This window comes from Mesoplodon mirus (assembly GCF_964341445.2).
Source record: "Mesoplodon mirus genome assembly, chromosome: 3".
In the NCBI taxonomy this organism is placed as follows: Eukaryota; Metazoa; Chordata; class Mammalia; order Artiodactyla; family Ziphiidae; genus Mesoplodon; species Mesoplodon mirus.
The window spans coordinates 61,170,764-61,287,310 of record NC_138978.1 but is presented as its reverse complement, the minus strand read 5'-3'; the positions used below and the strand labels follow the sequence as shown (position 1 = coordinate 61,287,310).

Genomic DNA, 116,547 nt, shown 5'->3' with positions numbered 1-116,547 from the left:
TTGGGATCTGTGGATTACCCCAGGGAAAGGTTGTCTTTGGTCCTGTGTAAGTAAGTGTTCCTGGTCTCATTGGTCCCCAGGAGACCAACAAGGAAACTGTAAACCTATGAAAAAACTGGGAAGTCAGAGGTCCATGAATTTTCCTTCAGATGCCTCAACAGGGGTCACGTTCTGCTTGTTTTTATATCACCAGTCCATAATGGGCAGGACTTTACCTTCTACCATTTACACAACTGTGGTCACTAGATATTGCAAAAAACAGACCTGAGCTTCCCTGAGCCAACTAAGAAAAACAGCAAGCCATCTAAAGGGGCACAGCAAGTAGATGGTGGCCAGCCAGGCAGGATGTAATGGAGAAAAGGGCAAAATTATGAGAATTGCCAGAGGTTTCACCTAGGGATGAGGAGGAATAAGCAAACAGTAATTTTGTAGGATTAACAGTCAGAAAAAAATCTGAAAAAATAAAGTTTTTTCCTGTTTGCTCATCCTGCGAAGTCCAGCTCATTCAGCAATCAGCTATTAAATAAATAGAACAGATAAAAATGCTAGAGGAGCCAGGGATAATTTGACAAGAAAAATAATAAAAACACTTAAGTTGATTCAAGTGCAGCACAGACACCCCCCCCACACACTCATTACACTATTTTTTATAAAACACTGGTTGTACGTATTACTCTCAATTGTAATCTGAATTTATAGAAGAGTTAACTGTTACCTGAATAGAAAATATAAGAAGACTTCCAAAATAAGGAGAAATGGAATTAATTTAAAAATGTATGGAAATGAGAAAGAACAAACATAATATCATAAAAATATTGATATCAAGTATCTGTCATACTACATTTGAACTGGTTGAATTTTCTCTTTAAGAAACAGAGACTCTCAGACTGAGTTAAAAATAACACTTAACTATACAATCAGCTCTCTGTATCCATTAGTTCTACATCTGTGGATTCAACCAACCACAGATAGAAAATAGTCCAAAAAAAAAAAATTCTGGAAAATACCAAAAACCAAAACTTGAATTTGCCTAGCACCAGCAACTAGTTACACTTACACTGTATTTATAAATATTTACATAGCATTTACATTGTATTAGGTATTATAAGTGATCTAGAGATGATTTAAAATATATGGGAGAGGGGCTTCCCTGGTGGCGCAGTGGTTGAGAGTCCACCTGCTGATGCAGGGGACACGGGTTCGTGCCCCAGTCTGGGAGGATCCCACATGCCGTGGAGCGGCTGCACCCGTGAGCCATGGCTGCTGAGCCTGTGCGTCCGGAGCCTGTGCTCCGCAAAGGGAGAGGCCACAACAGTGAAAGGCCCATGTACTGCAAAAAAAAAAAAAAAAAGTATATGGGAGGATGTGTATAGGTTTTATACAAATACTACTCCATTTTATATAAGGAACTTGAGCATCATGGATTTTGGTATCTGTTGGGGGCCTTGGAACCAATCCCCTGTGGATACAAATGGATGACTGTATACTGTTTATAAGAAATATAGTTAAAGCAATAAAGAAATCTTGAAAATAAAGGAATGAAGATGGAGATACCAGACTAATGAAACAAAAAGAGATTGGAGTGGCATTATTAATATCAGATGTTAAAATTTAGGATTAGAAACAATAAATAAGACAAAGAAGGACCTTATGCCTTATGTGATAATAAAAACACAATATCTGAAAAAGATATAACAGCATCTTTGGTGCACTATATATGTACCAAACAACAGAACAGTTAGTTATATAAAGCAAAGGCTATTGGAAATCTCAGGAGAACTTAAAAAAAATAAAATTATTGTGGAAAACCTCAATTCACCTCTTTTAGAATTAAACAGGTTAAAAAAAAGTATGGATATGGAGTAATTATATAATGCAATTAATAAAATTGACGTGATGGATATAAACCCCTGTTTCGTTTTTTCTTTAAAACAGAGAAAATAAATTTTTGACTTTGTCCATAGAAAATGGATTATGTGCGAGGCTACACAAAAACACTTAACTTTTTTTTTAAATGAATGTAGAGACCTTTTAAAAAAATAACCCAATAAAAAGAAATCAAAATTAAACAAAATCCAAATATATTAACTATTTAAAAATAAAGAAAGGATAAAGAAGAAATCAAAACTCAAACTATAAAGTGAAAAATAATGAAAAGGAAGCCACTTCATTTCAAAGCTTATGGCACAACGGCAAAAGCTGTTTAAAAGAAAAGTTTAGTGTTTTTTTGTGTGTGTGTGGTACGCGGGCCTCTCACTGTTGTGGCCTCTCCCGTTGCGGAGCACAGGCTCCGGACGCGCAGGCTCAGCGGCCATGGCTCATGGGCCCAGCCGCTCCGCGGCATGTGGGATCTTCCCGGACTGGGGCATGAACCTATGTCCCCTGCATCGGCAGGCGGACTCTCAACCACGGTGCCACCAGGGAAGCCCCCCAACATTTCTTAGAGATGCCTTCTTAGGTCTTTATATGTATGTAAACCCTCCATCTTAACTTTAGTTTCTTCTCTTGACTCTACTCAAGTTATCATCCAGGACCTCCTTCTCCTGGGCCATCTCATAGTTCTGCCTACTTCTGAGTCCAAACAGGCCCATCACCTCCTTGTATTGACATATTATTTTAATATGTGGAGTGGTTTAGTATCCTAGACTACCTCATTTGGCCCAACGCATTGTCCTTTCTTGGAAATAACTCTAAGGATAGTTATTTTTTGCTGAATGTGGAGAAGCCATATTATGCTTCTGTAATCCAAATTATGCAAAGAGCTACTCCACTTCTCCTCTGTCTCTCTTCCTTCCTTTCTCTCTTTTACCATATATGTATCATATGCCTACTTTATGTAAGACACTCTTCTAGGTATCAAGAATACAGCTGTGAACAAAAAAAGTCTCCACTCTTATGGACATGGACCTTGAAGTTGATGAAACAAGCTTCAAGCCCCTTTTTCTAAGGCTTCTATTATATATTTTATACATTTTATAAAATTTGCAGATGTTTGAGCTGAAATTGGTTAAGAATGCTGTCTCTTTCCACTCTATTTTTTTTTTTTTTACCGTCAAATTTCCCCTTATAGCAGATGACACTGAGTGGCAGAAGTTATTTTGGGAATCCTTCTAAGGAGAAACTGAATTAGGAATATATCTGGTCTGGGTTTAGTAGGTTGTATATAGATGGTATGCAGCCACTTCTGTATGAAGTTAAGTTGTTTTAATGTAGGAATGGCTTCCAAGAATATTCCCACCATCTACTGCACTACTTACATACCATGTGACACAAATTTACAGGTCCAGAGGACATATCATGAAATAAAATGTGTCCAATAGTGGCCAATTTCAAAACTTTGTGGCTATATGAAGAAACAAGATCTGTAACATATAGAGTCTGAAGCTATCTCTGAAACCTTCTTCCAGTCATCAAACACAATTATTAGCAGAGGATTTGAGTTTTATCAATACTTAGCCAAAACAGAAATCCTCTCTTGTTTGCAAATACTCGGTGATGTAGTATACACTGTTATAAATACATTTTTTTCTGGTTTGATGGGTATCGTGCAAAATAGAACTTATTAGAATTTCTGTGTTTGTAGGGTGTGTATTTGCAATAGTACTATAGTGAGTTTGGGTGTCAAGATGCATATTTATAAATCTCATCTACCAATAATGATAACAAACTGGTCAAACCATGCCAAAAGAAAGACTGAATTATTTTTGTGTTATCTCTATTAAAAACAGCACAGGGAGATCAACTCGGTGCTTTGTGACCACCTAGAGGGGTGGGATAGGGAGGGTGAGAGGGAGGGAGACGCAAGAGGGAAGAGATATGGAGATATATGTATATGTATAGCTGATTCACTTTGTTATAAAGCAGAAACTAACACACCATTGTAAAGCAATTATACTCCAATAAAGGTGTTAAAAAAATTATAACATTTTATTTCATACAGAAGCAGTCAAATAAAAATGCAGCAAAAATATAGAAAAATTAGAGAAATGTGACAAGCAATTAATAAAGATATAGTTTCTGTGAATTGTCAGATTTTAAAAAGTTGTTAGTTCTGGTTTCTTATATTAAGTAGATATCCATTTTGGTACCTTATTTTACATTTTTAACTTTGCAATTTTTTTCTTAGGAAGGATGCACAAAGCTTCAGTTTTCATAAAACTTGCATCCACCCCTGCTCATGGAGCTAATATTTTATTGGGAGGAGACAGACAATAAGCTAATATAACATAATCAATAAGTGGCAAAGCTAAAAGAAAAGATAAGGTAAAGTTAGAGAACAGTAAGCCATAAGAAGTATGACATTTTAAGTAGGTTGGTCAAAGAAGATTCTTAAAAACAAAAAAACTACTAAACTAAGACTTTATTTGAATTTCACCAGTCTTTACACAATGTTATTTTTCTGTTTCAGGATCCAATTCAGGATACCACATTGCATTTCTTCATCTTGTCTTTTAAGTATCCTCTAATCTGTGACAGTTTTCAGTCTTTCCTTGTTTTTTATGATCTTGAGAGTTTTAAAGAACACTGGTCAAGTATTTTGTAGAGGCCCTCAACTTAGGTTCGTCTGATGTTTTCTTATGATTAAACTAGGGCTGTGAGTTTCAGGGAAGGATACCACAGAAGTGCAGTGTCTTGCTAATCACATCATATCAGGGAGTACATGTTAACTACATGGCAATAGCATCAAGAGGAATAAAATATTTAGCAATAAACTTAACCAAGGAGGTGAAAGACATGTACACTAAAAACTACAAAACATTGCTGAAAGAAATTAAAGAAGACACAAATTAATGGAAAGATATCCACATTCATGAATTGGAAGACTTAATATTGTTAAAATGAACATACTACCCAAAGAAATCTGCAGTTCAATGCAATCCCTATCAAAATCCTATGGAGTTTTTTTCAGAAAGAGAAAAAAAATTCTAAAATTCATATGGAACCACAAAAGCCTCCAAGTTACGAAAGAACTCTTGAAAAAGAAGAACAAAGCTGGAGGCCTCACACTTCCTGACTTCAAAACATATTACAAAACTACAGCAATCAAAACAGTATGATACTAGCATAAAGACAGACATACAGACCAGTGGAACAGAATAGAGAGCCCCTAAATAAATCCATGTGTGTAAGATCAAATGATCTTCAACAATGGTGCCAAGACTATACAATGGGGAAAGGATAGACTCTTCAACAGATGGTGCTGGGAAAACTGGATATTCATATGTGAAAGAGCAAAATTAGAGTCTTATATTACACCATATAGAAAAAAATCAATTCAAAATAGATTAAAGACTTAAATATAAGTCCAGAAATGATGTGATTCTTAGAAGAAAATATAGAAGAAAAACTTCATAACATTTGTCTTAGCAATGATTTCTTAGTTATGACACCAAAAGAACAGGCAACAAAAGCAAAAATAGACAAGTGGGACTACATCAAACTAAAAACCTCTTCACCACAAAGGAAATGATCAGCAGAGTGAAAAGTCATCCTATGGAATGGGAGAAAATACTTGCAAAGCACATTATGTGGTAAGAGATTACTATCCAGTATATATGATGAACTCCCACTAATCACTAGCAAAAAAACAAATAACCTGATTTTATTTTTTTTTGAATTTTTTTAAATTATTTTATTTTTTTATTAGTTTCTGCTTTATAACAAAGTGAATCAGTCATACATATACATCTGTTCCCATATCCCTTCCCTCATGCATCTCCCTCCCTCCCATCCTCCCCATCCCACCCCTCCAGGCGGTCACAAAGCACCGAGCTGATCTCCCTGTGCTATGCGGCTGCTTCCCACTATCTATCTACCTTACGTTTGGTAGTGTATATATGTCCATGCCTCTCTTTCGCTTTGTCACAGCTTACCCTTCCCCCTCCCCATATCCTCAAGTCCATTCTCAAGTAGGTCTGTGTCTTTATTCTCGTTTTACCCCTAGGTTCTTCATGACATTTTTTTTAATTCCATATATATGTGTTAGCATACGGTATTTGTCTTTCTCCTTCTGACTTACTTCACTATGTATGACAGACTCTAGGTCTATCCACCTCATTACAAATAGCTCAGTTTCGTTTCTTTTTATGGCTGAGTAATATTCCATTGTATATATGTGCCACATCTTCTTTATCCATTCATCCAATGATGGACACTTAGGTTGTTTCCAGCTCCGGGCTATTGTGAATAGAGCTGCAATGAACATTTTGGTACATGTCTCTTTTTGAATTATGGTTTTCTCAGGGTATATGCCTAGTAGTGGGATTGCAGGGTCATATGGTAGTTCTATTTTTAGTTTTTTAAGGAACCTCCATACTGTTCTCCATAGTGGCTGTACCAATTCACATTCCCACCAGCAGTGCAAGAGTGTTCCCTTTTCTCCACACCCTCTCCAGCATTTATTGTTTCTAGATTTCTTGATGATGGCCATTCTGACTGGTGTGAGATGATATCTCATTGTAGTTTTGATTTGCATTTCTCTAATGATTAATGATGTTGAGCATTCTTTCATGTGTTTGTTGGCAGTCTGTATATCTTCTTTGGAGAAATGCCTATTTAAGTCTTCTGCCCATTTTTGGATTGGGTTGTTTGTTTTCTTGCTACTGAGCTGCATGAGCTGTTTATAAATTTTGGAGATTAATCCTTTGTCAGTTGCTTCATTTGCAAATATTTTCTCCCATTCTGAGGGTTGTCTTTTGGTCTTCTTTATGGTTTCCTTTGCTGTGCAAAAGCTTTGAAGTTTCATTAGGTCCCATTTGTTTATCTTTGTTTTTATTTCCATTTCTCTAGGAGGTGGGTCCAAAAGGATCTTGCTGTGATTTATGTCATAGAGTGTTCTGCCTATGTTTTCCTCTAAGAGTTTGATAGTTTCTGGCCTTACATTTAGGTCTTTAATACATTTTGAGCTTATTTTTGTGTATGGTGTTAGGGAATGATCTAATCTCATACTTTTACATGTCCCTGTCCAGTTTTCCCAACACCACTTATTGAAGAGGCTGTCCTTTCTCCACTGTACATTCCTGCCTCCTTTATCAAAGATAAGGTGACCATATGTGTGTGGGTTTATCTCTGGGCTTTCTATCCTGTTCCATTGATCTATCTTTCGGTTTTTGTGCCAGTACCACACTGTCTTAATTACTGTAGCTTTGTAGTATAGTCTGAAGTCAGGGAGCCTGATTCCTCCAGCTCCGTTTTTCATTCTCAAGATTGCTTTGGCTATTCGGGGTCTTTTGTTTCTCCAAACAAATTTTGAAATTTTTTGTTCTAGTTCTGTGAAAAATGCCAGTGGTAGTTTGATAGGGATTGCATTGAATCTGTAGATTGCTTTGGGTAGTACAGTCATTTTCACAATATTGATTCTTCCAATCCAGGAGCATGGTATATCTCTCCATCTATTTGTATCATCTTTAATTTCTTTCATCAGTGTCTTATAATTTTCTGCATACAGGTCTTTTGTCTCCTTAGGTAGGTTTATTCCTAGATATTTTATTCTTTTTGTTGCAATGGTAAATGGGAGTGTTTTCTTGATTTCACTTTCAGATTTTTCATCATTAGTATATAGGAATGCCAGAGACTTCTGTGCATTAATTTTGTATCCTGCAACTTTACCAAATTCATTGATTAGCTCTAGTAGTTTTTCGGTAGCATCTTTAGGATTCTCTATGTATAGTATCATGCCATCTGCAAACAGTGACAGCTTTACTTCTTCTTTTCCAATTTGGATTCCTTTTATTTCCTTTTCTTCTCTGATTGCTGTGGCTAAAACTTCCAAAACTAGGTTGAATAAGAGTGGTGAGAGTGGGCAGCCTTGTCTTGTTCCTGATCTTAGTGGAAATGGTTTCAGTTTTTCACCATTGAGGACAATGTTGGCTGTGGGTTTGTCATATATGGCCTTTATTATGTTGAGGAAAGTTCCCTCTATGCCTACTTTCTGCAGGGTTTTTATCATAAATGGGTGTTGAATTTTGTCGAAAGCTTTCTCTGCATCTATTGAGATGATCACATGGTTTTTCTCCTTCAACTTGTTAATATGGTGTATCACATTGATTGATTTGCGTATATTGAAGAATCCTTGCATTCCTGGAATAAACCCCACTTGATCATGGTGTATGATCCTTTTGATGTGCTGTTGGATTCTGTTTGCTAGTATTTTGTTGAGGATTTTTGCATCTATGTTCATCAGTGATATTGGCCTGCAGTTTTCTTTCTTTGTGACATCCTTGCCTGGTTTTGGTATCAAGGTGATGGTGGCCTCATAGAATGAGTTTGGGAGTGTTCCTTCCTCTGAAATTGTTTGGAAGAGTTTGAGAAGGATGGGTGTTAGCTCTTCTCTAAATGTTTGATAGAATTCGCCTGTGAAGCCATCTGGTCCTGGGCTTTTGTTTGTTGGAAGATTTTTAATCACAGTTTCAATTTCAGTGCTTGTGATTGGTCTATTCATATTTTCTATTTCTTCCTGATTCAGTCTTGGCAGGTTGTGCATTTCTAAGAATTTGTCCATTTCTTCCAGGTTGTCCATTTTATTGGCATAGAGTTGCTTGTAGTAATCTCTCATGATCTTTTGTATTTCTGCAGTGTCAGTTGTTACTTCTCCTTTTTCATTTCTAATTCTATTGATTTGAGTCTTCTCCCTTTTTTTCTTGATGAGTCTGGCTAATGGTTTGTCTATTTTGTTTATCTTCTCAAAGAACCAGCTTTTAGATTTATTGATCTTTGCTATTGTTTCCTTCATTTCTTTTTCATTTATTTCTGATCTGATCTTTATGCTTTCTTTCCTTCTGCTAGCTTTGGGGGTTTTTTGTTCTTCTTTCTCTAATTGCTTTAGGTGCAGGGTCAGGTTGTTTACTCTAAATGTTTCCTGTTTCTTAAGGTGGGATTGTATTGCTATAAACTTCCCCCTTAGAACTGCTTTTGCTGCGTCCCATAGGTTTTGGGTCGTCGTGTCTCCATTGTCATTTGTTTCTAGGTATTTTTTAATTTCCTCTTTGATTTCTTCAGTGATCACTTTGTTATTGAGTAGTGTATTGTTTAGCCTCCATGTTTTTGTATTTTTTACAGATCTTTTCCTGTAATTGATGTCTAGTCTCATAGCATTGTGGTCGGAAAAGATACTTGATACAATTTCAATTTTCTTAAATTTACCAAGGCTTGATTTGTGACCCAAGATATGATCTATCCTGGAGAATGTTCCATGAGCACTTGAGAAAAATGTGTATTCTGTTGTTTTTGGATGGAATGTCCTATAAATATCAACTAAGTCCATCTTGTTTAATGTATCATTTAAAGCTTGTGTTTCCTTATTTATTTTCATTTTGGATGATCTGTCCATTGGTGAAAGTGGGGTGTTAAAGTCCCCTACTATGATTGTGTTACTGTCGATTTCCCCTTTTATGGCTGTTAGTATTTGCCTTATGTATTGAGGTGCTCCTATGTTGGGTGCATAAATATTTACAATTGTTATATCTTCTTCTTGGATCGATCCCTTGATCATTATGTAGTGTCCTTCTTTGTCTCTTCTAATAGTCTTTATTTTAAAGTCTATTTTGTCTGATATAAGAATTGCTACTCCAGCTTTCTTTTGATTTCCATTTGCATGGAATATCGTTTTCCATCCCCTTACTTTCAGTCTGTATGTGTCTCTAGGTCTGAAGTGGGTCTCTTGTAGACAGCATATATATGGGTCTTGTTTTTGTATCCATTCAGCCACTCTCTGTCTTTTGGTGGGAGCATTTAGTCCATTTACATTTAAGGTAATTATTGATATGTATGTTCCTATTCCCATTTCCTTAATTGCTTTGGGGTCGTTATTGTAGGTCTATTCCTTCTGTTGTGTTTCTTGCCTAGAGAAGTTCCTTTAGCATTTGTTGTAAAGCTGGTTTGGTGGTGCTGAACTCTCTCAGCTTTTGCTTGTCTGTAAAGGTTTTAATTTCTCCATCAAATCTGAATGAGATCCTTGCTGGGTAGAGTAATCTTGGTTGCAGGTTTCTCTCCTTCATCACTTTAATTATGTCCTGCCACTCCCTTCTGGCTTGTAGAGTTTCTGCTGAGAGATCAGCTGTTAACCTGATGGGGATTCCCTTGTGTGTTATTTGTTGTTTTTCCCTTGCTGCTTTTAATATGATTTCTTTGTGTTTAATTTTTGACAGTTTGATTGATATGTGTCTTGGTGTATTTCTCCTTGGATTTATTCTGTATGGGACTCTCTGTGCCTCCTGGACTTGATTAACTATTTCCTTTTCCATATTAGGGAAGTTTTCAACTATAATCTCTTCAAACATTTTCTCAGTCCCTTTCTTTTTCTCTTCTTCTTCTGGAACCCCTATAATTCGAATGTTGGTGCGTTTAATGTTGTCCCAGAGGTCTCTGAGACTGTCCTCTGTTCTTTTCATTCTTTTTTCTTTATTTTGCTCTGCAGCAGTTATTTCCACTATTTTATCTTCCACCTCACTTATCCGTTCTTCTGCCTCAGTTATTCTGCTATTGATCCCATCTAGAGTATTTTTCATTTCATTTATTGTATTTTTAATCGATGCTTGATTCATCTTTAGTTCTTCTAGGTCCTTGTTAACTGTTTCTTGCATTTTGTCTATTCTATTTCCAAGATTTTGGATCTTGGAAATAGAATCTTGGATCATCTTTACTATCATTATTCTGAATTCTTTTTCAGGTAGACTGCCTATTACCTCTTCATTTGTTAGGTCTGGTAGGTTTTTATCTTGCTCCTTCACCTGCTGTGTGTTTTTCTGTCTTCTCATTTTGCTTATGTTACTGTGTTTGGGGTCTCCTTTTTGCAGGCTGCAGATTCGTAGTTCCCGTTGTTTTTGGTGTCTGTCCCCAGTGGCCAAGGTTGTTTCAGTAGGTTGTGTAGGCTTCCTGGTGGGGGGGACTAGAGCCTGTGTTCTGGTGGTTGAGGCTGGATCTTGTCTTTCTGGTGGACAGGTCCACGTCTGGTCTTGTGTTTTGGGGCCTTATTATGTTTTTAGGCAGCCTCTCTGCTAATGGGTGGGGTTGTGTTCCTGCCTTGCTAGTTGCTTGGCATAGGGTGACCAGCACTGTAGTTTGCTGGTCGTTGAGTGAAGCCGGCTGCTGGTGTTGAGATGGAGATCTCTGGGAGATTTTTGCTGCTTGATAGTATGTGGAGCTGGGAGGTCTCTTGTGGACCCGTGTCCTGAAGTTGGCTCTCCCACTTCAGAGGCACACCACTGACTCCTGGCTGCAGCACCAAGAGCCTTTCATCTACTCGGCTCAGAATAAAAGGGAGAAAAAGTAGAAAGAAAGAATTAGTAGAAGAAAGAAAGAGAGAGAGAAAGAAAGGAAGAAGGAAAGAAAGGAAGGAAGGAAGGAAGAAAGCAAGAAAGGAGGGAGGGAGGGAGGATGGAAAGAGAGAAAGAAAGAAAGGAGGGAGAGAGGGAGGAATGAAAGAAAAAGGAAGAGTGAATGGAAGAAGGGAGGGAGGGAGGGAGGAAGGAAAGAAAGAAAGAAAGACAGGAGGGAGGAAGGGAGGAAGTAAAGAATAAGAAAGTTAAAGGAAAAGGGGTGGGAGGGAGGGAGGAAGGAAAGAAAGACAGGAGGGAAGGTGGGAGGGAGGAAGGAAAGAAAAAGAAAGAGTGAAAGGAAGAAGGGAGGGAGGGAGGAAGGAAAGAAAGAGAGAAAGAAGGAAAGGAGGGGCGGAGGGAGGGAGGGAGGAAGGGAAGGTAGGAAAAAAAGAAAGAGCAGGTAAAGTAAAATAGAATAAAGTATGAAATATAGTAGCGTTATTAAAATTTAAATGTAATTATTGGAAAAAAAAACGGACTGATAGTACCCTGGGACATATGTAGGAAGCAAAGCTATACAGAGAGAATCTTACACAGAAGAATACACATACACATTCACAAAAAGAGAGCAGTGGGAAAAATCAAAAATCTTGCTCTCCAAGTCCACCTCCTCAATTTGGGTTACTTCGTTGTAAAAAGAGGAAAAGGGCGAGAAGTCTGAAATCTTGCTAAGTCCACCTCCTTAATTTGGGATAATTCGTTGTAAAAAGAGGAAAAGGGGGGAAAGTCTTAAATCTTGTCCTCAAAATCCACTTCCTCAATTTGGGATGATTCGCTGTCTATTCATGCACTCCACAGACACAGGGCACATCAAGTGGACCGTGGAGCTTTAATCCGCTGCCTCCGAGGCTGCACAGAGAGATTTCCCTGTCTCTTCTCTGCTCTCACAGCTCCCGGGTCTCAGCCTTGGACCGGCCCCGCCTCTGCGCGTAGGTCGCCGGAGGGCGTCCGTTCTTCGCTCAGACAGGACGGGTTTAAAGGAGCCGCTGATTCGGGGGCTCTGGCTCACTCAGGCAGAGGGGAGGGAGGGGCGCGCAGAGTGGGGCGGGCCTGCGGCGGCAGAGGCCAGCGTGACGTTGCACCAGACCGAGGCACTCCGTGCGCTTTCCCGGGAAAGCCGTCCCCGGGTTCCAGGACCCCGGCAGTGGCGGGGTGCACAGGCCCCCCGGAAGGCGGGGCGGACAGTGACCCGCGCTCGCACACAGGCCCCGCGGCGGCGGCAGCAGCAGCAGCCCCAGCCTCCCACGCCCGTCTCCGGGGTCCGCGCCTTTAGCCGCGGCTCGCGCCCGTCTCCGGCGCTTCCCCAAGCAGCCCTCTTAATGCCCTCTCCTCGCGCACCAGGAAGCAAAAGGGAAGAAAAAGCCTCTTGCCTCTTCGGCAGCTCCAGACCCTTTCCCAGGACTCCCTCCGGGCTAGCCGTGGTGCACTAACCCCCTCAGGCTCTCTTCCTGCCGCCAGCCCCAGTCCTCTCCCTGCGCTCCGACTGAAAGCCGATACCCGAGCCTCAGCTCCCAGCCCCGCCCGCCCCGGCGACCGAGCAGACAAGCCTCTCGGGCTGGTGTGTGCCTGAGGGCACCGATCCTCTGTGCTGGAATCTCTCCGCTTTGCCCTCCACACCCGTTGCTGTGCTCTCCTCCGCTACTCCGAAGCTTTCCCCCTCCGCCACCTGCAGTCTCCGCCCGCGAAGGGGCTTCTAGTGTGTGGAAACCTTTCCTCCTTCACGGCTCCCTCCCACTGGTGCAGGTCCCGTCCGTATCCTTTTGTCTCTGTTTATTCTTTTTTCTTTTGCCCTATCCAGGTATGTGGGGAGTTTCTTGCCTTTTGGGGGGGTCTGAGGTCTTCTGTCAGCGTTCAGTAGGTGTTCTGTAGGAGTTGTTCCACGTGTAGATGAATTTCTGATATATCTGTGGGGAGGAAGGTGATCTCCGCGTCTTACTCTTCCGCCATCTTCCCAGGGTCCTCTAACCTGATTTTAAAATGGGCAAAGGACTTGAATAGACATTTCTCCAAAGAAGACATTCAAATGGCCAACAGGTATATGAAAAGATGCTCAACATCAGGGAAGGGCAAATCAAACCACAATAAGATATTGCCTCATACATGTTAGGATGGTGATTATAAAAAACAAAACAAAAACAGAAAATAAGTATCAGTGAGGCTATGGAGAAATTGGAAACCTTGTACACTGTTGGTGGAAATGTAAAATGGTGCAGTCACTATGGAAAACAGCATGGAGATTCCTCAAAAAAATTAAAAATATTTACCCCAAAGACTTGGAAACAGGATTCCGAAGAAATATTTGCACTACCATGTTCATTGCACCATTATTCACAATAGCCAAGACATGTAAACATCCTAAATGTCCTTCAATGGATGAATGGATAAAGAAAATGGTATATCAATATAATGAAGTATCATTCAGCCTTTTAAAAGAAGGAAATCCTGTAATATGTAATAACATAGATGAAACTTGGACATTAAACCAAGTGAGATAAGCCAGTCACAGAAGGACAATTAAACTGCATGATTCCACTTACATAAGATATCTAAAGTAGACAAACTCAGAAGCAGAAATTAGAATAGTGATTTCTGGGGCCTGGGGAGAAGGGACAATGAGGAGTTGCTCTTCAATAGATACAGAGTTTCAGTCATGCAAGATGAAAAAGTTCTAGAGACCTGTTGCACAACAATGTGCATAGATACAGTTAACTATACGATACCGCATACTTAAAAACTTGCTAAGAGAGTAGATTTCATATTATGTGTTTTTTCCTACAATTAAAAAAAAAAAACTTGCTGCCAAATCCATGATTACAGATTTTCTCCAATGTTTTCTTCTAGAAGTTTTATACTTTTAGGTTTTATATTTAGATCTATGATCTATTTTGAGTTAATTTTTATATAAGGTATATGGTATGTGTTGAAGTTCATTTTTGTTTGTTTGTTTTTGTTTATGGACATCCAATTGTTCCAGCACTATCAAAAAGACTATTCTTGGGCTTCCCTGGTGACGCAGTGGTTGACAGTCCGCCTGCCGATGCAGGGGACATGGGTTCGTGACCCGGTCCGGGAGGATCCCACATGCCGCGGAGCGGCTGGGCCCGTGAGCCATGGCCGCTGAGCCTGTGCGTCTGGAGCCTGTGCTCCACAACGGGAGAGACCACAACAGTGAGAGGCCCGCGTACCGCAAAAAAAAAAAAAAAAAAAAAAAAAAACAAACTATTCTTTCTCTATTGAAATTGTGTATCTTAGGCAAAAATCAATTGACTGTATTTGTGTGTCTATTTTTGGGCTCTCTATTCTACTCCATTGATCTATATGAATATCCTTATGTTAGTATCACACTGTCTTGATTACCGTGGTTTTATAGCAAGGCTTAAAAATGGGTAGTGTGGGGCTTCCCTGGTGGCGCAGTGGTTGAGAGTCCGCCTGCCGATGGAGGGGACACGGGTTCATGCCCCGGTCCACGAAGATCCTACATGCCGCAGAGCAGCTGGGCCCGTGAGCCATGACCACTGAGCCTGCGCGTCCGGAGCCTGTGATCCGCAACGGAAGAGGCCACAGCAGTGAGAGGCCTGCGTACTGCAAAAAAAAAAAAAAAAAAAAAGTGGGTAGTGTGGGTCTTCCACCTTTCCTAATTGTTTTGGCCATTCTCATTCATTCGCCTTTACATTTACATTTTAGAATCATCTTGTCAACATCAATAAAAAAGCTTGCTGGAATTTTGACAGGAATTGCATTAAATCTATAAATAAGTTTTGAGAGAATTAACACCTTAACGATATTGTATTTTCCAACCTATGAACACAGTATAGCTCTTCGTTTCTTTAGTTCTTCTTTCATTTATTTCTTCACGGTTGAGAGAGACCACTTTGATAAGATGAAATTTGAGTTAAGACCTGAATTAAGCGACAGAATGAACCACGGAGATATCTGGAGGAACTGTATTCTAGGCAAAGTACAATAAATTCAAAGGTCCTGAGGCAGAGTGGACTTCAAGGGTTCTAGGAACAGCAAGGAGGCCATTGTGGCTGAGTTGAGGGAGGTGGAGTGGAAGGGGTAGAGGGTGAAATCACAAAGGTAACAAAAGGCCAGACCACGTAGGGCCTTATAAACCATTATAATGTTTTGAATTTTATTCAGAATAAGATGGGAAGTGATTGAACAGTTTTGAGCAGTGGTGTGATATTTGACTAATATTTTAGGTTACTTTGGGTGCTTTGGGGAGAAAGGATTAATAAGGAATGGTGAGTACAAGATAAAAGCAGGGAAACCATTGAAGAGAAAATTACAATATTTTAGCAAGAGCAGATGGTGACTTGGACTAGGGGGCCAGTAGAAGAAGTAATAAATGTTGGAATACGGATGGACAGTCGGCCCTCCATACCTGTGGGCTCCACATCTGTGGATTCAACCAACTGTGGATAGAAAATATTCCAAAAAAAAAAAAAATTCCAGAAAGTTCCAAAAAGCAAAACCTGAATTTGCCCACACTGGCAACTATTTACATAGCATTTACCTTGTATTCGGTATTATAAGTAACCTAGGACAATTTGAAGTATGTGGGAGGATTAATAGCTTACAAGTAAATACTGTGCCATTTTACATAAGGCATTTGCGCATCTTCGGATTTTGGTTTCCATGGGGGTCCTAGAACCAATCCCTCTCGAGTACCAGGGGAAGACTGCACTTTAAAGATGTAGTTGATGGGATTGGCTGAAAGTTAGATATGGGCTGTGAGAGAAAAAGAGAAGTCAAAGATGACTCCAAAGTTTTGGACTTAAGCAACTGGAAGAATAGTTTCCAGCAACTCAGTTGGGGAAGACTGTGAGCGAAGTTTTGGAAGGTGTTTATCTGGTTTAGAAGGCATGAGCAGGGGAAAAAAGATTCTTTCTAAAATCTTTTTCACCTTTGAATTTTAAGCACAGAATCTAAGGATTTGCAGCCTATGATCTGCGTACTTTGCAATGGCAACCATCTGTAGTAACCAGCAGCCTGTACATTGTGGTCTGAACATGAATGGTAAGGGGAAGGCAATAGGCAGAGATTAGGAAAAGACTATTTCAATGAGTAACTCAGTTTATCATGTCTCTTAAAGAGCATGTAGGAATGGGTGTTACCTGAGTCTGTGGGTAGGAAAGACCTCACTGAAGAGTCTCTCTTTTATTTGAGACCTGAAGAAGTTAGCCAGAGGAGGGAGGTGGGGTTTGTGGGAATGGGGGTTTAATCTATAAGTCAAGTGATGAGCAGGTGCAAAGATCCAGAAATGAGAGGGTGTATTTGAGGAACTATAGAAAGTCAACCATGAATTTAGAGCAGGGAGAGCCAAAAGGAGAAAGCTGTGAAGTAAGGCAGGAGATAGATTTTATCCTGTTAATTAGATCTGCATTTTACAAAATCGCTGTGGCTGCTGTGTAGCTGCTATGTAGAAAATGAATTGTAGACCCACAGTCATCTGGCTGAAGACTAGTTACGATGTCGTTGCAGTAGTCTTGGTGAGGGATGAAGTTGATGGCAGTGGGTTTAGACTTGGGAGATATTTAGGGGACTATATATGGCAGATGAGAAGAGAGAGGCCCTGAGAGTAACTACTAGGCTTCTAAGGTGAGCAACTTGGTGAATGGTGGTTCCTTTTACTAAAATGGGGGCACCAGTTATTAATTGTCTCTCAGCTCCAAACCTTGCACTAGGTTTGGACCACCCTTCTCTATTCTGCTTTGTGAAGCTGGTGCTTGTATTTTGCAAACCACGCATCTGCTTTGCCAGCTGGCTCTGTGTTAGGCCCCGCCATAGGTGGTGCTAGAGGGAGATAACAAAGCTGGAGGAGGAAGAAAAAAATGTCCTTTCCAGTCTGCCTTCTGTTAGCAATGCTCCAGCAACAAGTCTTCAGCTCAGAAACAGCAGGGCCTTCGCATAGCAGCAGGTGAAAGCCATTTGCGGTTTTCCCTGAATTTGCAGAGCCAATCTATTAGTGCCTCCCAGAGCCCACAGCATCAGCCAGTTGGTGCTTCCTCTTCAAAGGTCTGGATCCCAGGCTTACGGGGAGGCTTTTCTAAACTAAAGATTCCGGTATCAGCTGAGCAGCATCTCTTCCTCAGAGGTCTGTGTTTTAGCTACTAGGGTTCCTTCTATAGGTTTTAATAATTCCAGTCTCCTCCCGTTATTCCCCCTTCCCTTCCTGCAGTTGCTACCTCCATGATACCTTGGAGGGTTTTTTTTTTAAACCTTGAATTTGATAAATTTATTTTTATTTATATTTTTTATTTTTGGCCTCATTGGGTCTTCGTTGCCGCGCACGGGCTTTCTCTAGTTGCAGCGAGCAGGGGGCTACTTTTCATTGCGGTGCGAGGGCTTCTCAGTGCAGTGGCTTCTCTTGTTGCAGAGCATGGGCTCTAGAGCGCAGGCTCAGTAGTGGGCTTAGTTGCTCCGTAGCATGTGGGATCTTCCCGGACCAGGGCTCGAACCCGTGTCCCGTGCATTGGCAGGAGGATTCTTAACCACTGCGCCATCAGGGAAGTCCCTAGTTAATATTTCTTTATATTAGATTCTCTCTAATCAAATAACTAGTGTTATTTCTGTCTCCTAACGGGACTCTGATTGATACAAAAATTGTTACTAGGAGTGGTTCCAGGCAACAGACCCTAAAAGATGGGATTTGGGGATTGGTTTGGTTTTGTCCTTGGGTTTGAATGTAGTGCTGAGCTCCTTGCTAATGGGAAATGAATGCTGGTTACCGATGTCATGCAGAAGTAGCATGATTGATTAAATAATCACCTGTAGTTGATTGTGAGGAAGTGTCTGCTGACCCAAGTGCCCTGGAGCCTGTGCCTGCTGCCCTTGACCGTCACAGCAGTAATTATGACCATGAAGACTGTGGTGTGGGATAGATTCTTCTGAGTGGACTAAAGCACTTACAGAAAGAAAGTATCAAACTCAGGTCCTTATACTCTCTGCTTCAGTTTCATCAGAGAGCTAGAGAAATTCTATGGCAGCTCTAAACGAATCTCTCATTTCTTGTAGCTACATGACAGGTATTCCTAAAAGTGAATAAATATATACTTGTCCAGTTTACAGAATTTACATCAGTTGAATTTACAGCTTTGCAATGTCTCTCATGAAGAAGTTAGGAAAATGATAGGGAAGCAGAAGGACCCTAAATCTTGAAGTGGGGATACATCCGGCTGGATTTAGATCAAGTTGAGAATTTTGAATTCTCAGGTCACTCTGAACCTCTTCTAACAGTAGAAGAAGCTTGTCCTCCTGTGTCTGATATTAGCCTTTCCTTGCTTAAAAACTATCTACTATCCCCATTTGTAGGGTCAGATATCAGTATGCTCCAGGGAAACAAGTACAAAGTCTGACCCAGGAGGAAGCAGTTTATATACCAAAAAAACTGCAAGATTTTCCTAATTTATATCAATATAAACCTGGAGAATATGTATAGGGATGAGTTTTAAGGAAGATAGGCCATAACACTGGATTGGGCCATATGTATTGACATGAGTGCTCTTACCAGAGGTTCTGGATTTAATGTTTTAGCTCATGTAGGTGGAAATATTCTGACAATTTATAGTTAGTTAACTAAGACCTGGGCTTAAAAGTGGCCTCTGTTTAATGAGATCCAGAGACCAAAACTTCCTCCATTATAATGTAGATGAAGGAATTCCAAGGTTTAGGGAGATAGGAATATTGGAGGGCTTTTATCATGAATAATCTACATACCCATCTCTCAACTACATCCTGAGAGGACACACCCATCATCAACACATTGAGAAACATCTTTTTGTGTAGAGCATGTACATCCTTGAGAAGTTCTGTCATGGTTGTTCTCCATAAGCCAAGCATAAAGGTGGGAAATTTCACTATTGAGGTGGGCTCACTATTTATAATAGAGATGATAGAAGTCCTGGAGTATCAGAGGCAAGTAGCAGTTCTTAACCACCAAAGGCGAGATGGGCATATTTACCATAAAAGGAAAGCAGTAACATAGTGGTAACCAGAATGTTTTAATCCCCAGGAATCTTTGGCAGTGGCTAATTGATTACAACATCCCTAAGAATGTAATAGCAAGGCAACCTACTAAAATAGTGCTTAATCTATATAACAGGAAAAGCCAGACTGACAGCAAAAAAATCTAACTTGAGTTTCTAAAATGGAGACTCACAGTCTCTCACTCAGTTTCCAGACATAAGCCAGTTTATAGAACCAAAACCCTTTGCACTGAAGGGGGTGTCAAGTGTCTTTGAGGAAGGCTCCTGTATCATGGTACAAGTATACACCATATCTTCCTCCGAGTCTTCCTCAAAGGGACCTGCAGTGATTTACTAGAGTGACTTTGTACTGGGGGAAAGGACATAAGCAGACCTTTTGGGGATTATGGAACACTGGCTACTTGATACTAATTCCTGGGCACCCATATCACTGTAAACTACCAGTGAAACTGGGGTCTGAGTCAGGTGACAACTAGAGTCTTAGCCTAAATCTGAAACACAGTGGGCCCAGTGGGTCTGTAGAGCCACTGTGTGGTTATTTATCCAATTCTTGAATGTATAATTAGAAGAGATACATGTTTAGGCATAACAGATACACTTGGCAACTAGCAAAATCCTCACAATGGCTCTTTGACCAATGGAATAAAGACCATAATTGTAGAAAGCGAAAGCCTCTGGAACTTTCCCATCCTGCCAGAACAGTAACAAAAGAGAATAGCATATCGTTAGGGAAATTGCAGAGATTATTGCCATCATCAAAGACTTGGAAAGTTGCATGAGTGGTGATACCTATCACATTTCCATTTAACTCACCTGTTTGTCCAATACAGAAGGCAGATCTTGACAAATATCTGAGAATGATTATAAACTTAATCAGGAGGTGACCCCAATTTTAGATAATGTTTCACATGTAGCATTTTTGCTGAGGCAGATCAACACTACAGCTCCTGACACCTAGTATGCTGTATTGATATGGCAAACACTTTTTTCTCTTCATCAGTTTATTAGGAGTGACTAGAAGCAGTTTACTTCTTAAATGGCAGGGTCAGGAGTACATCATCACAGTCTTGCCTCAGGGTTACATCAAATCTCCTACTCTCTGCCATAATACAGTCCACAGAAATCTTGATCTTCTGAACATTCTCATACAAAAGCAACTGGTTCAATATAGGGATTGAAATATGCTAATTGGATCTGATAAACAGGAAGTAGTAAATTTTTTACTTTTTTTTTTTTGGCCAATCTGTGCAGCATGTGGGATAGTAGTTCCATGGCCAGGGATCAAACCCATGCCCCCTGTACTGGAGGCTCAGAGTCTTAACCACTGGACCGCCAGGGAAGTCCCAAGGAAGTAGTAAGTATTTTGGATAGTTAAGTAAGACAGCCAGGATCTCAGCTGGTCAGAATTCATTACTTGATACAACAGGGAACAGTGGAGGAGAAGCAGTTTGCTGGTGTTCAGGGGATAAGGATGAATTTAGTTTTAGACATGTTGAAGAGCCTCAGAGAGAGTCATCCAAGTGAAGGTGTTCAAGACACAGTTGGATATACAAACCTGGAGTTCAAGAGAACATACATGAGTAGATTTAGGAAGTGTTGATGGAATGTTAAATCATAACTGAAGCCACGGAATTGGATGAGATTATTTAGTGAGAATATGTAGAATCAAATGAGAAGACCCACGACTGAGCCTTGAGGCATATGAAACTTTTATTTTAAAGATATGGTAGAAGAGGAGGAACCAGCAAAGACGAACAAGAAGGGGCATCCAGAGAACCAGGAGTTGCAGAGAGTGTGGTGTCCCAGGAATCAAAGAAGTGAGTGTAGCTAAGGGAAGGGAGAGGGTCAGCAGTGCAAATGCTGTGAAGTGGTCAAGCAAGAGAAGGACTGAGAGTCAGCTGGGTTTACTTTCACGGAGGTCATTGGTGACTTAGGGGTGACCAGCTTCAGTGTAGTGGAGGGGACAAAACTAGTTTGGTCTGAGTTGAAGAGTGATTGGAGGTGGCTGTAGATTGGGCAGAGCCATGTGAATAGGCGGATAGTGAGGCCAGTCAGTTCACAGAGACAGAAGATTCAAAGCAGCTGACTTTGGATAGATTTATATGAGGTTCAGTTGTAAATAAATTGAGTTTGAAATGTCTCTGTATTTTCAATGCCTAAATTGATGTCTGGTATGGTACTGTTGTGAATGGGTCATGAGTGACAATGATTTTAATAGACTGGTGTTCCTATATCCCGATTATTCTTCTTCATAGCATTGCTAAACACTAAACTTGGCAACTGAAGGAGGTAATGACATTGTGAGAACTTTAGAAGCAAGTATGTCCACCTACCCCAAATAAGGCAGGGGTGTCCAGTGGAGGAGCACAAACTAAATGTTGAACAGACTAGGGCCAAATCTGTACAGTTACTTAGAGCTGTGAGACTCAGGGCATGCCTAATACTTCCACTAGGCCTTTGTTTTCCTGTTTATAAGTTGTTTCACCATACTTACTTCCTAGAGTGGTAAGGATGCAATAAGATAATGAATTTCAATCGCAGCACATTGCCAGGCCACACATCAGTGGTCATTGAGATCATTCCTTCCAGCCCAACACAGAGAAGTATAAGGCACTGCAGAGAAGCTGCATGCTACTTCTTTGCACTTCAGTTCTCAGAATTTTAAAAGCATTGTTCAAATAGGAAACACCTATGACCTTTGCTCCTTGGCTATAGCATAATCAGTGGTACAACACAGTAGGTTATTGGGTATGATCTAGGCTGGCTGATCTAGTGAAACAAGAAATTGGTGAACACCAAAAAGGCCAAATAAATTCCAGTATAAGAAGAGCAAGTGAGCCAGGGCATTTGAGAAGTGTAGGGAAAAGTACTGATCAATTTCCTTCATGGAGAAACATGATAGCTAAAGCAAAAGACATTATTTAAATACAAAGAAGATTTTTCTGCTAGTAATTACACCTAGCAAGATATAAAATATATCAACCTACAATGTTGACATTTCCAACTAGAGTAGGCTTGTATATCAATGAGAACATTTAAATCAAGTCTTTCCAATCTTGTACAGCTTTTTAAGATATTTTTTAAACTTTATTAAATTTTATCAGATAATGTATAAATTTCCCATATATAATTCTGTGATTAATATTACTAAGGTTAGGAAAGAGGTTTGAGTACCTAAAATACCTAAAAGTCTAATTCCCTATAATAATACCCTACTACAGTATTGGTACATATCTTTTTTTTAAATTGGGGTATAGTTGCTTTATTTTTTCTTTTTCTTTTTTAAAAAGATTTAATTTTATTTATTTTTGGCTGTGTTGGGTTTTCGTTGCTGGGCGCAGGCTTTCTTTAGTTGCAGCGAGAGGGGGCTGCTCTTCATTGTAGTGCACGGGCTTCTCATTGTGGTGGCTTCTCTTGTTGTGGAGCACAGGCTCTAGGCATGCGGGCTTGAGTAGTTGTGGCACGTGGGCTCAACAGTTGTGGCTCGCAGGCTCTAGAGCGCAGGCTCAGTAGTTGTGGCGCACAGGCTTAGTTGCTCCACGGCACGTGGGATCTTCCCGGACCAGGGCTCAAACCTGTGTCCCCTGCACTGGCAGGCGGATTCTTAACCATTGTGCCACAGGGAAGCCCCTTAGTACCTATCTTGTCTCTCATTATCTAAGGAGAATGCGTCACTCCACTACACTTCACAGCATTCTACTGAGGCTCCACAAATCATTACTGGAGTTGAGAAAACCCAACACAGTTCTTGGCCTGTCTATGGTAGGTCTTAGTGTATACTTGCTAATAAATTACATAATCATGCTGAGAAAAACAACAGTAATTGCTTGGATCAGTACTTTTTAGGAGATTTATTTTCATTTCATTTTGTGTAATTGCAATTGATTTGTTGCAGAAATTTGTACCTGGCATTTTGTACTCCATAGAGTAGCACTTGAACTATTATCTGGCCTCTTTCACTGGTTTCCATTATCACCATCTGACTTTATAAAAGGAAATTTCCTTTTCATACAGTGTTAGTGGTAATATAAAATTGGTACAACCTCTTTGGAGATCAATTTTTTCATTCTATTAATTTTTTTTAAAAGTAGTCTTTAATTAAGCAATTCCACTTCTAGAAACTGATACCTGTAGAAAGTTGAATGGACAAGGATAATTAAAGCTGCATTGTTTATAAACTGAAAAAATGGCAACAACTTAAAAATGTCTGTAGGATGGACCACATCAATCATGATGCATCTAGCTGACAGAATTCTCTGCAGCCATTAAAAAGAATGAGGTAGAGTTTCTTTACTGCCACAGAAAGGCCTTCAAGGAATAAAAAATGAAAAGAGAAAGGTTGCATAATCATAATAATAGTAATTATTATTATTAGGAACACTTGTAAAGTGTGTACTATATTCTAAGCATTTAACTTTATTAACTTACTTAATTCTCATCACCACACTATGAGGTGGGTGCTATCATTATCCCCATTTTACAGATGAGGGAACTGAACCACTGTAACATCAAGCGACTTGCCGGAGATCACAAAACTAGTGTCAGAGGCAGTATCTTGTTTGAGCATCAGTGTTTTTACCTGGTTCTCTTCATTTGTGTTAAAAAATGTATAACAATACATGTCTGTAAATATATGTGTATGTATGTATATGCATATGTGTGTGTATATGTATTTGTATAGGCACAGAAAGTGGCTCTAAGCAGAGCCTTGAGATGGTTAGCAGTTGCTTTCTCTGAAAAATGGATTGGGGTGAGAGAGGAAGAGAACAAGATAGTTATGCAATACAAGTCTCTTTTGCTTGTTTGCTTTTGTAATGAGGGACATTATTATTTTAATAATAATTTTTTTCACAAGGGATGTTTCTCAAAATATAACTTTCTAGTTACTTTTCTTCTGCTGCCAGCAGTTAAGGAAGAAATTTGGCCACTTCTTTCATTGTTGAAAAGTTATACCATTTGCTGATTCATTTAGCAAAAACATCTAAAGTGTGCTAGGTGTCCCTGCTTCACCCAGCCCTCAAGGAGCTCACTGTCAAGTGGAACAGACTGACATGTAAACATATAATTCCAGAGCATCTATAAAGGGGATGCACAAAGATGCAGTAGGAGAAGCACAAAGGAGAGATGTCATTTCTGTGGAGGGTAAGGAGAGGCGGTGTGAAGGAAGGTGCCCAGAGAAGAGATAATATTTTGCCTAAATACTGAAAGAAAAGTAACAGTTCTTCAGGAGACAGTGGAGGGGAGGGAGAGAAAAAGCACCCCAGATGTAGGGAATATGGGAGTAAAGACACAGAAGTAAGGACACAGGAACCCACATTATTCTTCAGGGAACTGGGTGTAGTTTGATTTAGCTGAAGCCTAGGGAGGAAAATGTAAGGACAGCAGGAGCCATGTCACCTATGGCCTTGTGGACTGTATTAAGAATTTCATCCTGTGTGCCAGTTTTTCCTAAGGAGCAGTCAAAGAACACAAGTGTCCCCAGGATAACATAAAATATATAAATCAAAAGATATACATACAATGGAATATTATCTAGCCTTGAAAAGGAAGGAAATTCTGACACATGCTACATGTGGATGAACCTTGAAAATATTATGCTAAATTAAATAAGTCAGACACAAAAGGACAAATACTGTATGACTCTACTTATCTGAGATACCTAGAATAGTCAAATTTATAGAGACAGAAAGTAGAATAGCGGTTACTACAGGATGGAGGGAAGGAGGAATGGGGAGTTATTGTTTAGTGGTTTCAGAATCTCAGTTTGAGATGACATGAAAGCTCTAGAGAAGGGTAGTGGTTAAGAGTTGCACAACAATATGAATGTACTTAACACCACTGAATTGTACACTTAAAAAGTGTTGAAATAATAAATTTTATATTATGCATATTTCACCATAATAAAAACCAGGTAAAGATGGTAAATTTTGTGTTATGTGTGTATATATATATATATATATATATATATATATATTTTTTTTTTTTTTTTTTTTTTTTTTTGCGGTACGCGGGCCTCTCACTGTTGTGGCCTCTCCCGTTGCGGAGCACAGGCTCCGGATGCGCAGGCTCAGTGGCCATGGCTCACAGGCCCAGCTGCTCCGCAGCATGTGGGATCTTCCCGGACCAGGGCACGAACCCGTGTCCCCTGCATTGGCAGGCGGACTCTCAACCACTGCCCCACCAGGGAAGCCCATGTTATGTATATTTTACCATAATTTTAAAATATGGAAAAATATTTTAAAGATATAGACAAAATATTTAGATAAATAATTCAGTTATTTTTCTGTCTTGACATTAAAATTAGATATGTCATTTTTTTGTTTAAGCTGGTAATAATGATTTGTTTCTCTTATATAACAATGTCTACTGTTTACTGAAAACCAGCTTTATACCCAGAGATGAGGAGATGTAGGCTCAGAGAGTTCAACTAACTGACCCAAGGGCATACAGCTAGTGGGGGGGCATTTCTAGGAAACCCAGAATTGGAACTCAGCTCCTAACACCTTACTCTTTCACCAACCCCGAAGCCACTTTATTATCTTGCTACTTTTTGGATATGGCAGTACAATCTCAAAGACAGTATTGTATGGTGTTTTCTGGGTTCAGAAACCGTAAGAAATCTGAGGCAACGCAGACTGAAATATTGAACAGTTGAATGTTTACTCTTGATCCACATCTGATACTTTTTAAGGGCTTAGGCCCTCTGCAAGAGAGACCAAAATAGCGTTCAAGTGAGGCTAGACGCACGCACATTGTTAACTACTCAGCCAGCCACCTGTTACCGATTGGAGGCGGGTCTGTATTTTGATTGCGGCAGTTATCTGGAAAATACGGCTCTCAGCCCCGCAGCCGCCAGCCTCCGCATCCCAGGTACGCGGCCCCCGAGACACCCGGCGCGGGCTTGCGCGCAGGCGCTATCCGGTCGCTTCCTTCCGCGACTGTGCTGTGCTGCTAGGTGTCCTGGTGTCCCCGAGTGGTTCCCCCTAAGCTTCTTCTCCCTCTCTGTCCGGGACTCAGGGTCGCCACTGCCCCTTCTCCGGGCCCTCTCCAAGCCCTGCCCAGGCCGAGCCAGGCGCGGCCCCTACCCTCTGACCCCGCGTTGCACAATGCCCGATCAAAGTCCCGGGGCGTGTGAACCACAGCGTCCCTGCCCCTGGGCGGGGGTGGGCGGCGGCCGTGCGGGGAGCCGAGGCGGCGGCGGCGGCAGCCGGCTCAGTACACCGGCCCCGGTCCCGCGAGTCCCCGCGAGCTGCCGCCTCAGAGCCCCGCGCTGCTCGGCCCTGCCGCCCGCCGCTCCCCTCGCAGGCCGCCGCCGCCGCCGCCGCCGCCGCAGCCATGGCGGAAGTTCATAGACGTCAGCAGGCCCGGGTTAAAGGAGAAGCCCCCGCGAAATCCTCCACACACAGACATGAGGAGGAGCTGGGGATGGCGTCGGCCGAAACGCTGACCGTGTTCCTGAAACTGCTGGCCGCTGGCTTTTACGGCGTGAGCTCCTTCCTCATCGTGGTGGTCAACAAGAGCGTGCTCACCAACTACAGGTAGGGCCGAGGCGGCGGCGACCCAGGCCGCGGAGAGGAGCGGGCGGCGGCGGCGGCGCCGGCTGGGCGCCGGCTCCCTGGACTTTGCCTGCAAAGTTGGAGCTGAACAAAGTTGGGCGGGAGCCGGGGAGGGAGGGCGCGCGGGCGGCTGATACGCGGCCGGGGCGGCGGAGCCGGCTTGCGCGCCGGCCCGGAGTGGGGGTCCCGCTCCCGGCGCCGAGCTTGGGACTGCCGGGCGAGCGTTCGGGGCCGCGTTCGGAAAGCGCCTGCCCTGCCCGCCGTGCAGCGCCCTGGAAACCTTGCCCTTCGGAGACACGGAGCGGAGTTGCTTCGTGACTTTTTTGACTCCTGTGCATGCCAGGCTGGGAGCCGGGAGAGGGATGCCCGGCCTTTCCCGCAGCCTGGGCTAGGTTCCGGGGCTTCAGGGTTCTCCGACTTCGCTGACAGACAGCCTCTGGGGACCTACGCATCCTCAAGCCAATTTAAGATGATTGTGATGCTGCCACTGGGACCCCGAAGCAGAAGCATTTTTTTTTTTTTTAATGTGTGAAACCGTTCAAGAGATGTATGTCTTCACTTCCAAGACAAATCCACTACAGGCAGCCAACTGAAATTGTAGAATCGGACAAGATGAGACAAGTGGCAGCCCGAGGCTACAAAATCAGCAGTGTTGCCTGACAACTGGCAGGGATTTTTCTCAGGTTGTCATTTGCATGAGGGGTAGACGTTGGTGTATTTTGTATCAAAATGCATTGTAAGGTTGCCGATGTGCAAATTGAATTCACCGAGCTCGGGTTTTTCTGACCCTGTGTTTTTTTTTGTTTTCTCTACCATTTTTGTAGATTTCCCTCCTCACTATGTGTTGGACTTGGCCAGGTTAGTTGGAATCTTCAGCATTACGTGGTTTGTGTCGTTAGAACTTCTGAATGTGTCTTTATATGTAGAACAGTGAATCTGTGTTCTTTGTTTACAGATGGTGGCCACAGTGGCAGTACTCTGGGTTGGAAAGGCACTCAGAGTAGTCAAGTTTCCTGACTTTGACAGAAATGTACCTCGAAAGGTAAAAAAGAAAAAAAAAAGTAATACTTTATGTTCTGAAAAGAAGTCACTGTATATATTTTTCATCAGTGCCTTACATATTTAAAAATGGCAGCTTTGAAATCGCCCAATCCAGAGTAGGTATAATGCAGGCAAAGAATAAATGTATTAATATGTGTTTTTAAAAAGTCCCACAGTCTCTTTAAAGTTAAGAAAAAATGCCCCTAGATCTTGTGTTCTGTTTTAATTATTGAACACTTGCTGGGATTACAGTCATTTTGCATTTCCTACGTCCATCTAATCTAGCCAGTGTATCCTGCATTCATTATTCTTTGGGTTTATTTTCTTATTCTTCGATCTGCCACTGCTTGACTCCACCTGAGGATGAAATACCTTTCCTTTTTCTGCTGACATCAGAACAATGGGCTCTACGTTGTCATATTGTAAAGAAAGATGATGTTGTCCCATATGGTTTGATCATATTCATATTTGTGTTTCTTTTTTCCCCTCCATTCTTTCTGCAGAGAGCTATTTATCAAGGAGTAATGTTGTTTGGGTGCTTCATGGGGGCCAAAATTGTGTGTGAGAACTAATCTTGTGTTTTAAGTAGAAAGAATTTGATCATATAAACAAAACTGTTTCTGTTTGAAAAGGACCTTGTTTTAGCTGTCTTTATTATTGAGTTTTGTTATCCCTTTTTAAATTTTCTAGACGTTTCCACTACCTCTACTATATTTTGGGAACCAAATCACGGGACTGTTCAGCACAAAGAAACTGAAGTATGGATAACTTTATTTTACTAGTGAGGTTAATATAATGTGTTCTTAAAATTGTACTTGAAAATGTCAAATGTTTAACACATTGTTACTGATTCTGGAACAATGAAAGGACCAGAAACTTAATCTCTTAAGTTTGAAGAGAAAGGAGTTTTTTGTTTGTTTGGGTTTTTTTTCCCCTTCACTTTGATGATAGAAGTCTTAAAATGTTATAAAATACTGTGATGGGAGGTTTTCATTATTTTTCCAGACCTATAATAGTGAAGGATATATGTTAGGCTTCTGAGATTTCAATTCATTAGTACAATTCATAAATAGTATATTTTAGGCAAATTCCACAAGTAAAATTAGATGGTAGATATGAGAACTTTTGTAGTTTTTCTTTTAATATGAGGTAGTTAAAATAGCATCAGATGGAACCCTGATACAAATATGATTAACATTTTACACACGGCCATATGATTGTAGAGGCAGCGTTTTCACTTTTAGAAAGAAGCAGTAGCTCTCTATTCCATGACAACACTTACTATCCTCTAACTTCCCAATTCTTGGCTTTTCCACTTAAAGAGTGTATGCATCAGGTATATGTGATGTTAAAAGTATACACATAGGGAAACCATTTAACAGAAACCCATGGCTTCACCACTGTCACGTGAGCTAAACCTCTGGCTTAATGGGTGATTGTAAAACAGAATGGAGAGATCTCTGAGGGTAGATACCAAGCTTTTTTCATTTCCTCAGACCCAAGAAACTTGACAGAATAACCATGATGGTATTTCTGGGGAAGGTTCCATGGAAGTCAGATTTATCATGGGTGGGGCATCCTTTTACATCTCATTACCCACTTGGAAAGAAATGCAGACCTGCTGCAAAGTGCTGCTTGTATTTAGCGTTTGCTCTTTTTCATCCTTTGTCATCTATCCATCCATCCATCTTTTCACACCCTATCTTTGATTGCCAGTTAAGTATAAGGCACTTTGGGGTGAGATGAGATAGATTCAGAAATAATTGTGTTGCAAGAGGCTGTATGTTTGATTAGTGCAAGCAGAATGCTCTAGGAATTTAGAGGAAGACAGGATTACTTCCACAAAAGGACAATAAAGGAATGTTTTATGGGGTAGGATTATCACCGATATTATTTGAAGGTTAGGGGTAGGAAGGGAGGTCAGTCTAGAAAAGAAAGACGAAGTCTTTTCTCTTAAAGACTAACATGATTACTGTTCAGGGTGTTTAACATAATAAGCAGGGTAAAATTAAAAGTGTCTGTTATCAGTCTTTGTTAATAGATGTATGTTTTCTACCATTTTATAATTAGTTTGGTGTTTTTCACTTCTGGTAGTTTTATAAAAGCAACCCTTTCAGGCTTTCAGATACTTTCTAGAGAAAAATAAGGATTTAATTTAGTCACAGATTAATCAGCATGGGATTTCCATAATGGAAGGAAGAGATTAGCATTATTTTAAAATACTAATTTTGGAGAATCAAATTTTATTTTACCTAAATATCTTTGTATTTTTCCTGCAGCTTGCCAATGTTTACAGTTCTGAGAAGGTTCTCCATCCTGTTTACAATGTTTGCTGAAGGAGTTTTACTCAAGTGAGTTAAATTTCTAATATATCTAGTCTTTAACCAACTTTAATCACCCTGAAAAGGTGCCCAGCATATGTAAGATATTAAAATTATTTGTGTTGTTTCTACTTTATCTTTTGAGAAGTTTAAGCAACTTTCTCCCTTTGCTGTAGGAGTTGATAGTTTATGGCTTCCTTATGGAAGCCTGTCTGAACATGAGATGTACTTTCAAGAATTCCTATACCTACTGATGCCACTGGGTGAAGCTGGGTCAGAAGATCGGTATAGGCTTTAAATAGTGTTCATGTCTTGGCTACTTTTATTACAAATGTGTGTGACCATTTTCAACTTAAAGAAATCTGATTAGCAAAAATTCAAGCTCAATAATAATAATAACAAATGGTAAAAATAAGTATACTTACTTATATAAGAAAGTAAGTTTTTGCTTCATCAGAGGGGTTCTTTTAAATATCCAGTTCCTTGGAATCATTTGTTTACAACGTTTTTAAAGAAAACACACATTTTTTTTGCCTATGTTGTAAAACGAGACTTTGTAAATAACTAAAGCCACATGTATGTATTTTTTAATTATTTTATTTTGTAGGAAGACTTTTTCTTGGGGTATTAAGATGACTGTATTTGCAATGATTATTGGAGCCTTTGTAGCTGCCAGGTAAGATGTGGGCCTATATAAAACCTATGAGAGTACATTAGAATTTATCAATAATTATTGATAATAAATGATCAATTACCAATAAAGAGAATTTTTTTATAGCCTAAATAAGAATCTTGTTTTTGAAAAGTAAAAGAGTTTTAAAAGTTAAATCTTCTTGGCTGTATGAAGATTAAGGCTAGCAAAATCAGATTCTTGGGATTCTTAAAAGTTAAATTCATTCTAAAAGTTCATTCATTCATTCCAAAGGTTAAATTAGAGTTTATTATGCTATCTTCTATTTATTGAGCATATACCATGTGCCATACAATATGTTTGGTATTTTTACACATATTATTTATGTATTTTTCACAACCACTCTGAAAGGTATGGGTATAATTTTCCTATTTATGTTGAGAAAACTAAAATCTAAGTTCAGTAGCTTGCTCAAGGTCACACAGCTAGTAAATGGTAGAGCTGGAATTTGAATATGTGCCTGACTCCAGAGCCTGTGTGCTTTTATAAACCATGTGACGTTCTTTTCCTTTGCATGCTGCTAAAGAAAATAGTGTTTCAGAGAAGGCAAATGATAATAAATTATTTGCCTTATGGGAAATAAATAATAGAATTGCTTTATTTGGTTTCACCTAAGGTATCACAAATGCTGTAACTTAGATATTCTATTAAAGCTTTTTTCCATTGTTCTTAAGTTTTAATTTTAAAGTGAATGGGGAAAATGTATACCCAAAGACTCAGAAAATTGAAATGATGAATGGAAGCCTTCTACAACATTTTACTCAGCCCAGACCATGCATGTGTGGGTTTGCTAATGCTGCAAATTCTGCCTGACATTGTATTTTCCATCTGGGAGTTCCAGTGTGCTTCTTGAATTGGCTCATTTACCTTCATCATATCCCTGTAGTATAGGTGGGGGGAAAGTACTATAAGTCAGTTCTACTTCACCCTAACTCTCGAAGTGAAATTTCATTAAAAAAAAAAATAGAGTAGTTAGTTACTAGAATTTCATTATATAGCTGACTGCTTTTCCCTCTAGGTAACCTTCCTCCTTGGAGAAAAATTCTATACGAGCCTCCTACCTTTCTTTTTAAAGATGCCCTACTAATCTTTGAAGCATTTCATTGAAGCTGGTGCTATCTAAAAGTAGAGCAAAACAACAGGAGTTTCTCAGGGCTAACTCTGGCCTGCAAAAAGTTTCTGAGGCAGATTGCTATCTGGTAGAACCTTTTACTAGGAAAAAAATTTGGAGGAAGAGAGTCTGGAGTTAGAGGGTTGTCAGGCTGCTTGGAAGAGGGGTGGGTCATTAGGTAGTTCTGCCCAAAATTGCAGTGGCATAGAGTTCCTCAGAAGTCTGTCCCATCTACAAATAGATAGCACCTTTGCAGAATCACAGAATGCGGGGCCCCTGTTTTAGCTAGGGTGCTAAAGTATGCTGAAGGCGTACTTAGATTTTCATTTATTCTGTTCAGTTTACTAAGGTCTTGTGCCTGGTGCTCTGCTAAATACCAGGAAACTTCAGTTTCCCTAATCCCACTAGTTACACCTAGTAGGCTCATTAGGCAATTATTTTAAGTATTTGAGTTCCCACTGTGTGCTTAGACACTGATGTAGCCTGAGCTCAGAACTAACCACCATCCACACTTCAGAAATTCCACCCAGTGGCCCAACCACCTGTGCAAGACAGCCCTACCTTTTGTGTGAACCTTTGAAAAATGACATGTTAACAACTTCATTCTCCTTTTGTTTTCCTTATCTGTGAACTTGAGCTCTGATGCCTTCTGCTTGCTTCAGATATATTGTAATGGTGAATTTGGTTGGTTCTTTCTTGTTGTCTGACTTTGAATTCAGAGCAGTGTACTATTAACTGACGTGGTTGATTATTGCTAATGATTTTGTGTTTAAGTGTTAGTGCTTCTCATTTCTGAAGACCCGCATACTGATTATGAAATTGCAAACTCTAACCAGGAACCAAGAAATACTAGTAGCTGATAAAATGCCTAATATTCACTTCCCTAGATAAGCATATGTTCTTAGAAATATTGTAGTTCAGACCTATTTAAAACTTAATGCATGTTCTTTAAATGTTAGTTGTTATTAAAGTGTTACTTATGTTTTGCAGCTCTGACTTGGCATTCGATCTGGAAGGATATGTTTTTATTCTGGTAAATGATGTCCTGACAGCAGCAAATGGTGCCTACGTAAAACAAAAATTAGATTCAAAAGTAGGTAGCAGTCTCACGCTTCTTTAAGAGATGCTTACTGTTGTTGGGAATGGTCAATTCATCAGGGGATAAAGTGGGGAATAAGGAAAAATAGTTATGAAAGATGGGAAATGCCTGTACCTTGGTGCTCACGTGAGAAACTTTATTTTCTAATTAGCAACTAGATTTTACTGTTGGCTTTTCTGGAAGGGACTGGGTGAATATTGACTTTGAGAGGGATAGTGATGTAAGTAAGGGGTGTTCATTAGAGAAAAGTGTCATAAACGTTCATGGCTGTGTTCTAGAGGACTTGGTGAGGGACCTGGACAAGAAAGAAGTATCTGGAAGCTCTTGAGCAGTTTTCAGAAGTGAGTTGGAAGTGGCTGCAGAACAAGAATGGACTTTGCATATTTGTCCTACAAATATAGTAGTCCCTCAATATCCGTGGGGGATTGGTTCTAGGAACCCCTGAGATTAACAAAATCCTCGGATGCTCAAGTCCCTTATATAAATGGAGCAGTATTTACATGTAACCTATGCATATCCTCCCATATACTTTAAGTCATTTCTAGATTACTTATAATACCTAATACAATATAAGTGCTATGTAAATAGTTGTAAATACAATGTAAATGCTGTGTAAACAGTTGCCTGCGTGGCAAATTCAAGATTTGCTTTTTGGAACTTTCTGGAATTTTTATTTTTCTTCGGAATATTTTCCATCCATTGTTGGTTGAATCCTCAGATGCAGAACCCATGGATATGGAGGGCCAACGGTAATGGGAAACTTAGGCAGTATTAGAATCTCTCTCTTTCAGGGGCAACACCAAGTTTCCTGGCCTAGATCTCATACACATGAACTTCATATACCTCTTTGCCTTCAACTGCAGCATGCACGTGAAGGCTTTAAAGATATTTTTATTTGTCTAATATATACGTTGAATATAAACACACCAAATTTTATTTTGAGATCAAGCCAGACCATCAGAAAGCTGAGCACTCAAGCCATATTTTACTACATTATGGTATAAGATTGCATTATTGTAAGGAGAAGCTACATGGAACTCAGCTTTATATATCATAGGGTTGTTATTGAAGGAGTTGTCCTTTCTATCATAATGGATCCTATATGAAGACCCACATGAGATCATTATCATAGATACCATCATAGTGTTTCCTAAGCAGCTGGTGTATTTTTATCTCGTATTTAAGTCTTATAACTTGACCATAGCTTTATCTTGTTTTCCTACCCCTGTGTTCTCATCAGTCAGATGACCATATCTGCTTAGTTTTTAGTTGGCTCTATTATATGTACAGTATTTCTGAAACTACTTCAGGTCCTTTTTTGGGGCTCAGATCATAAATACAAATGCCCTACCTGCTTGGTAGTAGTATTAGTATAGAGTTTGTGTCATCTTGGCTGGTGGTTTTGCCTTCTTCAGAAAGAACTGTAGAATATATGGCCATCCCAGTAGTTTTCATTATTTTGAATAATCTAGAATGTTTATTTTGAATAACCTGGAAGAACTAGGGGCAGTATAGATCTAGTTCCAGCAAACTTTCTTTGAATATACCCTTTATGTCTTGTTCTCCGTTTATTTGCCTTGATGACTCTGTATGATGATTGCATTTTAATGGAAGCTACTATTAAAAAATTTAATCTTTGTGCAATAGCTAGAGAAAAGGGAACAGTTAGAGATTTAGTTTTACTCTGGTTTTTTGCTGCTTTGGATATATGTAGTAATAATAACATTTCATTTCTCCAGTAGCCTCAGCTGTCTAAAACAGTACTGTCGAGTACAGTTCTATGATGATGGAAATCTGTTATCTCTGTGGACCATTAATGGTAGCCACTAGGCACACGTAGCTGTTGAACACTTGATAAGTGACGGCACAACTGAGGAACTGAACTGGTAGTTTAATGTAATTATAATTAAATTGAAATAGCTGCGTTTGGCCAGTGGTTACTATATTGGATAGCACAATCTAGAGTACATCCTAGAACCTAAGAAAAAAAGCAAAGAGGGTTTCTGAGTATTTTATTCCCAGGGGAGCCTTTTAGTTCCTCACTCAGAAGTGACTTATGGCTTACTTGTATTAGAACTTTTAAGCATATTGATCTGCTTTTTACAGTTCATGGATTAGGAGCAACAATCCTATCTGGAGGCAGAGGCTTATCAGCAATATAAAAGCTCAGATAATAACAAGAGAAACAGGAAAACTATGAAAGTCAGATGGAACTACTCAAAGATGGACAACACCATATAAAAACACAATACAATAATGCATGTTAATGATGATGCCCTAAATTACATTGTAGTCAATGTACTCTGTTTAAGAAAACAGGGGAAAGGATATTTAAAACGGTTAACAAGTGAAAAGAAAAACAACAGTTTGGCATTTGTCAGCTGTCTGGATGGTGTGTGTGTGTGTAGGCATCTTCTACTTCCTGGATAACACTAATGTCTCTTGCTGTTGGGGCACCTGATGTTAAAGGTTGTTTTGTCCTACTGTGGATTTTTTCTTGCTGCCTTAGAAATCAGGCACACCTTTTCATTGATGCTGTGGTGGCCATAAGCAATCAGTTATTTGGTTTATCCAGCAGGCAGTAGGGCCACAATGAGATGCTTTTAATCAGGAGTTTTACTACCTATCATTTCAGAACTGCTTATAATCATGGTCCTTTGAGCATGAATCACATGACATAAAGACTTAGTGCTGCATTTCAGACCTGAACGCAGCTACTGAATTTAAAACATTTTTAACTCAAAAGAAATCACACAAATAACATGTATTTATAATAGAATTAGTAGAAAACGTAGATAAGCAAGAGGAAGAAAATATAAATCTTTCTTAATTCCACCATTGAGTGAGAAGCACTGTTTTGGTAGATACCCTTTTGTAAGAATGTGTGTTTGTGTGTATGTGTGCATGTACACACTTAACTATGAGAAAAACTTAAAAGAGTGATGATATATAATGTTTTCTAACCTGTATTTTTCATTTAGTACCGTTTCATGAACACTTTCCTCATCAATCAGTATTAAACATTTTTAGTGGCTGCATAATAGTTCATTGTATGTTGTATCATAGTCTAATCAACTAGTTTTCTATTGTTGGGTATTTGTTTCCAGTTTTTCAAAGCTGCTTTTGATATAGCACAGGGAACTCTGCTCAGTATTGTGTAATAACCTAAATAGATACATAAAAAAGAATAGATACATGTATATGTATAACTGAATCACTTTGCTGTACACCTGAAACTAACACAGCATTGTAAATCAACTCTACTCCAATATAAAATAAAAATTAAAAAAAATTATCACTGAGAAAAACCCCTGCTTTTGAGAAGGTAGTTTGACTTTTCATATCACTTGGTGATCTTTCAGTCACAGAAGTTAGGCAGATATTATGCCCCTATCCTCACTATTCCTTTACCCCCCCTCTACCCTCCAAACTCAGGCCTACTTTTTTAGGTGACTGCTTCCTGCTGAATGTCCCAGAATTCTGTGAATCAAAGGTGGACCCACAATTCTCATAGACTCCCTGTGTTTGAAGATGTGTGTGGTCTTTTGTAGCTCCCCAGTAGCTGAGGGCACAACTAGTCATACCATATTTTGGGAATTGTAGGGTAATCTTTCTTTTTTTAATGTTTATTTTATTTATTTATTTTTGGCTGTGTCAGGTCTTAGTTGTGGCATGCGGGATCTTTTGTTGTGGCACTCGGGCTCTTTGTTGCGGTGCCCGGGCTTCTCTCTAGTTGTGGCGTGTGGTCTCCAGAGCGCAAGTCTCAGTAGTCGCGACGCATGGGCTCTCTAGTTGTGGTCCACAGGCTCCAGAGCATGTGGGCTCTGTAGTTGCAGTACGTGAGCTCTCTAGTTGTGGCACACAGGCTCAGTAGTTGTGGTGTGAGGGCTTAGCTGCCCCACGGCATGTGGGATCCCAGTTCCCCAACCGGGGATCGAACCCACGTCCCCCTGCATTGGAAGGTGGATTCTTAACCACTGGACCACCAGGGAAGTCCCTGTAGGGTAATCTTAATGTTCTTTCTTTCTTTTTTCTTTTCTTTTCTTTTTTTTCCTTTTTCTTTTTCTTTTCTTTCTTCTTAATCTTCATTGTACTTCCCGTATACCTTTCCTGAAATACTTCACTGGGAAGTTATGTCTGTCTGTGTTGATCTAGGTGTGAGTCTTTGTGTCTGTTAAATTGCACTCTGTTACAGTTCTGAAAAGCCCAAGACTAACTTGGTGACTTTTATTCTGTTCTGGAAAGGGAAGGGCTCCAAGGATGTGTTTCTATAGAGATGTATGTTTGTGTTCAAAATAACCTCTTTTCTCCTTGCTGTTTTGAGGCAGTGAGTTGATGTCATTTTTATTTCTCTGATCTTAAGCACTCAAGGAATTTATTTCAAATAAACTTGAAATCTTGTAAGTTTGCATTTTTTTTTAAAAGCTTAGGTTATTTCATAATGTTTGCAAGACTTCTGACTTGACTAATTTGCTATGTATGTTGTGGGGGAGGGATGCGTGTTTGTAATGGGGGGTGGCACTCTGTACAGGGTTGTCTCTCTCTGTCTACCGGAACCAAATGAAACACCTAATTTTTTACTCTCCTAGGAGCTGGGAAAATATGGTCTGCTCTATTACAATGCACTGTTCATGATTCTGCCCACCCTAGCCATTGCATATTTTACGGGAGATGCGCAAAAGGTAGGACTTTCTAATTATGGCTTCACGGCTTATGTTTTTGAATTTTATTTTTATTTGTATGACCAAGAGATAGACAGTTGGGTTGTTAAAAAGTAATGTTCTTAGTAAGTGACCAAAGACTGAGAATTTACCTTGTAGCTTGCTAATGTCATGCTAACATGGAGAGTACTAAAATAGCTTAAAATAGCTCTGGCTGTCGACATAAAAATAGTGCATGCCAACTAGTGCCCTTCTCTTACGTGCCAGAAGGATAGAGGAAGGGGATTTTTACATTTCTACTAAACTACAAAATAGGAATAGTAGCAAACTATCCTTGAGAAACAAAAAATCCAGAAGTAGTAGAATTCTTCAAACCTAACAAAACGCTTGTTATTTCTAGAAGCTCTCAGTTTTGGTGTACAATTGTCATCCTGGCTTAAATCCCAAGCTGTTTTTTCCCCTCAGGAGATATTTAGCTGTGTGGTGACTTAACCATATAAATAGCAATGAATATAATAGTTTACTCATTTTCTTCAAATGTTTAGCTAAATAAATCCAGAATAAAGTAGCAAACTAAATACAGACAAGAATTTTTCTCTGAAACACATATTCATAGGATAAAAATTAGTAACATTTTGTAAGAATTCACAGAATTTTGCAAACTTAATGGAAATCTAGAATTCTGCCAAGGATTTCGGTACCAAGATTCCTCCTAATGATTCCCCTGGCTAGTAGTTTCTTCAGAATAAATGTATTGATTATTTATTATAATGACAGCGACAACTTCCCCAAATCAGTGGGGACCAAAATAAAGAAGAGGTTTTTAGAAGTAGTTAGACTGTTAAAAATTGTTCTTGAATCAGAGGTAGGAGAAGACTGACTGCTTATAAAGCTGTTTTGTTTTTTTCATCAAGAACTCTTTTCTTTTAAAACTGGCAAAGAACATATGTAAATGTTTTAATGAACTGTGACCTGGCTATCAGCAGGCCTAGAAATGACTCCAAAGCAGGAAACTACTGTAGAGGTGTTGCTCTCAAAATAAAGATGTTGAATGAGTTTTTTGTGGCTGTGAAAAAAGTGGGAAGAGAAACTAATAGGGAAGAGTCCCTATTACGTGCTAGTCACTTTATATATACAATGTAATATAGTCCCCATAACAGCTATAAGAAGTTTGAATTAACCCTATTTTACCAAGGTGGAAATTGAGGTTCAGAGAGACTGAATAACTTGCCCAACATCAGACTGTCAGCAGGTAGTAGAGTCAGGATGTAAACCCAAGCCTGACTGCAGAGGCCATGGTCTTTTCAGTGTTCTGCCTCCTCTAGCTGACTCTGGCAGAAGTACCCTTCACTCTTTAGTTTTGGGGTAAGAATGTAATGTAAAATAACCAGGTACCCCATGGCAGCACAGATGATTCCAAATCTTGAGGCCAATCTGTACATGAGAAAGTTCGAAGAATTAATGTGATTAGGTATTCTACAGACTCGGCAAAAATGGAATTTTCATTAATTTAAAACTTTGACTAGTAGCTTGTAGCTACTTGAAAACATTGACTGAAGGAGATATTTCTTCATTCCAGAGTGATGATCATTTAACTAGAAGTTATCTGCCAGGTTGTAGGAAAATTCATGCGTATTTTGAAGTTCACTAACACACTTTCAATTTTAAATGCTTCGATATAATTACAGGTGTTTACCCATAGTGGAAAAAATGACTTTGCCACCTATATTGGGATGAGATTTAGATTTTACTCTTTTATTCTTCTTTTCTTCTTTTTTTAAGCAGAGGAGTGGAATTTGAGTAATCTTTTTGTTTTTTCCAATGAAAATGCCAAGCAAAGGTCAAGAAAGGTTTATTTTGAAAGAACAATGTTTTTTAAGAATGACTGAATTTATCTAAATGCTTTCAAGTTGGGATGATAAACTAATTATGGAGGCTAAACCCATTGCTTTGTGATCAACCCCTTCAGTGTTTTGGGTTTTACATAAATGTTTGTTCATCCTTATTATTAATTAATATGATTCTTATAAAATATTTATTGGGGTACAGATGGGCCTACTGGCTGGCAGGCTTACAATCTCATGCTCTTTTTCTTAACATTCTCTCCTTGACATACTCTCCCTCTAACATTCTCGAATAGTTATTAAGTGCTGTTGTGGGCCTCACAGTGCTAAGCTCAGGTGATAAGAAAGAAGGATGAATTAGGTGGTATTCTTGCCTTTGAGGACCATTTAGTTGTCTTGGGGAGCAGACCTGTCAACATCAGAGTCGTAATTGTTACCGGCTCTGTGGGAGAGGTGTTGGGGTCATTGTGGGTTGGAAAATGGAAGTGGGCCAATTCCATCTCCTTGTTGGAGAGGGAATGCCTATCTCATGGAGCTTTGCCTACAGAATGAAAATACAAATGATATGAATAATCAGTATTGTTTGGTAGGTTATGAATTAAATTTGGAACTTAGGAACTCCAAGAATTCTGAGTTTGATTCTGTTCCTAAATTCCTTTCTTCCTAAATTCCTTGTGTGCTTACTACAATTTCATTTTAAGTTCATTTCAGATTCAGTCAATTCAGTATTACTGAGTATCTTCCTTGTGGTAAGAAAGCCCTGTGCTAAGTTCTTTGGGAATATATGATAAATACAGCATAGTCCTTGCCACACAAGAAAGACATTTGACATGCTACAGAGATGGTGTAAGATCCAGCACCAAAGTGCATGCCCGTCAGTCAGTCAGTACTATAAGTATTCAGGTTAGGAAGAAACTGGTGTGGGTTAAATATCAAGCTTGGATTTTTAGAGGGGGGTAGGGCTTGGTTTTCTTACCCACCAACTGCAACAAGTAATGCTAACCTGTTCTGGGGGTTGTTGTTAGAGATATAACTTACAGAAGTGGTTGAATGGTTTGCTTTTATTAATCAGCATAGAAGCAGTGGGTGGAAGCCATAGATGCCCTAACGCATCCTAGAGGCTCATAGTATCCTACGAGAGGTTGCAGTTGATTTCTTCCACTGGAAGGTTCAGTTTCATAGTAGTCAGTGGGTTGTTTGTCTGAAGTTCTGGCAAAAAGGGTTCACATTACAGAGTGGAATATGTGGCAGGATTTCAGGTAAGTGTTTTCTAGTAAGTCAGGTTCATATTCAGTGTGTCTTTTAGGCTTGGGTTTTCCCTTCAGAATATGTGTACATATAAGTGGACAAACATTCGTGTATGTGCATGTATTTTTGTAAAGAATGGACACTTTTTTGGTGTGGCAGTTTATCTTTGTTTTTTAATTTTAATTAATTTATTTATTTGGTTGTGTTGGGTCTTAGTTGCAGCAGGCGGGCTCCTTACTTGTGACATGCAAACTCTTAGTTGCAGTATGCATGTGAGATCTAGTTCCCAGACCAGGGATTGAACCCGGGTCCCCTGCGTCGGTAGCGCAGAGTCTTAACCGCTGTGCGCCACCAGGGAAGTCCCAACAGTTTATATTTAAAGCTGTTCCCATGTTAACAATTTTCAGTCTACTTCTGACCTTCAAGTAATACTTCACCTATAGGGTATGGTGCCTTGTACAATGCCTGATAAGATGCTTCCACATTAATCATTTTCCCTAATCCTCATTGTGTACCTGTGTGGTAGGTTGTTATCTGGTATATAGAGGTTAAGGACATGCTTGAGGTTATACGGTGGCTGAGTTCAGCACTAGAACCAGTCTTTCTTTTTTTGTGGCCGCATCCTGTGGCTTGTGGGATCTTACTTCCCTGACCAGGGATCGAACCCGTGCCCTCGACAGTGAAAGCACAGAGTCCTAACCACTGGACTGCCAGGGAATTCCCTAAAACCAGTCTCTCTGACTCCAGAGAGATCTCTTGCTGTTTGCCTGACCACATCTATCTCTCAAAGCCACTTGCTGCGTCCCTGACTTGTTTTTGCCCCCGTTCAGGACTTGCATGCATACAGAGCAAGCTACTGAATGAGAGAAATATCTCAGATTAGTATTAGAAGTGGAGTCCCTGAAGCTTGGCTTTGTTGTTACTTAATTGTTTACAAATAATTATTTATTTCATTCAGCGAATATTTATTGAGTGCTTATTACGTGTCAGGTGCTGTTCTAAGTTAAAAAACAAAGACATGTCTTTGCTTCAAAGGAGCTTGCATTCCAATGGGGTAAGATAGACTAAGCATAAATTGTGTAATAAGAGCTATGAAGAGAGATAAAACGAGGAGAAGAGTGATTGGGGAAGTGCTATTTTGGATAAGATGATTAGGGAAAGCATCTTTATAAGCTTCGTTTGAGCAGACACTGAACTGAATGTCCGGACTGAGAGACCAGTTTGTGTGGCTCTTTAGAAGGAGTAGTCTAGGCCGAGGGGAGAGCAGGTTCTAAGGACTGAGGTGGGAGCTTGTTCACAAGGAGCATTTCCTGGAGTGGCAAATATCAGGAGACGTCAGAGTGGGCCTTGGAAGATGCGGAGGCAGAAAAACAAAAGGTACGTTCCAGGTGGAATTAATAGCGTGGGCACAGGCCCAGCCGCAAGGACCAGACTCTTCCACGTGGTTAGAAGGTAGAAGTCAACGACTTCGGAGCCCTTAGAGGAGTCCTTGGAGAGCATGTGGTTCCAGACCCTTATTTCACAGATGAGGGAACTGGGCCCAAAGAGGGCTCAGGGCTAGAGCCCAGATTTTCTGACTCTACGACTAGTGTCTCCTTCTTCCCGCCATCCCACACCCCGCTTCCTTCCAAGTTGGGACTAGTGCCAGACACAGGAATTTGCAAGTTACTCTGCAGACAGTGACACGTCCCTAAAAGTTTGTGACATAAGTGGTACAGTGGAGAGGACTTGGGGCCAGAATGCAAAAGACCAGCAAACTCCAGTTCTCTTTGTGACCACTGTCTGACTTTGGATGAGTCCCTTCTGCTCTCCAGGCCCACTTTGTCATGTGGTAACCGAGTAGGCTGGGTCCACTGAGTCGGTTGGTTCTCTAGGTAGGGCATGTTTCGGGGCTGAGACAGTGTTTCTGAGGAGTAGGAGGCACGCCAGTGTGGAGACGGGGCTGCTGCTCTGACAGCTGGCACGAGGCCAGCTGCCGCCTGCCTCCTGATAACCTGTGCTGATAAACTGCTCTCATCTGTTGCGCTCTTGGCTTTCCTGACCCAGAGCTTTTTTGATTGTAAGCTCTCTGTGTATTGAATGAAAAGATCTCCAAGATAAATTGTTGAATGAAGAAGCACAGTGTAAAACAGTGCATATGGTTTACTAACTTTTGAGTAAAATAAAAAGGGAAAAATAAGAATATATATACACATTCATTTACTTACTATTTAAGTAAAGAAACTGTGGAAGAATATGCATGAAACTAATAAAGTAACCACCAATTTGTGTGTGTGTGTGTGTGAGAGAGAGAACAGGGTAAGTGTAGAATAGAAGTGGGAGGGAGACTTTTCATTATTTGTCTTCTTATATTTTTTTGATTGTAGAAACATATGAATGTATTTTAAATTACATTTTATAAAAGGAAAATAAGATAAAGTTTTTTTTCTATAAATAATGACTATCCTGTGATGAATTATAAATTTTAAAATAACTGGGGGAGGTGGGACAAATTAATTTGTTCTCATTGTTCAGAGTTACAGACTCTTGACCCAGGATTCAAACTGAAGCAAAATCAGATCCAAATTATTTTCCTCAAAATCCCACTGTTAACCTTAGTAGGGAGAGGAGGGAAAGCTTCCCTCTGTTAGGGCAGGAATCCAGTAAGAGGGCTCTGAAAGGTCAGCTCCCCAGGGAAGCAGGAGTTACATAAAACAGTTGATGAGCTGGCACAGCCTTTAAGCAAGAATTGAAGGCCAAGGAAGAAAAAACTAAATTACCATAAAAATTGAAAGGCAAGATGCAATTGAACAACTCATCCCAATGAGCACTAATAAGGTCCTTGGCAAAGCATTCTGAGAAACCAAATACGTGCGTGTAATTTTTCAAAAAGTTTAAGTTCTCAACGTCCTAGGTTTACCAGAAACAAAGGAACCAGTATATCCGGCATTTAGTTTTTTTAGACACATGTCTTCTAACTTTAAAACATTCTCCTTTTAAAAAAAACTATGGGACTTCCCTGGTGGTGCAGTGGTTAAGAATCTGCCTGCTAATGCAGGGGACACAGGTTTGATCCCTGGTCCAGGAAGATCCCACATGCTGTGGAGCAATTAAACCCGTGTGCCACAACTACTGAGCCCACAAGCCACAACTACTGAAGCCTGCATGCCCTAGAGCCCAAAAGCTGCAACTACTGAGCCCACGCACTCTAGGGTCCCTGTGCCACAACTACTGAGCCTGCATGCTGCAACTACTGAAGCCCACGTGCCTAGAGCCCGTGCTCTGCATCAAGAGAAGCCACCGCAATGAGAAGCCTGCGCACCTCAACGAAGAGTAGCCACAACTAGAGAAAGCCCGTGCGCAGCAACGAAGGCCCAACACAGCCAAAAAAAAACAAAACAAAAAACAAACTATGTGTCACGCAAAAGCCAGCTTACTATTAACCAAAGATATCTATTTAACATAGATAAAGGCAGAACAAGCATCAACTGACTAATGACTTTCCAAAGGACAGACTGTGTTTAAACTTGTTAGTCGCTGCCTCCCAAAGGGAATGTCTGTAGCACAAAGCCAGTGATTCAGAGTCTCAGGAATTGGAGTCTGACTTTCTGACAGCACACCCTGCTAGGTGTTCTCACGTAGGGATGGGAGAACAGACCCCTTGCTGTAGCTCTCACAAGGCCAGCACTGTAGGCACTGGTACACTGTATAATGTCTTCATTATATCACTGGTTAAATTACATGGCTCAGATGAGTTTTACAGGAAAAGTTCCTGCACAGATCATCTACCCGGAGGTGTCTTACTAAGCATTACTACTAAATAATGAAGAATTTTTAGGCTGTTGCTTTAGCCTGTCTAGAGTTATTAATCTTTTCTGGGTCCCTTTGTGGATCATTACAGACTGATTCTCAAACCCTGAAGTGTTCTTTCCACATAGAGACAGAACCTTCCGGCTTTCTGGGCCTTGGTATTCTCAAATGTAATACAGGTGTGTTGGATCAGTTATTTTTTATTTATGAATGACTAGATCTTTCTCTTTGCCTTTATATTGTTTGACTGACAAAGTAATGTTTTTAGCCATTCTTACCTTTGAGGATATGCTTTTTTCAAAGTAAGTGTAAGTGACCCCATTGACACTAGTACTGGAGTGTGTGGTTTTGACATGGTATGTAGGTGTTAACATAGGCAGCAGAACCTAGCAAGAAGGGGTGTTGAAGATCTGTGGGTTCCTAGTCTGAACTAGGAGCAGGAGGCAGGCAGATGGTTACAGTAGTGCAGAAGATGGGTTGCTAACTAGGACCACTGGTTGCATGAACTTGTCTAACTTTTCCAGGGTGGGGGGAACCATGCAGATAATTTACACCACTGATATTATCTTCTGCCTTAGCAGGTTTCCTGTCAGTTTACTTTCTAGGCTAAGGATTCAATTTCTTTCTCAAGAGTTTTTTGGGGAATGAATTTTCAAGATAGAATTCATTAACCTTTTTTTTTTTCTTTTAACCATGAAGTCCAGAGACTAAGTGGTTTGTTTATTTTTAGTCTTTATAGTAAACAGGGAGGTATCCAAACATAAGAAAATGTCTCAATGATGCTTTGGATTTTATTTCAAATCTCAAGTAAATTGGCAACTCTTTGCTTAACAGATTTTCCTGGGAGTGAGAACGGTTGCATCTAAGACTCAGGTACATGTTGAAATTATTCCCTGCTTTTTACTAGATTAGGATGGTGATTTGGTGCTAATGTGACATTGTAGACATTGCCAAGTTGTCCCAGCACTTTCTTGCTAAGCCTGCACATAGCCTCAGACTTTTCACCAAGATACTGGTCCAGATAGGCAGATCCATCGATTGGAGCTAGTTGATTAGACAAAATCTGATTGTATCCCTACACTAGATTTTCTTTTTTTTTTCTTTTCTTCTTTTTAAACTGAAGTGTAATTGACTTACAATATTACATTAGTTTCAGGTGTACCTTCACTAGATTTTATTCATTGTTATTGATTACTGCCTAATCTTACTCAGTTTCCCTCTCTTTCTTAATTTCCTTAACCTAAGCAACTAAAGAACAATTTTTTTTTATTAAAGTTTTTTTCTAAATACTTTTATTTAACTGAAAGTCTTATTTAAACCAAATGCCTAGTTTTAGGAAGTGGTAGGTCCATATGACCTGTTTGCCCATTACTTATGCCACATTCTTTTCATGCCTGTGGTGTGTATTACGTTACATTATCAGCACCTGTAGAACCAGAGACTTCATTCAAAACAGAAGGAAAGCCTTAGAAAGCATGTTTATATGTTCAGTCTGTAATCACAGCCCGCACTCAGCCAGCACTGAAAATTGCCGGCCTTGTGTCAGAGAGCCTATCTAGTTCTGTGCCACACAGAATGACCAAGCAGTTCATTTTCTTCACAATGGCTCTTTATCAGTTTTCTCTAGAGGCAGAAGTTTTGTTTTGTTTAAAAATTGAATAACAAAGTACATTCTCACCGTGCCTTCTTTATTTCCTATCTTGAGGAGAAGAAAAATTCTCTTGTAAATCTATCACTGAGAGATAACAGTGATAGAAGTTTAAGTAAATAATCTCTCTGAATATAAATTATGTATACATTTAAAGAGTCTGTATTTTATTCTCTCGATTGATTCTCACAAGAGACAGATGGAGTAGTTTTCTATATTTGTAATATAGGTAGAGGTTTAGAAAGGTTAAGTGACTTTATGATGGCCTCACAGAAAATTAATGTCAGAGAGAGAGTTAGAACTTTCGCTTTTTGACTCAGTAACCATGTGGAACCATCTAGGAGAAAATTCAGAATATATTGCCTTGTCTTTGGTTTTCCCCAGTAGTCCAGATAGCAGGATGAAGGTTATGGAGATGAACAGGTATTTACTAGCTGAATAATTTTGGTAAAGTTACTTAATATTTCTGAGCCTAGAGCATAATAGCTTAATAAGCAGTAGCTTTTATTGTTTTTATTATGCCATCTTTATGGCATAATAAAAGGAGAGTGGACTCCTTTGTACTCTAGGAGTACAAAGGAGTCATATTGGGTCATATTTATCCTGCAGCTATACATTCAAATGTCTGCTGCTTGCCAAAGATCCATTCCTATGGCAAAGCAGGGGAATGCAACAGGCTGCCTGTCCCGTAGACTGGCTTTCTCCAGAGACAGGCTGAGTATTTAGGGAAAGAAAAAAATCCCGTGAGAATTAGTTTTCTATTTTTGAATTATATATAAATAGAATTATGTCCTTGAGATTTATTTTAATATTCTATATAGTTATTATGTTCCCAAAGGGGACTGTGCACTAAATATTTGGGGCATTTTTCTGAATAAAATTTAATGCTCTGTGTAGAGAACATTGGGCTTTGAAATATGTTAAGTCTACCATGGATTAGCTGTGTTACCTGAAGTAAGTTACTCATTGTCTTCTGGGGATAATAAGGCTTGGCCTTTCTATTGTAGGAATCAAATGACAGGCCATGTACGGAAGCACTTTGTAAACTATAATGTGCTCCATAAATATAAGGTGGTACGTTTTTATTGCTGCCATTTGTCCCTTCACTATCAGCAAACCTGACTAAACCATCTTCAGCTTAGTGCTCTGAGGCCTACCATGGGGCCTGGCACATGATCGGAACTTAGTAGATGTTGAATTGTACATTGAAAGCAGTGAAGGACTGTTGAGAAAGGATGAGAAGAGAAAAGAAAGATATAAAAAAAGACCCAAGTGAAAGTTTTAGGGATGAAAAATGTAATCAGAATTGAAAAATAAAGCAGAAGGTATCAAACAGATTAGGTACTATACAAGAAAAGTTCAGTGAATTAAACAAATAGTAATAGAAACTATTCAAGATGAAGTTCAGAAAAAATGACTAGAAAACAAACAGATTATTAGTGACATGTAGGATAATATTAAGGGTCTAACATTTGTGTAAGTATCATCCTGAAAAAGGGGTGGGGTGGGGGAGAAAAAAAATATTTGAAGAAATAATGGCTGAATTTTTTCCAAATTTGATGAAAACTCTAAATCTGTACCCACAAGGAACTCAATAAACCTTAAATAGAATAAGCATAAAGGAAACTATACCATGAAGAGGGACATTCCATAATGCTAAAAGGGTTAATATTAGTGGGCATAACAATACTGAGTGTGTATGTACTTGATGAGAGAGCTTCAAAATATATGAAGCAAAAACTGATAGAACACAAAGGATAAATAGACCAACCTACAATTATAGTGGAGATTTTTTTTTTTTTAGAAGATGTTGGGGGTAGGAGTTTATTAATTTATTTATTTTTGCTGTGTTGGGTCTTCATTTCTGTGCGAGGGCTTTCTCTAGTTGTGGCAAGTGGGGGCCACTCTTCATCGCGGTGCGCGGGCCTCTCACTATCGCGGCCTCTCTCTTTGCGGAGCACAGGCTCCAGATGCACAGGCTCAGTAGTTGTGGCTCTCGGGCCCAGTTGCTCCGCGGCATGTGGGATCCTCCCAGACCAGGGCTCGAACCCGTGTCCCCTGCATTAGCAGGCAGACTCTCAACCACTGCGCCACCAGGGAAGCCCTATAGTGGAGATTTAACATTCTCCTTTCAGTAACTGATAAAACAAACTCAGAGTCATTAAGGATAGAGAAGACTTGAACAGCACCGTCAACCAAGCCGACCTAACTGACGTTTGTAGAGCGCTCCGCTCAATAGCAAGAGGATACACATTTGCTTCAAGTGCACATGGAACAATTCACCAAGATAAATTATATTCTGGGGCATAAAACAAGTGGTAATAGTTTAAAAGAATCAAACCCAGAGTATGTTCGCTGATCAGCACAGAATTAAACTAGAAATTAATATGTATTGTAAAAGAAGAAAGATTTAAATTCAGTGATCTAAGCCTCTCCCTTAAGAAACTAGAAAAAATAAGAGCAAATTAAACCCAAAGTAAATAGAAGGAAGCAGAAATCAATGAAATAGAAAACAGAAAAGCAGTAGAGAAATCAATGAAACTAAAAGCTGGTTCTTTGAAAAGATCAGTACAATTGCTAAACCATGGCCAATTGATCAGGACAGAAAGTCAGAATACACAAATTACCGACATCAGGAATGAGAAAGGGGCATCATTACCTAGCCTGCATATATTAAAAGGATAATAAGGGAATTTTATGAACAATATACCATAAACTCAAAAACTGAGATGAAATGGACAAATTCATGAAAGAGACAAAACTGCCAAAGCTCACTCAGGAAGAAATAGATAACATGAATAGCCTTATTCAATTAAATAAATTGCTCTATTTAATTAAAATAAGTAAAAGCCCTAGTTTTTAGCCCTATCTTTATTAAAGAAATTGAATTTTTAGTTTAAAACCTTCCGAGAAAGGAAACTCCAGGCCCTGATCACTTCACTGGAGAATTTTACAAGATGTTTAAGGAAGAAACAATGCTAATTCTACATAAAAATTTCCAGAGTATAGAAAAGGACACTTCCCAATTGATTTATGAGGCCAGCATACCCTCTACCACTAGCTGACAAAAAATTACAAGGAAAGAAGAAAACTATAGTCCAAAAAAATACAGCAGTACATAAAAAGGACACTAAATCATGACCAAGTTCTGTTTATCTTAGGAATTAAGGTTAGTTTAAAATTGGAAAATCAGTTAATCAGTGCAATTCATCATATTGGCAAGAGTAAAGTAGAAGAACATGTCGATAGTTTGAGAAAATGTATTTGACAAAAGTTGACACCCATTTATGAGTTTAGAATTCTCAGCAAAGTAGGAATAGAAGGGAACTTTCTCATCCTAATAAAGGACATCTACCAAAATAATGTATTGCTATTTTACTGAATGGTGAACAACTGAATACCTTTTCACTAGGATTGAGAACAAGGCAGGGATGTCTGCTCTGATATAATGTTCTATTCAACATTATACTCGAGGACCCCATCAGTGCAGGAAGGTAAGAATAAGAGATTATAAAGGAAGAATTAACAATATCTCTATAAAAACCATGATCATATATGCAGAAAATCCTAAAGAATCTAGAAAAGAGTGATTAGAACTAATTAGTTTAGCAAAGTTGTAAGATATAAGGTCAGCATATAAAAATGGACTGTACTGCCATATACCAGCAATGAACACTTGGCAACTAAGTAAATAATACCATTTATAAAAGCTTCAAAAGTATGAAATACTCAGGGAAAAATTTAACAAAATATGTCAATGTCTGTACACTGAAAACTTTATAAAACAGTACTGAGAGAAATTTTAAAAGACCGAAATAAATTATTTTTATATTTATGAATGTTTATGAATTGGAAAACTTGATGTTATTAATCTGTCAATTCTCTTCTAATTGATCTGTAGATTCAACACCATTCCAATCCCATAGCAGGATTTTTTGTAGAATTGCTAAGCTGATTTTGAAATTTTCATAGAATTGCAAAGGACTTATCATAGTCAGATTTGAAAAAGAACAATGTTGGAGGACCTAGCGAATATCATACTAACTGAAGTAAGTCAGACAGAGAAAGACATATTATATGATATCACTTATATGTGGAATCTAAAAAATAATGCAAATGAATCTATATACAAAACAGACTCAACAGGTACAGAAAACAAACGTATGGTTACCAAAGGGGAAAGGGAGTCGGGGGGAGAGATAAATTAGGGGTATGGGATTAACAGATACAAATTACTATTACATAAAATAGAGAAGCAACAGGGATTTACTGTATAGTATAGAGAACTCTATGCAGTATCTTGTAATAGCCTATAATGGAAAATAATCTGAAAAAAGACATATATATAACTGAATCACTTTGCTGTAACCTGAAATTAACACAATATTGTAAGTAACTATACTTCAATTAAAAAAAAACAAAAACTTTTAAAAAAGAAAAGAAAAATGTTGGAGGATTTATCTACTTGATTTCAAGACTTTTATAAAACTACTGTAATCAAGACGGTGTGGTATTGGATTAAGAGTAGACATAGACCAATGGAACAGAGCAGAGAATCAAGAGGTACAGATAGACCATTTGGTCAGTTGTTTTTATTGAAGGTAACTAAATAAATCAATGAGGAAAGGATAATCTCTTCAACAAATGGTGCTGGAACAGTTTGACATCTATTTGCAGAAAAATGAACCTTGACCCTTACCTCAGCAAATACACAAAAATTAATTTGAAAAGTATTTTGAGTTGCATTGTGTTGTTCCTCCCCTCAAAGTCATGTTGAAGTCCTACCCCCAGTATCAGAATGTGACCTTGTTTTGAAACAGGATCATTGCAGATGTAATTCGTTAAGATGAAATCATAATGGAGTAGAATGGACCCTAAATCCAATATCAATGGTGCAGTTATAAAAAGGGTAAATTTGGATACAGACAGTAACATAGAGAGAATGCCATGAGAACATGAAGGCAGACACCAGAATGATGCCTCAGCAAGCTAAGGAACACCAAAGATTGCCAGAAAATCACCAGAAGCTAGGGGAGAGACGTGGAACAGATTCTCTCTCACAGCCCTCAGAAGGAACCAACACTGCTGACACCCTGATCTTGGACTTCTAGCATTTAGAACTGTAAGACGATGCATTTCTGTTTTTTAAGTCATTCAGTTTGTGGTACTTTGTTACAGCAGCCCTAGCAAACTAATACAAAAAGTATCATAGACCTAAAAGTAGAGCTAAAACTATAAAACTAGAAGAAAACACAGAAAAATATCTTCGTGATTTGGGCTTAGACTGGGTTTCATAGAAAAGTCATAAAAAGCAAGAATTGTAAAACACAAAATTGATCTTAGACTCCATCAAAATTAAAATTGTTTTTCAAAAGACACTATTAAGAAAATGCAAGCCACAGACTGAAAATACTTGTATAATCATGTATTGCATATATTGCATTCATATATATTGGGTTGGCCAAAAAGTTCACAAAGGTTTTTTCCGTAAGACGGCTCTAGTAGTGCTTAGTTGTCTTCAACTTCATTCAAAACAATTTTGTTAGATTGTTTTGTTAGATTGTATGACAGCTGTCATATCAGCGTGCGTTAAAAAAAAAAAACATCAAAATTGGTGAATTTTTGTCTAGTCATTTTAATATTGAAGATGGGAAGAAAGCAACATTTTTGGCACATTATGCTTTATTATTTCAAGAATGGTAAAAACGCGACTGCAGCGCACGAAAAGATTTGTACAGTGTTTGGAGAAGGTGCTGTGACTGATCGAACGTGTCAAATGTGGTTTGCGAAGTTTCGTACTGGAGATTTCTTACTGGAAGATGCTCCATGATCAGGTTGACCAGTTGAAGTTGATAGTGATCAATCGAGGCATTAATTGAGAACAGTCAACGTTATACCACGTGGGAGATAGCCAACATACTCAAAATATCCAAATCAAGTGTTGAAAATCATTTGCATCAGCGTGGTTATGTTAATCACTTCAATGTTTGGGTTCCACATAAGTTAAAGTGGAAAAAAACCTTCTGGACCGTATTTCCACATGCAATTCTCTACTTAAATGTAAAAAAAGTTCCGTTTTTAAAACAAATTGTGACGGGCGATGCAAATTGGATACTGTTCAATCATGTGGAATGGAAGGGATCATGGGGCAAGTGAAGTGAATCACCACCAACCATACCAAAGGCCAGTCTTCATCCAAAGAAGGTGGTGATGTGTATATGGTGGGATTGGAAGGGAGTCCTCTATTATGAACTCCTTCCAGAAAACTAGTCAGTTAATTCCAACAAGTACTGCTCTCAGACCAACTGAAAGCAGCACTTGACAAAAGCGTCTGGAATTAGTCAACAGAAAATGCATAATCTTCCATCAGGATCACGCAAGGCCGCATGTTTCTTTGATGACCAGGCAAAAACTGTTAAGGCTTGGCTGGGAAGTTCTGGTTCATCCGCCGTATTCACCAGACATTGCACCTTCAGATTTCCATTTATTTCAGTCTTTAGAAAATTCTCTCAATGGAAAAAATTTCAATTCCCTGGAAAACTGTAAAAGGCACCTGGAACAGTTCTTTGCTCAAAAAGATGAAATGTTTGGGAAGATGAAATTATGAAGTTGCCTGAAAAATGGCAGAAGGTAGTGGAACAAAAGGGTGAATATGTTGTTCAGTAAAGTTCTTGGTGAAAATGAAAAATGTGTCTTTTATTTTTACTTAAAAACCGAAGGAACTTTTTGGCCAACCCAATATATATGATTAAGGACTTGTATCTAGAATATATTTTTTAAAACTGTTAATTTAAAACTCAGTAGTAAGAAGACAACTTGAATAAAATTTGGAAAAGATTTGCACAGACACTTCACTAAAGAAACAGTACTGGGCTTCCCTGGTGGCACAGTGGTTGAGAGTCCGCCTGCCGATGCAGGGGACATGGGTTCGTACCCCGGTCCGGGAAGATCCCACATGCCGCGGGGTGGCTGGGCCCGTGAGCCATGGCCGCTGAGCCTGTGCGTCTGGAGCCTGTGCTCCTCAACGGGAGAGGCCACAACAGTGAGAGGCCCGTGTACTGCAAAAAAAAAAAAAAAAAAAAAAAAGTACTGATGGCAAAAAGCACATTAAAAGATGCTTAACCTCATTAGTGATTAGGGAAATGCAAATTAAAATTACAATAATACACATAGGGAATGGTGGATTTGGGATCTGGATGCAGGTCTGACTTCAAAGCCAGTAATCAGTTTATGAAGGTTTTAAAAAAGAAGAAGAAATGGAACTTATAAGAGAGGAAAGTGCTACAAGTTTCAAGACAAAAGATGTTGGTGTCTGTGTGTGAAATAGAATGTATTCTATTTCTTCAAGAGTATTAGGTCTGGGGACTTCCCTGGTGGTCCCGTGGTAAAGAATCTGCCTTCCAACGCAGGGGACTTGGGTTCCATCGTTCGTTGGGGAACTAAGATCCCACATGCCGCAGGGCAACTAAGCCTGCGTGCCGCAAACTACAGAGCCCATGCGCTCTGGAGCCCGAGTGCCACAACTTCAGAGCCCACTTGCCCTGGAGTCCGCGCACCACAACTAGAGAGAGAAAAACCTGCACGCCGCAAATAGAGAGAAGCCCGCATGCCTCAACGAAGATCCCATGTGCTGCAACTAAGACCCGACGCAGCCAAAAAAAAAAAAAAAAAAAAAAGTATTAGGTCTGTAATATTTTTTACTCTGGTTTATCTGTGTGAGTCTTGCCATGCTTCAACCAGGTATAAACTACAATTTTCATGTCAGTGTATAAATATTTTAAACATTTAACCCTAAAAATAACATTTGATCCCCTAGACCAATATTTCTCAAAATGTTTGACTTCTACATACAGTTAGAAATAATAATTATATTGTGATTCAGTACACACTCCCATGCACACATAAATGAGGCAAAATTTCATGAAAAAATATTTCTTGTTACACGGAATTCACCCTGTTTTCTATTTTGTTCTATTTTATTTTTGAATGCTATTTGTGATCAATAAATTGATTCATGACCTAAAAAAAATTAAAATTATAATGAGCTACCATTTATTTAATCACTTGGATGGTCTGAAACAATTCCAAATGTATGTATGAATGTAGAGCAGCGGGAACTCTCATAGCAGTGCCGGTGGGAATACAAAATGTTATAGCTACTTTGGAAAACAGTTGGACAGTTCATTATAAAATTAAAGATGCATTTACTGAAAGAACCAAGCCATCCGCATTATGTCAAGTGAAAGAAGCCAGATACAAAAGAGTACATACTGTACAATCTCTCATTTATATGAAATTACTGAATGGTAAAACTCTAGTAAGAAAGTAGATCAGAGGTTCCCAGGGGCTGTAAATGGGAGAGAGGATTGATTGCAAAGGGGCAGGAGGGAACTTTCTAGGGTGGTAAATATTTCTTTCTTTCCAGCTTTACTGAGATACAATGGACATTTAATATTGTGTAAGTTTAAGTTGTACAATGGTTGATTTGTTATAGTTATGTATTAGGAAATGATTACCACAGTAGCATTAGTTAACCCTGCCATCACCTCACATAACTGCCTTTTTTTTTTTTTTTGTGGTGAGAACACTTAAGATTTACTCTCTTAGTAATTTTCAAGTATATAATATAGTGTTGTTAACTATAATACCATGCTTATACGTTAGATCCCTAGAATTTATGCATCTTATAAGTTGTAAAACCAACCTCTCACCATTTCCCCCACGCCCCAACCTCTGGCAACCACCATTCACCCTCTGTTTCTGTGAATTCGGCTTTTTTAGATTTTACGTGTAAGTGAGATCAGACCGTGTCTGTCTTTCTCTGTCTGATTTATCTCACTTTGCATAATGCCCTCAAGGTCCATTTACGTTGTTGCAAAAAGCAGGATTTCCTTTCTCATGGCTAAATAATGCTCATTGTGTGTGTGTCTTTGTGTGTGTGTTTTCCATCTTGGCTGTACAAATTTACATTTCCACCCGCAGTGCACAAGTGTTCCCTTTCCTCCACACCCTCTCCAGCACTTGTTATCTCTTGTCTTTTTGATGACAGCTATTCTAACAGGTGTGGGGTGCTTACTGTGGTTTTGATTTGCATCTTAGATGCAAAGTGATCAAATCACTTTGATTAGTGATGTTGAGCACCTTTTCATGTACCTGTTGTCCATTTGTGCCTCCTTTTGGGGGAAATGTCTACTCACTTCCTTTGCCCATTTTTTAATTGGGTTGCTTGGTTTATTTTTTTGTTTTGTTTTTTGCTGTTATATGAGTTCCTTATATACTTTGGCTATTCACCTATTATCAGATACCTGGTTTACAAATATTTTTTTCCCATTCCGTAGGTTGCCTTCTCATTTTGTTGATGGTTTCTTTTGCTGTGCTGTGCAGAAACCTTTTAGTTTGATGTAGTCCCTCTTATCTTTGCTTTTGTTTTTTGTGCTTTTAGTGTCATAGCCAAAAAATTATTGTCAAGACCGGTGGTAAAGAGCTTTTTCCTGGGTTCTCTTCTAGGTTTCATGGTTTTAGGCCGAAATTTCTTTATCATGACTGTAATGGTGGTTTCATGACTATATATTTTTCAAGACTCATTGAATTACACACTTAAAATTGGTGAATTTTATTTTTTATATGTTATGCCTCAACAAAGAACCATAAACGAATTGAATGTCTACTGTCTGTCAAATGCTGTGTTTGGAATGTGATTCAGTTAATTTGATGTGGTTCCTCCCACCAGGGAGCTCACAGTTTGTAGACGTGGTGTAGAAAGATTTGCAGTTCAGCGAGATAAGAGCACTAAAGAGAAGTACTGCTGAGGCACAAAGGAAGGAGTTCTTGATCCGGGAAAGCCCCATGAAGGAGCTGCTTGGCTTCTAGTTTGATGGGTGAGCAGGAGTCAGCTGAATGTAGAGGGGAAGGGTATTCCAGGCGAAGCCATGTGAGTTTGAAACTGCAGGTTATGTTTTATAAACCACAAGGAGCCCGGTATTGCTGGAGCCCTGGAGCTGTGAGATTTATGTTGAAGTGGTAAGAGTTGAAGCTGTACAGGTTGGCAGAGAGAGAAAAAGTGGAGTGTTTCTCATATTTGCCTGACAAACTCATATTGCAAGAGAAATTTTGTACTTGAGAGACAAACCCTCCCTATTGGATGAGAAATGAGATGATCAATGCACCTGTCATTTCTATTCATTCCTTTGCTTTTGGCTTCAAAACAAACAGAACAACAGAAATCTTGCTTTTACAAAATCAACTGTTTTAAAATAATTCTTTCTGGACAGACCTCCGCTGAATTTGTGTAACTAAGGCTGTACTTGAGCTTTCGCACGTTACAGGGAAGAAATGTTTCAAGGTTTGAGAAAGCCTGTATTTAATACCAGCCATCTGGGAGAACTGCTGAGATTAGTAGGACATGGCTTGTGCCTTCAAGCAAATATCAGTTTCCTTGTACCGACAGGGAGAAGTACAAAATCTCCCTCACCTTACATATTTTGGAAAGGAGAAAACCTTACAAAACTGCTTGTTGATTCAGCTCCATGTATATGACATTCTTGAACGTCACTCTCTATGCTTGGAGCGATGCAGGGAAATGTATGTATGTGGCAGAGTGTGGCGGGAGCAAGTGCACAGGAGTTGGGTTAATGAGTGGAATGGCTGATGTTGAGAGCCTGCTCTAAAGTCTGGGGCTTTCTTGTGTATTACAGGCAATGGATTTTGAAGGCTGGGCCGACACCCTCTTTCTTCTGCAGTTCACCCTCTCTTGTGTGATGGGGTAAGCCTTTGCTGCCTTGTTGACAAATAGTTTTCCCGAGGCAGATTTGTTCTAGCGTCTTTTTGCCTCATTCCCTAGTATCCTGTTCTGTCTCTTGAGTGTCTCAGCTTAAGATACACCTCCAGATTCAAGTGGTTTCACCACCCTTGGGAATGTGCCCTCAGGGCTACCAAACTGATCTCAAAGTCATGCTTAGAAGGATGAAGGAAAAAAACTAATATTTACCCAATAAGCTAGTATGTGATAAGCACCATTATATTTCAGCATGCATTTAATTTTATTTCTACATTGACCATTTGACAGATATTGTTGTCCCCTTACCTATGAGAAAGCAGGCCCAGAATTCAAGTAAACTGTCTAAGTTTGCAGAATTAGTAGGTAGCAGTGGCAGCCTTTGAATTTAGGGCTGACTTCTCCCTGCCAGGTTGTAGAAGGCAAGAGCGTATCTGCAAATGTGCTGTTATCTGCCTCTTCTCTTCACCTCCAAATATCCCTAATGCTTTTTTCCCTCAACCAGTCATTTCACTTGATACTTGTGACCGGATCTGGCACAGGCGAGGTACATAGTGATTGGATGCTTCAAAATCAAGTTGACATGATACCTTGGTACTGAGTCAGGCTTCGAAGCCTCACTGTAAACTCTGGGGCTGCCGACTGCTGCCACTTTGTTGTTAAGTGAATGCTATCCCTTCTTAAAGTAGTTCTCATTTGCTCTTCTTCCATCCTTAAGAATCTCTCTTGCCTTCACCCTGGTCTGGAATCATATTGGCCTCATGTGACATGCACACCTGAGCCAGGGTCTGTGAGTCCTGAGCTTTCTGTCTGGGTTAGGTGAATTAGGACTATGATCTAAAAAAGAGTACTCATGATTGTGAATGGTGGTTTCAAGGTTTTGGTGCGGTAGCTGGGAAAAGCACCTGATCGTTAAATGTACATGTGTTTCTCTTTAATGAAATTAAAAAAAAATGTGAAGCTGCAGTATAAAGCAGCAGTGAAGTAGGGAACGCTCACAGTCAGTCAGTGACTAGTAGAATGTACTGGCATGGCCAACACTGTTTCTCTTGGCTAGAGGTTATTATAAAAACAGCAGTTGAATCTTACTTACAAGATACCTTTTCCTTCTTTTTTCCAGATTTATCTTGATGTATGCCACAGTACTCTGCACTCAGTATAATTCTGCTCTTACAACTACAATAGTTGGCTGTATTAAGGTGAGTTGAAAACATACTGTTCTCTTTTGGGTACCTTCTTTATCTGAAAAGTGTTCCTCTAAGATAAGTCTGGCTGTGGCCTTAAGCCCCATCATTCTTACTTCCTTATGTGTTGCCTTGGTAGTTTGACGACCTGTGGGGTGGTTTCTAGAACAATCCTTAAGAACTCAGGGAAAGCATCATCTCTACTTTCAGGCAACTTAGGTCTGAGGAGTATGGGAAAAAGAGAATGTGTCATCTCAGAGCAGAGGAAGGAGAGTCAGCCCTGTTTCTCACAGAGCAGATGACTAGCTTGGTACTGATAGGTTTGTCCCTTTAACTCCCAATGAGAATTGTTCTCTACCTCGCTGAGTTCTGGCTGTTCTGTAGGAAAAGGATGCCTGCCAAAAGCGAATCAAGGGAGTTTTCCTAAGCGTGAGCCAAACCTTAAATGGCCCACTTTTAAAAGCCGTGTCTGACATTTCCAGTGATGTCATTTCCTCCTGATCCATTTTATTTGAGGGAGGCTCATTTGTCTTCAGCCAGGAGAGCCAAGCTGACTTGAATATTGAGCTGCAGTTAGTGACTTGAAGCCTGAGGCCTCTTTCATCTGACTTTGTGATTCTGGTGCTTTAAGATCGAAGAGGCCCCAGCATCCCTAATTCCAAAAGAAATAGTGAGGTAGGCTTGCTTTCTAAAGAAAGCAAGATAGAGGTAGGTCCTGGATCATTTGGAGGAAAGAGTGCAGTTGCCTTTGGAACTTACTGTCTGGTGCCCCATTTGTCAATAGCGAGGGAAGGGGTTGCAGAGGCAAAGTTTGTACTGTTCTGCTATGTTTCCCTTTACACCCCAATGGAGTTGCGTCTGCCTGGCCTCATTTTAGAAACTAGATTTGGGTTAAAGCTTCAGAAGGTCTGTATCTTCAAATCATGGATTTGGAGTGTTTGGTGTGAATAGAATTCTAAATTAAACTATAACAAGTCAGTTGTGTGACTTCCTTTGAAAGCTAGAGATAGGCATTCAAAGGCCTGGCCTGGCTGAGACAGTTTCAGCTCCCAAATTAGCTCTCAGCCCTGTTGCGGTTTTTGTAAAGTGAGTGCTTCAAGAGCAAAGTAGATGACTTGCCTTTTCAGAATAAAAACAGTAAGAACATGAGAGACAGAACAGTTGGTGCCATGTTTTTAACCAAGAAGAAGGATGGTGAGGGAAAGTTATTTAGCAGATAACTAAACCTATTTGCTTAGAATTTCTTAGTGTCCGTTCTTTATCATCATTAGCATGGGGTACAAATACAGTCATGCTCTCACTAACATAAAGTCCAGTACTTTTCTTTTGATATTTCCTCCTCCCCACAGAACTGTATGAACTTAGTGCAAAGGGAGCAGTTTTACTTCCACACTCTAGAGGGAGGGGAAAAAATGGATTTTCTGATTATAGTTGACCCTTAAACAATGCAGGTTTAAACTGCTCTGGTCCACTTAATACTCAGATTTTTTTCAGTAGTAAATATTACAGTACTACACCATCTGTGGTTGTTGAATCCACAGATGCTGAATCACAGGTAAGGAGGGCCATCCATAAGTTACAGTCAGATTTTCCACTGCACCCCTAACCCCTGCTTTGTTCAAGGGTCAGCTGTGGTTTATAATTGCTGTTGCTTCTCACGGCCATGTGGTATTGCTATTAAAGGACGTCTTATACCTTCAGACAGATGGGAGTACCCTGATGTCCTTGCTGGTTTGGAGTGTCTCAGGCCACAGTGGAGCTTCTTTCATTAGCCTCCCAGTTACAACCCTTGTAGCTCAGTTAATGTTCCCCAGCAGGCTTCAAGCTTCCTTCTGTGCTTGAGGATCCTAACCCCATAAACCCTTGGGTCAGCATTCCTTGTTTCTCCTGTGTGTGGTGGGAAAATTACTTAGGAGAGCTAGTTTAACATGGAAATTCCTAGGCTCACCTCAGATGTATTGAATCAGAATCTCTAAAGTAGGGCGTGGAAATCATCAGGGTTTCCAGCTGAGTCTCAGGTATACTAAAGGCTGAGATTGCAGTCTTAGTTCTGAGCTACCAGCGCAGACTCTTCTGTGCTTCCTGGTAAGTTCTCCTTTGGGAGCATGAGTGTCTTTTCTGATAGAAAACCTTGGTTAGGATACCCTAATATATACTTGAAGTTTTTCTAACTTCTGGGGCTTCCCTGATGGTCCAGTGGCTAAGACTCCGCACTCCCAATTCAGGGGGCCGGGGTTCGATCCCTGGTCAGGGAACTAGATCCCATATGCCGCAACTAAAGATCCAGCATGCCAAAACTAAGACCTGGCACAGCCAAATAAATAAATAAATATTAAAAAAGAAAGTTTTTCTAACTTCTGACTGATTTTGAGCAACAAGGGTTGCGTTCTCTGTCCTTTCCCTTTCTGAAGTTCCTTGGGCAGTTTATGCAAATTAATCTTTTTCCTGGATCTCTGTATTCCAAGAGGTCCTGTTACACATTTTCCCCAAGTTGCCTACCAGCCTTGTTTACTGTTACATGGTATTTAATTTTATTTTTTTCCTCTCAAATAATAAGAAAATCTGCTCTAAAGTAACTTTCTGTCTCCATTCTTAGACCTAGAAGAGGCTGACATAATTTTGACAATATTTTAAAAACATAATTTTGAAGTTTGTTTTTGGCTTCTTAAAAACACTATGGCACTATACTTTCTGCTTCACAGGTCTAATCGGAGAGAGCCCAGGTACTAAAAATATTTGTGACATTTACCGTTTCTGGCAGTTGTAATAGCACAGAGGGAGGCAGTGACTTAATGTGAAAGAAGAGAGGTTAGGGAAGAACTGAATAAGAGATGAAACTTTGGAAAACTTTTTTTTTTTTTTTTTTTTTTTTGCGGTACGCTGGCCTCTCACTGTTGTGGCCTCTCCCGTTGCTGAGCACAGGCTCCGGACGCGTAGGCTCAGCGACCATGGCTCACGGGCCTAGCTGCTCCGCGGCATGTGGGATCTTCCCGGACCGGGGCATGAACCCGTGTCCCCTGCATCAGCAGGCAGACTCTCAACCACTGCGCCACTAGGGAAGCCCTGGAAAACTTTATTTTACCTTTACGGTCTGAGGATAATTAAAAGGGAGCCAGACGCTTTCACTGCCCTGGGCCCAGTTCTATCCCTGGTCTAAGAACTAAGATCTCACAAGCCAAAAAGGGAGTGAGATAAGCAGAAGATGTTTACACCTGGGAGTTTAAGGGAGTTGGGAGAGGTGATTTTAGGTACGCTACTTTGAGATGACTTCCCCTGTGGTTTTTTAAGGTGCCAAGGAAGATTGCTCTAGAAACAGTCTTTGAGTTGGTAAATTCCCCACCATCCCTTTTTTCCTTTTCAAGAAAGAGGGAAAGATGCTTGCATGTAAGCAGATTTTCCTTCTTCACTCTCCCCCGGAAAGTCAACTGCTACCTCTACGGGAGGAAAAAAGCACTCTTCTCTGAGACTGCTAAACGTGCCTTGGTGTTTTCTGCCCCGAGTAACAGCAGTGCTTTTCTATCTAGATTGATAATGTCAGCGTGTGCCACAGGGCAGGGAAAGTTTGATAATCTCCAGTATTGGTGAAAGCATTTAGCTTCCAGGGAGAGACTGGGAAGAGACTGATGTCATTGTTTTTTAATTAGTCAATGTTCATGCTCATACTACACTCATTTTAGGGTCGTTGGGTTTTTGTTATTTTCTGTTTATTTGTTTTTGTATTTTAAGGATATATGTTTGGGTCTTTGTATGGATGAGTTTATATGAATATTGAAAAAGTTCAGTTAAACCTATGAAACAGTATATTGCTATTTTTCTTTTTAGAATATATTAATAACTTATATCGGAATGGTCTTTGGTGGAGATTACATTTTCACATGGACAAACTTCATTGGCTTAAATATCAGGTAAGTAAAAATATTTAACGTAACCACTTTGATGAGTGGATTTGGATTGTCAAATAGTCACAGTAAGCTTAGACTGTTTCACAGCAAATTTGTTCATTTATTATTAGACAAACATTTATGGAGTGCCTACAATGTACTATATATATATATTTATTAAAATTTTTTTATTGGAGTATAATTGCTTTACAATGTTGTATTAGTTTCTGCTGTACAGTGAAATGAATCAGCTATATGTATACATATATCCCCTCCCTCCCACCCCACCCCATCTAGGTCGTCACAGAGCACCGAGCTGAGCTTCCTGTGCTTTATAGCATGTTCCCACTAGCTATCTGTTTTACCCACGGTAGTGTTTATATGTCAGTCCTAATCTCCCAGTTTGTCCCACCCTTCCTTTCCCCCTGTTGTGTCAAAATGTCCCTTCTCTACATCTCTATTCCTGCCCTGAAAATAGGTTCATGTGTACCTCTGTACCATTTTTCTAGATTCTGCATATATGTGTTAATATATGATATTTTTCTCTTTCTGACTTACTTCACTCTGTATGACAGACTCTAGGACCATCCACATCTCTACAAATGACCCAGTTTCGTTCCTTTTTTATGGCTGAGTAATATTCCATTGTATATATGTACCACATCTTCTTTATCCATTCATCTGTCATTGGACATTTAGGTTGTTTCCATGAACTGGCTATTGTAAATAGTGCTGCAGTGAACACTGGGGTACATGTGTCCTTTTGAATTATGATTTTCTCAGGGTATATGCCTAGTAGTGGGATTGCTGGGTTACATGGTAGTTCTATTTTTAGTTTTTTAAGGAACCTCCATACTGTTCTCCATAGTGGCTATGTCAATTTACATTCCCACCAACAAGGCAAGAGGGTTCCCTTTTCTCCACACCCTCTCCAGCATTTATTGTTTGTAGATTTTTTGATGATGGCCATTCTGACTGGTGTGAGGTGATACCCCATTGTAATTTTGATTTGCATTTCTCTAATAATTAGTGATGTTGAACATCTTTTCATGTGCCTCTTGGCCATCTGTATGTCTTCTTCGGTGAAATGTCTGTTTAAGTCTTCCACCCTTTTTTGATTGGGTTGTTTGTTTTCTTGATATTGAGCTGCATGAGCTGTTTGTATATTTTGGAGATTAATCCTTTGTCTGTTGCTTCATTTGCAAATATTTTCTCCCATTCTGGGTTGGCTTTTCCTCTTGTTTATGGTTTCCTTTGCTGTGCAAAAGCTTTTAAGTTTCATTAGGTTCCATTTGTTTATTTTTGTTTTTATTTTCATTATTCTAGGAGGTGGGTCAAAAAAGGTCTTGCTGTGGTTTATGTCAAAGAGTGTTTTTCCTGTGTTTTCCTCTAAGAGTTTTATGGTGTCTAGTCTTACATTTAGGTCTTTAATCCATTTTGAGTTTATTTTTGTGTATGGTGTTAGGGAGTGTTCTAATTTCATTCTTTTACATGTAGCTGTCCAGTTTTCCCAGCACCACTTATTGAAGAGGCTGTCTTTAAACTATACATTTCATGTCTTTCAATAATGCTTTTTAAGAAAAGGGGGAGACAGTGGTTCCATATTTTATCCACAGTTTTTGGGGAGTCTTTTCTGGAAGTTGAACCCCTTTTATTTAGTCTTCAAAGAATAATCCTTTATTTATTGTGCTAGATGTCAATGCAGTGTTCTCAAGAAAATTCCAGGCTAAAGAATACCAGCTCTGTTAGAGTTGCTTTATATGCGTCTAACCTTGGACATATCACTGCATTTCTTTAGACTTTATCTTCAACAGTGATGAGGGTGACTTGCATGAAAGATCTTTTTCAGTTTGAGAATTTTGAATTTCATGCTTTTAAACACAATTTATATGCTTTAAAATTCTCAAATTTTAAAGACCTCTGTCCTGAACTCAGACTTTTATATGTAGTAGCCCACTTGACATCTCTGGCTGACATATCAAAAACTGAACTCCTTTATTTTCTCCAAAGTCTCTTCCACCTCCACAGCCTCTGCATCCCAGGAGCCTCTATCCTTCTAGTCTCTCAGTTCAAAAGCCTTGGAGTCATCCTTGACTCTTCCATCTTATACCCGGTATCCAGTTTGTTAGCAAATTCTGTTGGTTCTGCCTTCAGAATATCACTTTTCACCATCTGCGTAACTTCCATCATCATCTAAGCTACATCTTTTGCCTAGATTACTGACTAGTCTTCTGTACTTGTATCCCTGGTTTAACTCATCCCCCCATCCCACCCCTAGTCAGTTCTCAAGAGTTGACAGTATATTCCTTGTAAAAGGTAAGTCAGAACATGTCACTCTTCTTTTTACTCCCCTTCCCCCATGTCTCTCCAGGTCCCTGAGTCCTAACAAGGCCCTACAAGATCTATCCCCCTCTTGTCCTCCAAGTTCAACTCATGCGTCTCTTCTCCCTCACCTCACTTCATCTACACAGACCTCTTTGCTGTTCCTTTAGAATACAGGGCATGCTCTCTCTTCAGGTGCTTGGACAGGCTATTTCCTCTACCTGGAACATTATACTGCCAGATACTTTGCATGGCTAATTCCTTTATGCCTATAAATTTTTGCTCAAATGTTACCTATTCAAGGAGGTCTATCCCAACCACCTTATTTAAAATTGCAGCCTGCTCTTCCTCTTCTGATACTCCCAAACCCTCTTATTCTACTTTTCTATTTCTATTTATATATATTACCTATTTTCTATCTCCCCTGCTATAATGTAAGTTCCATGAGGGTATGGATCTCTGCCTGTATTCTTCACTCACGTTTCCCAAGCTCCTAGAATGAATCCTGGTCATTGCTTAATAAATATTTGCTTGATTGGATTGCTGTATATTGCTGTATGGATTGGTAAAAAAACACTTTGGAAACTATAAAGCTCTTTTCTAGAATATGGTAGTATCTTTTTTTTTTAATTTACAAGAAAGTATATAACTTCTCTTGAGCTTTTATTTCTTCAGATGTAAACAAATGATAATACCTATTCTATCTTCCTTATGAATCAATATGAGAATTTAATATTCAATACTAATATTATTAATAGGTTAGTAATTGTAAACAAATGATACCTATTCTACCTTTCAAATGTAAACAAATGATAATACTTATTCTACCTTTCTTATGAATCAATATGAGAATTTAATATTCCATACTAATATTATTAATAGGTTAGTAATTCATTGTTTCCCCTTCCCTGACATTTATTTGCCACTATTGTTGTTTGTCTTTTAGAGGGAAAATCATTTTTTATTTGTGGGGTAGGAGTTGGTGAGAGGATGGGTATGTAAGTATACCTGAGGATTGCATGTTATAGAAGGAAGATGAGTAGCTGAGTCTCAGATCTTGGTCAGAGTCACAGTTCTGATGCTTGCTACCTGTGTGATTTTGAATGAGTTTATCTTTTCTGAGCTTCAGTTTTCTTATGTGTTTGGGATAGAAATACCTACCTCTTTAGAGTTGTTGGAATGAAATAATCCAGTGAATGTAAAGTACCTGATTCATTGCTTCACATCTATGCTTAGTAAATATCAGTTTCTTTCATTAATAGCTGTGAAGAAGGACCAGGATATAAGGATCAACATGGTGAACCAGTTTTGACTTTGGATGTGGCCTGAGTTTCCTTCATTTCTAAAAATCTAGATTAAAGAATCATTATGACATGTTATAGACCCGATTCAGAGATGCCTTGATTTTCTTTTTGTCCCCTTCAAGTGAGAACTTGATAGTCAAAATGAAATAAAAGCTGCTGTTTTCATTTTCAGATATCTGAAGTTCAAATCTCTTATAGTAGCTTATAAGAAATACTTTTTTTTTTTTTTTCACGTTTCAGGCTACTTAAAAAAACTTCGAAGTGCCTGAGTGTGCTGGAATGTTACAACGTATGTCAGCCTAACATACGTAACATCTTGAAAATTCTTCCAGTGGAATTTCTTTTTCTGTTAAGTAGTGCATTATAGTTCTGGTTAAACAGTACTGTTTTGCTGGCAAGGTTAGTTGATAATGATGTCATTGGTGCTCTTCCCCTCTGTAGTATTTTTAATAATTCCTAATTGCTTTCACATTTTGTTGTAATAAATTTTACATGCCGTATCTTTTTTTTTTTTTTTTTTTCCCCGTACGCGGGCCTCTCACTGTTGTGGCCTCTCCCTTTGTGGAGCACAGGCTCCGGACGCGCAGGCTCAGCGGCCATGGCTCACAGGCCCAGCCGCTTTGCGGCATGTGGGATCCTCCCAGACAGGGGCACGAACCCGTGTCCCCTGCATCGGCAGGCGGACTCTCAACCACTGCGCCACCAGGGAAGCCCTACATGCCATATCGCTTTAATCTCTGTTTCATTATAAGATTAAGGACAATAAGTGGTATACTTAGTCACCAGTCAGCATTCAAATTATTTGCAGAGTTGGGATTAAAATCCAGGTGACCTTCTGTTTCAAATACTCTTTCCATTACAACATGCTTTACAGCATTTGTAAAGGAAAGTATATGTTGCCTTTTTTTTCTTTCACTTTTTCTCTTTAAAATGAAAATTATGGTTTTATTGTTTTTTTGACTTATCTTCCACTAGTTAATAAGCAGACTCATAGGTTGTGAACATTACTTCTTTTTTAAATGTGAAAACCAAACTTAAATTGGCTACTTATTAGATTTCACTTTGATTGGACACGGTGTCAGTCCCTCCTTGGCTGATTGCACTTTGAAGGAAATCACTAATTAAACTGTACTCTTAAAGGATTCTCTGATTCTCTGATAAACTCAGATGCATCTAGCTCCCCTTCACCCTGCCTGGTTTCTTTGCTGTTTTAAGAAAAGTTTAAATAGCCCCCTCTGATATGATTCAATTCCAGGAAGCAGGAGGTTTGCATTGGTAGCTTCTCAGGCTCCATTCAAATTTGATACTATGATTTATGAAGGCTTTTTTTTTTTTTCTTTTTTCAGTAGGGCTCTGTGGAGAGCCTGGCTGTCTCTAACTCCCCTAAGTGCCTTTTTCCAGTGGCCAATTAGTGCATGTTCACCCAAGCCCAAAAAAGCAACAGAGCAAGTGGGGAATGAATAGTGAAGGGTGGTGACAGAACACGCTTCTGTACTTTCATCAGAGGTTGGGCTCTGGCCTGTGGCTTTGGCCCGAGTAACGTATCCTCTCCAGATAATGACATCATCATCCCCATAACTGTCCGGGCTAGAATTTGTAGACTCTCCGGAGCTTATCTTTGTCTGTGATTCTTTCTTTTCCCCCTTCCATTAAAAAAAAAAAAAAAATTAACACATTTAAATACAGTAAAATGCCCTCCTTTTCCTGTGCAGTTCTGCAAGTTTTGACAAATGCATACAGTTATGTAACCAACTATTACAGTTATGAAACCACCATATTCAAGGTATAAAATAATTGTATTACCCCCCAAAATCTCCCTATGTCAGTTTGCATTGAACCTCTCTCCCCTTACAAAGATCTGTTTTCTATCCATATGGTGTCCAGAATGTCATATAATGATACATAATGTTATGTAGCTCTTGGTCTGACTTCTTTCGCTTAACATACTGCATGTGAGATTCCATGTTGCATGTGAGATTCTGTGGTGTGCATGTATCAGTAGTTTGTACCATTTTACTGCTGAGTAGTATTCCATCATGGATACATCACAGTTTGTTTATCCATTCATCAACTGGAAGTTATTTGCATAGTTATCAGTTTTTAGGTGTTTTGTGTTAGCTGCTAAAACATTTGTTTAGAAGTTTGTGTATGAACATAAGTTTTCATTTCACTTGGGTAAATACTTAGGAGTGGAATTTCTGGGCTGTATGGTAAGTATATTTAACTTTGTTAGAAGTTGCCAAACTATTTTCGAAAGTGTCTGTACCATTTTGCATAACCCCCAGCCATGTATGAGAGTTCTAATTGTTCCGCATCCTGGTCCTTGGTATCAGTCATTTTGTCTGTTTTTCAAATTCTAGACATTCTAATAGATCTGTAGTGGTGTCTCATTGTGGTTTTAATTTCCCTAATGACTAATGATGTTGAGCATCTTTTCATGTGCTTATTTGCCATCTGTATGTATTCTTTGGTAAAAAGGCTATTCAAATATTTTGCTCATTTCAAAAACTTGAGTTGTTTTCTTAATGAGTTTTGAGAGTTCCTTATATCAGTATATTGTGGATACATGTCCTTTATCAGATGTGTGACTTGCAAGTAGTTTTTCTCAGTCCTGCCTTGCTTTTCATTTTCTTAATCTCTTTTGAAGAGCAAAATTTAAAATTTTTGATGAAGTTTAATTTACCAGTTTTTTTTTCTTTTATGGGTTGTGCTTTCAGTGTTGTGTCTAAGAAATCTTTGCCTAATCCAAGGTCACAAAGATTTTCCCTTATATTTTCTTCTAGAAGTTTTACAGTTTTAGGTTTTATAGTTAGGTATATAGCCTGTTTTGTAATAATTTTTGTATGTGGTGTGAGGTCTGGATGAAGATTCTTTTTCCTGTGTATGTGTTTTTTTAATATAGATATCCAATTGTTCCAGTACCTTTCGTTGAAAATACTGTCCTTTCTTTGTTGAATTGCCTAATTCTTCATAACACTCTTTTGAAGTTCTTTTATTATCACTGTTTTATAAATGAGGGGGCTGAGGCTTAGAAAGTTTGAGTTGAATGCATTCTGAAGACATGCATGGAGCCTGTTTCTGTGTGCCAGGCATCGTGCTCCAGAGAGACATGGTGCATTCACTCATAGCTCTGCCAACGTCACATAGCTAGTAAGTCATTAAAGGATTTTAACCCAGATGGGTTGGACTCCAGAGTCCAAGTTCTCACCCCCTAATGAATTATCATTCAGTTAATGACTGATTAGTTGTAATGTAACCTAAGTAAACCATATGTAGCCATTGTTACCTTAGATTCTCAGCTATTTGAGGGTAGAAATCACTTGTCTTATTTATAGTTGTGTCAGTATTTATCAGTTCCTGGTCCATAATAGGCATCCAACCAGTAATAATAATAACAAAATACCAGACAATATTTTTTATGCTTAGGCATTGCCCTAAGTACTCCATACTTAATCTTTAAAACAGCCCTGTGAGACAGATGCTGTGAATATTCCATTTCATAGAGGGGCTGAGAAACTTGCCACATACTACCCAGCTGGTAAATATTCAATCCTTGATTGCCTTCCACATTTTCTTAACTGCAGTCTAGTAAATAGTGAATAGATGAATGAATTTATTTTCATATCCCTTCAGGATATGTCATCATACTGGTTATATAACTCTTAAGTCAGCCTCCTTTTGTGTAACACAACCCATTTTACTGTAGCTTCTGACACCAAACTAGAGTCTATGCAGTCTTTGGGGTGGGCCATGGTGCAGCTCAGAGTCTAGCTCCAGAGTTAGGTTCTGAGGACTTTGGTCTAGCTATCTCTGCCCAGCGCCTGAATCTACAATTCGTTCATTTTGGACTCCTTTGCCTGTTTCCTTAAAAGGATGTGCTGCTTCCTAGTTCCAGACTTCTCCTCCTGAATAATTCCATCCTAGCAGACTCTCTTCTGGTTCTAGGCTTCTCCTGAAGTAAGGACATGAGCTTTTCCTTTACTTAGTAGTTCTCTCATTTGGAGAGAGAGAGGACATGTTTTGTATTATCAGTTGGTTGCTGCTGCTGTAACAGTTACCAGGCTTTTTAGAGTTAAATAACTGGCATCTCACTAGAATAACTTGGACTTTTAAATAGGATGTAGGAGGTTAACTAGCCCTTGGTTATAGTATAATTCCTTACAGAAGAGCACCGAAATGGAATATAACCAAAAAATGTGTGTTTTGTTATGGGTACTGCTGCTAGCTATTTATATATAGTTCACTTTTCATGACCTCAGTTTTCATGTGCTCGGTTTTTAAGCTAGAGTTGTCTATACTAGTTCTGCCACTAGACTTCTCTGATTCACCCTGAGGAAGTCCTGTGAAACTGTGTCATGTGGTCATTAGGTCTAAAGTTATTTTGCAGAAGACTAATGACATTTGAAGGAACTTCTTCCAGGTGTAGGAAATACATAAAATATATTATCTTTTTAAAAGTTCTGATGGGAGTCCTCTACCCACATTTTAAGGTGTTTTAAGAGGCAGAAAAGAAAAAGGAATAGAAGTAGGGGAGAAAATGATGGAAATGCTTGAGTAGTTTGGACTCAGCCCCGAGGTGGAGATTAGTATCAAAGATGCCATACTGATTTCTTGAGGGAAGAGCAAGTGGAAAGGTCCTGAAGTGGGAATGTGCCTGGTGTGTTCAAGAACCAGCAAGGAGGCCAGTGTGGCAGGTGGGAGTGGAGTGCCTGAAATGAGATGGGGCCGTAGAGGTAATGGGGTGGGGGCAGATTAGGGACAACTTTTAAGAGATAGGAAGAGAGTTGGAGGATTTTGAATAGAGGAGTGACATGATCTGATTTAGTTTTAATAGGACCACCCTGGCTACTGTGATGAGATTAGACCAAAGGAGGAGGAGAAGTGTGAAATGTTTATATTAATAGTAATGGCTTTCATTTATATAGGAATCACATAGCATTTATAATAACATTAGGCATTTATATGGCATTAATAATAGCAATGCCAAGGCCCTTTTAACACATTCCCTCAAAAGAGCTTTCAATAGCTGTCATCACTCAAAGGTCACAAGGTATCTATCCAGACTGGCACCAGTAATAAAGGTTGTGGTAGTCTCAGAAACTAAAATCACACAGAGTTGCTTGGGAGATTTCATAGTGGAAAGGATACTTAGGCCAGGACTTGACCAGTGGGTAGGATTTGGAGAGGTGGGAAAGAGAAGGGTGGGTATTCCAGCCATGCAGTACTGCGTGAGCAGAAGTGTGGGGCTAGATGTTGGGTGGAGGCTGGGGAGGTGCTGGTAGGAACTCCAGTACAGCTAGAGCAAGACGTATTTCACAAGGGTGAAACAGACCTTCCTCAGTATTTCCAGGGGGTTGGTTCCAGGACCTGCCGTGGATGCCAAAATCCGCAGATGCTCAAGTCCCATGGTCAGCCCTCTGTATCTGTGGGTTCTACATCCCCAGGTACCAGGGGCTGACTGTGCTAGAGAAGTAGGTTGGTGCCTGAGTGCAGAGTGCCTTGAATGTCTCATAATGGGAAGGATGAATACCCAGCTAGGAAAATACTCTGAGAGTTACTAATACACTACAGATGGTAGAGGTTAGGTCAAGTCTTGCTTACTCATATTACAATTAAGGCCTAATTGGGATGACCAAAACCCGGAAGGTTTTACTATATTTAGGACTCCTTGATTTTCTGGATGAATAAGTTGGTGTGCAGCCACAGAGATGGGGGAGAAGCAACAACTGCCAAAACCCCTTTCTTCTTTTTGCTTTTTGCCAGTATTAGTCCCTGGTATGCCTTAGCATTTTGACTTTTACCCCTATTGGATGTCTACTGTATGCTGATTAACCTTTTGAAAATGATCGGTTGTCCTATTAAGTCTATAATGTAGTTATGTAATTTAACATATAATTATATTTAACATTGTTATATAAATAAATTATATAATTTAATTCTCACATCAATCCTGTAAGGGTGGTATTCTAATCACCATTTTACAGATGAGGAAGCTAAGGTTCTGAGAGTTCTGAGAGTAACTTGCCCCACATTATAGAATTTTGCAAATGTCAGAGTCCACAGTTAAATGCTTTCTAGTTAACCCTGTGTCACCTCTCTGTTTCCCTTTGTTCAGATAGGAGCTCTGGAAGATAGATGAAGAGGCAACATAGCTCTGCTTTATGTGCCTGGTGAGAAAGATGAGAAAAGGGTCCCTAGCAGCTGCTGTGTGTGGAGTGGAGATGGGGTGTCCCTGGTCACTGTAGGAAGAATGTACTCAGAGGCCCTGCCTCAATTATTTGGCAGAAATTGTGTGTATTAGGAAATCGCAGTAAAAGTCAAACTGTCTTAGTTCATAGGTTTTGATATTGGTTGACATATTTTACACATGGAATATGGAAGGCAGGGTCTAATTTAAGAGGCAGAGCTACCTGGCTACACCTGTGAACAGACAGGTCCGCTGCAGGGGGAGATGGAGACAGCCTGTTCCTTCAGACTCTTGTCCGCAGCCATGGAGCTGCTACATGGAGGGCACTTTTAGTATATGTTTGTAGGATGGATTTCTAATCGTATGAGGCTGGTAAATATGTCCATGGCTGTGTAGGTCTCGGAGAGGTAGGTTGTACTTGTCTGATCTTTGGAAGGTCAGGCGTGGATCAGAGCAGGTGAAGTGGCACTATCCAGCACTTGCCAGCCAGGCTTGTGGTATTCTAACTAGACCCCTGTCTGCAGGACACTCTTGCTTTGTCTCTTTCTTCTGTTTCTTTCCTGGCTGTGTCTGCCACAGCAGGTCTCAGTGAATTAATAATTGGTAGTACTATGATCTGAATATTAGGCAGATGGAGAATTGCTTAAGATTTTAAAAAATCAGTATTTAGGATTGTCAAATATATAAATACCAATTCCAAAGTATCAGAGGTCAACTTTAATATGAATACTTATAGAGCCAGTAGATTAATGAGAAGTTTTTTGAAGTAGCAGATTTTGATTCAGAATCATTTGATAGTGATGTATAAAAATTTAGATATAGGCCTTTCCCCCCCAAATTGAGTTTTTCCCCTTTCTTTTCTCAGTCCTCCTCATCTCCTCCTTCCAGCTTCCCCACATTCCCAAAGTTTCTAGGAAGCAAGTTATATTCTTCCCACAGCATTAACTCATCACTGCTTTTTGGCACGTGGTGTCTTTGTTGATGAATGTTTACTTCTTTTCAGGTGATTCAGGAAAGGCCATTTCTGAAAATGTAAACGTTTGATAATGATCAAGTCAGGAATAAAGATGAGATGAAAGCCTTTTATTATTGCCTCATGTTGGAACTTGTGATAACCTGAACAGTCTGTACTCTTTAATCTCCAGAGTTAAGAATAATGGTTTCTGTTTTGGTTTTGCTCTGATTATTTAAACAACTCTGTGGTAACAAGATGCCCTTTTCTTGCATCAGGAATCTTCTTATTATACCTTATTATACCACTCTACCTTTTGTTAACAATTCATCTCGCCTCTAGCCTGTGAGTATTGGAGCTTACATGGAAGTGGGGAGAAGGGAATAACTATTTCTTGATTGCTTACTCTGTGTGCCAGGATTAGGGCCTGGTTCTTTATACGTGTTATCTCATTTATTCTTCAAACAAATCTAGGTAGATAGTATTATTCTTATCTTTTTAGTACAGAACTAGAATCTCAAGAGAAATTAACAAATTTAATTTGTTAAATTTAAATCTGTGCCCAGGGGCACAGAGCTAGCAGTTACATTCAGATTTGAACCAATACCTAACTCCAGAGTCCATGTTTTTTGTCACACTAACTACGCTAGGGATATAGGGTCCTAGGATCACCATAAGGAGGAAGTCCAGAGTAAATTCCAGGGCGTTCTTTGTTGTCTTCTATCCTATATTGCTCCATTATTTCTATTTAGGTGAAATCGGCTTAACATGAACATAATAGATTGTCTTGGCAGGAGAAATAAAAGAGAACATTGTTATGTTTTAGGTTGTCATAGGAGAGGGGATCTAGAGGAGGATAGGATGAAAGTAAGAAAGAGCATTCCTTCTACTTTTTTGTGGGGTTGGAAGCAAAGAGAAATTGACTATCATGTAGATGTACATGTGAACCTCAAAGAAATTTTAGCTTTGATCGGGAAGGCTATGGTAAGCTGTCTGTCTCCTTGGGTCCTAGCCTAGCCCAGCTACGAAGGAAATCATTTACTTGATGCATTAGATAAATAAGAGAAGTTTCCAGAAGAGTCAGATCAAATGCTGAAAGGAAAAAAGAAGAAGAAGAAGAAAAAAAAGAAAATGGAAGAAAGCAACCAGATGAAGGAAAAGATGAAGCTCTGTGAACACTGGCCCAGGGATGGGTTCATGAGGCTCCTTTCTTTGAATGGGGCCATAGCAGATATTCAATTCAGCAGTTATTTAATTGTGCTGCTACAAAGTGCCAGGCCTGTGTAAGGCACTCTGTAGAGCTAAGAGTAAAGCCTTGGGAAATTCATAGGCTGATGGGAACAAAATAAAGACAGGTACCTGCACTATCAAGTGGAGCAGGGGCTATAGGGAGGAAGCCGATTCAGTGGAGAAAATCAGACAGACTTGGGTTTTATTCTGGTCCATCATTAAGGTACTTTGTGACCCTGAGCAAGGTAACTTATGACTTCTGGGACTCAGTTTCTTCATCCCTAAAATGAGCACCTTGAAGGGATATTATAGTGGCAGGAGGTGTATGTAAAATGCCTGGCACGTAGTAGACTTTAATAAATGGTCACAATTTGATTATTTAGTACCCTGAATGCCTGATCTTGCTTCCTTATTTGCAGGAGCTATGCAGCTTTTACCCTCCTGGGACTGGGATGCCAAAGTCCAGAGGAGAATAGAACTAATTTCAAATAAGCAGCAAGTTTATGAATCAGGTGGTCAGGTAGAAAGTGGGGGCCAAATCCAGGATGGAGACATCCGAAAGAGTGTAGGCTAGGCTGCCAGCTGGAGTCCCTAGGGAGTCACAGGTGGCAGGCTTGGCGATAGAGCTGGTCAGGGCAGTTTAGCGTGTCAGCTCTTTGAGCTCCTCCAGCTTGCTTTCAGTTTAGTGATTGGGGCAGGAGGCTATGTAGTCCAGGTGAGAGTAGACAAGAATAATCACTGTCGCAAAAGAATGAACCCTCCTGCCGTTAGCTGTGGTAGACAAGTGTGAGGGGTAGCAGCAACCAGCTCAGAGTCTGAGGGCTCAGATGACAGGTTCTCCACTGTGAACTTGATTCTAGTCGGAGAGAAATGAACTCTGTGAATCTCCCCCAGGGTCTGCATGTTTACTTACTTATTGGGATGTTTTTTACTCTTATTAAAAATAATATTTCTTTGTCTTGAATGATTATTTTTGAAAATGCAGAAAATACATATAGAAATCACCTATAACCTTAGATGTAACCATTTTTAAAAAATAAATTTATTTTATTTGCTTATTTTGGGGTGCTTTGGGTCTTTGTGGCTGTGCGCGGGCTTTCTCTAGTTGCGGAGAGCATGGGCTACTCTTCGTCGCGGTGCGCGGGCTTCTCATTTTGGTGGCTTCTCTTGTTGCGGAGCACAGGCTCTAGGTGCACGGGCTTCAGTAGTTGTGGCACTTGGGCTCAGTATTTGTGGCTCGCGGGCTCTAGAGCACAGGCTTAGTTGCTCCGTGGTGTGTGGGATCTTCCCGGACCAGGGCTTGAACCTGTGTCCCCTGCATTGGCAGGCGGATTCTCAACCACTGCGCCACCAGGGAAGCCCCCAGATGTAACCATTGTTAATATTCTGGTTGTGTTCCTTTAAGACAGTTTTCTATTATGATGCATATTAATATACATATTCATGTTCATTTAAATAAAATGGGGTTGGACAATACTTAATATTTTGTAAGATTACAAAATACGGTCATTGCCAGTTTTTATTTTATATCATTTAAATGGATGCATAGTATTCTATTGTATGAATTTATATGATTCCTTATTGTGGGACATTTATCCTTTAGCTAATTTTCTGCAATTATAGATTTTGTGGTAAATACTTTGTCAGTAAGTCTATGAAGATGTATACAATTCATCCGTGAAATGGATTGCTCTGTCAAAGGATAAGCAGAATTCTAAGGTTTTTATTTCAACAAATTGTCATGCAGAAAGGCTGTATAAAATTGGCACTCCTGCTGGCAGGTATGTGCAAACATTCATTTTCCCAAAGCATCAACAGCAGTGGATAATATCATGATGAGGGAAATGTCTCTAGTTTGGTAGATGAAAGTGCTGTATGTTTTAGTTTTATGTGCTGTTGATTTGTAAAGGTAGCTCCAATGCTCACACCAGTCTCCCTTACATTTGTCATTCCTTCCTTCTTCTCTGATGGTGGTTTTCTATTTTGCAGCATTGCTGGGAGCCTGGTGTATTCCTACATCACTTTCTCTGAAGAGCAGCTGAGCAAACAGCCAGAGGCCAGTAACAAGCTGGACATTAAGGGGAAAGGAGCAGTATGACCAGAGGATTGCATCAACTGCATAGGCCCAAGTTTCTGATCAACTCGGAACACTGGCAATTCTTATACAGATTCTGAGGTGTCTTGATTATGGAGAAAATACCATTCCTTTGCACTTGTACAATCTGAGGATTGATTGCTGCCTTTCAAAATTTTATGAGAGAAACTTATAATTGACTCTTTTAAATATGCCATTTGAATTAATTTATATCAGACTGGAAAATGTACTGGGCTTTTTAATTTATTTTTCTTCTATGCCAACAGTGAAACATCAATGTTTTGAAAATATTTTATTCCATAGTTTGATATCCAAGTGTCCCTGAGAGCTGCATATATGAAGTGCTCCACCTGGAGCCTCATCATTCACATCGTTGCCGCGTCTGGAGGCACTTTAGCCTTCCTTCTGCTGGAAATGCAGCCAAGGATCTTAAATTTCTCTTCCTTGAATTTTCTTTCTTAACAATTGCATTTTCTTCATAAGGATATCATCACTGCTTTTGCCAAAGATGACATCTTTGGCGCTAAAGAAATGTGTGCAGCTTTGAAGTGTACTGGCTTCCACGTTGGCTTCCCTAAGAACTCATGGGATGAACAGAGTGCTTTCCTTGAAAATATCCTATTCCCTCTTTGTCGTGTAGGATGAGGATAATGAAGGGACGGAGGAAGTAGGCCTTTTCCTCATTTATTCGTCTGTCTCTGATTCATTCATTCAACTAAAATGTATTGAGTATGTAGTATGTGCCAGGCATTGTACTAAGTGCTGGGGGTAAAGGGATGTTTTGGAGGTAGTTGCCTTGATCTCACTCCTGCTATAGTGACCGAGGGTTAGACAGAGAACTTAGCTCTGTCGACTTATTTAGAAGACGTTGTGACTATGAACAAGTCATGGAAATTTTTTCACCTCTCAGAAACTGCAGATCTGTAAGTAGGGTTGGAAGCACCTGTCTACCAGCCCCATGGCGATGTGAAACCACATGCTACAGTGTATGTCACATGTATGTGAAAAGCTGCAATTGTAAACCATGCAACTCAGCCTTTTTTCTCTGAGTGAGAATGGTATGCAGGGAAGTTGACCATCATCTGTTTCCCCATGCTTCCCACCTCTGGGTTTGGTTGCTACTCTTTTTACTCGTCCTTGAATCACTATGACTACGTCTTATATTTTTGAGTTTATGGTTTGAGGCGAAAGGCTGGTTAGATGTTTCTACATTGTCGAGGCTTGGACTGTCTCTGGCAGTGTCAGTGTTAGAGCCATCACCTTCCTTTCCACTTCAATGGCACGAGCATACCTATTTCCTTTGGACACTCCCACCTACATTCCACATCCCTTGGTCACTTGATGAGCATGCCAAGAGCATGGTAAGTTCTCTCAAGACCAGTGCTGCATCCTGGAGAGCAGCTGTGGATGGGCATGCCTAAATTGCCTCTTTGGGTGGGTCAGGTGTTAACTCAAACACAGTAGTGTGACTTGGCTTAGAGGCATCCATTGACTTTGGAGATGAGTGTTTGCTCAGGCCAGCTGTGCAGTCGTTGTGTAAGAGGCTGGTACTTTTGTGTTGGTGTACACTCTGGCTTCCATTTCATTAGGTTTGCAATCTACTGGCCTTTGTTGACCTAAACAGTATTTTGGTGCCTCAACAGGGACCTGGAAGGTTTTGATTTCTTTTTATTTTTGAAAAAGTATTATATTGAGGTCATTTCACATTCATATCTTTCCCTTATTTTGTCTTTATCGAAGCCTGGCCAGTGGTGCCGGGTCCCTAGAATTAGCCTCATGGCCAACTCCCAAGTTACAAGCTCCAGGTAAGGGGTCCTAAGGCTCACTTTTTTCCAGTATTATGTGAGCTGAGAAAATTCAAGTGGGAGAATAGGATATTATCTTGTACAAGATACCTTATTGTCCCTGCTTTATTGATAAGAAAACAAGACTCAGAGAAAGTTAGGTGACTTGCCAGTAAGTCACAATTCCTGTTTTTTCCACTGAACCATGCTGCCCATGATAACCTCCCTTCTCCTCTGAGGGAGTGAGGAAATGGGGCTGCCAGCTAAGCTAGCTTGAGCTCTTTCAGGGAGGCAATCTGTTGATTGAATTTGGAGTCAGAGAGGAATAGGCTCTGCGAATCAGGGAGAATGATGGGTCAGTCTACACGCCTGAGCTTCTGTCTCACTTCCAGGCTGGCCTCGGTTGACATGCACTTCTGGCTGTGAATGTTGCTGCCACTGCCTGGTTTTGCCACTGGGGACAGTGGGAAGTCATGGGAGCTAATTTTAGCAGTTCTGTTCCTTCTTCTATCAGCCACATGGAGGAGGGAACTTTGATGTTAGAAATAGTTTGTGTGCATTTAGAGGTGTTGGACTAAAACCCCACCAGGGGTTGAACTGCTTCTTGGGGATCAGGTTCCCTTGAAGATCTGTCATCTCCTCAGGTTTATTTGAGGAAATCATGGATAGTTATAACTTCACTAGATGCACATGACCTCAGGGCTCCTGGCCTATGCTGAACTTTCTGGATGATTAGAAGCAGTAGAGTAGTTTACAGCTTCTGCTCTATCCATGTTGATTGCTGGATGCCCCCTTCAACTGTCACCAACATTTCAAGATAAGAGAAAGAAGCCTGGGGAAGTTGGAGATTGAATAGACTGGCCAACCATTTTTGAAGTTTGTTTTCAATTACGTGCAGGCTTGGTTATGGCACACACAAAGAGATTTACCTGGTATTCCAGCATCTTATAAGGCAAAAGTTCTTTGACCTGTTAACTACCTCTTGGAAGAAAGAGAGACAGTATAGAGTTAAATGCTTAAATTTGCCCTTTGAGACAGATGAGCTGTGGTGAGAATTTTGAAAACACATTAGTGAAGTGGCTCCTCTTGAGTCAGTGACAGTGATGTTGTCTTTGGCCAGTCTGTTTTTAAGGCAGTGCCAGATTGATTTGAATAACCCTGGTTGGCCAGGCTACACATTGCTAACATGTCAGGTGATTTTTAATACCCTTATATGGCAGTTGGCTGTATGAGTCAGTCATTTGTAGGATCCACCTTGCACGTAGGTTAAGAAAGAAAAGTATGTTTGCAAGTTTGTTGTTTGTAGTCCTAGTGTATCAGGAATGCATGGTAAGTTCACATCAGTAACGCTGATGTAGGATCTTCGTGGAAAGAATAGTAGAATTTCACTTTTGACTGGTTTGGGATGGAACCCAGGATTTGGGGAGGGCCTGCCTTTGCTTTCATTATTATGGCGTCATTCAGTGAGCAAAGATTGACTGTTTTATTCCAGGCATTATGCTAAGCTCTGGGGCATCTAAGATGAAGAGGGCAGGGTTCTTGTTCTCAAGGAATGTATAATTCTTTAGCCAGACCCCGATTGAGAGAAAGAAGCAGATGAAAGGAGTCCGTGATTTATGAGTAAAAGCCGCCTGCACAGTTGTCAGCACCGCTGATCAGGGGTGTCCCACACACAGCGCTGAATGAAGCACTTTTTTAATCTAAGAGGAGTTATAACTCCTACTAGTCCCCCAGCTCTGAGATGCGTGCCAGGCCATTAGAATTCTGTGAATAGCCTGGGTCCCTCCTCCCTCTCGTGCATGCATTCTTGCTTCCTCAGAGCTACAGCTATGTACTACTGGTCCTCCTTATGAACGAGGCTGTAATTGATTTTTCCCTCCCTGAGGGGGGAAAAAATACTCAGAATAAATGAGATAACAGATGCAAACTACTCAGCACAATGCCTCCTACATATTAGGCACTCAGCACATGTTGTTATTGTCATTATTTCATGGTAAGACTATAGGCAAAGATTAAGATTCTTAATTAGTGCTCCTTAAATGCTAGAGGCTGGGCAGTGTATTTCTTTTAAAATGTGACCCTATACTTTGTTGCCTCTAGAATGCTTTGTTTTAAAGAACAGTTTCTGCTCACGGTTAAAGAATGGTTTCTGCTCACGGCCGTCTTTTATTAAATACCTACTGGATATAATTGTGGATATTGTGTGATGCAGGTGAATCCATCTGTTTAAAAAAAATAAAATTACTTTAGTATTTTGGTAAATTTAAAAAAAAAAAGAAAGAAAAATTATTTTCTACCTTAGAGGAAGATAATTACACCTCAGAATGGTGACTCCGTTAAAACTTCCCCAGTTTGTCACCTTAAGGTAGCTCCTGTATAGGTCAGACATTCCTTCTTCCCTTCTCCGAATTAAATGCATCAACTTCATGCTGCCTCTGTGTCCAGGCTTTTGTCAGTTGGTGTTTGTGAACCTCTGGCACCATTGCTGTTTTCTAAACCTACCTTCTAGTTCTTACTGTTAGGATGCCACTTCATCATGGTATGAGGAGGTATTCTATGGTGGGTTTTTTTTTAAGCTTGCTTTTTTGAAAATGCTTTTTAAAAAGAAATCTACTGGTTAGATTTTTTGTCTCACAAAAATGTTTTTAGATATTATTTTGTTCATAAATGTTTCTTTCTCATGCTGATGATCAACTGAGTTTGTCTACAAATGTTGGCCTATCACAGTATTTTTTCAATACAGATTCTATTTACCAAATGACCATTTTAGTGTTTTTAAAAGTACCGAGGATTGAGATATGTAAATCAGGTGACATAATATGAAAATTATGTGCCTAAATATTTTTGTAAAGGTGTCAAATAAATACTTTTTCTTCAACACATGTATTAAAATTTCTTTCTAAGTGCCTACAAAGACAGTCAAGCGCTGTAAGTATGCCTGAATTTAAGAGGATGGCATCCAAGTTAGTTAACTGAGACCCAGTAATAGAGAAAATACTGTTTGCCATTGTGATATTATGATTTATAATAAGAAATATACATTTGGTCTTTGTCCCTATTCCTGGCACACAGTTCCTAAAACCCTTGTAATTTTCTTAAGAGCTATAGGAACATCTTTTGTTACAGTATTTAGTATCGTTTCCAGTTCCTGAAATAGCTCCAGAGCCATAACAGTGAAATGGGTGTCTTTCGTTAGCATCTTTCAACCATACCTGATTTTATGTTAATGAGGTGACTTTTGGAAACTCCCTAAGGCTGGGAGCTGGTTGCCCGGGGAACCAACTGAATGATTTATATTGGAACTTTCAACCTCCACACACCCGCCCCCTCCAAGTGGAGGGGAGAGGGGCAGGAGGTTAAATCAATCACTAATGGCCAATGATTTAGTCAATCATGTCAACATAATGAAGCCTACATCAAAATCCATGAACTTTGAGATCTGGACAACTTCCAGATTATCGAACATGCATAAGTGCTGAGATGATGATGCTTCTGGAGAGGGCATGGAATCTCGGCACCCCTCTCCATGTACCTTGCCCTCTGCATCTCTTCCATCTGCTGTTCCTGATTTGTATCCTTTTGTAATAAACTGGTAGTTTAGTAAGTAAACTGTTTTCCTGAGTTCTGTGAGCCACTCTAACAAATTAATCCAATGTGAGGAGAGGGTGGGATATATAGCTGTTTGTTCAGAAGCACAGGTAACAATCTGGATTTGTGATTTGTGTTGGAAATGCGTTGGGGAACAGTCTTGTGAGACTGAGCCCTTAGCCTGCAGGATCTGATGCTAACTCTGGGTACATAGTGTCGGAACTGAATTACAGTGCACACAACCTGTGTAGCAGACTGGCTTGGTAGGGAAAAAGACATATTTGGTGACCAGAAATATTGTGAGTAGAGCATTGAGAAGACCCAGGGGCAGTTTTTCCTTTATAACCATTCAATGCTTTGCATGAATAGCACATATGACTAAATATCCACTGTCTTTGGTGTACTTGTGGTAAGCTGAAAGGAAAAAAATGCTGATAACCTCTCTCTGCTTTTAACATATTTCATCTGCTTAATCGTGTTTAAGGCTCTGAGTAGCTTTATTAGGAAATAACCCCAAACATGCTCATCAGGAAGCATTTTTTGGTACTGGCACACTCAACAGAGGTAGAAGTATATTAAGGCATTAAAAAAATGGTAAAACATAACAAAATTTACTATCCTAATACTTTTGAAGTGTACAATTCAGTCATATTATGTATATTCACATTGCTGTGCAATCAGTCTCCAGAACTTTTTCATCTTGTAAAACTGAAATCCGTAACCATTAAGGAGCTCCCCTTGCCCCTAGTCCCTGGCAGCTACCATTCTACTTTCTGTCTCTCTGAATTGGACTACTCTAGATAACTCGTATGAGTGAAATCATACAGTATTGGTCATTTTGTGATTGTCTTATTTCACTTAATGTCCTTGAGGTTCATCCGTGTTGTAGCACGTGTCAGAATTTTTCTTTTTTGAGGCTGAATAATTTTCCATTGTATGTATATACCAGCTCTTGTTTATCCGTTCATCCACTGACGGACACTTTGGTTTCTTCCACCTTGTGGCTATTCTGAATAATACTGCCAAACAAGCCAAGCTGTCACTTTGGGTTGCTCTAAAAATTGCCACAGACTGGGTAAACAACAAACATTTTTTTCTCACAGTTCTGAGGCTGGGATGTCCAAGATAAAAATGCCAGCAGATCTGGCATCTGGTAAGAGCCCACCTCCTGGTTTGCAGATGTCCATCTTCTCATATCCTCACGTGGTGGAGAGCAGAGAGGAAGCAAGCTGTCTTGATTTTTCTTATAAGGGCTCTAATCCTGAGTGTCTCCACCTTCATGACCTAATTACCTCCCCAAGACCCCATCTCCAAATACCATCTTATTGGGGATTGGGGTTTCAACATATAAATTGGGGGAGGTGGATGGGACACAAAATCTATAGGAATGGGTGTGCGAATATGCTTTTGATTCTTTTTTGGAGTTGCTAGGTCATATAATAATTCTATTTTTAATTTTTGGGGGAGTTGCCATACTGTTTTCCATTGTGGCTGTGCTATTTTACATTCCCACCAGTAGTGCACAAGGGTTCCAATTTCAACACTTGTTATTTTCTGTTTTATTGATGGTAGCCATCCTACTGGGTGTGAGGTGATATGTTCTTGTGACTTGTATTTTCCTAATGATTAATGAGAATTTTTTCATATATTCGTTGGCCCCTTAATATACTTTCTTTGGAGAAATGTCTGTTGAAGTCCATTTTTTTTAATTGGATTTTTTTGTTCTTGAATTTTAGGCATTTCTTCATAAATATCCTGAATTTTAACATTATCTGCAAATACTTTCTCCCATTCTGGAGGTTGCCTTTTGATTCTTGTTGACTGGTGTCCTTTGATGTAGTTTTAAATTTTGATGTAGTGCAATTTGTCTATTTTTACTTTTGTTGACTATGCTTTTGGTGTCATATCCAAGAGATAATTGCCAAATCCATTGTCATGAAGCCTTTCGTCTATGTTTTCTTCTAAGAGTTTTATAATTTTAAGTCTTGGATCTGTTTTTAGTTAGTTTTTGTGTATGGTTCAAGGTAAGGATCCAGCTTTTTTTTTTTTTTTTTCCATGTGAATATCCAACTTTTCTGGCACTAGTTGGTGAAGAGACTGTTCTTAAGGCATGTGTTTTAATCAACTTTTTTTTTTTTTTTTTTTTTTTTTTTTGCGGTACGCAGGCCTCTCACTGTTGTGGCCTCTCCTGTTGCGGAGCACAGGCTCCGGACGTGCAGGCCCAGCAGCCATGGCTCACAGGCCCAGCCGCTCCGTGGCATGTGGGATTTTCTCGGACCGGGGCACGAACCCGTGTCTCCTGCATCGGCAGGCGGACTCTCAAGCACTGCGCCACCAGGGAAGCCCATTAATCAACTTTTAAATATCTTAGAGTTTTTTTCTTTCTAATTTGTGAGATATATGCTCTTTCACGCAGCCCCTTGCTGGTTTATCATCTCGCTTGGCTTCCACGCACGGGGCTGTCGGTTACTGGGGAGCAGCACGGAAGAGGCACTGTCGAGAGGAGCAGAGCACAGAGCTGGGGACTTTGTGTATCCACAGCAGGTGAGCAGTGACCACGTGCCCCCAGGACTTCTTCCCTGCAGCTCTCATCACATCTGTTCATCCATCCATCGAGCAAGGCTGAGCTCACTGAGGCCAGCGCGCAGCCTCTAGCAGAGGCCTGGCATGACCTTGTTTTACAGGTGAAGCTGAGGGAGGTACAGCTGTGCACTGTGGTTGTGGAATCCACGTTCCAATCCTGATCAGTCTTTGCTCTTCCCCACGGCACTAGATTCTTGTTTCTCCTCGTCTGCTTGTAATATACTTGGTGGTACCAAGCTCATCACCACCATATGCCTGTCAGTTGGCATTCTTCAGTCAGAGTTCACACACAGTGGACTTAAAGCTGGCAGGAGCTGGTGGCTGGTTGAGCCTGAGAAGGCAAAGCAGCCATGCTTTTCAGTTGTGCTGATGGTGCCCTCTTGTGGCCACAGCTATACCACTGGGGGAATCTGTGATGGAAAGCAATTTGCTTTCCAAGAAGGAGAAAAGCACTATGATTTACTTATTTATGCCTACTATATGCTGTTACAGAGTTAGGCCTCTATCATGCGTTTTCATGGGACAATATCGTTGTACAAATGGTGGCTTAAACAAGGCTGAGGGATTTGTCCCTCAGCTGGTAAACTGAAGTCTGGACTTTGATTCCAAAACCTTTTTTTCCAAAGAATTCCAGATAACATCCCTGTGTTAGGAGAATGCAGTAGGAGAGTCTCACCAGAGCGCCTCATCATGTCTGCTTATCCTTCAGGTAACTTGTTTTTTTCACTGGATATTTTTGAGGCCAATATCTACACATGATGACAGAAGCATGAAATTATCTGAGCTATATGTAAGAATCTATGGGAGGAAGAATGCCATTCTACCTGGGAATGGTAGGAAAAATTTCTTGGGAGAAACTGCATTTGAGCTAATTCTTGAGGGACAACTAGGATTCAACTGAGAAGCTATTGGAGGGACAGGCCTCCAGCATTCCAGGGCCACTGTATCTGTTTCTGCCTGGAATGCATTCCACCCCTCCCCCCATGTCTTTAGAGCACATGCCCCCATCTCTGTGGGCCTTCCTTGGCCAGCTGATCTGAAATGGTACCCCACCATACTCCCTGTCCCCTTCCATGCTTTATCTCCACAGCACTTGTCTCCTCTCATCAAATTTAAGCTTAGTGAAGGCAGAGATGTTGGTCTGTTTTGTTTGCTCTTGTGTCCCCGGCATGTAGAACAGTGCTGGGTAACGTTGTAGGGACACAGTATTTCCTGAATTGAATACATCTAGACAAAGAGTAGCCAATTAATAGCTACATTTTTTGAGCACAGCAAGGCAGAAACATAGCCTCTTCTTCATTTTAGAAAGATTATGCCAGCTGCAGTATTTGGATTGTATACTGTAGACTGACAAATTCAAATCTTACAGGGCCCAGGCAGGAAAGAAGTGTGAATCTGAAAGAATGCAGTCAATACATACGACAGTGAGTGGTAGGGCTTGTGGTACCTACCTGCTTAAAGGCATTTGAATTAAAACAAATCTGCCAGCCAGGTTTGGCCCACTGGCTACCAGTGTGCCTAAATCAAGGAACTGCTATAGATCAGATTTGCACTATAACAAGATCACTGAGGTTGCTGTGCATATTACTGTCAGGTGGTGGTCAAAGAAGGGTGGGGCTGTACAGGTAAGTACATCAGCTAGAGAAGGATGCACAGTCCTGGTGAGAAATGATGGGGTCCTAACATGTGGTTGTGAAAGCATGGCAGAGAAACAGGATTTGAGTTATTTTCAGAGGTAGAATTAATAGGTGTTGATGAAATCTGTTCTATTTTTGTTTATAAGTAAAACTGTGGTGACTTTTTTTTTTTTTTGGCTGAAATCTGATGTCTTCAGGAGACCAAACATGAACATTTTTAAGGTATTTATCTTAGGTTTCCAAGTGTTTTCCAAAAAGGTAAATTTGAAGTGTAGCCATGGAACAGAGTACATCCGCTACCCACAGTAAAAATAAGTTTACTGAGCATTTGCTACATGCTAGGGAGGCATTTCTTCTTGGCACCTTACATATAAGTACATTCGAATCCTCTAAACTGTCGTTTAATATAAGTCCTATTATTAACTTTATTTTAGAGGTGAGGAAATAGGCACAGGAAGGTCCCATTGTAGGACAGTGGTAATTGTGAGAAATTCTTTGCTTTACAGAATATAAATTTGCCTTCCTGTAAGGCCTACCTTTTGCTCTGAGTTCTTGGGGCTGCAGAACAGTGTAATGTTTGCGTGTGGAGGAAATGTCAATTTATTCTTTTAAATCAAATTACATGAGTCCCCATCTTGCCACTTGGCAGGATATTCAATCTCAGTCCTTCTCTAAGGTTAGACAAGATTGAAGGGAGAGTCACCTGGTGCCTAGAATATAGAAGGGGGACATTCTTGTCTTCAGCCCCTCATGGTCACTGCTGAACTCATCTTAATGACTAACTCTAAGGTGTCCTTTGAAGGCAGGTGGCACCACAGATTCCAGACTTCGGCACAGTGATATTTTTTCCTCCTGGAAGTTCCAGTGCCTTGAGTGCAGCCTGTCCTACACCCCATGTATCCATTCCTTTGATGTCTTACTCAACGAGATTTGCATTCCAGCTTTTCCCAGAGCCTACCGACCATCTTTTCAATTTGTGGACTTTCTCCTTTCCAAAACTGACTTGCGGGAAACAGGCTAGGAGAAAATGTTGTTTGCAAGCAACATCTGCTTTTTACCCCAGAACACACATCTTCCCTGAACGCAAAGATCCAACTTGGAAAAATAGAAAGTGAACAAAATCCAAATGATTGGAAAGGTTAAGTCTTTCAACTTCTCAAGGTGGCTTAGTTTCCCCATTTGTAAATTGGGGGAAATATCGTTGTGAGATTGGTTTATGAGTGTTTAGCCCAGTGCATGTAATGGCAATCACTCAATAATGGTACATGTATTATTTGCAATAGGCTTGTTTTAGCTGCCTAATGACCCTTCGTCTGTGATCGGCACATACTCCTTTTGAGGGAATGGCTCTTCCCCAACTCTCCTAGCCAAATGAATCCAAAAGGAGCTCCCACCTTATGAGTTGGCTAAAGGATGGCTAATAGTATTCACTTCCCTGGCCATAGGGACTGATTGGCCAAGGTTGAGCTCATGGCCCTAGCCACGAATACCTACTTATATATAACTATTAAGTGTCGTGAAAGAAAGAGACAGAGGGATCTGATCTTGTCTAAGAAGCTCAGTCTAAGGCTGTTGAACTTTGGACAAGTCATTTCTCCATTTTGGGCCTTAGGTTTTCCCTTCTATAAAATCAGAGGACTGAGTGGGAGGTTCCAGAAGGGTTACATCTGGGCTCTGGCAGGTTCCTCTCACCCACTTGCTGCTTCATGTACAGCCTTCTCCTTGGCTCTGCGCAAGGACCAGTGTACAGGGTTCTGTTGTAGCTGCCGTACCTAGCAAAGCACACCCTGCTATTTTACTTTTGGCTTCCTGTTTACCTTCCTCTTTGCCAGTTACATAACAAAGTAAAGGAAATTGGAATCAACTGCCAAGTGACTGCTACCAAATTTGAAGGCTACTACAAGCTTGTAATTCTGAAATTCACATTGCTCTGAAAACCAAGTTTTTTCTTGAGTCTGTTGGCAAACTCATTTGGCAGCAGTATTTGACCTGAAATTTGTATGAATACGAATACATTTTATTGTGGACATAAGTGTTTTTACCATAGGTTCTATACCCTGCCATGGATCTTTTATGGAACAGATGTATTACCTCCCTAAAATCTGAAAAATTCTGGCTATGGGGATTTTGGGGTAGGGGATTATAGACCTGTACTACTACTAGGTCTTTATCTAGTACTTTCTGGGGATTAAAAAAAATTTCCCATGTGTGATTTTATAATCCCTGTGATACTGGCACTGTGGGTATCATGCTTATTTTACAGATGGGCAGTTCAGCTGTTTATTTAGCACAATATGTATGACAAAAGTAGTGGCCAAATCAAGAGGAGAAATCTTGAAATATGGCTGAATTTGGATAAGTGGGATGGAAAGAGGTGGCATGGTGTAGAAAAGGCTGCTTGAATAGGAGGATTCTGAATAAAGTACAGTTGACCCTTGAATAGTGGGAGTGTTAGGGGTGCCTACCCCAATCCTGTGCAGTCAAAAATCCAAGTACTGCTATTTCTGCCTCCAAAGCAAAGGAATTAGTAAATGACTAAGGGCAGGAAGCTGAGAGTTTGGATAGAATCAGGGCTCAAACCCTAATTCTTTTGATTCCACATATTGTGATCTCCAATCAAACACTAACCTTCCCCCACACTTCAAGATCTGTAAAATGAAAATACAGGTACTATATTTATTGGAAAAAGATAGCCACGTATAAGAGGACCCAACACAGTTCAAATCTGTTTAAAGGTCAACTGTGCATATTTTAGACTATCCCTTGGTCGAAATGGAGGTATAATCAGAGATAAGGAAATCGAGTGGGTCCATCTTCTGAGAGTATGGTCAGAAAACAAACATGACCCTTCCTCTCATGAGGCTTACGATCACAAGGGGGTGATGATCCTACAAAGCCAAAATGGCCCCTGTGACTAGTGCTACATAGAAGACTTAAGTCTTTAGTAAGAGCCAGACCGATGTAAATCCACCTAGAAATAACTAACATTTTTGGCATATGGCCTTCATTGTTTTTCCTAACCATACATATGCATGAAATATATCCCTTTAACAAAATTGGGGCCATCCTGCTCTTTTCACTTAAAGGTATGACACAGATTGTGGCAGATGAGAGAGCTAAATGAGCTGTTTCATCCTTTTTGGCCGAGTATTAGCATTAGCCACTTAGGAGATTTGTAGACACAGCCCAATTGTGTTTATAGTGTTTCTGAAATGCAACTGCCTGTCTGCTGAACACTGGAGGCAGATGCAGACAGCAAAGCAGTAACAAAGCCACATGGCAAAGCAGTTCATGGAGCCGGGAATTCAGGCTGGTTTGAAAGCTCAGAACCACCAGCAATCCAAATTTCCACCATCTACAAATATGTGTTCAGAGTGGATTAATGGAGTATTCAAACTCAGAATGACTGGCACCACAGTAGCTCCTAGCCAGAGCTGGTTTCTCACGTTCACTCAGCTAAAGCACAGCTGGTGACAAGGGTAGACTACGGGCGAGTTCTTTCCCTCAACACAGATTTTCTGGTCAGGAATTTAAAGTGGCTCAGGAATTTAAAATGGCTCTGATGCCATTCTCTGCTTCATTTCTTCTGAAAGCAAACCACCCTAACTCAGGGTCCAGATCTTTTTCTGCTTAAAAAGCTTAAGTGGGGGGCTTCCCTGGTGGCGCAGTGGTTGAGAATCTGCCTGCCGATGCAGGGGACATGGGTTCGTGCCCCAGTCTGGGAGGATCCCACATGCTGCGGAGCAGCTGGGCCTGTGAGCCATGGCCGCTGAGCCTGCGCGTCCGCAGCGGGAGAGGCCAGAACAGTGAGAGGCCCGCGTACCGCAAAAAAAAAAAAAAAAAAAAAAAAAAAAAAGCTTAAGTGTATATTCCTCACATTCATTCAAAGTCCATTGTCTTTTGGCGAGAAAGAGCAAAACCATTTATTTTAGAACCTACCTGAACTCACTCGGCAAACATGTTCTAGTTGGTGTGCAGAAAGACACATTTAACCAGCTTTACATTCAGTCAACCATGTTAATGATGATAATAGCAAAAAGTGAAATTGTATAATCAGGCCAAATTTAGATTAGGCCTCACCTCTCCTCTTTCTTTAGCAAGTCAGGAGCCTCCCCACCTTACAGTAGTGTTCCCTGGACAGTGAATGACAAAAGGGGTGAGTCGTGCATAATCCACAGCTGTTGTAATCAGCCCTGCAGGAAATGGTAAAAATAAATGCTTTCTTATGGGACTCGTACATTTATTTTATGTTGCTTAATTTCTAACAAATATATTAAGTTTGAGGAAAATCTTATTTAGCTAGAATTATAGGGCATGGAGTCATTAATTCTTCATTTCCCTGAGATGGTGCCTGCTCTTCCTCTCCTTGTGCCCTCCTTGTACTCAGCATGCACTTCTACTGTTGCACTTACCTAATGCCTTCTTGAAGAGGACATGCCACACCTGTGAAGCCATAAGCCAAGCATAGTAGCTTGCATAAGTACAGGCCCAAATATCTGTTGAATACTGTATATGGAAACATGATGAAAACTTGTCACCACTGACTTTAAATGTAAAGAAAACTTTACCATCAATTTGGACAAAGGAGAATTAGAATTCAAGTCCAGTTTATATGGCAATTCCTCAATGTTCTTCACAGAATAAGAAGTAGACTTTAAAAGTACATTCGAGTTTACTTCTTACAACAAGCAAAATGACATTTTAAGTACAGTTGACCTTTGGACAACGCAGGGGCTGGGGCGCCAACCCTCCATGCAGTTGAAACTCCGCGTATAATTTACAGTCTGCCCTCCGTATACAATTCCTCTCTCATCCAGTGTCCCACGTCCATGGATTCAACCAACCATGGATCATGTAGTGCTGTAGTATTTACTACTGAAAGAAATCTGCATATAAATTGACCCATTAAGTTCAAACCTGTTTAGTTCAAGGGTCAACTGTATATTATGTATCCTAAATAAGTCACAGAAGCTAGTATAAAAACAAATTAAGATAATCATGTTCGGAAAAGGAAAAACAAACACACACCTACAGATGTCAAAGATGCCAGCACAGTACTAAGGGTAAATAAGAAATAAGGTTATAGAAAATTGGTATTAGAAGACAGAGATTAATGCAGGTATTTAAATACATAAAATCAGTCCATAACTGGGGGGGTATGACCCTTAAGATTCTGCGAAGGATAAACTTTATTAAAGAGCAGAGTCGATTTTATGATAAAAAGTTTATAATCAGTACACTTATGTGATACAGAAGGTCATTTTTAGGGAGAGAGATTTATATGGTTTTCCACATTGGCACTTTTCATGAATATGTATTATAGTTAGGAAAACCTTTATTTCTGATTTGGTATTTAGTAGTGATATAGAGCCGGTTACACACCACCTAGGGTCATCAGCACACATCTTGCCTATGAAAATTCATCAGCCCCAATTTTCAAAGTGCCCACTCTTAATTTTCCATTGAGAGTAAATCAAATACTGTGACAAAAGTTTTTTTTGCAAAATCTGATATATACACTGCACTGCAAAAGAAGGAAACAAAATGTTTTTAATTAAATAGTTCAGAGGAAGAGAAACAGGTGAATAGAGGTCCACAGACCAAAGGATCTCTCTGGAGGAAAAAGGAAGACAAAAATACATCATCCACCCATTTACCCATGAGGTAAAAGGGATCAGGAGCCACCGAAACACTAGTTCACGCACTTCGTCTAGGAGCAGAAGGAACAGAAGTTGTATATATTTGCACTGTAAACTGTGCATCATACAAACTTAAAATCTATAATTAAAACCTACTCAGTCTAATAAAAATCATTCACAAAGCATTATGTAGGCAAATATGTTTAAAAAAATATTTTAATAAGCATATTCAGAATGGCAGACAGGGAAAAGGGGAAGGGAATTTCCTAATAGTGCAAAATTACTATGCATAAATTTTTAAACATCTAATTCATAATTTTAAATGTCTATTTAAATATTACTTCAAATACATTTGAAAGCTCAACAGATTTGTGTTGAACTGAGTTGCAAATTTTGAACTCTTTTGAAAGCACATCATCATAAAACAGAAAACCATTCCAAATGAAGATAGATAGTGCTTTGCTGGGGGTAGGTATGGGGTGAGGGAGACTAAGTAACTATTAACAAAGCCTTCTTTTCCCAATGAAATTTGTCAAGAGTTCAAGAGTTATAAAACGTACTAAATCTTAAGCAAATTAAATTCATGGTATTACTGAAAATTTTTAAAGTAGTGCAATGACTTATCAAGTTATAGTGGCTGCATTATGAAGAACAAAGTACTGTGTGAAATACCTGTATAAACATAAAATACAATTAAATATTTCTCTATGAAAAGCTGAGCATTATGTATTATAATAGTGGAATGTCTTTCATTAGGCATACTTTAAAAAGATCAAGAAAAGTAGAATTTCCTAACATGTATACAACATGTGCCGTATTTGCAAACATGCCTGAGTATTTAAAATGTTCCTGTAATGTTAGTCTGCAAGAACTTCACAAACCTGCAAACAAAATGCATCTTTCAAAAAAAAGGTGAAAATGGCAACTCTAATATTGCAACAACTTAAAAAAAGTTCATCATCACTATTTCTATAGACCACCTTTGACAAAGAGCTAGGATACTTTGGATTCGTATAATAAAATCTGATTTAGAAAATGGATAGTGACCACCTGCTAAAGCTGCCATTCTGGATAAATAATGTTCTAGGTAAAATAAAAACAAGAAGTTCACGCTTCTCAACACTTCCACCCAAAACTTTGATTTACTTGGATATGTATATAACAACAGTGAATCTACATCATATGAAGTCAAGTGTTGTAAAGTGGCTCTTAACACTGTTTGGGGAGAAAAAGTTGTTCACATTGGTGGAGGGAAGCAGTCTGAACATAGGTTAATAGTAATACTTCATGGGGGATAAGGCCTAAACCATAATTTCTCAGTGCAAACCTCTACTCAATTGCATTAGACAGTTGAGCCATTAAAAACAAGACCACAGAAGATTTATTTTAAAAAGGCATTGGCTCTTTGATGGCTGAAAATGAATCAGCAGAAGCATTTGGGGTATGTCTGTGTGATAAAACAAGAATAGTTAATAATCTTTTATAAAAGTTTGGATATAGGTTGGTCTATCAGCTGTATAAAACTACATTTTTTTAAACAAGAATTTTGCACTAAAAATAAAATGGCACTATTGCAAGGCTATGCAAATGGATGATTCTATTTGTAATCACACAGAGCAATGGTTACTGAATATCTTATTTTCACTTTGGAAATACACTATCAAATCTGAAAAGCTGGATTGTTAACTGGAAGTCTAAAACCGTCTAACTTTATCACTTTTTCCTCATAAAATCAATGTTGTTGCCTGCCAACTCCTTGTGTGTGCCAATATCTAAGTATCACTTGACCTTTTCCCCTGTTTATTTAATGCAAAAATGGGAAATTTTGTAATGCATATAAAAATAACTGAACAGGATTCTGGTCAGCATGATACATTTAAGCACTTAAGCCAACATTAAACTTTTGTCTTGCTTCAAAAATAATTTTGAAAATTATAGCAAATGCGAAACAAACTATGTGATCTAAGTATCATGCTTAATTTCAGAGTTCTCAAACTATTTGTCCTTAAGTAGAAACTTGAAAAAAACAAATGTTCACAATCCTTTCTGAATGCTTTTACCACCTGGATATAAGAAACATGATTTAGTTACTACACAAACACTTAAAAATTCATTAGAAAAACCTTAGCAAAATAAAATGAAAGCTGACAGACTTAGAATATCAATTCCTCTCATAAAAGTTTACCAACTGTACAAGTTAAGAAAATTATACAAGCTTTTGTATTAAGAAAGGACAGCTCAGTCAAGACATATGTACTGTAAAAATCTTCCAAAGGCTACAAAGAATCTGGAAAAATACAGAATGTATTTCTTAAGCCCAGATAAGAATATGGAAAGACATCATTGATGTCAACAATTTTACATATACAAACCTGACTTGGTTTATTTTTAAACTTCTATATATAAAAAAATCATGCTAGCATAACTTTCAGGGTTCATAAGGGTTTCCTTAATAATGATAACTCAATTTGTATGGAGAAGAAAAATGTGTCATAAAAGACATTTCAAGAAACTCAGAAAAATTGGTGTTAATCAGAAATTTGAACTTGTTTTTTTCTTCTCTGCCATCAAACTAAGCAAAAAGTATCTTGTAGTGAAATTTTAGGATTAATACATCAAATGAGAAGGTACAGATATAGCTTTCAAATTTACTAAACTATTTGTTATATATCCTTAAAAGGGCCTTCACAATTTTAAAGTAAAAAGTCTGCAAAAGGCAGAATTATGAAATCTTATTTACTAAAGTTAGGACAATTCAAGTTTTCAAATTTTAACCAACTGCTTCAAGGAAGTCAACTTTTTAAGGTAACCCATCAACCCTGAAAACTTTAGTCACACCAGAATTTACTCCAAAGAAAGTAAAATAAGTCTAAAATTTAGTCATCTGTGTTTTCAAGATCTTCAAATTTTCCATGTGAGACTGCATCTTGGAAAAATTCAGAAGAACCCGGACTTTCTTTTCCATTGCTGTTCACCCTTCGCCTTTTGGCAGGTCTCTCACTTTTTTCATCAAAATCACTTTCATTTCTTGCAGTCGTATGGGCAATTTTGGGGTCAGTGGTAAGGTTATCTGTTTCATAACCATTAGTATCCATATCTGTGTGAAGTGGTTTCTTACTTCCACCTGTTGGTCCATTAACGTGTAACCCTTCAACTTTCACTTCTTCTTTGTTTAATGTTTCACCTGGTCCGTTAGATGACACCCCTAAGTTGGAAGAAACATGAATGAAACTGCTAATATTAAAAAGCTAAATTTTAAACTGTTATAACACAGCTATAAACAGCTGTAAAATAACTTTTTATCGAGCAAGTGAGGTATCAACTCTGTGTATACATATGGTTTGAATTCTGGCTTTATTTACTTTAGTAGCTGTGTGACCTTAGGCATGTTATTTACACTCTCTTGTACCTCAGTTTCATCACATATACAATGAGGATAACAACAAACTTATAGGATTGCTGTGAAGATTAAATAAGTTAATAAATATAAAGAATTAAGAACAGAATTTGGCATATATTAATAGCATGCTGGTATTATACGTGGCAACAAATAAGCAATGGATCCAGCAGTCTAAATAAGCTGAGTTAAAGCAAAGATATGCATAAATTATTCAGATTTAGCAAAAAGGCCAAAACTTTCTAAAACCATGAAAAAATTATATTCTTTCTTTAGAAGTCTTAGTTTTCTGCCATATGTAAAAAGCAAGATGATATGACGTTTTCATTCTTAATGTAAATCTATAGGTATTATGCGTTAAGGGTAAAGATCATATGCTCTATTTATCTAAACAGATTTAAATAATCTGTCATAATGTTAAATTAATGCTTGCACTGTCCAAGCATACACTTGAAAATGCTAAAGGTAAACACAAATTCCTTTATAATAGATTGAGAAAAGAAAAGAGTATAATTACTCTAATGAAGTGACAAAAGGTCATGTTAGAGTTGACTGCAAAATGGAGAAATTTTGCAAATACTTAATGTAAAATATAGAATGTGCCACTGGAGTTAATTTAATTTTCTGAAAAATATTCACTATAAAGAACGAGAGCCTCAAATACACATTTTGGTCAAATAAAATATACTATTTCCCCAGCTCAAAGGTGCACTCAAGTCATGTATGCTTATGGGATTACGTGCCATATGACAGTGGAGGAGTGATTTTGTCATAGTAAGCACAAGAAGCTTGGTGACACTCTCATTAGGTCAAAAAGCACTAGTAGATTTCAAGACGTGAATTAAAGCCCATTACAAAAAAAAAGACAGTTGGGTTGCAAAGTTCCTTCCTTTCCTTGAAAAACCTGTTAATCTTAAATGTACCTGATGGGAATGGCTTCTGGGCTGAGTAATTTATAAGTAACTTATGAACACTCTTCCTTGGCTAGCTGCATGTTATCATCAAATGGTTAAAAAACAAAGAAGGAAAAGAAAGGGAAACAATTTATTTGGTGTTATCAGCAAATAAGAAAAGACAGAAATACAGTAGTCCCTGGCATCTGTAGGGGATTGGTTCCAGGACCCCCTCGGATACCAAAACCCACAGATGCTCAAGTCCCTTATATAAAATAAAACAGCATGAAAAATGCGTATGACCCATGCACTTTCAATCATCTCTAGATTACTTATAATACCTAATAGTGTAAATGCTATGTAAATAGCTGTCAGCACAGAGCAAATTCAAGTTTTGCTTTTTGGAATTTTCTGGAATTTTTTCTTTCTTCAAATATTTTTGCTATGCAGTTGGTTGAATCTGCAGATGCGGAGCCCATAGATACAGAGGGCTGACTGTACTACCAACCGTCTGCCTCCCTGAGTTTCCACTCCTAGTCCCAAAGTCAGTCTCAGCTTCTTATTCAACTTCAGGATGGATGTGATTGGCATTAGAAATCATGTCAATGAACCTTCTTGAATCAGGAAATGGCTGGGCCCTAATATTTGTTTGTTTGGCTTGTTCTTAGAGGGGAAGTAGTGAGGGAATAGAGAGGGGTCATTAAATGAACAAAGTATGTTCACCACAGTATATTAAATGCCAGTGTGAGAGCAAAGATCAGAACAAAGTTCAAATTCTTCCTCTTCTAGTTTCTGTCAGGGGGAGGTTAGCTCTCCACTGGCCCTCCCCTAAAGCTGTTACATCAGAATGCAGGTGGGCAGAGCTTGTCTCTAATTCACCAGTTTCCTCCTAAAAAGGACTGGAGGATTTATTACTTTCTGCTTAGCAATGGTCTTACTTAAGACTATTTTAATTAAAGTAGAAATCAAGATAATTCTCTGACTAGGTCTTACTGATCAGCTCAGTGATCCTTGGTCCACTGTATATTTTAAACAAGAACACTATCTGTATCTCAAACATATTAGTATGCTTTTTGCTTCTCTTTTTCATGGACATAAAAATGAATGTTTCTGTACAATATTAATGCACAGGCTAACACCTGCTTTATCTTTACTCATCCTTCAAGGTTATTGTTATCAAGGAGGAAAATATTTTAAAAAGCGCCCTTGTTATCTGCTTCTTTTCACTTATATGCTTAAAGCAGTTTCCTAATAAAGTGTTATAAGCTCTGAAAGTATTTTATAAATATCTGTGTATTTCTGATGTGAAATGGCTGGAGTTTCGGTCTAAGACTTAACAAGAATACTTATATCTAGACATTCCAACCTGATAAGAAAACAGATGCTATTTTCTTAATTTCTTAAAAGAAATGGTCACTGTTGATAGTATACTTTATTAAACGTACTTTTTAGTGATATCAATGGGAATTCTTTCCAACTGACTTGTACATATTCTGTGTGTTAGTATATATGTATGCTGATACTATGTTTCATCTGGTATTTACAATTATGACTTTAGTTCTGCTTTGGAAGTTTAAGAGACACCAAAACTGACTTTTCCTAGCTACTGAAAGAAAAGTGCCCATCACTATGAAGAAATCTAAGTGTTTCTTTGGTTGCTTACCATTTTGATTACTATTGCTTATAGTGCCATCTTCTTTCTCAGACTGGCTGTTACTACTGTTTGAGGCAGTTGGGGGAGGGGATGGTGCTCGACTAGAAGCAGCACTTTCACTTTCATCTAGAAGACGATCCATGTAATCCCTTAAAATTGAGTAAAATAATAAGACAATTATTTTCTTACATTAAGAACAGCTGAAAATTAAAATTGACTGAGGTTAAATTTAGAAGGCTTTATTAGCAAATATATCCTAATTTTCACTTACATTTATTCCAGTGCCTCATCTATGACACCAGTGTCTGAACATTTAAATGGAAAGCTCCTTTTCGTTACATGTTTCTAGGAAAAATATGTGTGTGCTCTACACTAGCAAATTTTAGAGACCTATAGGAAGTTTTAAAACTTTAAAAACTGTAGGCAAGTGATCAGAGGGGCCCAACTAAAATCAGGAAATCTGTAAATGACGGGACAGGGATGATGTCACTCAGAAGGAGTACAGAGAATTTCTCAACAGACATAGATTGGGACTGTAAAGCTCATAAAGACTATCTGATGGCTGTGGCAATACCTGAAAGACAAATTAGGACCTAATAATGAATTACCTTCCTGTTACCTTCTATATTACCTTTCTGCTAGAGCTAAGCTATAATAAACTCACTAAGTTCCTGGGCTTATCTGCCAGCTGTATCTGCCCATATATTGTTAGAGGTGAGCTTACTTCCTTCCCTAAGTCATTCCTAACTGTATGGCACGGGAAGACATTTGTGGTAAGTGACACTGGGTTGAGGTTAGAAGATCTGAATGAAATACTTCTCTCTCTCAGGTCTAGTGTCTTTACCTATAAAATGCAGGTAACCATACATGACCTATGTACCACACAGGGCTGCTGTATAAGATATGTGCAGCAAAGTGTTTTATGAACTATGAAGTACTATTGAGTCACTATAATAAAGGTCAGCAAACTATGGCCTGTGGGCTGGCCACCTATTTTTGTGGACAGTATTTTACTGGAACACAGCCACATCCATTCACTTACATAGTGTCTATGGTTGCTTTTCGCAACAATAGCAGAGCTAAGTAGTTGCAAGAGAACTTAACGCCTGCAAAAGCCTAAAACATTTACTCTCTAGCTCTTTACAGAAAGTCTGCCATCACCTGTGCTGGAAGAGTTCCCTGAAAGCAGGGAGTTTAGTCTGCTTTATCACTGCACCACCAGTGCCTAAGTTGTGCACGGTGCAGAGGAGAAGTGCAGTAAAACCCAAAATACCTTACTTGTTTTTAAATTCCCTCAGAATAAGTATAACAGAAATAGTAAGGCAAATCTTATCTTTCAGAATTTTGTGAGCAGGGTAAGTAAGAATGTGGACAAGGAAACCATGGAAGGGCTTGGGACTTTACTGAAAGTCTGTGGTAACAGTCTAGAACAGACTAGTAACTATAGTTTTAATCTCAAACCACGTGATCACGTTGTAGTTTATATACAGGGGCATACATTATAAACGCGTAGTTTATAATATAGGGATGTAGAATCTGACCTCAAGAAGCTTCCAACAGGTTAAGAGTACAAACTAACACATATCAAAGAAACATATATGACCACGAACTAATCAATTTAACATTCTAGGCCTTATTTTCCTCATCTATAAATGGAGGGAATGAAATTTCATGGTCTTTTAAGATCTCTTTGGCTTTATGTCATTCACCATTACAGAACAATTATGTAACAAATCACACAGAAACAGAATGAGCATGAAGGGACTTCAGAAGCTAAAGCTAACAGAAACATGATGCATGAGGAAGAATTGTTGGAAATAAATTTGGCATAGTGGGAATGGGTAATGGAGGATGTTAAAAGCCACGCAAAGGAAGCTAGAACTGACTAGATATCAAAATTATTTTAAATTTCTGAATATAACAATGATATTGTGAAAGACTTATTACTATTATTTCTTAAAGGTTAATGGCATCCAGAATGCTTAAGAAAGGAAGAGTCAGGTAGACCGTACAGGAGGCTGGAGTAGCATTCAAATAGTTCGAGTTATGCTGAGTTAAGTTTTACTTCGAAAAAAATTATTTGCAAGGCTGTTACAGCAAAATCTTCAATTTGCATATGGCTACCAATTCTTCCAGGTAGGTAGTGAATAGACAGAATCCACAGTAGGATCTTTCAAAGGCCATTTATAGGCAGAAAAGTGGCAATGTGCTTCATTCTGGTGAACAAATGTTAGGTAACAATGTAACAGAAAAATGAGCAAATAACTTTCAGGATAATCTGCTCTTAACTATGGATTCTGACTAAGGAGGAAAATTTTAAAATTCAGTCCAATTTTTGTCTAAAGGCATTAACTTAATGTTTTGTGCGGTCGCTTAAAGTGCAACTATTAATAGAAAGACAAGGTCCTGGAAGCAAACTAGAAAAATATCTTCATGCCTACAGAAAACCACAATTTCTCCCCATCTGGAATATACAGTCTGGTCATGGCTTCTTACAGGAGATTTAACACAGCTAAAAGGGACGAGTAGGAGTAAAAAATTATAGTTTTCAGTTAAAAAAACAAAAAACAAAAAACTTTATAGAAGACCCGGGAGGGGATATAACTGAAGCCTACAAAAACACAGTATTCTTGTCTAGGGGGAAAAGCATTTCTTCACTTCCTACCATAACACCAGGGAACATGCTGTTAACTCTTAAAGCCTGAGAAAAGAGAAGATATGGGATTACTTTTAACTGAGACTACTCCACCTACAGAATACTTAAACCTTAAGGAGAATCAAGGTTACAAATATAAGTATCTTCAAAAAGTTTTCAGAAGCTACGGAGAGATTATTAGAAAAACTAAAATGTTTGGCAGCACATCCCTACCTAACCTGTTGAGCTTGACATCACAGAGGACCAACTAAGCCAGCCCACAACACTTCCCTTGGTGATGCTTTCTGAAAGAGAAAACTGGATGAACCATGGGTCTGACCCAGCATGGCAATTCTTATGTTCTTACTGCTGATGACGACAGATTGCCTGTAGTTCATGTGTGAACATTATTTCTGAAATGGGTGAAAAAAATGAAAGATGTTACTATTGCTTTTCCCTATAGAATAGCTTGAAAACTGACTATGTTAAGATATACTCTGAAGACTAGATAGCTGTATCTAGTTCTACATCACTGTACCTCAACACTACCAATAAATACAAATTTAACTATAAATTGATAACAGTAAGCAATTATATAAAATTTGGAATACTGTTATATATAAAATTCTACTCATTATGAGATTTGAACAAGGGGGAATGAGGCACAGAGTCCAATGTCTCATGATTTCCAGGGGCAATCATACCCATTTATTCCCTTTTAGATAATTTTGCTTTGGATTTTAGAGTGTTTGATCCTCCAAGGAAGTGACCAGCAGAGACACCTGTAAATGAACATGACCAAGAAACAGTGCAGCCTAGAAGTTTGAAAAGCACAAGCAAATATGCATATAAGCACATCTTCCAAAGGCAGTTATTTGGCCAGGCTTAAGAACTTTAGTGGTGCATGGCGACCAAATGAAGTCACAACTTTGCATTATTTTTATTCCATAAACATTAGGGAGTACTCAAGGTATTGGCAAAGTTAATTTGTATATGGTAAAGTCAATTCCACCACAATTCATCAGCATTTTAGAGCAACTCACGTGAAATGAAGGGTTCAATACTCTATGTACTATATACTTAAGTAACAAATTGCTAGTGGGAGTGGGAACAGTGTTTCATTCCACAGCTAGACTGAATGAAGCTAAGAGAATTTGGTGCATGGGGAATGGATTAGACATATAAGGCATTTTGCTTAAAAAGAGGATATAATAAACTATACTCCCTCTATCACTGGGAGTTAGCTAAAGGTGCATTACTTATTAAATATTATTTGTTAGAGGAAAAGGTTTCAGAATATTTAGGGAAAGGGAAGTCATCATGCACATGTGCACCTCTCTATAAAAAACTTTGTAATAAAAAAGAAAATGCAATTTTACCTGATTTATTATAGCCCTATGTCTTTTCCCTTTGATATCATCTATATCCAAATCTGATTTTGGTTCCCAGAATCAAAAATAGATTGGGAAAGGAAAAATATTAATTTCCCTTCCTCTTTAAAGGGCCTCTATTAGGCATATGGCCCTATAAGTTTTAGAAAAGATAGTCTCTCCTATTCTTACTGCTCTCTCAGTGTTATTAGATCAAAACTGTATGTGCTTATACTGAATGGAATAGAATTTAACAAAAACATGCCTTCACAGCTGTTCTGATCCATTTCCTCTCAGGAATACTATTGAAAACATACACTCTTAACATTCGCTTTGATAAATTTGCTGTCTCAAATAAGATGAACTGTAGTTTACAATGTATTTATAAGACACTGAAAAGTCCAAATGCCCTATGAAGATGTCAATAAATGGATAAATTGAAACTAATGTAAACTTTTATCCTATTAAGAGAAAGAAAATTCTAAAAATTACAATTTTCTCAAGAAAAATTTAGAAAAGCTTAGCAAAAATATGACTCAAAAGAAAAAATACACTCACGTGACACCAGGATGAAGATTATATTTCTTTTTCCCAAATCGCGTTTGCTGAGCAAAGAAATCGTAACGTTCAGATTTTTTCCACATATAATAGAATGCTACACATTCACCAACTGACCTTGTTCGAACCTATAAGAAACAAATACTTGTTTTTAACAAGTATCTCCTCCTTAAAGGAGTTATCTCATGAAAAATACCTGAAGTTTGAAAACAAATTTAGCTGGTCTTTAAGTAATACATAATACCACTTATAAAATACAACACTGTAGCAGCTGTGTTAAAAATTACTCTTTCTGAACTCCCATTAAGAAAAATACATTGGCAACAGGTCTTCAGATATTTAGCATTATGCTATTTTTTTTAACCTTTTTTTAAAACATCTTTATTGGAATATAGTTGCTTTACAATGCTGTTAGTTTCTCCTGTATAACAAAGTGAATCGGCTATATGTATACTTATGTCCCTATATCCCCTCCCTCTTGTGTCTACCTCCCATCCTCCCTATCCCACGCCTCTAGGTGGTCACAAAGCACCAAGCTGATCTCCCTGTGGTATGCAGCTGCTTCCCACGAGCTATCTATTTCACATTTGGTAGTGTATATATGTCAATAGCATTATGCTTTTAAAGAGACTATCATATGTTCATTTACTATAAAATAAATACCCCTTTATTGAAAATGTCTGGAAGTGGCATTTGAATTAAAATAATGTTATTAAACAATTTGCAAATACTTTTACTCACAGAACGCCTAGGGAGACTGCCTTTAAATTCCCATTTAAAGGATTCTCTTACTAATTCCAACACTGATCCAGACTCAGTTACTTACTTTCTAGAAAGGCTGAAAGTATTCCCCAGTGAGTTAAAAGCTATTATAGTAATGCTAATACTTTGTTTACTAAATTACTCCAGTGGCTTACTGTGCTATACCTATTTGGGCAACTGAATGGCTTTACTAATATTAAACATATGAGATTGGCAACTGATGTTGACAAAATTTCCTGTTTTGCTACTTTGCTTAGAGAGCTGGTAGGGATGATGCATATAAAATACTGGGAGTTAAAAAGGTATCTGAATGAGTGTTTGGGATGCAAGATAATATGCTTTAACTCATAAATTTCTGATTCTGAAGAAGGTATCCGGTGGGACTGACTGCACCTAAGGTCAATTTTATGACATCCTTATTTTGTTATGCGACATATATTTTCCTTTCTGCCCCTATGACTGCACTTTATGACTCTGGCCCATGTTGCTTTAAGACAAAGCTATCAGGGCTTTAAAAACAAAAACTAAAAACACAGTCATCTTCTCAAGCTGTTTTTTGCCTCCTTTTTAGAATCTTATTTCTAGTAGACAATTGTCAAGTCAACTGTACGTTACTGAAAGCAAAAATTACAAACACATTTTGTAGCATGCAAAGTTAACATTATTATGAAAAATCCTCAAGTAAGTGTGCATAATACAACCTATGATTAAGATCCAAACTTCAATTCCAGGTATAAAAACAAAGCCTTAATGTTTTCACTGGACTTCAATGTCTTCTCCTTCTTAAGAATTATTGTCCTCCCTTTGTTCACTGGAACAACTAGTGTACTAGGTATATATAGGTCGGATGACTTCTGTAACACTGAACTATCACCATCCCAAATATTTATAAAGAAATCAAGGTCTAATTTTCAATATTATGTTAAGACTTTTTTTGGGGGTAATAGTTTTAAGTCACCTAATAAGTTCTTATTCCTTAAAAAAGGACTGCTCCTTCCAGTTACATCAGCTTATCATCCCAAGGGTCCCTCCACAGATAATCCAGCATGGTTTGGTCAATAGTGTTTGAATTCAAGCAGGAATGGTAGAAAACTCTTTCCCAAAACGTTGTCCCTTTCAACCATGAGACAATTTGTTTTTTTAAAATCAGAAACATGCACAGCCATTACATGGAACAGTCATTAGCATAATGCACTCCTTTCATAGAGTATTCACTATACTGGAAATTATCAGATGATTTGGATACAACACCTTAATGTTGGATACAACATTAAGATGATTTGGATACACCTTTCACATCAATGCTAAGACTCAAAATTTCTCTCATTATGTCTGATGTCAAATACCAAAATTCAACAAAATAATCAAGAATAAACTAAAGAACAACAAAAATGAGAAAAATGAACTCAAAGGATTTGTAAGCAACTATTTTATTTATGGAACATAAAATACTGTTAAATATGTGTTGAAACAAATCAAGTGAATACCATCGGATCACATCCAGAGGTATAAAATATGAGAATGTGACGACAGACTATTTAGAGCCTCAGAACCAAGCCCACATAAGCCCAGATACTTTCAGCATCATCCTAGATAAGCCATCACATATCTTACACACCATCCTTAAGGAAACATGTAAAGCCAAGCTCCTTGTCATTTATATTTGCTAAAAATGTGATATTTATAAACCTAGAAATTACTTAATTTCCTATATTTACATTCTGAGATTTTAATTTTGCCTGTCCTAATTTCCCCTAGGAACACATTTTTCTATTCTATGCAATTGTGTAGTTACTATTAAAATCTTACCTGATTTCAGTTTAAGAGAATTAAACCTAAGAATAAATCTGCAAGTACTTATGAAGGTTTTTTGGGTATACATTGACACTGTATGATTGATATTATCCATATGGCATGATAAATTATGCTAAATTGTCAAATTATAAAATTATATAATGTATAATAAAGCTGACTTATTGAGATATTCTTCTGGAAAATTAAAATCTTAATTAAAACCAAATTAAATATTAAGTGTCTGATTTTAGACCACTTAGGACTTAAGCAAATGTAAAAAACATTTTAATTATAAATAATGTCATGGTAAAAATGCTTTAAAGTTTCCAAGTAAGACCCTCCTAAAAAAAAATCTGGAACAAGTTTGTGGAAAATAGCTTTAAGTAATTACAGTGTATACACACATCCCATCCAGAAGCTGATGAACATATTTATAAACGTCTAATACTTAAAGGCTTCCAATATCATACACTGAGAACAGTCACTTGGCAAATACATGCCAGGAAGTCTAGGCATGCTTATTATAATTTTCTAAATACCAGTGTATTAAAATATTCATTATTGAACCTTTAACATTAGAAAACATAATAGAAGATTTAATATAATCTAGGTTAACTAAATTTCTTTTAATAAAAGAGACAACATATATCATCACTTACTTTATTAGCCTGAATCAAATGAAAGTCCTTTCCATAGGCCTTCAACCCTTGTTCAAAATTTCTACACTCTTCCTCTGTCCAAACAGATAATTCCTCTGACAAAATTGGGGGGCGGGGGAAGGAGGGGAAACTGTTAAACAATATTCTCCCAAATGCTGCATATAACAAAGTTGTAAATAAGAATGTAACTTTCTGGTAACAATGAGGGAAGTATTTTACTCCTGAGTTCTATTATTGATGGCTGAAAAAGATAGTGACAAAAACTCCTTATTTAATAATGGATGATTTAGTCCCTGACTCTCCAACTTCAGCTTGTGCCATTTCCCCTTTATTCTTTATGATCCAACTAAACCAGCTACCTTTCAATTCCTTTAATTCGTTATGTTCTTTCTTACTTTAGAGACTTTGTGCATGCTCTTCCCTTTGTCTAGAGTTATTTCCTGCCTCTTACCTCAACCCCCTTTCACCTAGCTATTTACAGCCCAGTAAAAATATCACTTTGTTCTAGAAGCTTTCTTTGACAGCCTCACTCTTTCCCCCAACTAGGTTAAGTCCCACTGCAATAAGTTTGGATTGCACCCTCTAATTCTCCTTGGAAGAACTCGTAACTATTTTTCAGCTTCCCTACCTAGGCTCTAAGCACCGTGACGTCAGGGACCTTGTTTATAGTTATGTCCCCACAGTTTAGTAGGCCCTCCAATTCTGTTGAATGAATAATCTTTCATTTGTTACATAATGATATATAAATAGTACTCTTAGTGAAGTGGGGTGAGAGCCAGTTTGGAGTAAAAAAGTGAAAAACCTGGATTTTAGTTTTGGCTTCATTATTTATGAATTATGCTTGCCTCAGCTAAGAGACCTCAGTTCTCATCAGTTTTAAAGTGAAGCTAACATCTTTCACCTTATTTAGCTCACAGGATCATTACCAAGATCAAATAGGAAAATGTTTATAAAAATGTCTTAAAATTGAAAGGCATTATATATTTTTATTTAAATGGCCTTATTTTCCCATAAAGGAAGGGACAATATTAACCCCATTCCCCATAATGCCTTGTGTAACACTTGTGTTATATACAAGTTATAACAAGTTGTTCTCCAGCAAATATTTACTGAATTCAGAGATTAGTATTATTAAATTTAGGATATACCTAGGTAAATTGAAAAGCTTACATTTTAAATTTCTGCTATATCATGAAAACAAATAAAAAATTAATATTTATGCTTACCTCTAGCTGCTTTTACATTAAATCTTAATCTTCTTAATGCTTCTTCTGTATCAAAATTGCATTTAACTAATTCATATAATGCCTAGAAAAATAAAAGGCTTCAGTATGTAACCTGGACTATGAACAATTCAAGGCTACAATTTCTTAAGAGAGTAAAGGCTTTTCCAGAATCAAGTGTTTTCGTACTTTCTGGAGGACAAATAATTCTAGTAAATGCAACATAAAGAACACTAAAGAAAAACAAACATAATTCATTCCTGATAATTAACTGCCTCTGAATATGTAGAAAATAATGGACAAGCAAATACTCTACTGGTGGCCATGGTACTCTAGGAATTTATAAATAAAAAGAAATCGTTTTATAATAATCACAGGTCCCTTCTTTTTGGTTTTTTGGGGTTCCTATTCAAAGACAATTTAAAACAAATCAGAAAAGAAAAACCCTGGTGAAAAAGGCAAAAAAGTATATAAGGCTGCTATTAGGTTCATGGTAGGCACTGTTCTATTATATACAGAATAACATTATCCCAGACAGGTATTCCCAACTTGATGATATCCACAGATTCTATGGGATATGCAAAGGAAGTTCAAAAAGCCTAATAAAAATATATATACAGGCAAAATAAAATATCAAAATTTTTATTTGAGCTGAAGTCATACCAATGAGTGTGTCAATACTACATATCTTATGCTGATTATAAACCTCAGACTCCCTGTTGATGACATTACAGATCTTCCTCTACTTACAATGGGTCCCCAAAAACACATCCTAAGTTGAAAATACTGTAAGCTGAAAATGCATTTAATACACCTAACCTACTGAACACCATCACTTAGCCTAGCCTACCTTAAATGTGCTCAGCACACTTACACTAGCTTACAGCTGGGCAAAATCATCTAACACAAAGCCTATTTTATAACAAAGTGTTGAATATCTCATGTAATTTACTGAATACTGTACTGAAAGTGAAAAAGAGAATGGTTGTATGGGTACAGAATGGTTGTATCAGTTGTTTACCCTCATGATCACGTGGCTGACCGGGAGGTGTGGCTCTCTTCCACTGCCCAGCATCACAAGAGATATTCAACACTAGTCTGGGCAAAGATCAGAATTCGAAGTATGCTTTCTACTGAACGCATACTGCTTTCATACAATCATAGAGTCAAAAAATTTTAAGCTGAAACTTCGTTAAGTCAGGGACCATCTGTAAAGGAATTTTGGTGGATAGAATAGCACTAAATGTGACAGCACTTAAACTTATAAACGTATGTGGTTAATATATTTTGGGAATATTGTAAGTTATTTCTTATTCATGTACCTGTTCATTGTCTTTTATGTGAGATCCTTCGGGAATTGCTTCTACACCTTTCTCATCACCTGTTCTTCTAGATGCATCCTTAAGAAATATAATCACTTTGTCTTCCGGTAAGTACTCAGGGTCCCACAGGAGCTGATCATCATTTTCATATACTAAATTAGTAAAATATAATGTTAAAAATAATGCCAAAAATAGATAGTTTGTGTTAAAACATATCACTGAACAAATAACCCATACTTAGAGCCAAACTGTTGAGAACTGAGAGGTAAAGTGTGGTCCCACTACTTGCGTGACTTCATTCTGGGGCAATATTTATAACTTAAGTGATTTAAGCAATCTAAACAGAAGGTACCACTTGAGGCACCTTTCAGATGTAGTCTGACTTAGCTTGAGTTTACCAAATTCCAAGCTCTCTTGTTTTGAAGAGCACTACCAACACTTACTACCTGTATGACCCCAGCAAGTTATTTCCCTTCTTTCTGCTTCATCTGTGAAATGGGGAAAACAATCCTATTATACATGGCTGTAAGGATTTCAAGCAATTTAAAACAATTCTGACACATATTAAATAAGTTTCAATGAATGTTAGCTATAAATTATGATTTTTGAATAGGGATGTCTAAAAGAATGCTCACCAAATGTTAACACTGCTTATTTCTTGGTGGTAGGATTTGGGACAATTTTTTCTTACATCTCTGTACTTTTCCATGATGCTTGAAAATATATTGTCATAAGCATAAATCATTTTCATAAAACAAGTCATTACTTCTTTTAAAAAAGCATTTAGGTTTCATCAAAATTTCCATTATAATAAGATTGAAGCCCCAATTTCACCAAAATTTTATAAGTGAAAGAATGGAGGAGAAACTAAGATGAGAGCCTTGTGGAATCCTAAACAACAGGAAGATGAAAACACAGACAAAATTAAGAAGGAACAGTCACAAGACAGAAGAAATATCAAAAGTGTGGCACCATAGCAGCAAGGGGAAGAAAATGTTTCAGAGAGTAATAGATTGGTTAAATGCTGTTAAACAAGCAGGATGAAAACTGAAGAGGTGCACTGGATTTACTAACAAAGATGGGAATGTTTCAAGAACTGTTTCTATGCAGAGATGGAAGCTAAAGCCATACTGGAGAGGAATGAAGAGGAAATGGAAGGTAAAGAAATAAAGTAGAAAACTCTTCTGAAAAGTTCCATGGTGAGGGAGGAGATAGAGCAGTACAGTAGCTAGAGAGGAAGCATAGCTGAAGAAAGTTTTTGGTTTTGCTTGTTTGTTGGTTTTTAAAGGCATGAGACATAATCACGAAAATGCCAACAGAAAGGAGCCAGCTGGACAAAGACTATGAATTTAAGAGACAAAGTACAGCTGAGAGTGTCAAACTTCCTTGTGTTATGAAAAGGAATTAACAGCTAACAAAGGTACATCTCCTACATACCAGGTACTATGTTAAGTGTTTTCATATAAATTACCTTGTCCCCACCCACTCCCCTGCCACTACACACATACACTTTAAATTTTTCCTTAGTAATAAACCTTATTCCTTTTCTAACCTGTTGGTACAATCCTAGTAAAACTCCAAACTGTAAATACAATAAAACTCCCATGATAAAGGTGAATTTGGATATACTGCTATTGATTTCTGGTCTGCGCTCAGCCTTTATTTGCCAAAGGGAGCACACTAGAGTTCTTATATTCTTGGAGTGGGAGTGGGAGATGGACAATGCCTTACAAGGAAACCCTGATTCAGGAAGAAGACAATGGTGGGTCCCTGAGTCCCCAGTGTTCTCCCAGTTAGATACCCCATGTTGAGCCTATGAAACAAGCACAAACTACCTGAGAGATACTTCTAGAATCAATCTGGAAGTCCCAAGTCACAGGATACAGAGATATGCTTATTTAAACTGAGTACACAAACATCACCAGATGGCGCCAAGTGAGAAGCCAGGTCCCTAGAATTGTGACTAGCAGCCAGATAGGCTAACCCTGAGAATATGATACTTCATTTAATGCATATACTAAAAATGACAATGAGGTGAGAACAATTAGCATTCTCAGAGAATAAACCACACTGCCTTAACTGGTTCCAGAAACAGACCAAATTACTTTCCAGTTAAGTTTGTACTCTAAATATGACTTTTGACTATGATCTAAATAAAAAAGGCAACACAGTTGATATTTATTAAATATCTATAGAATGACTAAATGCCAAGAGATCAGAAATTCAGGAAGAACTCCACCATTATGATAAAACACATGAAAATACAGAGGAAAAATAATCTCTATAAATATGACAGCAACAGAAGGAAAAAACAGTCTTTATTATAATTGTATAGTTTCATGAACATGCTGGATTTTGAAAGATCACAATCACTGAACTGTAACAGGATCTTCTGAAACTATTTCATTCGAATGAATTACCAAGCCTAAATATTAGAACTTTTAAAAAGCAACCATAAATATATCCACCTTATACTACTGAAAGATATAATTTACAAGTGATTACAAATAAGTGAAAGAGTCTCAGAAGGCAAGAGCTCTCCTAGTATATTACCACAGGTTGTTAACTGGGGAAGTGCTTTTTATGGTATTTTAAGTAATAAAAGTAAGTGTGTCAGATAAGCAAAAGTGAGTTCAAAATAATTTAACAAAGTTCATTATATGTGTGTTGGGGGTGGGAATGGAGATGACAAATGTAGAAAACTGAGAAACTACCACCACAAAATCAAAAACTTCTGCAATCTGGGAAATTCCTAGTGAGTAAGAATAAACGTGAATAAATAAATGAAGATATTTATAAACCTCCAGTTTCTGTTAAAAAAAAAAGTGTCGTTCCATTTTTAATGCCCAAGTAAAAATTCTACCTAATCAATATATTATGAGAATGAAAATGCTGAAACATAATCAGCAAGGTGTAATAATGCGATTTATAATAGAGATTTCCACATTCTTAAAAGGTTGCACTGTGATTAATGACATGAATTTTAAGTTGTCTAGCTGAGCTTTTCCTATGTGTAGATTAATTGAACTGCCTGTTTCAACAGTATTATTATTATTAACTAAGGGTAATACATGTGTTCATTTTTCAGTAAGCAACTTAAGAATCAATAATTCACCTAATATTCATTATAAACAACAATTCACCTGGTCCTTTGTTATTCACTGCTTTGTAATTCCTAGCCACATTTACTTACTCTAAAATTTACGTCATGCAAGCATGAAAATTTGAGAATACCTTGTTCCTTTCTCTTGACTTTTTTTCCTAAGTAGCCCATCTAATTCTCAGCTAATCTAGTAAAGGATTCTCAACCTCAGCACTACTGACACCTTTGGCCAGATACTTCTTAGTTTGGGGGAAGGGGTCCTGTGCATTGTAAGATGTTTACCAATTATTTGAATTATTTAGTATTATCACAAAGCTGCAGCATTTACTCAGTTTTTAGTACGTGGGAGAAACAAAACACCCACATAACTTTAAAAATCATGTTTTTCATACGCCCAGCACTTTTTGGGGAATTAAACCCTTTTCATACAGTCTGAGCAGGGCTGACACTGCTCCCTGGAGCCCCAAGAGATAAACGAGCCAGGGCAAGCCTGAGTACTCACTCATCCCTTGGCTTACAGTAATTACTTCTGGTTGGGTAAGACGTAAGCTCAGTCAATAGAGGCTCTCTCTAGGACTTTTGCTGGAGCAAAGGGGGATGGGGAAGTTCTCATTTTTCCTGGTTCCTGGCTAGAATAGTGAAAAGTATAAGTCATGAGCTCCCAGTAGCCATCCTAGCTTGTCTGACAATAAAGGAAAGAGGGGGAGGAGAGACACTTGATATCATAAAAATCCCAAATCCAGTTTTATTTGAAGCCAGACTAGCCAGAACTTCCCAGTAAAGCAACCAGGTAAATTCTTTTTTGCTAAAGCTAACTGAACTCAGTTTTTGTCACCTGCAAGCAAAAGAGCATAAATTTGATACTTTCTGAAAATCTGAATAATAAAACCTAAGCATAAGGGTAAGATTAATCATCTTTTGGATATTAATGCCACTTACTGACCATTTTCTATGTGCCAAACACTATGCCACTAAGCACTACACATAAAAACATCACATGTAAATCCTCGCAATGAGCTTTATAATAGGTGATTGATATTTTATAGACGAGAAAAAAGTAGTTAAGTAACACGTCCATGGCCAAATGCCTAGATACTGATTCAAGTTTACTGACTCCACATACGTTCTGTTTACACTATCTGCACCCACCTAATAACTCAGCTACCAAATGTTTATGAAGTGTCTTATGTGAAAAGGATCTCCCAAGGTATTAAGGATACAAAGATGAATAAACAAATGATTATAATATACTCATTGAGTATAAATGATCATTTACATACATTTAAGATAAAAAGTTAATGTCTCTTTAGGATACTCAGTAATAGGGTTTCCTTATAGCAATGAAAAATTCTAATCCAACTGCCGAATAATTCCTTACAGTTCAGATATCAAGATATCTTAAGTTTTGTGGCACTGTTATCAAAATCACCCAAACCAAATGCTCTCCCTTTTGAATGTGATCACCAAACTGATGAAAAATACCCTGCGAAACTTTTGCTGTAAGGGAAAAAGGCACTAATCAGTACTACCCCTTTGACAGTTTTATTTCTAACAGTGTGGTTTACCTAATAGTTTTACAAGAATTTGGTTTGTGTGCACAGGTTAACCTAAGTGGAGACGAATTCTTGATATCATGACCAAAGTTTGAATTCCTAGAACTACAAAGATGAGGAAAGGGCCTGAACCATAGTGACTCCTCTAAGGCAGTAACCCTGGTAAATGCATCTGATCCTCATACAATATAACACGCTTAAATTTCTCAAAGTGAGAAAGCTTCATAAACCACAGCTTTTCTGGAAAAGAAAGAAAGAAAGAAAAAATATATATATATACACACATAAAATTGCTTTCTAAAATGTTAAAATGGAAAACAGTAAATCAAAATTGGAGATTGTGATCACTTATTCACTGTGATATCTGACAATGCAAACATGTTAAAATAAAAGGTAAACATATTAAGAGATAATTAAAACCATCTTTAGCTATAATATTAACTTGCCACATATAAAAAAATACAAAAGCCAATGGATCATTCATTTTTGCACACAATTACAATGTATTCACAAACACTGTGCACAGAATTTCAATATACAACAAGGTCACTCCATATTGATACCTGTAACATTCCTGTATGTTGCAGAAATTAACCTGAAAGCTATTACTGTTGTGTTAAAACATTTCTGTCACTAGAATTTACTAGCCTGTGGTGTTCCCTTAACTGCTTCTGATCTGCTGCTCTGCCCTGAAAGCAGGTGCATACTTAGAATATAAATTAAGTTTTTGGAGGGAATGCTAAAAAAGAAGACAAACAAGACGACATCTACAACTCCCAAAGGCTCTGCATATGCAAGGTGAAGTGCGGAAAAGAAAACTGAAATAAAGAAATGATGATAGAATTCTAGCATTGAGTGATGTCACACCGCACATGAAAACTCATTAAACGGGCGCGCGCGCACGCACACACACACACACTCTCTCTCTCTTTCTGGAACCCCCCCCCCCAAAGCAGATAATCTGAAATACACTTTAAAAAAAATCTTCAAGTATTCTGTTTTTGTTAAATATTTATTATTTGTGACTTACCTTAGCACTTTTAGACAAAATGATGAAAAAAACCATGTAAAATTTAAGTATACAAGTTGTTTTTCCAAAGTATTTTAAATACACAAACATCAAAATACTCAATTTTAGTAATATTAAAAGTTTCAGAAGCAAATGAACTTTTTATATTAGTTGTTTACTTGTTTTTTTTAAAACCTGTCCAACAGCTTCCACTGAAACAAAATAACCTTTTAAAATATAAATCATAAAGGTTATAAAAGGGCATATTTTTCAGAGTACTTAAAATACGAAAAAAATAAAAAGTTGGAATGTTTTAAGTCATCTAATAATCTAATACCAAAGAAGCATTCACTTTTCTTTCTTTTTTGGCTAGAGTTCTATGGATAGAAGTGGAGAAACAGAAAACTATTTCTTACAGATACTGGTGCAGAGGTCTTCTTCATAAATCAGCGGGGTAACAAACAAACTGTCATGTTCTTATCCCATTATAAAAACAGTTCATCAATTCAAAAGCATGAATTCAGCTATAAATTAGTAAATTTACTAATAACTCACCTTTTTCATTTTCTTTGTATCTACAAATGCCAACTGGAATCTCTGCTTGAAACATGGAGCCCACCATAATCTCCTATTTTAAAAATAACATAAAACATTAATAAGATCTAGTAACACAGATTTTATATCCATTTTCTAGATTTACCTTCTTGGGTTAACTGTTCCTGGTCTGTCATAAAACACAGTTACAACCAATTAACTATCTCAGGGGAGTACTGTGAGGATGCATGAATTAATAATAGATAAGACCTTGGATATGACTGGATGAAAATATTAGTAATAATAATGGGGTGAAATGGATACAAACTTTACTTCAAAATATGGAGGAAAGGAAATAAAAATGAATTCTTATAATTCAATTATAAGATAACTCTGAAAAGCAGAAAGTCAAATTAAAGTATTTTCAGAGCATCCCACTCTAAGCTATGGTCTCTGGATCAGCAGCATCAGCATCACCAAATGCAAATACTCAGGTCTTACACCAGACCTACTGAACCAGAAACTATGAGGATGGGATTCGGCAACTGTAAGTGTTTTAACAAGCTGTCCAGGTGATTGACACACACTGAAGTCTGAGAACCAGAGCTTTAAGGTAAAGGAAATAACGAAAGGGTTTGTATAAAGCTCAGTAGAGGCCAAACGAATGAAACTCCAAACCAACTGGACAGGTAATTAGTGCCTAACTTTCATTAAAACAATACAAGATGAAATCGTAACTTCTCCCAAATGTAATTAAATCTTATTTTAGGAAATCTGGTAATCAATCTATATAGTCAAAACACAGATTAGGGGAAACTGGCTGTTCAGAAAGACAATGAGAAATCACCACTGATGAGACTGTACAAGACATAGGGACCAAGATTAACTACATGGGCCCTCTTTTGTCTGTGGCTAAATGTTAATAATACAGTTACTACATTTTCAGAATGAAGACTTATGCAGGAAAGGTACAAAATCATGGTCTAGTAAGTTTAAATAACTCTTGGGATTTGAAAAGTTTCTCTCTCCTGTCATTGTTTCCCACTGTTGTTAGAATTTCATTTTACCTAGTATAACTTCAAAGACATGTTCTATGTAATAAATTTATTGCTGCACCTGTACAGGAAAACCAGTTAGTTTTCTAAAAATACCCCATTCACATTTTCTCTACTCATATATAGGAATTTTCTTTATGTCTTTCACTATAAAAAAGATTACTCTATTGTCACTTCTTGTGGCTCTTTTAACTTTACTCACCTATGCCTATCAGAGAATAAATAGTCAAGTTATCAACCCTGGCTAGGGTGCTTCTAAAATATAGATGTCTGGATCCATTCCAGACCAATTAAACTAGAATCTCTGGATGAAAGCCATGGTAATCAGTATTTAAAAGTTCTTTAAGTGATTCTAACATGAAGCCAAGGTTGATAACTTCTCAACTGGTATAAAGATAAGACACTTCCTTTTTCCTGTTGAGTTCAGATAACTTCTTTTCACCTAATTTGTTCTGCAGGGAAGGGAAGGAAAACAGCATTTAGGAGCATTATGTACCAGGTATCTTATGCAAAATTTTCATTAAATCCTCACCAACTTCGACAAGGCTGAATGTCATTCCCATATTGTATTTGAGGAGATGAAACTCAACAAAATTAATTTCCTCAGGAACACACTACTAGTAAACTCTGAGCTATAACTTGAACTCAGGTTTGATTTCAAAGCTGTTTCCTCTACCCTAGTTTCTATAAAAATTCAATTTCATCTTACAAGCCTTAGAAGGTGAATCTCTGAATCCTGACACTTTTTTACAAATCTCACTAAAATAAGACAATCTGGATTTACTGCGGCCTACTTTATTACATATTTTTCCTGAGGAAGGGACTAATACTCCCTAGCAGTAAAGGCTTCATCTCCCCCATGTTCTCCCTCCTGAGTTTTTATTGCTTCATTAACAAAAAAAAATTCAAGGCTTAATCAAATACTCTCTTGGGAAACTCCAGATACAAAATCAATTTATATTGGAGATAAGATAAACACACTTGAATGTGTGGTAGAAAATAACAGTTTAAGATGACTCCCAAGGTTTCTAGTTTTTATCTTAATTTCTACATGATGTAGGAATCAGAAAAAAATGGATTGAAGAACACTTGCTCAAATAGGTCACACAAATAGTAACTTCTGTGATCCTTTTTTGTGTCTTCAGTCCCATCATTCATTCATTACTCACTCAAGTTAATTAACACATCCGGCACTGGGATAATCTTTCCTTACCACTCCAACCCACACTAATGTCTCTCTCTTCTAAACGTCTCTTTGGAAACCCATAAATAGATCAATTCTGGCTGAAGCCCAGAATCCTTGGGTAGCACAGTCCAAGTTCATTTGAATACTTCATTCTTCCCAACTGAAACTCTAAATATAGAGATTTTCCCTTATTTTAATCCACAAGGAGGTTAGCTCTTTTTAAGTTTGCCCCAGGCATCCCAAACCAGACAACTTTAAACAAACTAAACAAACAAAACACAGGGAAGCCTCAAAAGTATTAACTAATTAAGTAACAATCATGACTCAAAAAAGTGCAGAAAGGCCACTCAATTTGATATTTTGGG

General features: G+C 38.6%; 2 protein-coding genes across 10 annotated transcripts in view; one reads left to right on the top strand and one right to left on the bottom strand.

Moving 5' to 3' along the window:
* Window positions 1–26,447: 26,447 nt before the first annotated feature.
* On the top strand, window positions 26,448–80,906 carry SLC35D1 (solute carrier family 35 member D1). Its single transcript, XM_082611945.1, has 12 exons — window positions 26,448–26,844; window positions 27,687–27,720; window positions 27,818–27,904; window positions 28,594–28,661; window positions 30,183–30,254; window positions 30,832–30,900; window positions 33,017–33,119; window positions 37,715–37,807; window positions 57,010–57,077; window positions 58,210–58,288; window positions 62,096–62,178; window positions 76,139–80,906. Exons 1-12 carry the CDS (start codon window positions 26,642–26,644, stop codon window positions 76,245–76,247), a joined length of 1,068 nt encoding a protein of 355 aa, XP_082468071.1. The 5' UTR covers window positions 26,448–26,641; the 3' UTR covers window positions 76,248–80,906.
* Window positions 80,907–90,426: 9,520 nt separating this feature from the next.
* Window positions 90,427–116,547, bottom strand: part of MIER1 (MIER1 transcriptional regulator) — a 57,020-nt gene continuing 30,899 nt past the window's right edge. For all 9 annotated transcript variants that reach the window (XM_082611943.1, XM_082611944.1, XM_082611936.1 and 6 more), the window contains 7 exons: window positions 113,963–114,035; window positions 107,743–107,894; window positions 106,424–106,505; window positions 105,198–105,292; window positions 101,983–102,110; window positions 97,429–97,568; window positions 90,427–94,680 (listed from right to left, as the gene is read on the bottom strand). In XM_082611943.1, the coding sequence (XP_082468069.1) occupies window positions 94,352–94,680; window positions 97,429–97,568; window positions 101,983–102,110; window positions 105,198–105,292; window positions 106,424–106,505; window positions 107,743–107,894; window positions 113,963–114,035 (999 nt within the window). In that variant the 3' untranslated portion in view covers window positions 90,427–94,351. The remainder of the gene's footprint in view (window positions 94,681–97,428; window positions 97,569–101,982; window positions 102,111–105,197; window positions 105,293–106,423; window positions 106,506–107,742; window positions 107,895–113,962; window positions 114,036–116,547) is intronic.

What these genes read in the sequence shown, in the direction of transcription:
- SLC35D1 (XM_082611945.1), top strand. Translation starts at nt 26,642, where the DNA reads ATGGCGGAAGTTCATAGACGTCAGCAGGCCCGGGTTAAAGGAGAAGCC. An exon ending in TATGTGTTGGACTTGGCCAG is followed by an intron (nt 27,721 to 27,817) that starts GTTAGTTGGAAT and finishes CTTTGTTTACAG; the next exon opens with ATGGTGGCCACAGTGGCAGT. An exon ending in CAATAGTTGGCTGTATTAAG is followed by an intron (nt 58,289 to 62,095) that starts GTGAGTTGAAAA and finishes TTTTCTTTTTAG; the next exon opens with AATATATTAATAACTTATAT.